The sequence below is a fragment of the Notechis scutatus genome, chromosome 6, assembly GCF_049901735.1.
Source record: "Notechis scutatus isolate UNSWTSFEM ecotype Mainland chromosome 6, rNotScu1.2, whole genome shotgun sequence".
In the NCBI taxonomy this organism is placed as follows: Eukaryota; Metazoa; Chordata; class Lepidosauria; order Squamata; family Elapidae; genus Notechis; species Notechis scutatus.
In genome coordinates, this window is record NC_142014.1 from 45,767,012 (window position 1) to 45,872,903 (window position 105,892).

At 40.0% G+C, this 105,892-nt stretch overlaps 4 protein-coding genes across 14 annotated transcripts; 3 read left to right on the forward strand and 1 right to left on the reverse strand.

The window, feature by feature from the left end:
* The first annotated feature begins 3,867 nt into the window (after positions 1–3,867).
* On the forward strand, positions 3,868–24,061 carry NUDT4 (nudix hydrolase 4). 8 transcript variants are annotated; one of them, XM_087968100.1, is made up of 6 exons: positions 3,868–4,519; positions 9,221–9,400; positions 15,447–15,557; positions 16,164–16,208; positions 17,828–17,912; positions 21,300–24,061. In XM_087968100.1, the coding sequence occupies exons 3-6, from the start codon at positions 15,504–15,506 to the stop codon at positions 21,500–21,502; spliced, it is 387 nt and encodes a 128-aa protein (XP_087824226.1). In that variant the 5' UTR covers positions 3,868–4,519; positions 9,221–9,400; positions 15,447–15,503; the 3' UTR covers positions 21,503–24,061. The 8 variants fall into 8 exon arrangements, with proteins under 8 accessions (XP_087824226.1, XP_026549544.1, XP_026549551.1 ...); XM_026693772.2 differs by having other exon boundaries at positions 3,913–4,519; positions 17,825–17,912; XM_087968098.1 differs by lacking the exon at positions 3,868–4,519 and adding an exon at positions 4,763–5,209 and having other exon boundaries at positions 17,825–17,912.
* Positions 24,062–37,913: 13,852 nt separating this feature from the next.
* UBE2N (ubiquitin conjugating enzyme E2 N) lies at positions 37,914–57,420 on the reverse strand. The gene is made up of 4 exons (XM_026693783.2): positions 57,277–57,420; positions 39,491–39,737; positions 39,184–39,324; positions 37,914–38,584 (listed from the first exon to the last, which is right to left on the reverse strand). The coding sequence occupies exons 1-4, from the start codon at positions 57,304–57,306 to the stop codon at positions 38,544–38,546; spliced, it is 459 nt and encodes a 152-aa protein (XP_026549568.1). The 5' UTR covers positions 57,307–57,420; the 3' UTR covers positions 37,914–38,543.
* A 494-nt stretch (positions 57,421–57,914) lies between these two features.
* On the forward strand, positions 57,915–78,606 carry MRPL42 (mitochondrial ribosomal protein L42). Of its 4 annotated transcripts, none has more exons than XM_087968104.1 (7): positions 57,915–58,065; positions 61,955–62,282; positions 65,712–65,828; positions 67,189–67,252; positions 68,471–68,555; positions 69,464–69,624; positions 78,240–78,606. In XM_087968104.1, exons 3-7 carry the CDS (start codon positions 65,762–65,764, stop codon positions 78,283–78,285), a joined length of 423 nt encoding a protein of 140 aa, XP_087824230.1. In that variant the 5' UTR covers positions 57,915–58,065; positions 61,955–62,282; positions 65,712–65,761; the 3' UTR covers positions 78,286–78,606. The 4 variants fall into 4 exon arrangements, with proteins under 4 accessions (XP_087824230.1, XP_087824231.1, XP_087824232.1 ...); XM_087968105.1 differs by lacking the exon at positions 57,915–58,065 and adding an exon at positions 63,070–63,308 and having other exon boundaries at positions 62,252–62,282; XM_087968106.1 differs by lacking the exons at positions 57,915–58,065; positions 61,955–62,282 and adding an exon at positions 64,109–64,617.
* A 10,427-nt stretch (positions 78,607–89,033) lies between these two features.
* On the forward strand, positions 89,034–97,207 carry SOCS2 (suppressor of cytokine signaling 2). Its single transcript, XM_026693810.2, has 2 exons — positions 89,034–91,935; positions 93,623–97,207. Exons 1-2 carry the CDS (start codon positions 91,803–91,805, stop codon positions 94,078–94,080), a joined length of 591 nt encoding a protein of 196 aa, XP_026549595.1. The 5' UTR covers positions 89,034–91,802; the 3' UTR covers positions 94,081–97,207.
* Positions 97,208–105,892: the final 8,685 nt, after the last annotated feature.

The window sequence follows — 105,892 nt, forward strand, 5'->3', positions numbered from 1 at the left end:
AAACATTCTTGTTCATGTATTCCTCTTTTGCATATGAACTTTGGGTGAACCTTTTGTACAAATTATATCCTGATTCCAAATTACTGTTCAATCATACATTTCCCAACCATGTCATGTCACGCTGTCAGCTTAGGGAAAAAATTTGGCAACTTGGATGCAGTACCAGGATCTAAAAGAATATTTACAGGGCATGATATCTGATTTTGTTTTGTTTATTTAAATCAGGTGCTTAAGAATGGGATGCTTTCCATAACCATCAAATTACATTACATTCATTGACATTATTCATATGGGTGATGTACAGGGATTTGTTATAAGCTACAACAGGAAGTTCCAGAAACATAATGAATACTATCACTAGACTTTACTGGACATTACTTCACCCCGTGTTGTTTACACACAGACTAATTGGCACAAAAATACTGTAGTTGCTTAAAGCTTGCTTCAGTTAGGAGACAGTGCAACTCATAGATGAGTATCCAAATGCAACTAATATACATTACGCATGCATGATAGCTATGAATTACCTCAAACTGTGGTACAAAAGGCATAAAGATGTGATGACATCCATATTCTACTTGTGGGCATTGGATTAGCCTCAGAAGGAACAGAATGTTGAACCAGCAAAGAGGTTCTAAAATATTGCTAGACTTAAACATAGATTTGAAGAGAATATTACTTATCTTCCAAAGCTATTGTAGAAATATGTTATAAAATACAATAATAGTTTTACTGATTAAGTATTCCAAGTATAGAATAATGATGCAAGTAATTAGTAATAATATATCTTAAGAATTTGCATTATATAGTTTACCCCATACAATTTTTTACTGTTATCTTTTTTTAATTATGTTTGTGCTAAATTATAAACTACACATTAAAATTTTTGCCATGCTATGGGGTGGCCTATCATGCATTAAAATACATTCAGGTTTTGATTCAAATTAGATTCCTATAATCATGTAAATATCTCAAACTTAACAAGAATGTAATGTAGTTAGATTTTTATTAAACATTTATGAAAGGTATTTATTGCAGCAATGAAGGTAGTCAGGTATCTTGCTGTCAATTATTCTTCTAGTAAGAGACTAATTTCTTTGTCACAGAATGAACTCAATAGGAAGTAGTTAAGAGTTTGGACTATGACTGGAGAGATGCAGATTTAAGTCCCTACTGAACCTTGGAACTCAGTGGTTGATTTTGTATGAGATAACAAATTGGTTCATGCATAGTGTAAAGCCATGATATACGAGATTAGGTTGTGTTCGCACAGTAACCAAAGCAAAAGTAAACACCATATTGTTGCTTAGAAATATGTGTCCATCAGATCCTACTTAGCAGCCTAACCTACACTGCAACTTGTTTTTGTTAGACAAATGAGGGGAAACTCCACGTGGGATATCTATTGCTCTAAGAAAAGGTAGGCCAAAAGACAATTTCTAAACTACAAATATCTTGTAAACAATTGGCAAATAAATAAATAAATAAATAAATAAATAAATAAATAAATATACATTAGGTAACTAATGTATAGGTATAGGTGGATTCTGTCCTTGATGCTTTCTGCACTGTATTTTAACCAAGTATGTTTTTGCACATAAGCTTAAGTTAAATGAATAAGAAATGATTTCCAAAACTAGATACCCTTTAGGGCAGGGCTGTCAAACTCCCGGCCCATGGGCCAGATGCGTCACATGCTGGCCACACCCATGACCAGTTTAGCAAAGGGGATAAAAGTCCTGATACGCCACACTGCTTTAGAGTTTGTTTTTTGAAGTAGTTCACACTGACTATATTCACACCACATACTAGTAGTTGATGGCTGAATTAACCCCAATGTTTTAATTCATAGCACAAAGTGGTCTACAAGGTAACCAACTATAATTTTATTTATTGTGCTAAGTGAACCCATTCACATGATTTGTTACCAAGGGTTTACTGAGAAACCATTGGCTGGTTTTGCATGTGTGTTATAGTATAAATTAACAATGTCTGAGTCCATATGTTAACCCCAAAAAAACCTGCATAAGGCAGCTTGTGTGACTGTGAACATAGCATACCAATGATTCTGCTCAGCTTAGAACTGACTTCCTTTCCAAATACCTGCTGTGTAAGATCCTTTGCAGTACATTAATAAAACAAAAAAACAAAAGCAACAATGAATACAGCATTCCTTGCAGTATTTTGAATACAAAAACTTTTCATTGTTCCAAGTTGGGAAAAGGTCATGGTGGAACCAGTAATAACTATAAATAGATCTTGATCAAGGGCCATATTACCTTAAAGAAAAGCCACCTAATCCCAACACAGTATTTTGTTTATCGTCATGTGATTTCATTTTATTTTGTAATAAGCAAGTAATTATATGTAACAATAACTTTTGTAATCAGTAATAATTCTTGTTTAATAATTACTTCAATGTATCTACTAACAGTGTAAGAATATGCTGCATAAAAATTTATCTAATTTAGAGTCATTTCCTGCTTAAAGGAGGAAATAAATGCATAGCGTCATTCTTTTTTAACCTTGCATGCTAAATATTATTGAGTCATGATACCTTACACCTCTCTTCAGTCTATTCTGCAACTTGTAGCAAGTTACAAAAGATCTGAGAATCCAGAAGCTGAAAACCCACGCGCCCAGATACAAGTTATAAAATTGATAATCTCAAAAGGATGTCTAAAAATTGTTTCACAACTTGTGGACAACTTGCAGCATTTGCAGCATTGAGCATAAGCAGAGTTAGGCTGGCATAAATCAGATTCTCTCAAGGTTGGTTTAAATGTGATTGGTTAGTGTGTGGTGCAAACCCAGGCAATGAGGTTATTTCAAAAAGGGGGCTGTGAAAATATTTACAAACCCCTCACATCCCGGACATAAACTGTTTCAACTCCTTCCCTTGAATTGATGCTATAGAGCACTGCACACCAGAACAATTAAGACACAAGGACAGTTTTTTCTCAAACGCCATCACTCTGCTAAACAAATAATTCCCTCAACATTGTCCAACTATTTACAAAGTCTGCACTACTATTACTATTAATCTTCTCATCACTCCTTATCACCCATCCCCTCCCACTTGTGACTGTATGACTGTAACTTTGTCCCTTGTATCCTTACTATCTATATTGACTGTTTCCTAGTATGATTTGATTGCTTATTGTACTCTGACTATCATTAAGTGTTTTTACCTTATGATTCTTGACTCTTGACGAATGTATCTTTTCTTTTATGTATACTGAGAGTATTTGCAACAAGACAAATTCCTTGTGTGTCTAATCACACTTGGCCAATAAAGTATTCTATTCTGTTCTGTTCTGTTCAGTAAACAATCAGGGGTTCGCACGCTGTGCAAATATAACCAACGGAAGATGAGCCCAGGAATTAGTTAAAAAAAAAAAAAAAAGCTTTGTCAGAGGGCAACTTCTTCCAATTCATTCACCTTTTCACGCGGCAGAAAATTAGGTGCGATGAAACCACAGCGTGCGTAAGATTACGAAATAAATTGTCTTATGTAGTATTGGCTAATCTAGCTCCGGGCGCAGTAGCGCTGTCCGTATCGATCTTTTCCACCCTGAAGAACAACAGTGGATGCGGATAATGGATCTTACAGTGCAACGGAGCCTGGAGAGCTTTTTAGGAGGAGAGAAAGGAGCGGTAGCGCCGCCACCCACCCACTTCCACAAAGCCACGCCCTCTATTCACTCGCATCGTTCTCGCTCTTTCGCAGCCAAACGACGGTGAGAAGTCTGAGGCCGTCCGAGGAAGAGCGGGTGGGCGATAGCTGTTAGCCACGCCCTTTTCCCGGCCCCCTCCCCGCCTCCCTCAGCTTCCCTGAATTAATTCAACCTCGACCCAGCCCCTTTCTTCCCTCGTGTCGCCCTTCAGAGGCGGATCCGGCGCCTGCGCATTGAGTCCGAGAGGCCGGGAGGCTGCGGGCGGGTGGAGGAATGTGAGTTACAGTTAAATAGTGGATACAGCGCCGCAGAAGCGGCGCTTTCTGGGGACCGGATGAAGGACAGGGACTGAGTGAAGCGGGAGGAGCTGCGGCCGGAGGGGAGCGCTCGGGCCGGGTCGCAACTGCAGCGCTTCTGGAGAGACCGAGGCGACCAGGAGAGACAACAGGCGGCGGGGCTCCATGGCGCGGCGTGGGTTCCTGAGTGGCCGCGGTGTCGCCAGCTCCACTGCCACAGCTGTGCGCGGCGCTGTGTCCCCCTGAGGGGCGCTCCCTTTGCTCCCTCCTGAGGAGGAAAAAGGCTTCTCTCGCCCCATCGAGGTCTTCGGGTTGGACCGAAGAGAGAAGGGGAGCCACCGGGGCCTCCCTCGTCGTTCGCTTCCTTCCCACACGGACGGGCGGGCGTGCCGGGGGCTGGAGTAAGGCGGCAGCGGCGGCGGCGGCGGCGTTGTTGTTCCTGCCTCTATGATGAAATTCAAGCCAAACCAGACGCGGACCTACGACCGGGAGGGTTTCAAGAAGCGGGCGGCATGCTTGTGCTTCCGCAGCGAGAGGGAGGATGAGGTGAGGAGAGCCGGGTTCTGGTCGGCTGCGGCGTGTGGCGGGTGGCCTGGAGGAGAACGAAAGAAGTCGGGGTTACCCCCGCCCGCCTGCCCGCCCGCAGGCTCCCTTTCGGAGTCGGGGCTGCCGCGCCCAGGCCCGCTTGCCCCTTCCTTCCTTCCCCGCCGGCCGTCGGTCCATTCGGCTCCTTTGTGTGCGGGTGTCTGCCGGAAGGATTTGCCTTGTCGCCCCCTTGCGAGCCCCGTCGGTCCCTGCCCGGCTCCTTCGCCGGCGTGGCTGACGGGGAGCCAAGAGCTGGCTGCCTGCGAAACGACCCTTTCCGAGGCCAGCCCAACCCGCGGCTTTTGGAGCGCAGGGGCTGCGGGTGGCCGGTGGGGGTAGGCAGAGGCGGCTGGGCAGCGCTCGCTAGGGGACCTGGGGAGCTGCAGCGAGGGCTGGGGAGGGGAGAGCGACACGAAGGGTCCACGTGTATGAGAGACTGCTGCAGGTCAACTCCCCCCCGTGTGTGAGGTCAGAATCAAATGTGCTTTCAGCACTGTTGCTAGCCGGCCTGATCTGGCTGTCTCTGAAAACAGCAAGGGCCGAGTTCAACGACCTCTTTAGAGTCGGGCGATCAAGTTGCTTTCGAGACCGGCCGCCGCCGTTTTCACAGAAAGGCCCCTTCCCTCCTCCCCTGACTTCTCAAACAGACAGGTAGGCGGCGGTAGTTCCTATTTATGCAATCGTAATCTATGAAACTTGCTCCTGCCCCATTTTTGTCGCTGTCTGATGTGTTCCGAATGGCCCTGTAAAACCTGTAATACCCTTTCTATTACTAATAGAAGAAAATAACTGTAACCCTGGGGAGATTTTGGTGATCTCTGAATTTGGTCGTTTGCTCCCACACTTGTCATTACCCAATTGGGTAACATCAATGTACTAATGGGTGATGAAACATCTACAAGCAAACGACCAAGAGCACTAAACATCCCACCATTTCCTGTTAAATTAAACCAGGTAGTTCAAAGATAAGAAATTGACTTGAAGCATGATTATATATATGTATGTATGTATATGTATATATGTATGTATAAATATATATATGTATATGTATGTATGTATATATGAAGTGCTTAAATAAATATTTGGATTAAAATCTATGGATCTATTTTCATATATATTGTAAGTACTAGTTGAAACTGAATAATACATAATGCAGTGTAATTTTACTGCACTTTGAAAAGCAGTATTTTGCTTCAAAAGTACAAATATGTGCAAAATTCCTTTGACTAATCTAGTTAGATATACCACAACTGGTTGCAAATATATGGGTGACCAAAGAGTCAGGCTTTTCCATGTTACGTTGATGTCATCTACTGAATGTCAGGATTCTTTGTATTCCAGAGGTAACCATTCTTGATAATATATCAAACCACTAGAAAGGTTTTAGCAGTTCCAAAGAACTACCATCATTGACAAAAAAGGGTATGCAAAAAAGGGTATTGTTGGTAATGATACCTGAAGGAACGTTTTAAAAATCCCTAAAATCTCAATATTTGATTAATTGCTGTTGAATTAATCCTTGTTTTTTGAAGCTAATATATATTTTAAAAATTCTGCTCCTTCCGTTATAACTTTTAACTGTCACTTCTCAGGTTTATTCAAAGTGTTATAAAGGTCTACTGAGGATACATTTAAATACAAGCTGGTATACTGTGTGTCCCTTATTTTATCTAAGTTATGTGTAAGAAACAATTTCAGATAATTTTCTAACAACATTTTGATTCTCTGCTATTAAGGTACAGCATATGAATAAATATTTCTCTACATCTTTAATGTGTAGCAAGTGTTAGTTGAAATTTGAAATTGACGATGGAAGAAAAGATATACTATTTCTGTATAATATAGCAGTCATATAGTATTCTTGTCATATAAGCTATAAGCAAATCTACAAAAGCAGGCCTAACTGTATGAACTTGCTATAATTTCATAATAGTAATAGCACTTAGACTTATATACTGCTTCACAGTGCTTTACATACTGCTTCACAGTGCTTTACAGCTCTCTCTAAGCGGTTTACACAATCAGCATATAATGCACTTTCTTAGCCCTCCAGTATTATTATATCTTACTGGCGAAAAACTTGATATTGCTAGACTCTAGTTGTACAAAATAGCAAGAATTTAAAGTTGATTATGCCTATAGTTATATAACTCTTTTAGGATTTTGGTTTTCTTGTATGTATTTCCTCTTTTCCCCCCACCAATGTTATAGCATGTTATTGTTAGTGATGGTAATTGTAATGTATCTGACCATTTGAACACCTTTCCTAACATACTAATAGATTTTATTACAAAGTGGATTTTAAAATTTACATTTACAATACATGGAAGAAATTCAGTTACAGTATTTGGGAAATGGCTGTGGGATAGCTTATTTAGAGATATATTTACATAAACAATTATTGCAAAAGTCTTGAATCTAAAAAGGACTTGAGTACATTAGATTTTTTGATATTTTACCAAACCATCTACTGAGGATGATCATGAAATCCTATCATATTACACTTTGAATATTTAGAACTCTGCCATCTAAAAAGAATAGACACAGGCCTTCTTATAAAAACATTTTATTAGGTTGCCTAAGGAGCTCAATGTGTTGTTAATTAAAATATTGTGTACTCTGCAGTGTGACTACATGGATCAGTGATCCATGTATCACTCCTACCTATTCAAGTGAACATGCTACATCACAAAATGCCAGCATCATTCCCCGCCCTTCAGAATGAGTAGTATTGCATCAAAAGTATTCATAAAACCTAAAAATTAAGCATGGCTACAGCTACTTGTATTCATTTGTAAGTATGTCCATGAAACCCACAAAAAGTTGAGTGATAGAGTTCATCTGTGGAGCCATTGAAGATAGGAGTAAAAATACTGCTAGAATCTAGCATACCTATTGTCTTGACAATATGATCTTCCACAGACAATCTTAAAACTGTAGAGGAGCTGTTGTACTAAAAGTAAACCACTCAGCAAGTTTAGTGTATAAGCTTCAGTAATTTACTTTCAAGGGAAAAAAAACACCATAACTATAGCATACCTTACCACTAATTAGTTTTACTTTTCTGAGTATTTTGGCAGACCCGCTTCATAAAATTTAGACAAAAAACAAGGGACCAAGTATTTAGTAAAGATAAAGAAATATGTTATGTTTTCAGGAATGTAGCAAAAACGTCTAATCTTATGTCTTCTAGAATCTAGAAGAAGCTTAGTAATTCTTAAGCAATTCACTTCCCTTTTTAAAAAGATGTTCTATTTCAGAAAACTTCAAAAGGGACTGTTTATTTCCATGCCAAATCCTGTGTCCTTTTTCATTTCTGCGAAATAAGTCTAAATAGTAATGATGGAAGCAAAAAAATTGTAGGCGCTAAGAAAAATGTTTAAACCAAATTGCTTTAAAAACAAATTAAAGATAGTTGTAGCATAATAGTATCATGCTTGTTCCTTGAAAGAAACTCTTTGTGATTTTCATTTGACTTTTGCAGAAGTGCTAAAACTTACTGTTCCCAGTAATGTAAAGGATTATTTCTGAATGTCCAACAGGATTGAAATTTTTTATTTTTTTGTATGTATGTATGTATGTATGTATGTATGTATGTATGTATGTATTTTATATAGGTAAATAGGTAAAGGTAAGGTTCCCCTCACACATACATGCTATAGTAATTTCCGGCTCTAGGGGGCGGTGCTCATAGGATATCTTTGTATAAAGATGCACTTCTTAACATTTTAAATTTAACTTTTGTGGCTGAAACCATAGTATGACAAAACATCTTATCTTATGACTCTTTGTGCATCATTTAGATTAAATTAGAATTATTTTCATGAAATGGTATGAATTTCTGTAGCAGTAGAAAAAGCCTTGCCTCTTATCTGTGAAAACTCTGGATTAATTAATTAATGCACCTGAGCTTTGTCTGACCTTTCTGGAATGTTGTCATTTTTCTCCTGATACATGGGCATCATTATGTTAGAATGTGATTTTGCCAAGTAATAACATAATACTATGCTAAGCCACATTGTTTTTCTGTGCCTTTGTTGCTTGGATTGAAATATGGAAACACTTTAGTAGTTGATGCATGGAACTGGAAATAGTTGCAATAGTTGTGGGCTTAAAAACAGGGGGTGACTATGGTTATTTTGCCTAGGCTGCAAATGTGTAGATAATTTTTTTTCATCCTTACTTTGATATGTATGAATTCTATAAAGGATTTAGATGATCTATAATTATAATATAAATACAATGAGAATATTATGTTTGGAGGCTATACTGTATAGTCCTCATAATAGCCAAAGGAACCATTTTTATCAGATTCTGTGGAATGATAAAACTTTGTTCTGGATTTCTAGAGTTCATTGAAATAACCATGTTTAATATTGCATTCATTTCAGAATCTATAGATAGTGTATGTTCCCATAGGGGTTGATGCATTGCACAAAAGATACCACATTATGACTTATTCATAGCAAGTGATTCTAGTTTGTAATATTTGCTTCATGTATTCTGTTATGAAATAACATGGGAATGTCGCTAGAACAAATAATGTTTTAAATGAAAAAGATGTTTGAGAACAAAAAAGTTGAATGCTTAGACATTTCCCTTTCCCACAGATAGGCATGTCCAGTACTGTGGACTGAACATAGCTTCTTTTGTGTTTTACAGTGCTGTGATTTCTCCCTCAAACTTTGAAAAATAGTGTGCAAATAATTTGCTGTGGAAGAGCAACAAATGAGTGACTTGAATCCAGGGTTGTGGTGATTATTCGCTCTTAGAAGAATCTTTAGTTTGCTGAGGAATAAAATTTTGACAAAAGTTTTCATTAGACTTGATTCCAGTGGGACTGTGAGTAACTTTTTAATATTACATATGCACCCTGTGCTTTATTCCCAATCAGACATTTAAACATGAATATACCAAAAGGTTATAAGTAAACAGCAATTTGCCTAAATGTGTTCCAAGACATTTATCCAAATAGGATTAAAACTAGATACATGTGGAATCAATTCAAGCACCTTTTTGCTTGTAGTTTTAACATACCCAGTTTTATATAGTTCTTAGATAGCCAAAGCATCTTTTGAAAGATATATAATATACTGTATTCAAACTATTTTGATTAAAAGTATAGTTCTAAACAAAAAACCTGATGGCCTATTTGGCATAACAAGATAATTATATTCCAAATTACAGGTAATTATTGTTGTAACATTTTCATTAGCCAAATCCTTCCTCAGGTGTTCTGAATATTCATTTTAAGATTTTTAAAACTGGAATAAGTTCAGGGAAGAACAATATGAATAATAAAGGTCTGCTGGAAATTCTATTTTGTGAGGAGAGACTAAGAAAATGGAGTACATTTTTTCTTGAAAACTTCAACAGTATATTCAAGTGTATACAATCCAAGGTATGTAAAAGCGCACCATATTGATGCTTTTTCTTCACAGTAAAAACAGGTCAAAAATAAAACCACTTCCCAAAGAAAGTGGGGGATTCTCCTGTATAAGTTCAAGAGAAGCTAGTTAGCCATGCTTTAAACTGGGTTTCTGCACTGAGCAAAAAAAGCCTCAGTGGTTAAAAGATTCCTTTCAGTTATTTTATAAAAAATTCATGATAAATTAATACTTTCATTTTTAAGGCTGCTTATGCTTTGAAAACTGATTTTGACTAAAGGAATGCAAATTAAGTTTTTATAAAAATCTTAATACAAATAATTTCTTCCATTGCTTACATTTTTTCCATTAAGCTAGGTGCTGTTACTGAAAACACTGGCATGTTTTGATAGTTCATGGATTTGAATCTTACATAATAGTACAAATTTATATTTTCAAGCTTCAAGCAAACCAAACAATGACTCCTTCCTTGTATTAGTAATTGGGATGTCTGATCACAGGCTGAACAATATAAATGCTGAATGAAACATTTTCACTAAACTGGATTATTTCATCCGGAAAAATCAGATTCATTATTGTTGATGGTCACTCATATGAATACAACAACATGTTTTCCTTCATTTGGAAAAAAAAGTTTCATCTGATGAAGACACATGTTTTTGGATATAATTATAAAATTCTGTTGGATGGGAGAAAAATGAACTTAAAATAATTGAAGAAATAAGGTAGTAGAAGTCTAAAAACAATAAAGTATCTCACTGTGACCACATCTAAATGTGATGAATATCCTTCAGAAGCACTAAAATTTATAATCATGAAGAAAATGTAGTATAAACTGTAAAGTTTTTTTTTTTGACAGATTAACCAGTTTATTCTAAAACCATGCTTAGCTATATATCTAAAAGTTATTTCATTTTACTAATAAATTTTTTTAATTTGTACTGCTATTTGAGAAGAAATAGAAAATAAATCATACATTATTTTTTTAAAAATCCAATACAAACCATGTACAATACATGGCTGAATTCATTTACATTAGTTGATACTTGATACCTTTATTTCCCATTGGACTTAATGCCAGATGTATCTAACAATAGTTAAAATATTTTGCATGGATATAATTTGTTGTTAAGGTGGTTAAAGATTAGGTGTGTAAGAGAATATAATGTAAAAATAGTAACTAGTGAAAAGAAGAAACTTGCTATTCGGCAGAAAATAGATTATTAATGGTGCAAACCAGTTTTCTACAGCCTAGTATGAAATTGTTGAAGTGGCAATTCGTAGAATTCCTTATTGTGACTAGAAAATTTTGACCCACTGTCCTGGTACGAAACAGCCAAATTGACATAAACAAGAGAGTATAGTTGAAACAATGAATTTTCTGTGGCTTGACAACTATGTAAACATGTAAATAATTTAATTCTTTATAGCTCTTTATATTTCATCTTTATTTTAAAATTATCTGTTAATTTAAAATTATGTGTTCTTTCTTCTAGATAAATGTTATTTTATGCTGCTTTGATCTTACAAAAACTCACCATCAGATTTTAAATTTAAAACAGGTTTAGAAACATTTTTCTGATTTAATGGATTATGATAATCTGACCCCAACCATCTTCATGGTTGCAAGTGCAGTGAAGAAAATTTACCCTTGGCCCTTCTTACAGTTCTTTGGATGGATTGCTAATGCTTTCCTATACTATGTAGCAGCCCCATGACCCTAATGTTAAAGAGAAGCTGGAGCAGTTGGTGACTTGTTTTAATTGCATATAAAATATAAAATTAGAATCATGGAATTACAAGGTACATTCTAATCCAGCTTTCTGCCCAAGGCAGAGATCTTCAACACATATGCCCTTTGTTTGAAAATCTCTAGTGATGGGGAACCCATTGCTCAGGAGGATTTCCTCTGATATTTGAAATTAACACAGATCTGGTTCTTGGGAATTGGATGAGTGGGACTTAGTAGTTTATTTAGACCATGGCTGTCAAACTCCCAGCCCATGGGCCGGATATGTCACGTGCTGGCCTTGCCCATGCCTGGTTTAGCAAAGGGGAGAAAAGTCCCAATACGTCACGTAACACCATCGTGATGACATGAGTTTAACACCCTTGATTTAGACCTATTAGCATTTGATTCACTAGCTTTGATGTCTTTGCAGACTATACAACATAAGCTTGGAATGCTGTATTAACAATAGTTTTACTTCTTATGTTCACAAAGTGGAGTTAGGAGACAACTGAAACTGGTCAATAGTGCTCCATAGATTTTTTTTTCTGTAAGAACTGACCATTTCTTTGCTTTTCAGATAAGACAAAGTAGTTTGAATAATGAAAATATTAGAAAGCAGAAGTATATAGAGTGAAGTAGCTCCCAAATACTAGGATATATCGTTCTAACCCTTGCTTGAGGATAGGATTTTGTTTCATTTTGGAAAACATATTTGACTTTTAAAAAATCTGAATTTATGTTTGGGAACTATGATATTGTTCCCTAATATTTTAGGTGGGAATAATACCAAGAAATGCATCTGCTTAGTTATATTTAATGCATTAGAGTTGGAAACAAATATACAAGCGTATAGTGTGCTTATTGCAGTGCACTTACATGAAGTGCTACTTTTAAAGATCCAAACTTTACATAATTGTATAATGTCAGAGACCAACATTGACTGGTATCAAAATCTTATCTATTAGTGAAAATAGGAGTCTTCTTTGTATTAAAATCAAGAAATGCATAAGTGTCCATATTATACCTGTCAATTATCTCTTTAAAGAAAATACCCTTTTTTCTTGGCTCACACACTGTAGTTAAGCTTATAAAAATACACTGCTCAAAAAAATAAAGGGAACACTTAAACAATACAATGTAAGTCCAAGTCAATCACACTTCTGTGAAATCAAACTGTCCACTTAGGTAGCAACACTGATCGACAATCAATTTCACATGCTGTTGTGCAAATGGAATAGACAACAGGTAGAAAGCATAGGCAGTTAGCAAGACATCCCCAATAAAGGAGTGGTTCTGCAGGTGGTGACCACAGACCACTTCTCAGTTCCTATGCTTTCTGGCTGATAGTTTGGTCACTTTTGAATGCTGGCCGTGCTTTCACTCTAGTGGTAGCATGAGACAGAGTCTACAACCCACACAAGTGGCTCAGGTAGTGCAGCTCATCAATGCGAGCTGTGGCAAGAAGGTTTGCTGTGTCTGTCAGCGTAGTGTCCAGAGCATGGAGGCGCTACCAGGAGACAGGCCAGTACATCAGGAGACGTGAAGGAGGCCATAGGAGGGCAACAACCCAGCATCAGGACTGCTACCTCCACCTTTGCGCAAGGAGGGAAAGGAGGAGCACTGCCAGAGCCCTGCAAAATGACCTCCAGTGGGCCACAAATGTGCATGTGGCTGCTCAAACGGTCAGAAACAGATTCCATGAGGGTGGTATGAGGGCCTGACGTCCACAGGTGGGGGTTGTGCTTACAGCCCAACACCGTGCAGGACGTTTGGCATTTGCCAGAGAACACAAGATTAGCAAATTCGCCACTGGTGCCCTGTGCTCTTCACAGATGAAAACAGGTTCACACTGAACACGTGACAGACGTGACAAGGTCTGGAGATGCCGTGGAGAATGTTCTGCTGCCTGCATCATCCTCCAGCATGACCGGTTTGGCAGTGGGTCAGTAATGGTGTGGGGTGGCATTTCTTTAGGGGGCCGCACAGCCCTCCATGTGCTCGCCAGAGGTAGCCTGACTGCCATTAGGTACCGAGATGTGATCCTCAGACCCCTTGTGAGATCACATGCTGGTGCGGTTGGCCCTGGGTTCCTCCTAATGCACGACAATGCTAGACCTCATGTGGCTGGAGTATGCCAGCAGTTCCTGCAAGACGAAGGCACTGATGCTATGGACTGGCCCGCCCGTTCCCCAGACCTGAATCCAATTGAGCACATCTGGGACATCATGTCTCGCTCCATCCACCAACACCATGTTGCACCACAGACTGTCCAGGAGTTGGGGGATGCTTTAGTCCAGGTGTGGGAGGAGATCCCTCAGGAGACCATCCGCCACCTCATCAGGAGCATGCCCAAGCGTTGTAGGGAGGTCATACAGGCACGTGGAGGCCACACACTACTGAGCCTCATTTTGACTTGTTTTAAGGACATTACATCAAAATTGGATCAGCCTGTAGTGTTTTTTTCCACTTTAATTTTGAGTGTAACTCCAAATCCAGACCTCCATGGGTTGCTAAATTTGATTTCCATTGATAATTTAGATCAAAGAATATTTCATTCAGATCTAGGATGTCTTATTTTTGTGTTCCCTTTATTTTTTTGAGCAGTGTATGAATATGAGTTAAGGAGTGTTAACAGCATACTTCTGCCTATTCCAAGGCACTTCATCATACCTTGTTGGCACTTCCTTAACTGAAATTGTATGAGAAGGAGATGCTCTACCATGCAAGTCCAGGAAAAAATGCAGGTTTTTAAAAGAGGTCTTCATTAGGTTGTACAGACCCATGTCCAAATTGAAGTATGTTTTAAAGCTTCATTACAAAACACAGCATATCCCTAATTGAATATTTGTACTGATTTTCTGTCTAGTTCCATAGGTTCAGAATGAACCAAATAATTTGTTTAGGTGGTCAGTGACAAGAATGTTCATGACCAGGATGATATTCAATCCACAAAAAATAGTCAGGTCCACCCTATAGATTGAAGACCTGAGTCTAACAAGGTCGTGCGAAATAGGAGATCAGAGTGTACAGTAAAGGAGTCTGGGCAAACCTGTTCAAGATATCACGTACTAAATTAATCTGGTGTAATTTTCAATAAATTGGCTAATTTCTAGCATGATTGCTTTTGCTCTGGACAACTGAGCTGTAATGTTCCTTCAAATTTCTAGCTCTCAAGGAAAAAGCTATTTAATAATTAGATATTGTGTCTTTTTTTTTTTTTTTTTGGCACATTCATGGGCTTGCTTTAGGATCAGAAATTGGAATGGAAGAGCAGCAAGAGATTAAAAACTATCCAAACTCCATTCTAGTATTTAAATCTCAAAGCAGCAGAAGTTCATAGACTGTCTCATTTTCTAATACGTTCTAATAAAAATGTTCTAATTTGACAATGAGAATGTTAGGCTTAATTCAAATTGTTGGTTATAACCATTAAAGCCTTCAGTTGAAAATTATACCTGGCTACCAAAGGGACTGCCTATTTCATTATTAAGATACACTATAGTCTGTTTGGGGAGGCTGTCATTGCAAGACCTACTTATTGCCAAGTGGGGAATTTCTTCATCATCGTTTCTAAAGGTGCAATATATGCAGTTACAATCAGTTTTTACTGGGGTGGGGGGGGGTTTTCCCAAGAAGTATCGAAATGTCTCTTTAACTTGGCCTTTAAATTACTTTCTTTATTATTTCTGATATTATTTGTTGCATGCTACTTTGGTCTCTTGATGAAAAGGTAAAATAAATATATTAATTACAGTGATTTTATTCATAGGTGCTATTAGTAAGCAGTAGCCGGTACCCAGATCAGTGGATTGTTCCAGGTGGAGGAATGGAACCTGAAGAAGAACCAGGTGGTGCTGCTGTTAGAGAAGTCTATGAAGAGGTAACATGATTTGATTCAGTGTTCCCAATTTGAAATAATGTGTGGCTCTTTTTTTCAGGATCTTTAGTATTAATTCATTCCTTCTGGTATATAAGGTAGGCGGGACTCATGCTTCACACACATATTAATCTAGAAAGAATCATTCTTACATTCCTTTTCCAGGCCATAGGTGTGCTAAAATGGATTGCGTGCTAGATTCACCAGAATGAAAATAGTATACTGCTACTAGAGATATAATATTCCTTTGATAGTGCCAGTGGATTTTGTAAGATGTAGAAATCAAAATGTTCTTCTTAAGAATACAATTCTTCTCAAGTATTTTATTGAAGAACAAAACTGGTTTGCTATTTAAGTGTGCTACATTTCTCAAACTTTCAACTGCCTTATTAGTTACATTTTCCTGCATGTAAGTCCAATGAAAATAATTAAATAGAAATCTTTGTTGGACAGTTCTGTACCTAAATGGAACCTAACTGCTAGAATTGCAAAATGGAGGTGTTTTTCCTCCTCACAATTACATCTGTCCCAGAAATTATGTTGTAGGAATACAAGGATTAGCTATAAATATTTTTCTTTTTAAAAAAGAGTCTGTCTTATTTCTTGCAGGCTGGAGTAAAAGGAACACTTGGTAGATTGTTGGGAATATTTGAGGTGAGCCTTTTAAAATTTTATTGTGAATATATTCTACAAATTAGTTGTAGTTGTACTTATTAAGGGCAGGAAGAAACATCTAAAATTATTTGGGTGAAGAATTGATAATGTAAGTTGTTGTACTTCTTAATCAGATTTAGCAATGGAACAATATTATAATACAAACATGAGAAGATATTTATTCTATGGGATATTACTTTTACCAGTTTTTAAAGGTGTTATTTTTGAAATTCATTCAATCTGAAATCATTACTATCTCTACTGAAAAGCAATGAGAATATTTAAAGGAAGCACTTCTCTAAATATGTGGATGAAATAGACACAGCTATTAGAAGACTTGCACAGCAGTCCAAGGTTGTCCATGCTTGTATGCATTTATGGCTACGTTGCTTTGCTGGCAGACTCAGTGGACGTATCTGGTATAGACACACGTCCACAAAAGAGGAGACCGCTTTCAAAGCAGAATAAAGTTGCTTTAAATCTTCATGGAAAGATTTTTTCGCATTTGTGAAGAGCTTTGCTGTGAAAAGCTTATACAACAGAGATAATGAACTTTTCTCTAATTCCTGCACCTAGCATGTTCTGTTAAATCCCATAGACCACTGGCAAATTCAATAAAAGCCAGCAGATAGAACAGAACCATATTTGTAGCATATATATTGCTGTTGCCAAGCATACAAGGAAAACTAATATTACTTCCAATACTGCAGATTCATTCTAGACTTCTATAATACATTTTGCTTTTTTCTAATTTGTTACCTTATTCCTATAATGATTGTTAACCATTAATATCAATCTTATTGACCATATTTTGTTGTACATACTGTATGTACATTCTCATCACTTTAATTCCTTTGAGATTAGGGTGAGCAGTATTATGCAAGAGAAGTGGAGGAAGAAATAGTAAGCCAAATAAATTGAAAATCACATTTAAAAGAACACAAAAGTTAAATCCATCTTGCACTTACATCATTCACCTCAACAGATGTTTCTGTCTTTACAAATTATCTTTGTTTCTATTATACCCCTACAATGTTTTATATACTTATTTTTTGTTCTTTAAACATCTGTTCTCTTTTTGAAGATCTCATTAACTCCATACAACCATGACTTTCAGTCCCCTTCTTCTCAATTCCTTCACCCTTGGTTATAGATTTCTTTGGCCTTCAACTTCTCAATCATTCCATCTGTATGATCAAACTACAGGTAGTCCTCGACTTGCAACAGTCCCTTTAGTGATGATTCAAATTTACAGTCTTCTATGGCTTTCATCAAAGGGGCCCATACATTCGGTAGTACATATAGATTAGGCCTGTCTTTAATCACGCACATTTTGGTAATATGCAACACGTTCAGCCCCAGTTCAGTTGTACTCCAAGCATGCTCGTGCTGCTCTGTGAAAGCTTGGATTCCTAATCATATCAAAACCTGCATCCTACCAACTAAAAGCTACATATTCAGAATAATCTTGCTTTTTTTGGAATTATGCTAATTCATGAATGTCAATCACTTCAAGTATTGTTTTACCATGAGAAATAGGATGTAAGTAATGTTAATATATCTCTGATATTGCAGATGTAAATTAAACATTTATGTTATCTTTTTTCATACTAAAGCAGAATCAAGACAGGAAGCATAGGACATACGTTTATGTTCTTACAGTGACTGAAATCCTGGAAGACTGGGAAGATTCAGTAAATATAGGTAAGACTTTTTCTACCTTATGTATGCTAACTTTTTAAAACAAAATGAGGGTTTTTGGAATGTTATATTTAGGAATGTTATTTTTAGGAAATGTTCAAGTTGTGATACCATGTCATTTAAGCTGTGTGTGTGTGTGTGTGTGTGTGTGGTATACAAGTTTGTTACAAAGGAGCAAATCAGCAACTTAAATCATACACAGCCCAAATGGTTAGGTTTTCACAGTATGTCTGTTTATAACTCCAAATGTATAAAGATCCTTATTCATTAAGATGCTAATATACATAAATATTTCATATACAGAGATGAAGATTTTACCAGCTTGCAAGCAATAATCTTGTTTCTCACAATAAGCTTTTGTTAAATATATGAACATTTTAAATTTTAAAATTAAAAATGCTTAAAGATTATACTGTATTTTCAAAGTATAGCAAAATAGTGTGAAAAAGTTTTATTTTACTTTTTCGTAAAACTTGTTTACAAGTTATCTAGGTTTATAGGCAAACAATAAATTGACCAAATTTGCTGATGGTACTAAGTTGTTTAACGGGGGCATTATGTAGTATTCTAAAGGATTTCTCAAATGTAGTGATCTCACAGATAAGTATGCCATCTTGCAAAATATGGGCACAAAAATTCACTAGAATCATCAGGAAAAAGTAGAACATTGAAAGAGGTTTAGAAAACTCACTGAGAAAAGTGTGTATGTGCTTTGACAAAGGGTCAAAGAAAACTTTGAAACAAAATGACCAAGTTTGCTTAGAGTTTTGTAGATTATATAATTTTTCCATGCCTTTTCTTCTTTTATTGTTGAAGATGATGCATTTAAACAGCAGTGCATGTGTGCGTAAAAGTATAAGTAAAATATATATTTATACTTTCCAGAATCTGGTCATATGGTTAGAATGTATATGGTAGATATCCTCGAGAAAGACGAGCCATTTAATGACCATTCAAAGTTATGACAAATACCCCAAATTACTTATAACCTTGTTTCAAAGTTAAGGGCTGCAGTCCTCCCATGTCATTTGCCTTTCACAGACCAGGGAGATGCTGTAGTGCTGCCATGCCTCTCTTGTGGAAGCAGCTCAGCAATCCCTTGTGTAAATGGCAGTTGCTTTCAGAGCTTTTTGCCCTATCAGCTGGCCAGTAGGAGTCTGAACACCTTTTGCAAGGTTTTAGGAAAGCAACTTCTGTGTGCCCAGGCTGCAACTTTAGGATGACCTTCTCAAAACTTTTTCCTTGGTTTAACTCCCTCCCTTCCCAGAAAGCCACAGTTCTTCAATAAAGAAAACAAAAACTGGGAAGGGAGCACTTGTTGATCTTCCTTCTTCTCTCCCCCCCCTCCCCCAAATTAGATGCAAAACTAAACTCCCTGCCTCTGCTCTCCAATCTCTAACCCTTTTAAAAACCTTACCTTGATTCAAGGGTGAAGAGTAGGGGAACAGAAGCAAGAAAAAAATATTTCTGCAACTTTTTCCCTTGAACTGAAAAATCTGCAAAAGTTTAGCCAACTAGCGACTTGTGCAACAAAATGGAGGATGCGGCCTTTGCAAGCTTTAGCTGTTCACCTATAGAACTCAGCTAGGACTTAAAGGCTATATTGTAGACCAGGAGTGTCAAACTCAAGGCCTGGGGACTGGATCCAGTCCGCAAGGTACTTGGATCTGGTCCGTGGGGCTCTCCTGGAAACATCCCACATTTTCGCTGGCAGGAGGCCGTTGTGGCTGAAAAGGGAGCTTGGGAGCCTGTTTTCACTGGCAAGAGTGCCCACCACAGACGCCTGTGACACAAGTGACATCAAACTGGCCATGCCCACCTTGGCCATACCCACCCCAGTCCCACAAGGTCAAACGCAACCCTATGCGACCCTCAGTGAAATCGAGTTTGACACCCATTGTAGTCAGGTAGTCAGGCAAACAACTAAAGCTTGCAAAGACCCAGCATCCTCCATTTTGTTGCACAAGTCTGTAATCAACTACACTTTTGGAGCTGAATTTTTCAGTAACCAGCTGATGGGGCAGAAAGCTGCAAAAGGCTAGGGAGCTGGTTCTTTTTTTGCCCCAGAAAGGCAGAGCAACTTGAGAAGAGGAAGAGCAGGGGTAGAATTAGGAAAGTCAAGTATGCCTAGCATTGTTTGCCATCATTTCTCCTTGGTAAAACAGCTATGCAGTAGGCCAACATATAAGGCACCCAAGGGTTGGGAAGTGGAGCATGGAGTATCTCAGGATGGGGGAGGCCTGAGGCAGGTGGGCCTGTGTTTTACTAGGCCTCCCAGGATCTCCCCCAGCCCTGAACTCCACTTAAAGATCCGTGCATTTGTTTAACACTTAACAAAGGCACTGGAGAGAGAGGGAGAGCCGGTCATTATTTGAGGCAGTTCATTTAACATTGGCCAAACCTAATATAACTTGCCAAATGGGCAAGCTCCATTATGGTTGTAATTTGAAGACTACTTATACTGGCAGGTCATTCAGCAAACAGCTCTGTCTTTCACTGTTGTCTTAGGTAATTTCTTTATTAAAGTACATTAGCCATTCAGAAAAATCACTTGGGAATAAAAAGGCAAAAGACAGGAAAAAAAATCATAAAAGGTTTTTCTCTTAATATTGGTACTAATTATCTGTTAAACCTAAATGTAGAAAACTAATTATAATAAACATTTATACAACATACTATTAAAATATAGAATTCAGTCATTTGATAACTATCAGCAAGTTTTAAAAGAGACTAAATAAGATTGGCTGATCAATGGCTACAGATCTTAAAGCCTAAGTCATACAGAATATAAATCCATTATGGAAAGAGAAAGCACAAGCAAGTTTGTTAACTTTTTGAAGGCTTTCTTTTTCTTTTTGGCCATCATGTTCTGTGGAATACAGGTAGTCCTCAACCTATGACCACAACTGAGCCCAAAATTTCTGTTGCTATGTAAGACATTTAAGTGAATATTGTCCCATTTTACAATCTTTGCAAAGTTAAGTGAATCATTGCAGTTCTTAAGTTAGTAACAGTTAAGTGAATCTGGCTTCCCCATTGACTTTGCTTATTAGGAGTTGCAAAAGGTGATCACATAACCCTGACACACTGCATTGGTCACAAATATGAGTCAGTTGCCAAGCGTATTAGTTTTGAACATGTGACCATAGGGAGTTGCAAGTCTTAAATGTGAAAAATGGTCGCCATAACTGTTCACTAAACAAACGGTGTTTTAAGTCATATTTTTATGCACAACATTGTTAAATAATGAAATTAAGGAACTTTCAGAAATTTGTTTACTTAATGAATTTCTACACCACCCATCTCACCTAAATGACTCAAGTTAAAATATTAGTGATGTTATGTTTCAAACAAGTTGAACCTTAAGATATTACCTTTCTATCCTCACAGGAAGGAAGAGAGAATGGTTTAAAGTTGAGGATGCAATCAAGGTCCTTCAGTGTCACAAGCCTGTACATGCAGAGTATTTGGAAAAACTGAAACTTGGGTGTCCATCTACCAATGGAAATCCTGTAGTTTCTTCCCACCCTGATAATAGTTCTCTCTATGTTACTTCAGCACAAACCTCTGGGCTACCATCTACTATAAGATAAATTCTGAGTTACTTTTTCATGTTCTTCCATCACAAGTGGGGATGTATTAGTGATCCTGATCTGTGTGTATTGTAATCAGAATCTTGAGTCCATTAATACTTTATGTTCAGTCTTACTTTTTTTCTCTTTTTAGCAATGTATTTTGGCAAATCAAAGCCATACAGGGATTTTTAAAGATGCCTTAAATGGTCCTTTTTCATTTTTAAACATAGTACTTAATTTAAAAAGTGAATTTGAAACTTGACATTTGAATTAATTCAATTTCTTAAGCTTCCTCAATTATATTGCTTTATCCCATTCATTGTTGTTTCCCAAGGTCAAAATTAAATTAGTTGGAGGAGTTAAGGCAATGAAACCAACGAAGTGCCTTCAGTGTTAAGTTTCCTCCTTTAAAATGTTTATTAAAAAATCAGCATATCAATGCTTTTTAAAAAACTTTTATCAGTTCTTCATATTGCTCTTGTTAAACATTTCGACCAAATAGGTAGATATCTCAAAATGCCATTTTTCCCCACTTTTCTTACTTATTGCCAGAATTAGTATTCACTTTATTTACTGTTCCAGCAGGTTTAATTAATTACTGGAGACCATTCCAACTTTTTCAGTTGTTTTATAGATTATGTGAATCATATTATTTGGAAGATAACTGTTCGGGGGGCTAAAGGGGGCAAGCAGGTCATATCAAAACATTGAAATGTTTTCATATCTGCCACTAAAACATGCATGTTTTTTCTCTAAACAGTAACGGGTTGTAATTTCACGATTTTTAAAAAACATCTACACTAAATTTCCATTTTTCTGTAAAGACAGAGTATTGGTTGAGGTAAACAACCACTTCTGTTGTAAAAATTTCTCTTTTCTCATTCTTTCTATGTAACATACATTCACTGTAAATAATTCAACAGATGTAAAGTGTAAAGTGGAAAGTTAAATGTAATGTAAATACTATTGTTCAGCCATTTGGGTTGCCACCTATGACTTTCATGTCTTAATAGTGACATAACAAACAGGAATTTCAATAGCTCAATTTCTTTAATATATCTGCAGAGTTTTCTGTTTTTTTATTACACAGCTGTTAAAGGGACAACAGTTATGCCTAAAAACAGGTGGGAACTATACACTAATGCTGCTATGAAATGATCACTTGCTATTGCAATTTTAAAAATAAGTGTCATAATTTTTCCTCTAGAAAGATGGAAATAATAATGTGCCATATGGATGAATTTAAATAAGGAACATCTGTAAAAAAAAGTTGTGAGTTTTCATTTAAAAAGACCCTAAATAGTAGTAATAAGAGAATTGATACTAAGTTCTGCCATAGGTAAGAACCTTGAAACTTTAGTAGCTTAGATAATCAGTTTCAAAGAGTCTTATGTAAAGTCAAAACGAGAATGCAGACTTAATACAAAAACCTTGTATTAACTGGGATGGGGAAGTGATTAGTTATAAGTATGTTCGCTGTTCAGGCCCACATTTCTATTTATTCATTCAGTAGTTTGTTCGCCATATGGTTGTAAAAGTGACAAAATGCCTCCATTATAGTGATGAACAGCAAACCAAGTCTGTAGTTCTTAACAGCTTCATCTCAACATTTTTGGAATATAATCTAAGATAATAGAAACCGCACATTAGTAATGCATGGTTATTTTGCTTTTTATCGATATATACTGTGTAAAAATGTACAGTTTATGCTAACTAAATGAAAGGTGATTGCTTATAAATACTTCAGGCTGCTGTGCCATATAGTTACACTGATGTACAAATCTCTTTAGCCTATGCAATTTAAAATAATTACACCTTCCTCAGATTTCTAATATCTCTCTTGCAACGTGATACACAGGATAAGAAATATCAATTGTTCGATTTCTTTAATTTATAAGTTCATTGAATAAAGTTAACATTCTTTAATTCTATAATTTGCAGACTGTGCAGTGCTTTGAAATTGGTTTAGGAAAAATATATGGCTGCCGGACAAGCGTTCAGCTTGTGTTCCAAAGCACCTCTTCTAAACTGAATCCAAAGAAACCCTTAGCTGTACTGTACTAATTTGCAGGTATAGGCAGGGCAACAGATATGTCAGATATAATAGGAAAGACCTCTTACCAAAATAAAACCTTTTATAATTAATAAAGAACATGGTTTTCTGTAAATTGTCAAAGTATTGGAATATTCTTGTAGAATTAAGATGTAGATCAAAACTTGCTCTTTAGTGACATGCATTTGATCTCCCACAGAGAAGAATGAAAATAGATTTGGATTTTCATGTACAAAAGTTTGTTATAGAGAACAAATAGTTGGGAACATGTCTTACAAGCAGTGTAAGAGGCAACAAGAAACAAAAAATTAAAATCTCATGTTTACTGCAAGCTACCAAAGCTATTAAAATGTTTGAAGCAATTGTTCAATGTGCTCTTGAAAGTGTACAAATACACACAGAAAAAACACAATTCAAGATGTAAACATTTTGAGTTGAGCATGGCTTTCTTTTAAAGACTTGATGTAATAATTTTGACTTTTTATATCTGAAAGAAACCTCAAATAAAAAATAAACACCGAAAACTGCTGTTCCTTTTTACAAAGTTTAGTGTCATGATTAAGAAGTGCTTCACCAGATCTAAAATCCACAAATATACTGCCACAACAGGCAGAATCAGTTAAGTTAGCTGGCTCTATGTATTCGTATTAAATTCTAATCAAATTCTCATCTACTGGAAGTGCTTCTCATTGTACTTTGTAGGGGGAGAGCCAAGATGGTCTCTGCATACAAAGTATCAGATGCCTGGTAACCATTTTTTCAATGATTGTGGCATGTTTTATTAAAAGGCAAAAGTTTTCATGAGCTGCACTTCACCTCGCCAAATGCCCTTAAAAGTATAACAATCTTTGTAGTTGTGTGGAAACACAAGAGTTATGTAGAAAACATTCTTCGTTTTCTGTCCTTTGAAAATTATTCCCTGTTTGTTTGCACTTCCTTCAAAAAAAATGTCCATCTCTGCCATTTTCTAGTTCAGTTAGAAAATTTATTACCAAACCAGATACCAAAACCTTGTTATTGCCATTTTAACTTTTTTTTAAAAAGTCCTATGCTGCTTCTGTAGTTATGTACCAAAGCACATTAATATTCTGTATTGCTTACAGAATGTCCAAGGCTCAGTCTACAGCACTTGCAATTTGATCAAATATAGAGAGAGATTGATCTGGAGAGCTATGCTGATTAATAATCTACAGGGGTAAGGAGGCAATGTTTGGAATTTGACTCAAAAGAAGCATTTAACAATCTGCACTTAAGACAAAAGGACATAAGAGTCTTTAAAAAAAACTTGCCCTCATATCAGCACAAAGGGGGAGACCCATTCAGATCTGCCTCATGTTGCTGATTTCTCTCATTGTGGACTTCCAGTATATTCATTCACTCTCATCACAAAATGGCAGGAGGAAGCATAAAAGTCAAAATCGCTATGCAAAAGGGGACAGGACAATAGGCAACAATAAAGACCATGCAACTATCTCTACAATAACTGGATTGGGCAAAACCTCAGCAACAGATTTAATTTGCTCTCGTCAGTGATCAGGAAAGTTTCCCTCAACCTCTGGGCTTGTAAGGAAAAGAGTCAAGTTTATTTCAGAACTAGCTATTTTGGTGAAGTTGGATTTCCCCTGATTTTTTAGCTTTTCTCTGGAAACTGACATTTAGGAACTAACAGGATCTAAACAAGGATGGGGGTGTAGATCAGAAGCATCTTCAACTTCTCACAGAATAGTCTCTTTTAACGTAGCGATACCACTGGCAAAGACATTAGTTGTCAAGCTGAAAAGGCAGCCACAATGATTACTATGTTACCTCTTAAGTAACTTCAAAGTATTTGCTTCTGAATTGACAACCTTTTCCAAATTCTTCACTAATCTAGTCATTAAAGAATAGCAGAATCCTGCCAAACCAAGAACTTGCTCTCTCTAGCGAGCTGAATCTCCTTGCAAAAAAAAAAAAAGTTCTGCTGACGATAGACAAACCTAGATTGGTGTTAGCTAAGTATTGGAAGTGGTCTTCCTCAGATTCAGGTAGTCACCAAGTCAAGTGGTACTCAGAATTTGATTTAACACAGGCAGCAGGGCAACAGCAAACTCAAGTATGATAAAATCTCAGTCCTTTGGACTTCAGCCTTATTCAAAGAGGTACCAGTAGGGGCAAGTCACTTGAAAGGGGACTAAAACAAACTAGCCAGCATTTCAAAATTCTTTAACCTCACCCACAGCCAGCTTTCACTTTCTTGCCAAAGCCAACGTGGCTTCAGATGTAGAAACAGGCTGGAGGTTATGATTCAAATACTGGGAAGTGGTCAACTTCACAAAACCTTATATGCAAATAATTCATGTAAAAAAGATGTGATTCCCTGATACTAAAGGTGATCAAATTTAGGGATCAAAAATCATTGCAGAGTCCAAAAGAAATATAAATCAAGATCAAGGAAGAAATCCTTATCCAGCTTTTAGCGCCTTTTGTTTTCTCCAGGGAATTAACAATTAACTTACTGATCCTCCAAACAACAACCCCAAGGCAACCTGTGTTCTAGCCTTAACAATGCAAACTTTAAAAAGCAATTTTGATCCACGTGACAGAGCATCTCCACTGATTGATGGATGCAGGTGACAAACTGGCCCTAGAGTACCAGAGAAAACAAAAAGATTTGTAGCATTTAGGAATAAAGATACCAAGGAATGCTATAGAGGCCATTACTACTACACATAGGTAGATATGTGATATAAACTTCCTTGTTCTAATTTTTAGGATCAAGATTAATGATTGTCAATTCTATTTTTCTTTATGAAGCAGTAAAATAAGGTAAGAAAATGGTACTGACATCAAGCCATGTACTCCCTTTGTCATATTCAACTTCTGAATATAAACTTATTTGAGAACTCAAGTAACTTTTCATTTTACAAATAACCCCAGTGGATTTCGCACAACACACAAATCCCCTAAGCATGCTTTGCTCAGTCCTCTTTCCCTATGATATGATGGCCTTATAAAGATGACATCCTGTAGGCCTGTCAAACTGACAGCCCATGGGCCAGGTGTGTCATGCATAGGCCACTCCCACCCTGGCTCCACAAAGGCAAAATACATCGCGATACATCACGTTACGCGATCAAGTTTGACACCCATATCCCATGGTAACAGAACATGCTGAACCTTAATTCTTTTTCAAACTGAAACCAAATAAGAGGGATCACTGTATCTGAATTTACACAAGAGTGTCTTCAAAACCTTAAATGCTTCAGAATCCAGTAGAAAATCCAATCACAGTACCACACAAGTTACTATCCTTTATCATCATTTAAAGCAGGGGTCTTCAAACTTGACAGCTTTGAAACTGGAGAACAACTCCAAGAATTCCTCTAGTCATGTTAGCTCAAGAATTCTAGGAGCTGATTTTTCCGGTTTGTCGGCTTCGAGCGGCAGGGATTTGCGGCTGCGCGATCCCTGCCGCGGCTAGTCGCTTTTTGGGGCTCCGACCCAGACAGGTGGAGCTAGAGCTGCCCTGCAGGGGCAGCTGAAGGTAGGGGGATCCGGAGAAGGGTTTGGGGGTGTTGCAGACCCCCTCCCGGCCGGCAGAACCCCTTTTCCCAGGACGGTGCAGCGGCGGTCCGTAATGGCCGCCACAAAGAAGCTGGCAGCCAGGTAAGAATGCGCAGGAGGAAGTGGAGAAAGTGCTTGAGAGGAGAAAGTCTTTCTTGGTTCCTAGGACTCTAAGACATATTTAACAAAATTCCTGAAAAGTATGACTTTCTGAATGATACCTTCGAGAAGAGGAAAAAGCGGCAGTTTATTGGTGCTGAAAGGATAGCTTACCCTCTTTTTTACGGAATAAAAAGTGAACATTAAGAAACCTATTTTTTTAGGTGAAAACTGGCTCTAAGCGGTGAGTGGGAAAAGAGGACTAAAAAAATAATATTTGTATGCTAAGACCTTGTTGGAGGAGATGCCTTAAGGATTGAAAGACTAAAAATATATTGCAATAAGATTTTAAGAAACAGATTTGGACTTTTTTTCTTTAATTGATACTACCCCAGGAGGAGAGAGTGGGAACTCTGTCTTGGTTTGGACTGACTGAGAACTTTGGGATTGTCTTATTTTTCCTTTGGAATATTCTGGCTGTTGTAAGAGAAAAGAAAAGAAAAGATTTATAATGGCTTCTTCTATCGAGGAACTGAGAAAAGATTATGAGCAAGCAAAACAAAATGGTAAAGCTGGTTTGAAAGAAGCCTTCCTTTTTTAGAAATGGCGCTTTATTAATTATCAACAAACATTGCAACAGATGAAGACAGCAGAAGAAGAACAAAGAGAGGAAGCCATCTTTAATAAATCTCAGAACTCGACCAAGAGGGAAGGAAGAGGAAAAAGAAGAGAAATAAAGGACTTAAGATTTAAAAAAACATTTAAGAAAGGGAAAACAAGGTGCAAAATCAATATAAGGATGGTAAACAAAAGGGAAGAGGAATACGACAGAGAAGGGAAGCCAGTAAGGCAGAGGCTAGAAGAAGGGGGCTAGAAAGGTTTGTTGGGGAAGAAAGAAAGGGAAAAGGTGGAGAAAAGCTACAAACGGCTAGTTTTGAAATTAAATGAGAAAAAGAAATTTTTTTAGGGATAAAGGATAAGTATAATTTCTTCAAAAAGATTTTGCAAGGTACATAAGATGATATTGTAGTATTGTATCAGAAATAGAAAATTTAAATGGCTTGAGAGTTGATAAGAGATTAAAATGTTGGAATGTTAATAATGATTGGTTTGAAAATATAATATGAGGGGAGATTTAGAATATTAAACTTTAATTAAAGAGTTTATTAAGATTATGGTATTGATGTTATTATAAAACTTTCATTATAGTATTTTGTTTTTAATATTTAAATCTATTGCTTAACTATGTATTTAATTGTTTTAGATGTATTATTCAGTTAGAATGTACCAAGCAAAATCGGATTGGGTAGTTTAAAGATTAATTTGATTAATTTAGTGGGGAGATAGAAAGGCATCATACTCTGATTAGTGATTTCAGGAGAAATTTCTTTCTTTTTAAAAGGAATGAGACAAGGGTATAATAGAGAATGGACAAAAGATATAAATACAATGACTCAAATTAAGATGATTAATTAAGATAGAATCAAGAAGAGTGAAATATGTGGAGAAGTTAATATAGAAGACTTAGAATGGTAAATAAAATAAGTAATGATATGTAAGATGAGCCTGAATATAATTGAAGTCCATGAAAAGAGAGATACCTGGGTCCAAGTTACTTTCCAAAAAGATTTTTTTATGTTTTGTGTGTTGTGTGATTATGTTGTTTTTTTGGGGGGGAAATTAATAAAACCTTGTAGAAATATAGAATGAGAATAATGGTAACTAAGTCAGAAAGAAGTAGATGAAATAATAATAATAAAATTGAATAAGAGTGAAGAGAAATAAAGGGAAATTGGATAAGAGGTTTTTGTATGTTTATATGGAAATGGTTTAAAACAGAATTATAGTTTATCTGACTTGTTAAATTTATAATGGAAAAAGGTTTAAACATGTAATGGATAATGATGACTTGTGTGTTTTGAAAATCAATAAAACTTGTTTAAAAAAAAAAAAAGAATTCTAGGAGCTGAAGTCCACAAGTCTTAAACTTGCCGAGTTTGAAGACCCTTGATTTAGTGATCTATGTACAAACTTCAATTTCAAATATAACTGGTCTGAGTGATAATGACAAATCATACTGGTGTTTCAGCATCAAATTGTGGCTTCCAACAAATCAAGTGGATTTTATGTTGCCCAAAAAGAACATAAGTAAATATAATCGAAGTGTAAAACCTACAAAACCTTATATGCAAATAATTCATGTAAAAAGATGTGATTCCCTGATACTAAAGGTGATCAAATTTAGGGATCAAAAATCATTGCAGAGTCCAAAAGAAATATAAATCAAGATCAAGGAAGAAATCCTTATCCAGCTTTTAGCGCCTTTTGTTTTCTCCAGGGAATTAACAATTAACTTACTGATCCTCCAAACAACAACCCCAAGGCAACCTGTGTTCTAGCCTTAACAATGCAAACTTTAAAAAGCAATTTTGATCCACGTGACAGAGCATCTCCACTGATTGATGGATGCAGGTGACAAACTGGCCCTAGAGTACCAGAGAAAACAAAAAGATTTGTAGCATTTAGGAATAAAGATACCAAGGAATGCTATAGAGGCCATTACTACTACACATAGGTAGATATGTGATATAAACTTCCTTGTTCTAATTTTTAGGATCAAGATTAATGATTGTCAATTCTATTTTTCTTTATGAAGCAGTAAAATAAGGTAAGAAAATGGTACTGACATCAAGCCATGTACTCCCTTTGTCATATTCAACTTCTGAATATAAACTTATTTGAGAACTCAAGTAACTTTTCATTTTACAAATAACCCCAGTGGATTTCGCACAACACACAAATCCCTAAGCATGCTTTGCTCAGTCCTCTTTCCCTATGATATGATGGCCTTATAAAGATGACATCCTGTAGGCCTGTCAAACTGACAGCCCATGGGCCAGGTGTGTCATGCATAGGCCACTCCCACCCTGGCTCCACAAAGGCAAAATACATCGCGATACATCACGTTACGCGATCAAGTTTGACACCCATATCCTATGGTAACAGAACATGCTGAACCTTAATTCTTTTCAAACTGAAACCAAATAAGAGGGATCACTGTATCTGAATTTACACAAGAGTGTCTTCAAAACCATAAATGCTTCAGAATCCAGTAGAAAATCCAATCACAGTACCACACAAGTTACTATCCTTTATCATCATTTAAAGCAGGGGTCTTCAAACTTGACAGCTTTGAAACTGGAGGACTTCAACTCCAAGAATTCCTCTAGTCATGTTAGCTCAAGAATTCTAGGAGCTGAAGTCCACAAGTCTTAAACTTGCCGAGTTTGAAGACCCTTGATTTAAGTGATCTATGTACAAACTTCAATTTCAAATATAACTGGTCTGAGTGATAATGACAAATCACACTGGTGTTTCAACATCAAATCAAGTGGATTTTATGTTGCCCAAAAAGAACATAAGTAAATATATCATTAAACATGAATCCCAGTGAATTATACTATAAACAGATGATTCTTCAACTGATTAAAAAGGTGATTGATATTTCTTTCACATATATGGTATGTGAAGGGAAAACCCCAGCCTTCTTGGGAGTAAGCCTCACCAGAGAATATTTTCAGACTAACCTGGATGAGCATAAAGGTTTCAACAGGGAAAAATAAGGAAGGGCAAGGGAAAAAGTGAAAGCAAGCCAATAACAGGGTGAAAGCAACACAAAAAGAAGTGCTACATAAAAACTATTAAACTCTACCAACTGTTCATAAAGAGGCCCAACCTTAAAACAGCTATTTTTCCTTATGAACTGAGCCATCTCTTCCAACAGAAATGCCAAGTAGAAAGCATAGGAGCCAGCTTCTATCAAAACCTGCTGCTTAAACTTGGGGCTGGGCTGGCATTCTACATTTGCCTATTTGGAAGGGCACAAGGAAAGGGCATATGGTAAATTGCTACTGCCAACATAGCTTCTCTCTTTAGCTGGACAGTGTACTGTCCAGATAAAAAGAGAAGCTATGTTGGCAGTAGCACTTTTATTTAGTGTACTGTGACAGAAGCATCAGAAGTTACACTCATTTTAAAGCCCTGCTTTTGACAGTTTAAAGAGGCTGTTGTGAATAAATTAATCTCCTCCTTTGGCATGTCCAGCATTTGTCATATTTGCAACTGTTTGCTCCCGCCTGTCTACCTAAAGAAGTAATGCTATCTTGGTTAGGGGAAATCTACATTTTTAAATATCTGTGCAAGGCAAACAAAAATCAATGAAATAATGCCAGCCTTATTTTTCAGAGGGGGATTCTCCAATGAAAAGCTCACTGTATAATGAATAATTACTCTTCCTTTTATTTCAATGTTATAACATTACAGGCAAAAATGTCGAACAGATCCTATCAGGCATTTAAAAATAATCATAAAATGGTAGGAATGTACATGAACTATTATTCATATAAACCATGATTTAACTAAATCAGACCATTTATAACCACAATGGACTAGAAATCAGTTTCTTTTAAAAGCATCCAGTCCTCATTTTCCTTAGGGCATAATTACACTTTATAGTCAAAATATTGTTTGTCAGCTAAAAAGTTTATTTATGCTAAGTGTATATGTATGTGTGTGTTGTGCCTCCAGGGATTTCCATTTCTCAAGTGTTGCAAATACGGAAACTGTCTTAATAGAGAAGGTAATAATTTTAATTTAATCTTATAATTCAAAACTCTTGTTTATTGGATTAAATAGAAATATTGTTTTTAGAACCACAATAATATGGAACACATCTACTTCAATTCAGTGAAGGGTCCAAACTTTCTGCTTAAAATTCCGTCTTAAAACAAACATTAAGTTTTTCAAAGGCCTATTTGTAGAGGATGGAATCATCAAACCATTCTCATCAGCATAACACTAATAGACAACTCAGATCAGATATATCCAGACTATTAACTAAATAACTGAACTTTGCATATTTACAGGGACTGTTTAGACTAGAGTAAGTTAATTCCATAAATTTGGATTAAAAAAGGGGAAAAAAAACAATACAATTTGATAAGAGATATTATATCATTCATTTAATCAATGTACAGAGATAAATTTAAAATACCTTCAACTATTTCAAACAAATATTTCCGGATTTAAAAAAGGGTGGATTTGATTTTTGTTAAGAGAAGTAATGGTAGAACCTGGGCATGGTGAAAATTATCTTTTTTACTTTCCCCATCATCATCATCATCATTGCTACTATTACTACTACTATTATTATTTAAGATTTAATCTTCAATTTGATTTAGTCTAGGACTGGTAAACACTTAACAGTTCAAGTTCTAAATAAAAACTTAAGAGCTGTTCAGGTAATATGTGAGTATAGGCAATTCCAACTAAGGTGGTCTTTTGCAAAGTTAGAATATACAGGCCTGATAAGCTCAAAATTTCCATGTATCTAGGCAACCCTTTGGGTATTGCTCCTATTACTATTGATACAACCATTGCTTTCTTCTTCCATAATCGCTCAACTTCAATTTGCAAATCGCGGTATTTCATTTTTTTCTAATTGTTTCTGTTTTGCTGCATTCGAACCCAAGCTTCTGGCAAAGCTTCTAGTGTATGATTTTGGCAATTCAGCCATGACGTTGTAGATAATCAGTTTGTTAGATTTTGCTGCACCCGCTGATAAGGTGTTTCATCTTTCTTGTTGCATGTGGCATTTGCTGTTGTTACTGACATGTTGAATTTTTGCTTTCATGGAATTGGTCTGCAGGGCTTGTTCTTGGGCAGCCAAAATGAAGCTTTCAGTCTCTTTCTTCAGCACCACTGATCTCAACTTTCTCCATGTTAGTTTTGTATCTACCTTTCCTTCAATGGCCTTTAGATATTGACTGTCCATAGACTTCTTTTTCCAGTTAGAAACTTGATGCTCAGTTGTTACTTTTTGATATTCTACTTTCAATCTCGCTGTTTACAAGAGGTTTTCCTTATTCGTCTCCTTCAGCAAAGGCTCTTTTTGCTTTTTTATGTAGTCATTTCAGCCATGTTTTTCCTCTTCCATCATTTGTTTCACCTGTAAGAGTTCTCTGCCACTCTGAGATCTGGGCAAGTGCAATCTATCAATATCACTTTTTGGGTGCACAGCATGGTAAACTGTCATTAGTTTTCTTGTCTTTCATTGCAGGTTATCAGATTCTAGCTGAGTACAATCAATTATTACTATTATTAATATTATTAATATTGTTAGTTATTATTATAGATTTAATCTTCAATTCGATTCAGTTTGGGACTAGTAAAATTTAACAGTTTAAGTCCTAATCAAGACCTAAGACCTGTTAAGGTAGCATCTGAATATATAGGCACTTCCTATATATTCTTGTTTTTGTTTGTTGTTAATTTATTTCTCTGTGTCATAAAATATATATGGGTATATGCATAATGTTGTATTTATTTATTTATGTTTACATATTGGAGGTGGAGACCCTTTGAGAGTTGTATGCAACGAAATTTCATTTTAATGTCTGACAATTAGTATAAATTCAAAGTGACAATAAAGTTATTCTAAGTCTAAGTTCTTACTGTTATTGTTCTTTCTGTTGCTTTGCAAGTGTACACTGAATGCTTCTGTACTGGACACAAATTCCATGTGTGTCTAACCACACTTGGCCAAATAAAGTATTCAAAAAGGAGGATCAGCCTAAAATTCCTACTTAGCCACAAGCAAATTAAATCCACCCACGCCTTGAGTACTGTTGACCCTTATTTAACTCTAACCAAGTGCTGACCATTAGTTGAAACAATTCCTGTGCATAGGTTTTTAGCAATAATCAGTTCATTTGAACCTTCATATGTAGACCTGGTCTTTCATGCCTGGCAATATTTGATGATATGAGATTCAGATTTCAAATTAAAAAAATCTGTGCTTTTTGAATCCTCACTTGTCAACATTTAGAGGTAGAATTCACGAGAGGCTTTTGGGAAAATTGTATCTGTTGTCCCTATAGAATGTTTGAGTTCAATATATAACTTACAAGTCATAAACTTTGAAGCAGCTGTCTTATCGTCTATTTTAAAGAGATGTGTGTATATACATTTCTACATTGTATTTTGATGGCAATGTGTATTGCCATATATATACACACACACAGAGAGACATATGTATATGTACATACATATACATATACATATACATATACATATACATATACATACATACATACATATACATACATACATACATACATACATACATACATATATATATATATATATATATATATATATATATATATACACACACTGCTCAAAAAACTAAAGGGAACACTTAAATAACACAATGTAACTCCAAGTCAATCACACTCCTGTGAAATCAAATTGTCCACTTCGGTAGCAACACCGATTGACATCGATTGACAATCAATTTCACATGCTGTTGTGCAAATGGAATAGGCAACAGGTGGAAAGCATAGGCAGTTAGCAAGACATCCCCAATAAAGGAGTGGTTCTGCAGGTGGTGACCACAGACCACTTCTCAGTTCCTATGCTTTCTGGCTGATGGTTTGGTCACTTTTAAATGCTGGCCGTGCTTTCACTCTAGTGGTAGCATGAGACGGAGTCTACAACCCACACAAGTGGCTCAGGTAGTGCAGCTCATCCAGGATGGCACATCAATGCGAACTGTGGCAAGAAGGTTTGCTGTGTCTGTCAGCGTAGTGTCCAGAGCATGGAGGCACTACCAGGAGACAGGCCAGTACATCAGGAGACGTGGAGGAGGCCATAGGAGGGCAACAACCCAGCATCAAGACCGCTACTTCCGCCTTTGTGCAAGGAGGGACAGGAGGAGCACTGCCAGAGCCCTGCAAAATGACCTCCAGTGGGCCACAAATGTGCATGTGGCTGCTCAAACAGACTCCATGGGGGTGGTAAGAGGGCCCGACATCCACAGGTGGGGGTTGTGCTTACAGCCCAACACCGTGCAGGATGTTTGGCATTTTCCAGAGAACACCAAGATTGGCAAATTCGCCACTGGCGCCCTGTGCTCTTCACAGATGAAAGCAGGTTCACACTGAGCACATGTGACAGACGTGACAGGGTCTGGAGACGCCGTGGAGAATGTTCTGCTGCCTGCAACATCCTCCAGCATGACCGGTTTGGCAGTGGGTCAGTAATGGTGTGGGGTGGCATTTCTTTAGGGGGCCGCACAGCCCTCCATGTGCTCGACAGAGGTAGCCTGACTGCCATTAGGTACCGAGATGAGATCCTCAGACCCCTTGTGAGACCATATGCTGGTGCGGTTGGCCCTGGGTTCCTCCTAATGCACGACAGTGCTAGACCTCATGTGGCTGGAGTGTGTCAGCAGTTCCTGCAAGATGAAGGCATTGATGCTATGGACTGGTCCGCCCATTCCCCAGACCTGAATCCAATTGAGCACATCTGGGACATCATGCCTCATTCCATCCACCAATGCCACGTTGCACCATAGACTGTCGAGGAGTTGGAGAATGCTTTAGTACAGGTGTGGAAGGAGATCCCTCAGACCATCCACCACCTTATCAGGAGCATGCCCAGGCGTTGTAGGGAGGTCATACAGGCACGTGGAGGCCACACACACTATTGAGCCTCATTTTGATTTGTTTTAAGGACATTACATCAACGTTGGATCAGCCTGTAGTGTTTTTTTCCACTTTAATTTTGAGTGTAACTCCAAATCCAGGACATTACATCAACGTTGGATCAGCCTGTAGTTTTTTCCACTTTAATTTTGAGTGTAACTCCATGGGTTGCTAAATTTGATTTCCATTGATAATTTTTCTGTGATTTTGTTGTCAGCACATTCAACTATGTAATGAATAAAGTATTTAATAAGAATATTTCATTCATTTAGATCTAGGATGTCTTATTTTTCTGTTCCCTTTATTTTTTTGAGCAGTGTATATATAAATATATTCACTTACCTGAATACACATATAGCATTTCATTATATGCAAGAAAGCGGGTGGGGGGGGTGGATTCAAAGTATTTTAAGTCCCATTTAGTTCAACGGAATATACTTAAATCAGTGAGCCTATGCATTTACAGAAGAGCTCAGTGGCACTTTCTGCAATCAAATGTTTGATATCAGTCAATAAACGTTTCAAATGAAACCCATAATTAAATCTGCCTGGATTATTCAATACATTTGAAAAATAAGGATTCTGATTAACCACTTCTCACAATTAGTTTAAGGTCAAAATGCTTCTGGGATTTTAAGACAAATTTTATTTATAGCATTTTGTTTTTCAATAAATATAGTTTAGTGGTTCTATCTTAGAACGTAAGTAATTTAATAACCAAACATTCAGCCATTAAGAGTTCTTAAAATAAATAAAAAGCAGTGTAAATCCACAGGAGTATTTTGAATATCAGAAAAATGCCAAAGGGATGTCAAAATACACAATACAAAGACATATGCGATGTGAATATCCAACTAAACAAAAGTATTATATATTTATCATCCAACTACAAGCTAAAAAAATATATTAGATAGTAGCCATTGTCAAAATCAGATATGTTTTTCACTAATAGTTTTAGAATTATAATATATTACAAATAAGTATTGCTTATGTTTATCAACAAAATTTGGAAGAATTTACATCTGTAAAGGTTGAAATATATCTTACAACCTTTACAGATGTAAATTCCTCCCTATTTGTGTGTGTGTGTGTGTGTGTGTGTGTGTGTATCACTCTCTCACAACAATGGTACTATTCATTGATAATACAGAAAGAACCAACTAAAACACCAGATATAATCTAAAACAGAATCTCAAATAACTTTAAGATGGTTTTAATGCCAGTTTTCAGAGAAACCATTTTAAGATAATCTCTCTTGCTAAAATATATGAAGCTTTTATTATGCTATAATGCAATCAACTCGGGGGACAATACCATCACTAAAAGCATTTGTCTGTTGAAAATGTGATTTTAATAGATATTTATCTTACATAAGAGCACAATACATACACCATATTCTATATAGAAATCCCATATGATACTAGCACAGGTATGATGGGAAAATTATGGATCTCAATATTGTCCCCTGAACTAAAAGACAGATATTATCCATGGCAACTGGCATTACATTGGCCACATTGAAAGCACAAAGATTAAAAGATAGTCAAGGCAAAGACATAGGGTAAGAAAAAGAAGTTTTCAGAAAGTGTGGGGGTGAGAAATGTGATCAAAATATGCCCCGTAGGGTTTTTTTTACATCTTAACATGATGGCTTTTTTTTTTTTTTTTCAAATTAAGAAATGGAGCAAAACCATGGTAGTGTAAGTATTGCCGATGAAACCAGATTTAACAAAGCTAGCTGTAAAGATCTTAATTTACCATAATGTAGGTTTTAATTCTATGCACAGGATCATTTTAAAAAATGCAAATTATCTTTAAATGTGTAGTCTGATACTTAACACAAGACAGACAAGTTACATACACACCCAAAATTGCTGTTTGTTTTGCTAGCTTCCTGCTTTAGTGGTACTTAATACTGCATGTACATAACATCAATGATGCGTCTAACCTATTTAAGTCTCTGATAAGCTACTACATTATCAAAGGCTTTTAAAAACACAAAACCAAAAAATATTATGAACACTAGTAAGGCATGAATACAAGTCGGAAAAAAATCCAAGATTATACTACAACTTTTAGGTTGATGAAATCAAACAGTTTCAATCCAGCTTTGTTTTTTTAAAAAAGCGATTGTCACAATTGAAAAAGGGAAAAAGAACACATCAAAACAAACTGTACAAAGGCAAAGTAGAATAACAAAATATTTTACTAAAACATAAGATTTACAGAAGATTTTCCAGACAAGCCATACAAAATGGTCACAAGCTTTTTTTTTTTTTTTTGAAAGGAAGATTTTTACACTTGACAGCAGAATCACAATATTATTAGTGAGTGGATGTTTAATGTTCCCATTTTTTCAAACAACTAAGCTTGTCCAGCTACAGCTAAGTTAGACTTGGCTAGAATATAACTGGTTAGCTGCTTTAACCAATGCAATTAGCATCACCATAAAAAAAAGGGAGGAGGAGCCCACACAATTAGAACAAAAACCCCTGCAGCTAACCCTGACTACTTTCATTCACAGTGCTTACACTTAACTCATGATGGGGAAAAAATCATTAAAAGCAGAGATGTGCTACTGCTTTTAAACAATTTCACAAACAATCCTGATGATACTTCTAGCCTCTGCTCATGCAGAACAGGAGTGAATTAGGACAAGACACAGATTTGCTAATGTGCATTTAAATCACCAAAGAACTGATGTCTGGGTTTTTATTCTGTAAAGTTTTCTAAGACTCTGTCCATTATGTGAAAACAAAAAAAGGAAGAGGTCTTGGCAGAACAGGAAAAAGTGATGCACACTAATTTAGAGCACATTTTAAATATTATTCATGGCATATAGCCTAGTCCATGCTCTGGCTGTAAAAAGAAAGGAAAAAAGATGTATTAGTCCAAACAGTAAGTCACTTATTTGATTTTGCTGAAAATCTGTTACAGATTTTCTATCTATATTTCTGCTATAAGTTTCCTTTTTTTATGAATTAATAGTTACTTTTCCATATTCACATTAGGCACGTGATAACTTCGATCTGTTATGCAACATTTATCATAATTAGTTGTGATCAGCACGTCTCATGACACTAAAGCAGTACCATTTGGAAGAGTAATTTATCTATCTATTTTTTTTTTCCTGGCATATACAATATGCTCATTCAATTAACCTTAACAAACTAGCCGGGAAGTAAACTTCAGCAAGGGAGGGTAGGCAGAAATTATGCTGAACCAGATATTAATTCTTCATTTTATAAAGTTAACTGCTTGCATGCATATCTATAATCTATCTAAATATGTTTATAAAATAAAAGCAAAGGAAAAACAACATGAAATGTAAGAAAGGGCCCTACTCTCTCCAAATCACCCGCATGAGAGAAAGAGAAACAGACGAAGAGAGAAGGGGGGGAGAAGGGTAGGTAGGTATCTTGAAGAGAGGAACTAGTCCTAGAATGAAGATACAACACCTGTTTCTATGGCTTGGACTTCATTGGTCTTCCACTGCTCAGCTACATCATTTGCTAATGGATCATCTGGGTTGGGTGCGCTTAACAAAGCCTGGATTGATAGCAGAACTGTACGGATCTGCAAAGCTGGAGACCATTTATCTGAGGAAGCAAGTGAGAAGGTACTACTACAGCAGCATTTCTAATAAAGACACTCTTTCTCCCACACTTCCCAGCTTGGGAAATCACTGAAATAATTTCTGAATATCTTCACAATCCGCTAAAAGATTGTAATTGCTCATTGTAATAATGATTCCAAAATGCTTACCTTTCAAAATATCTAAACATATTCTTCCCAATTTGTCTACATTAGGATGATAAATTTTGGTCATGAAACGTACTTTCGGAGCTGCCATTGGATATTCTTCTGGAAGGAATAGTTCAAGTTTAAATGTCCCACCCTCAAAGGGGGAATCCTGTGGCCCTGCAATGACCACATGAAAATAACGTGCATTGCTTTCATCTGGTTCTGCCTTTATGCCAGGAACAGGTTCTGCCAGCAAGCGCTGGGTTTCCTGAAAGAGAAAAAAACAACACAGCAGTTGTTGGTAAGAGTTCATGCCTTGAAATGACACATGATTCAAGCATAAATGCTGCCATTTCCTTATCTCTTCCCTCTTCCGTTGTAAATGCAGGGTAGTCTGTCAGAATAACTACTAAAGTCTTGGCTCAACTCATCTATCAAAACTTTTATTAATGCTATTGTCTTCCTTTGGGGCCAACTTTTTTTCTTATATATTGAACAACAATTTTTCTATGTTTGAGAATTTCTGCTGCTGTAAACACCTGCACAAATAGTCCTTGATCAACATTCTATATAAGATCTATGTAACCTTGCAGCTTTTGCTCTGGGTTCATCTGGGAGCATGAGACCAGTGATTCACTGAAACCTGAAAGCCTTGGAATTAATAACATGTTTGCACACTATCCATTGTTGTTATTTTGGAAGTGAGTTTTCTATCACACATGAAATTGAAAAACACTAGTGAGGTTGTCCTGCTCTTACTCTCCTGTTTAACAGAAGAAATAATCAGAACCACCTTCTAATACAGGACTAAGAAAACTATTTTAACATGCATGGCTAAATATAAAAACTGCTTCATAAAACAAGAAATTTAGTTTCCTTGACAAATTAGGCACCAGTGTGTCATCAAATTTCTTATGTACTTTCAGATCTATTGAAAAACATATATATTTGAAAATAATTAATAAGTTTAAAATTCATTTAAATTTATAGTTTCCATTTGCTGATATTTATAAGTTTTCTGATATACTTTAAGAAAGCATTGAAACTTATTTTGCTAAGCAAAATAAATAAAACTGCTTAAACTCCTTATTTATTTAATTGTGTAGATAGATAGATAGATAGATAGATAGATAGATAGATAGATAAATATAGATAAATATAGATAGATAAATATAGATAGATAGTGTTATGAAGCATAATGCTACCACATTTATAGTATTATATTTTTTCCATGCTGGTCTCCGAAAGAACTCCATCTGTTCCGAGATTTACAAATGATTTCTTAGTTTGCAAAGTAAAATCTTTTATTATAAAAGTTTGTTTTAGTTTCTCCACTCCAATTTCATTAGAAAAAACAGATCTGCATCTAATAATGAAGGAGTATTTATTTTAAACCAAATGATATTTTATCTTAAGCTACCTGAATCCAGTTTTGTTTTTTTACTATCAGAGGAAAGAGGTCTACAGCCTCATTGACCATAGCAACTAGTTGAATACAGCACATGTACTTGCTGCACAATTTATAGAATTACACATTACAAATATATTAAGTATATGTAACACATTTCAACCTCTTAAAGAAATACATTAATAGGAATATGGCATAATTTAGATTCGGAAAGACATTTTAGAATATATGTATTTGTCAATGCCTCCTTAAAGAAACTGCATCTATTCCTGTGCCTACAGAGTAACTGTATGATCCCATAGAAATAACACATTTAAATTATAGAGCTAGTCACATGATATGACGAGATGCTCTGAGACAGATCTGCACCAATTCAGAAAGCTCAAACTGCCCAAGAAGCTGCTGATACAGTTCTATAGAGGAATTACTGAGTCTGTCATCTGTACCTCTGTAACTGTCTGGTTTGGTTCTGCAACCCAACAAGACAGACACAGACTTCAGAGAGTAATTAGGACTGCAGAAAAAATAGTTTCTACCAACCTGCCTTCACTCGACGACCTATATACTGCACGAGTCAAAAAGAGGCCTGTGAAAATATTTACAGACCCCTCACATCCCAGACATAAACTGTTTCAACTCCCACCCTCAAAACAATGCTATAGAGCACTGCACACCAGAACAACTAGACACAAGAACAGTTTTTTCCCGAACGCCATCACTCTGCTAAACAAATAATTCCCTCAACACTGTTTACAAAGTCTGCACTATTATTACTATTAATCTTCTCATCACTACTTATCACCCCTCCCTTCCCACTTGTGACTGTATGACTATAACTTTGTCACTTGTATCCTTACAATTTATATGGACTGTTTTCTAGTATGATTTGATTGTACCCTATGACTATTATTATTAAGTGTTTTACCTTATGATTCTTGACTCTTGATGAATGTATCTTTTCTTTTATGTACACTGAGAACATTTGCACCAAGACAAATTCCTTGTGTGTCCAATCACACTTGGCCAATAAAGAATTCTATTCTGTTCTGTTCTGTTCTATTCTATTCTAGATATGCCCCCCTAACTAAAATGTGTATTTTCCTGGGCTGCATGAATAATATAATGCTCTAGGAAAGTCCAGTCCTATGCGGTTCAAAATACAAGCTTTTAGTTTTTTATTTAATATATCTATGGCCATTCAATCCAGAGATAGTGATTCTGGGCAGTTAACATCAAGTTTGAAAAGACCTAAACACTAAAAAAACAAAGTCTCTTTTTACGACCCTGTAATCCCTTAATTTAGGGTAGAATCAGGGCAAATGATCAAAACAAAAATAATTTAAAAACCTATATTCCAATATATGCCAATATCTTACAGAATGGACTTATTGGACCTGGTCCAATGCCTGAAGAAGAGGGAAGTTTTCAAAGCCAAATAATAGGCCAAAATGGTCAAGGAATTCAAATCTGGGGGTGGGTGGGGAATGTTCTGTAATGTAGGAGGTGCGAAAGAAAAGGTGTGTCTCCTGGGTCCCATAAGATGGCACTGTTTCATGGAGCATACAAAGTATCTCTAGTGTCAGCATTCCAACCAAACTCTCCACCCCAAATTCAGCACTCAGAGACAAAGTCCATCCAAGTAAGAATTTATAAGAGAAGTCATATTGGCACATCTGGGGAAAACCCAAATCTGAATTCCTGCGTTTTCCCCTGCTACAGTAAAACTCACACCTAGCCCCTTACTGATGACCCTCAAGTCACACTCTCCAATCCACCTCCATTCTGAACTCCCGCCAAGTCCAGCCACTCCCCTCCAAACTCCAGTGACTCAACCTTGAGCTCTGGCGAAAGAATGTTGTTGTGGCTATCCTCCCTTCTCACTTCACTCTCATTCCCAGTTACTCAACCTGCCTTGTAGTAGCCCCAAATCTGAATCAAGATGGATATGGGGCTGACATCTAGATTTTATGTGACAGTAGAAACAATCAAAGATAAGGGGATAAGCTGGTCCTTTGCTTTGCCTAAAAGGGCTTTATAACCAGAACCCTAAATTGTACCCAGGAGCCTACTGGAAGCCAGTGCAGCTTGCAAAGAAGTGAAGTTACAGTACATGAGTATACCATGATGTGCCTCTAACTGTCTACATTACCACATTCTGGAACAGTGGTAGCTTCTAAATAGTATTCAAAGACAGACCCACGAACAGCACATTGCAACAATTCAAATGAAAGGTCACCAAGGCACGAGTGACCATGGATATTAATCCAAACACATTTATTTACTTTATATGCCAGTCGTCTGATGATTCTGGGCAGAATCATCAACTGGTGCACAAAATGGATTTATGCAATGGACCTCCTGATCACAGCTGCTATCTGTTCTACAAGGGGAACCAAAAAGTCCAAAAGGACCCCAGGTTGTGCACTTGTTGTCTAGGGTAGGCTTTCTCAAACTCCACCCCACGGACCGGATACGGCCCACTGAAGCCATTAATCCAGCCTGCGTGGGACTATGAGGCTGCCCCGCCCACATCGTCCCACCCACCTGCCAGCCCCCACCCTTTGGCCAAGTGCAGGACTTCCCTTTGCAAGTCCCACGGGCTAGAACTGGAAGGTAAGACCAATGTTTTTGCTGGTAGAGTGCTTCTGGGGGGTAGAGGAGGCCAAAAAAGGGGCGGGCGGAGGTCTTGGGAGGTATCCGCATGCCCTGTTTTTGGCCGGCAGAGTGCTTCTAGGGATGGGTGAGGCCAAAAAAGAGGTAGAGGCCCCGGGAGGCATCCGTGCTCTCTGTTTTTGGCCAGCAGAGTGCTTCTGGGGACGGGGAAGGCCAAAAAAGGTGTGGGTAGAGGCCCGGGGAGGCATCTGCGTGCCCTGTTTTTGGTTGGCGGAATGCTTCTAGGGACGGGAGAGGCCAAAAACAGGCCGCACCTTTTGCCAGCTGAGGAAAGAACTCGAAGATTTGCCAGAGACTTCAGTCCACTGTCACTCCTCTGTGGGGGAAAAAATGAAGGGTCCCAACAGGAGAGGCTGCGCCTGCCGTGTAATTACACATCACTTCCAAGAGTCGTGCTTAGTATCAGGTACCTGCATGCTTTCCATTTATCCTGGGTGAAGCAGAACATAAGCAGAGAGGGGTGGGAAGCCCGAGAGCATGTCGTGCCATAGCGCAGGGCTATCCCATGCCGGCTGGATTAGCCCAGAAGCAGCAGATCCCCCAGTCACAGGCTGGATGTGGGGTCCAAGGCAGGGGGAGGGCAAGTGGATGGCCCTCAGCGGAGAGCGCCACCCTGGAACTAAGCGCAACTCTTGGAAGCAATGCTTAATTACGCAGCAGGTGCAGCCTCTCCCGTTGGGACGCCCCGCCCGACAGAGCAACGGTGGCAAATCTTTGAGTTCTTTCCTTGGCTGGAGAAAGGCGCAGCCCTTCACTCACGAGGAGAGCTTGGCGGCCAGTGGAGAAGCGAAGCTGGCAAGACACGAGTGAGCTAGGGAGCTGGTGCCACAACAGCTGCCCCGCCACCTTCTTCCCCACCCTCCCGCCGCCGCTTGGCTGGCCGTCCTGCTCCCACTCAGCACTCAGCAGTTCCAGAGTGGTGGCCGGTGAGGCTGCCTGCCCCTGAAGGAGAACATGTCTCTGCTCCTGGAGAGGGAAACAGGAAGGGAATCCAAGCGGCGACAGTGGGAAAGACAGTGGGGCGGCTGTTGCAGTGCCCACTCCCTAGCTCGCTCACATCTCAGCGGCCGCTGAGCCCCCGCCTTGGGGCTTCCTCGTCTGATCTGCTCCAAGTGATGCCTGCCCGGTTGGATCCTGCCTGCCAGACACACGGAGACCTGGATCGAGCCTGTTGCGTGCGTTTGGCACATGCAGAGGAAGCTCCAGGACAGTCAGCGAGATTCCAGAAGCTGATTTGAGACCACCACAATGTTAATGGAATGGAAATAGGAGAGAATGGAATGGGAATGGGAACAGGATGAGATGGGATGAAATAGCAGTAGCAATAACATGGAGTGGGAATGGGAGTGGGAATAGGATGGAATGGAATGGAAATGGAATGGAATGGAATTCAACGAGGTATTCCAGGGCACTGCCAGGATTGAAGGGCATCCTGCAGAAGATGCCCCAGGAGAGTGAGATATGGAAAGAGAGACAGAAAGAGTGAGACAGAGAGAGAAAGACAGAGAGAGAGAGAGGGAGAGAGATAGGATAGGGAGGGAGGGAGGGACTTGTTCATTGTAAGAATTGCTGCAAAACTAAGTATCCTGAAGGGGACCATCAAACAACTTAAAAAACTATTTAGTAAAAAGAAATGTCAACCAAAAGAGCAACATCCTCAGGAGCAAATGAAAGTTTAATTTGTGTGTATTGTTTAATGGACTGCTAAACTGGCAAAATGGACTGCAAAATTGGCCACACCCACCCAATCACAATGCCTAGGCATGCCCATCCAGTCACATGACCATCTAGCCATGCCCATCCAGCCAGTCCAGCCCCCCCAACAGTCCGAGGGACCATGAATTGGCCCTCCATTTAAAAAGTTTGAGGACCCCTGGTCTAAGGACTGTTATCTCATTCAGAACTAAAGGTTGAATGTTCCCAAATAAGGGGGTAGGATCCTACAACACACATCCTTTTTTTCCCCATCTAGAACCCCATATCCCAGATAGTGTGAGAGAACCTTGACCAGATAAGTATAATCGTTATTGATGATACCTATTTCCATGCTGACCAATGAGATTAAGCAGTGGCTTCATATAGGTGTAAAATAGGAGTGGGGATAGGGTCTAGAGCAGTGGTGGCAAACCTTTTTCGGCTCCCGTGCTGATGCTCGTGCGCGCACGCTCACATGCCAGCACTCAGAAGGCAATGTGTGCTGGGGCCCCCCCAACACCTCCTTGCTGCGTGCCGCACGCCTGTACATGCGATTCCCCTTGCTGTGCACCATGCATCTGCACCTGCACGCATGATTCCCCTTGCTGCACACTGTGCATCTGCGCCTGCACATGTAATCAACCCTCCACGCACTGCGCATCTGCGCATGTGCATGCAATCACTCCCATATGCTATCTATCTGCGCATGCGCACGTGTCTCCCGCGCACCCCCCACCCATGCACGCCAGATACCCGACAATCAGCTGTTGGGCGGCAGCAGCACGCACGCATGTGCAGTAGGGCCCTTCCGGGCAAGCTCTTGCGTGCCAGGGGAAATGTCTCTGCATGCCACTTCCAGCATGCGTGGCATAGGTTTGCCATCGCAGGTCGAGATTCTAGAGCAGTGGTTCCCAAAGTGGGCGGTACCACCCCCTGGGGGCCGGTGGGATGCCTTAGGGGGGCGGTAAGAGGCAAGGGGGCTGGCAGGGGGGCGCTAAGAGGTGGCAGGGGGGTGTTCGAGGTGTCGGCCCTGCAGGCTCACTGACTGCCGGCCATGCAGCCCGTTGACTGCTTCATCACTCCGTAGCTGGCACCTCAAATATGGAACCCGCACACGGTGAGCCTTGCCAAGCCTGGGGGAGAGAGGTGAGAGGTGGTGGAAAGAGGGTGCCTTAGCTTGCAGGCCGCCCTCTCCGGTGGAAGCAGCAAAACCCTCCCAAGGCGCGCAGTGGAAGGGGTGGGTGGTCTGGCGTTAGGACCCCCTTCCCCGGAGAACAAGGGAGCGCACAGCATCCACCTGGCCTCCGCCTCTCCAGCCAGCCGGGTTTGCGTGCAGGATGCGGGTGGGTGCAGTTGCGGCTCTCCAAGGCACTTGGCTCGGTTCAGTTCAGCTCTACGTAGCCGTCCGGAACCTAGAACCTAGCCTCCCTCTGCAGCCCGGTTCTTCCAACCAAGTCCTGTGCTTGCTTGCTTGCTTAGTTTCTAAGCGATTGTTCCTTCCGCCTCCCCTGGTCTGGGCTGCTTCCGCACGCCTTCCTCCTCCCAGGCGGAGCATAAAGATGAGCAGAACGCTTCACTGAAATTGGGAGTTTCTGAGCGTGTGTAGAGTACCTCCCCTTGCTTGGCCCGATGGAAGTGGACCTTGGGTTGAAGCAAAGAGGGTGAGGTCGGCTGCATCGCTGCCCCGGAGAGGTTGGCATTGCAAAATTGGATGCCAAAGGGGCTGGAGAAGGGGCAGAGGGGCAGCTGCAGGGGCTGCAGAAGGGGCAGAGGAGAAGCTGCAGGGGACTGCAGAAGGGGCAGAGGGGCAGCTGCAGGGGGCTGCAGAAGGGGCAGAGGGGCAGCTGCAGGGGCTGGAGAAGGGGCAGCTGCAGGGGCTGCAGAAGGGGCAGAGGGGCAGCTGCAGGGGCTGCAGAAGGGGCAGAGGGGCAGCTGCAGGGGCTGGAGAAGGGCAGAGGGGCAGCTGCAGGGGCTGGAGAAGGGCAGCTGCAGGGGCTGCAGAAGGGCAGAGGGGCAGCTGCAGGGGCTGCAGAAGGGGCAGAGGGGCAGCTGCAGGGGCTGGAGAAGGGGCAGAGGGGCAGCTGCAGGGGCTGGAGAAGGGGCAGCTGCAGGGGGCTGCAGAAGGGGCAGAGGGGCAGCTGCAGGGGCTGCAGAAGGGGCAGAGGGGCAGCTGCAGGGGCTGGAGAAGGGGCAGAGGGGCAGCTGCAGGGGCTGGAGAGGGGCAGCTGCAGGGGCTGCAGAAGGGGCAGAGGGGCAGCTGCAGGGGGCTGCAGAAGGGGCAGAGGGGCAGCTGCAGGGGGCTGGAGAAGGGGCAGAGGGGCAGCTGCAGGGGCTGGAAGGGGCAGAGGGGCAGCTGCAGGGGCTGGAGAAGGGGCAGGGGGCAGCTGCAGGGGCTGGAGAAGGGGCAGCTGCAGGGGCTGCAGAAGGGGCAGAGGGCAGCTGCAGGGGCTGCAGAAGGGCAGAGGGCAGCTGCAGGGGCTGGAGAAGGGGCAGGGGGCAGCTGCAGGGGGCTGGAGAGGGGCAGCTGCAGGGGCTGCAGAAGGGGCAGAGGGCAGCTGCAGGGGCTGCAGAAGGGGCAGAGGGCAGCTGCAGGGGGCTGGAGAAGGGCAGAGGGGCAGCTGCAGGGGCTGGAGAAGGGCAGCTGCAGGGGCTGCAGAAGGGGCAGAGGGGCAGCTGCAGGGGCTGCAGAAGGGGCAGAGGGGCAGCTGCAGGGGCTGGAGAAGGGCAGAGGGGCAGCTGCAGGGGCTGGAGAGGCAGCTGCAGGGGGTGCAGAAGGGGCAGAGGGGCAGCTGCAGGGGGCTGCAGAAGGGGCAGAGGGGCAGCTGCAGGGGCTGGAGAAGGGGCAGAGGGGCAGCTGCAGGGGGCTGGAGAAGGGGCAGCTGCAGGGGGCTGCAGAAGGGGCAGAGGGGCAGCTGCAGGGGCTGCAGAAGGGGCAGAGGGGCAGCTGCAGGGGGCTGGAGAAGGGGCAGGGGGCAGCTGCATTAAGGAGCAGGAAGATCTTAGCCATGGTTTATTCATTGACTAAGCCGGAATCAAACAGCATGCTAAACTCTAAACCAGAATGGCTGGGTTGATATATTCAGCCTGTGTTTCTCAACCTTGGCAACTTGCGTGGACTTCAATTCCCACTCTGGCTTTGCTCCACTTTCTCAAAGTGCCACTGCTGTCGCATTTGTTCTTTCTATGTGTCTGTCCGTCCATCCATCCATCCGTCCATCCATCCATCCATACAAAAGGTCTGCCTGTCTGTCTGCCTGCCTTTCTGTCTGTCTACCTACCTACCTATCTACCAATATAGATCTATCCATCCATCCAAAATGTCTGTCTGCCTGCCTTCCTGCCTACCTGTCTTTCTGTCTACCTACCTACCAATATAGATCTACCTACCTACCTATCCATACATTCATCCAAAAGGTCTGCCTGCCTGCCTGCCTATCTACCTATCTATCTACCAATCTATCTACCTACGTACCTACCTACCTGTCTCGCTCTGTCTGTCTGTCTCTCTCTCTGTCTCTATCCATCCATGTATCCATGTTCGAAGCGCCAGCCCTGCAGGCACATTGGGAAAGTAGAGCAAAGCCAGTCTGGGAGGGAGAGGGAGAGTGAGAGTGAGAGTGAGAGTGAGAGTGAGAGTGAGTGAGAGAGAGAGAGAGAGACCTGATGCATCAGATTGAAATGAGGCCTAGTTTAGACTGAGGCCCTTTTCCACATTGAAACATCTTTGGCTTTTATTAAAGGTTTTATGGACAAAACATGGTCAAGACTATCAGGAAGCTCTCACATTTTGTTGAGGCTTTAAACAGGATCCATTGAACCAGATCTCCACCCTAAAAAATTACTTTTCCCCAATGTATTACAGTGCCAATTCTGTAGAAGGCAAAACCAAAATGTACTGGTAAATTACGAGAACACACACACACTCCCTTCTAACCCTGCTGGAGCAGGTGATTGGACTAGAATAGATATCTCATTATCTTTCTCCTCCCTCCCTCCCTCCTTTATTTCTTTTTCTTTCTGTCCCTTTCTTCCATCCTCCCCTCTTTGTCCCTTTTTCTTTCTTTCCCTTTTCTCTTTGTTTTCTTCCTTCTCTCTCTCTCTCTCTTTCCCTCTCTCAGGCTCACCCCATTGACTTGACTTGCTTGGGCAGATCCCTCCAGTGCAGTGGGTGAGCTCAATGGGGTGGACCTGTGGGGCCAGCTCCTAGAACGCGGCAGTGTTGACACGCTTGAAAAGTAGAGCAAAGCCAGAGGTTGGTAATTTTTGCTGCAAATAATCACAAAAGCTTCCTGGTTGTGCACAAGAAGAGACACACATGTCAATGCAATTCAGCAACATAAAGAAATACAAATAAAACAAATCAACAAGAATCGGCAAAGCATCTCTGATTAGATTTTATTCACTGCTAGAATCTAATCAGAGATGCTTTGCCGATTCTACTCCAGCAGGTTAAAAGGGAGTGTGTGTGCATGGCTTTCAAAACTCCAAAAACGGGTCAAGTATCTCTGGGGAGGCCAGTCATAAATTAAAACACTTGCTAAACAACCAGCCATTAAGTGAGGACCACTTGTATTTGATTTGCCAGTCACCTGGCCACGCCCACCCAGTCATATGACCACCAAATCACACCTACCCTGTCATGTGACCAGCAAGCCATGCCCAGCCAGCAAGCCACGCCAGTCACATGACCAGCAAGCTACGCCCACCCAGTCACATGACCAGCAAGCAACGCCCACCCAATCATGTGACCAGCAAGCCACACCCTCAAATTAGGCCACGTCCACAGAAATTTGAATCCCACCCCTGGGTGGGGGGCACCGAGGATGAGTTTGTAGCACCAAGGGGGCGGTGGACTGAAAAAGTTTGGGAATCACTGTTCTAGAGCTAGACTTTTCTCTCCCTACTGACTGAAACTAGCGCAGAACTGCCACAGTAACATGCTCCCCACTAAAACAGGTCCAGAAAATATAATTGATGGTATCAAAAACTATTGAAAAAACCAGGAAGACCTAGATAGATGTATTTTTCCATTCCAGTCTTTCAAAAAATCAGCAACAAATGTGATCAAATCTAACTCGTTATCCAGGTCTGAATCTTTATCGAAAAGCAAGATTAACTTGCTTTCGCCAAGGTCTTTAGCCATCTTCTCCGCACTTTCCCTATAAAAGGAAGATTATAGACAGAATGAAAATTGTCCAGGACCATTAGACCAGCAATGGTTCATTAAGGAAAGGACTACTGCTTCTTGAAGAGTTGGCAGGACTCCTTCCTTCTGAGGACAGAAATGGATTCTCCATTACCTGGATCTAATTATATACTGCCTCCTAGGAGACCTTAACCAACTGGGAGGAACATGCATATACTGTGGCCTGGTCTATTTTCTCAGGACAACAAGCCTGAACTCTTTGCAGATAATCAAGCCAGATCATGCCTCAGTCAACTCCATACCCCTTGATATCCAGAGTTCAGCTCAGAGCAGATTGAAGTGATAGATGCCTCAAATCGTCCTCACATTGGCCTTATAGTTCCCTTAGCACCATCTTACACAGATCAGGTCATTTTGAAAAGGCTGCCAGCCCTGGAGATGCAATAAGAGTGGGAAAATATTTTTTTTGCACTCTTATCACAAAGTAATACCTAATCAAGGCTTTTACCATTATTATGCTATATTTATTTAATATCCGAATCTGACATTAACAATCTACGTTAGAACTCCATGGACAAAAATATCTTTTAACTGCCCAATATAATCCTTTAGTCTTTCTCACCACATTTGTCACTTGATCTCTTCTTTCCATGCCTCTTTGTAATTTAAAAGAGCTATTATTAGATCTCAGTCAGGACTCAAGAACTTGATTATCAAACACTGGCATACATGGTAGTCACAGCTACAGATCTTATTTCCTGCTCAATCGTTAGTTCTTTTTACGTCTCCTTTAATTCTGTCTGATTCTTAGTTCTGCGTATCTTTAGAGTCATTGGAGCACTTCCGGTTACTGGAGTTTCTCCTAATTCATTCAGAATAGTATCTGAAAATAATATTTTCTATTTATTGAAATATATGTGGCTACATATCAATCTTCATCTTATTCTGATTGTAGCATAGTGAAGTTTGAGGCATCTTAAATCTTATTTTGTCATATCTATATTATTTCATACATAATTATTTAACAGATAATCTGATCAGAAATTTAAAATAAATTAACAAACTACCTACAGATTAGGGAATGTTTATTATCTCCAAATGTTAGTGAAGTTCCCATTCTCTCTTAATATTGGCCATCCTAGCTGAGCTTGTTAGAAACTGCAGTTAAATAATATATGGGAGTTGTAATATAGCCTATCAATTTAAAATATAATATCAGATAATTATATTAATTAACACAGATTCTAGATCTCTATTGATAAAAACACTGTATCTATTATTTAAAAAAGGATAAAGACACTTGAAGAGCACTTTAAAACTTCCAAGAATTTAACATACTGAATCATATTTATAGAACCAGTTTTTCAAATACACTTTTGTTACTTTATTAATGCAGACATTAAATTTCCGCCAGTGGTACAGAACAAATGTACAAGTTGTTACTGATCCAGAAATGACTGTACTGCATTGCACAGGCACACTGAGTATAATATAGCAGTAAAAATCAGAAAAAAGTTTGTCATTATAAATATGCAAGAGTTCTAGAAAATTTAAACAGCATATTATCAGATAATCAATCATACAATATTAAGTGTGGCCATCAGGACCTTCCTAAAAGTCCCATCAGTTATACAGATTATATCTGAACATACTGAATGTAGGGCAAATCCTTCTTTGTATAATTAGTTCCAAACAGCTCCATTTTTCCTATATTTAGTGGGAATTTTCTATCCTGTAGTTTAATTCATTATTCTTTGTCAAATTCACCTTAATCTTCTATTACAAAATATATTTTTCAACCTCTTTTCACAAAACTTTGTTCTAGTCCTCTGATTATTCTTCCTGTTGCCCTCTGAATCTGGTCGACTTTTTCTGAATCTTCCTTACAGCATGGCAAACAATACAGCACGTAGTACAGGTAGTTCTCAACTAACAAGCACAATTGAGCCCAAAGTTTATGTTAAATAAGAAATGTATTAAAGCAGTTGTGCCCCATTTTTCGACTTTTCTTTCCAGATTTGTTAAATGAATCACTGCAGTTGTTAAATTAGTAACAGGGTTGTTAAGTGACTCCCCATTGACTTTGCTTGTCAGGTGGTCAGGGGGGGGGGGGGGGGGGGGGGGGGGGGGGGGGGGGGGGGGGGGGGGGGGGGGGGGGGGGGGGGGGGGGGGGGGGGGGGGGGGGGGGGGGGGGGGGGGGGGGGGGGGGGGGGGGGGGGGGGGGGGGGGGGGGGGGGGGGGGGGGGGGGGGGGGGGGGGGGGGGGGGGGGGGGGGGGGGGGGGGGGGGGGGGGGGGGGGGGGGGGGGGGGGGGGGGGGGGGGGGGGGGGGGGGGGGGGGGGGGGGGGGGGGGGGGGGGGGGGGGGGGGGGGGGGGGGGGGGGGGGGGGGGGGGGGGGGGGGGGGGGGGGGGGGGGGGGGGGGGGGGGGGGGGGGGGGGGGGGGGGGGGGGGGGGGGGGGGGGGGGGGGGGGGGGGGGGGGGGGGGGGGGGGGGGGGGGGGGGGGGGGGGGGGGGGGGGGGGGGGGGGGGGGGGGGGGGGGGGGGGGGGGGGGGGGGGGGGGGGGGGGGGGGGGGGGGGGGGGGGGGGGGGGGGGGGGGGGGGGGGGGGGGGGGGGGGGGGGGGGGGGGGGGGGGGGGGGGGGGGGGGGGGGGGGGAATAAAAGGAGGAATCCCTTGACCCTGGGACACTGCAACCAGCTGTGAAGCATCTAAATGTAAATCTCGTGACCATGGGGATGCTACAATGGTCATTAGTGTGAAAAATGGTCATAAGTCACTTTTTTCAATGCCATTTTAACTTCGAACAGTTACTAAATGAACTGTTAAGTCGAGGACTACCTGTACTCAAAGCAGATCCCACCAATACAGAATAAAGAGAACTGTTATCCCTGTAATTTGAAGACTACAGTTCTGTTGATTCAACTAAAATTGCATTTGCCTTTTGTAGACATCAAATCGCCCACCAATATTATTTGTAATTAATAATTATGCCAAGATCTTTTTCACAAATGATCAGACTACATATTTCCCTACTGTGTGTTTGATTATTATTTCTTAAATGAAAAGCACCGCATTTACCTCTTGTGAATTTTGACAAAATTTTGTCAATTTCTGAAAGCAAGATGTCATTCTAAAGCATTCCAATTATCTACTGAAGAGAAAAAAAATGAGGTATCTGGCAAGACTAGTCCCTTGGAAAAATTATTGTAACATCTGGTCATTATTACCGCTTAGTTTTCAAGATGTTTACCAACCGATTTCTTTAAACTTTGCTCTTGAATTATCCAGATCAAAACATAAATCTAATGTATTTGTTGGCTTACATCACTTTTTACAACAAAGACACAATATTCCATCCTCTCTTTCTCCTCATTCTCAATGTAGGGTATGAAAGATTTTGACACTACTTTTAGTTTTAGGAATGTGAAGCCAGAAAGAGAATTAAAATAGAAACATTTTGAGAAATGTAGCAACAAACATGAGCCAGTTTAAAGAACATATAAATATTGAAGCCCATGATACATTCATATTTTCCCTTTTCTTTCTTTCGCCAGGGTTAGCTAAATGCCTTGTTTCTACTGTAAAATAGACCTTTTTTTATATCTCCTAGGGAGCATTACTGCCTAGGGGAATTGAAATGGTGCATTTTTGGTGGACTGATGAAATTCCTCCTGGGAAAGATTGTTCTGATTTTTGAAGACTAGTCAAATGCAATCCTTGATCCATCTGCAGATCATGATGATAAGATAGGAATTATAGCCAAGATGGGACATTTGAGGAAATACGCATGGCTATCTAAAACTCTGAATCTCTCTATTCTGCTCAGTTAAATTGTGATTATTGTGATTAGTATCCAATTTGTGCTGATGCCTCTTTAACTAAACCTAGAATTTGAATGAAAGGAAAATATACTTTCCTGACCCTGATAAAGCACTATTGTCATGAAAGTTGGTTTAGACCACAGGTGTCAAACTCGCGGCATCACATTGCCATCATATGACATTTTGAGACATTTTCCCCATTCACGGAGGTGGAGTAGGCACGGCCTGCGCATGATGCATCCGGCCCGTGGACTGCCAGTTGGTCTAGACAGAGATGATGATGATGATGTTTGGCTAGATAATACACATTTTTTTCTTGGTAGAGAGCAATGTTTAGTGTTATGGCACTAAGGAATGTTACTTTATGCAGGGAGTTCCAAGCTGACTCACATTAAGAGTTCAATCAGGGCTTAGGTTATGACTTGAAATACTAGCTGAAAGCCCCACAACAGATACTTCTGGATAGCTGTTAATCTTAACAGGGATCCCTCCCACTTAGGAATCTCTTGATGATGCCAAGAAAGGTTCAGTGTTTCCTGGTAACAGGACTAAAGGGAAGACTGATACTTATGCAAGATCCCAATTTATAGAAAGGTCAGGATCTGGGAAATGGAGACTGATATTGGTGATTTTATTTTTAGTCTGCCTGCAGATAGCTTGCTATATGAGCAATTAGTATACAAAAATAGAGTTCTTTAGAATGCTAGGATGGCTTAGATAGTTTTGCTATTGTACCACAGGTTAACAAAATGTATACTCAATTTCCATACATTTGGCTACTAACCAACTAGGTTCTGGGCAGGTGAATCCTCTTGGATTGCTAAAATGTGAAAGATTTTACCAGGTCTGAGTACCAGGGATTTGTGGATTAAATGAGTGTTATTCATATCAGTATCATTCTCTAATATTACAACAGACTTGGGAGCTCAGGATTAGTGGAAAAAGGATATCATAGAGCCAGGTGGTGCTAAAGGAAATATGTTTGTCTGTTATCTAGGAAAGAATGCAATAAATCATTCATATTTATGATTGGTGGCTGTTGCTCAGAGATCCATTCCTTTTGTGAAAAGACATTTTTCTCCTCCAGTTGTTTCCAAGATTTATCTAAGATAATGCATAATTAGCTGCAGGTTTCCATTATCAACTACAATGGCTAATAACTAAATGTAACTTTGAAATGCCAATGTAGTGATTCCAAATAACACCTAATAGTTTGATCAAGTAAGCCAAATCTACCCCACCACCCCCCCCAAAAAATCAACCCTGATGCTCTTCTCAGTTTGGATTAGAACTATAAGTTGTTTCATTATTGTAATAATAATTGAGATATTTACCTGCTTGATCAGATCAAAGGCCTTTTTATTTCAACATTCCATTTCCAAAATGGTCAACAAGAAAGCTACAGGAAGGACATTAGAGCAAATAGGCATGGCTTGGTGTTGCTCCTTTAGTAATATTGAAGATTGTGAACTAGTTTTATAAGTTACCAGTTAAAAGAAATTTACTGTTGATAAACAGTTGCAGTTTTAACTGGTGTTTTACTCCAATGAAGAGATATCTCATCACTAAAGTTGATCCTTCCCAGAAAAGTCATTCTAAAATACAAACCAATTAATTGCATGTATCATCCTGAAGAAAGCCATAAGATTACAATGTGTTAAGGATTTTAGTATAAGTTATCAAAGCACATTATCATTTATATGTGTGTATTATGTGTGTGCATTGTTCCTATAACTCCTAGTAACTTCCAGTAAAATTATATGACTAAATTTCTAATTATATTTATCAAAGAGCCATGAAGAGGAGAGAAAAGTGAACAACTTCCACCAGCCAAAGGTGGAAGCAACTTCTTGCCTTGCTTCCTTCAGCATAATTGAGTCTCTGGGAAATCCATTCCGGCCCTATACATTGATGGAAATGCATCTCCTTCAGCAGAATCACCTATACCCCTCTTAGCTAGAGAAGTCGTAAGTGCTCTATTAACACTGGCGCAGATTTTCATAAATATTCAACTACACAAAACAAAATGCTACAAATGACAAAATACATATAGAAGACTGACAATTTGTAAGTGGATTTATTTTAAATCAAGCGCTTAACAGTTAATTCACCTTCATTTCTTCATGGTTTTAAAACTATACATTAAATTCTGCAGAAAACAAATTATGCCACACAGAGAGGCATCAAGAATCCGCCATAAGATGCATGCATTCAAATGAAAGTATTTTAGCCTTCTATGCAAATCTGGATTTACTCAATAACACAGGAGATGGGGAAAGGAGCTGCAAGGCAATTTGGCAAGCGGTAAAAGCACAATTCCTTAAGGAGGGACTCATGAGTCATCGCTAAACTGACCATCTCCTTCCTCCTCGTGGGAAGGGAGAGCACGCTCACTTCTCCCCGGATTAGCTGTTTGTCGGAAAGAAAAGAGCAGAATTATTTCGGCGGCGAATGTAGAGACTGCATATCAGAGCTCTGGGGAAGCAATTCAGCTGAGCCGTTTCCACCCGCCTGCCGGCCCGGCCCGGCCCCAGGTCATACACCTAGTCTAGCCCCATCAAAACACCTCCCACTCCGGCCGCAGAATAAACGAAGAAGCGGGAGAGGAGAGGCAAGGGAAGGGACTGAGGGGCGGGTGGCTCGCGCGGTAAAGGTCCGGAAGAGGGGACGGACGGAGAGGGCTCGTGCAAGCCTCCCCGCCTAAAATTCCCATTCATTCCCGGCAGGCTGAGGTGCCGAGGCCTCGCCCGCGGCGCTCCTTGCATCCGTCACGCACCCATCGGCCGTCGCTCCTTTGCAACATACGCGCGCGCCTCGAATGGCGGTGGCTGCTCCTGCGGGCCGGTCCTTCGCCGCCCCTCCTCCCCCCCCCCTCCCCCCGCAGCAGCGGCGCGGGCAAGCAGAGTGACACCACTGCCTGTCTCCCTCACCGGAAACGCCGCGCCCCCGAAGCATTTGCTCCAGGCTCTCCCGGCCACGAGCTAGACGCGGGGCCTGCCTCCAGCTGCCGCAGGGGGAGGAAGGGAGGAGAGGAAACAGACAAGAGGAGAAGTAAAGCGGGTACCTTGATGATTCTGCGGGGCAACCCGGCCATCTTGTCTTATCAGGATTTAGTCTCCACTGGACCTCGACTCCGCTCGGGGCTTACGCGCTACCGGAAGAAGCCCGTGATTCACTTCCCGTAACGTCATCGCAGCACCTCCGCGGGCAAGCTGGGAAGCGTAGTGTCAATTGCTAGCAAGGCAGGATGAATGAACCCAATGGTTTCCTGAGGAGGGGGGGAGGCGGCTCTTCGTCTCCCTTAAAGATGAGAACCATTGGTGCGTCTCTCTTCGCCCCAGAAAGACCGTTCTGCATTCTGTTGCCTAAGGCAAACGGCAAAATTCTCATCCCACTGAGGGTTGGGTTTTTTTTTTTGTTTGAAGATTAAACCACGGTTGCTTAACTGTTATTTGCTGAAGCAAAGTTGGCTGAGTTAAAAGAACAAAACACTTAAACCAGTGAAGTTTAGCCCTGCCAATTTCCTTTACGTAGACCATCACATAATCATCAAAAAAGTAAACATTTTAATATGGCTCATGGGGGAAAATATTAAATGTGTTTTTTAAACTAGTTTATTATGCTCGCTCTCAAATACAGTCTTAAGCACATTTAATTCCGCTAGATCTACCAACGAGATAATAATGCATCGTTCTCCCTCAGTACACAGGTAGATCAATATCTTTAAGCACCTAGGATTGGGCAAAAGGAAAACATGATCTTTTTATCCTCCTGCCCTCCGTTCAGCAAGCAACAGGCTTAAAATCAAATATTGTCAAGCCTTTTGAGTATTTCTTCCGGAGCAGCTTTTGAGGTAATGCTTCCCTAATGAATGCTAATGGCAAGTTAACAAGGTTGGTTTTAATTTGTAGATTCGTGTTGTGAATACAACTTCCCCTGTTGCCTGAAATTAATAAGACCTTAATTAGTTACAGGTTGAAGTCTTTTGGTTCTAATAAAAGAATATTTGTAGTTCAGGGTTGAATTATGGAGTTCCTTGCTAGTCTCTTAAATTTGGTTGTTTTCTTGCAGACATTTCATTACCCATCTAGGTAACAATCAGTACTAGAAGGGAGTGAGGCTTCCCTGTTTACATACAAGACTTTTGCCTACTAATTGGCTCCAGCACATTTCTGCAATTAAAAAACTGGTGCTGGAAAAAGGAATTTCATGCACATGTAGGTCTAAATACTTTATTTTCATTAATTTCCCCCAATTTTCCCCCAATTTTGCTGGGGATGCCGAGAAAGTTAAACAATCAGTGTGTTTCCCCACCACCCAGCCATTTGTCCAATTTTCCATGTCCCTTTTTCATGTATCTGATAACCTTATTATACCTCAGTGGTCATGTAGACGTTAGAAACCATCAAAATGTAATACCTGTACATAAAGGCAGATCATATCAAACATCTGCTCAGCTATCAGTACTGTATCCCTCTTGTTGTAAAAGTCAGTACATATTCTATTCCATATTCCACATTGCCATTCCACTGCATCCTAAACTTGCATCTTGAGGCAGCTGTCTCATAATGCCTATTGGTAATTTAATATTGTTCTCACATTGCATTTGCACTGAAAACAAATTCTTTCATACCTTCATATTTCAATTGCAACTCTATTTTGGGTGTCTCTTCTGAATCCAAGACTGGAATGATAGTTATCTGATCATGAGGCCTTCTTAGAAATGGAGTCCTTCACAAATAACTTCCTATTTCCCTACTCCCCCAGTGGCTGTAAAATTCTGGTATTATTATGAAGGACTTATCCAGGAAGCTTGCTTTGTGATACTAATATTTGATGCCACAATTCTATATTAAAAATTATAGTTGAATTCAAAATTATTTTGAGAAAATGTGAAACATCTTTTATTTGCTGATCTGTGTTTCTTTTGCTATAGATCAGGATGTGACAAACTCATGTCATCATGGTGTCATCACATGACATATTACGACTTTTTTCTCCTTTGCTAAACTGGGCATGGGCATGGCTAGCCTGTAACTCATCCGGCCCACGGGCCACGAGTTTAACACCCCTGCTATAGATCCTTTCTTACAATTACAAATCACTCCTTCCTACTTCAACTCTCCTGAAAATATCTCTTACACGACGGTGACATTTTAAAAACACTCTAGAAGATGTCAGCAGCAAACCACTTCCACACGGCCATATGAACATATCTGTTAAGACACCAGCAGCAGCTTGAATTGGAGAAGATGTTACATTTTCTCTAGACAGTTCAGTGTTAAACTATTTTTATTTACAGAAGGAAAACTTAATGTAAATAGTCACATGGACTGAGAATTCTGGCATCTAATTAAAGTCCAGGATGGGGAAGGCATATACCTGCTGAAGGACATGTAAACAATGCCTTACCTCAGCAGAAAGCAGCATCTGGCTGATTTTATGTGGGCTTAGAAACTAATTGGGGTCAGGCCTGATTAGTATTTGGATCATCAGGAAAAACGACTAGGGAGAAAGAACTCTCAGAAGAAGAAAGCAATAAATCATTTATGTACTGTTGCCAAGAAAATGACACAGCCATGTCCATAAAGCCACCAGGAGTGCAGTTTTACTTAAAAGCAATGCTACCCTTAAAGAAAGTAATATGCAATTAAAGCAACCATATTATGACACCATCACCTAAGTAATATCCAAGGGGGAAAAAACCACCAATCTCTAGCAATACTGGGAGAAGTAGTGCCTCCATTCTACAATACCATATTTCCATTGCATTGGTCACAATGCTGCAATTCTCTGGCTGAATGACTCAGTTCTGCCTTGTGTTAAATAGATAGATAGGATTGCCAGCAACAATAAATGGAAGATGTCAAAATCTAAAAGATGGTAATGCAAAAAGTTTTGAAGAATACAGGTCAGTGGTGGTATTCTACCAGTTTGGACCGGTTCTGGCATACCGGTAGCGCCAAAGATCACCGAGACCGAACTGGTTCTCTCTGAGCTGCTGTTGGGCCCACCCGCCACCTGGGCTCCCATACTGACCTTTATTCCCTGCTTTTGAAGCGCAGCTGCTTGCGCGGCACAGCACATTTCTGCACGTCAGCTGCTGAAGCAACGGAGAGTGCAGGAAATGAGTCGGAAAGCCTCTGCATGTGCACAAAGTGCACATTTTGCATGTGTGCGTGTGCAAATGTGTGCACAGAGCGCACCCACCAAGCCATGCCGACTGAACTGGTGGTAAACTATTTTGAAACGCACCACTGATGCAGGTAGTCCTTGACTTACATTGTTTAGCAATCATTCAAAGTTACAACACTGAAAAAGTTATTTATGACCATTTTTCATACTACCGCTATAGCATCTCCATGATCATGAAAATTTGGGTACTTGGCAACTGGCATTTATGTGATCACCATTTGTAACCTTCCCAGCTGGCTTCTCACAAGCAAAGTCCATGGGGGAAGCCAGATTCACCTAAAAACAATATGATTCGTAGTCACGAACCAGTAGTAACTCCAGTTGAATTCCACCCCTGTTCTGGAGGCATGTTGCTCCACTGATTAATTGTTGTCACTGTCAGGAAATTTCTCCTTAGTTCTAGGTTGCTTCTCTCCTTGATTAGTTTCCATCCATTGCTTCTTGTCCTGCCTTCAGATGCTAAGTTTAGAGAATATGGTACTATTTCTCCATCCGGCCTACCATAGATGATTTCTGATTTATTCTAAATTCTAAAACAGGTTGTCTCCATATCTTTCCTCACTGTGCTAAAGATTTTTTTGGTCTATGTTTACATATTATTGTAGTATTGTTCTTTTATTCTGGGCTTCTGTTAGGATACAAAAATGACACTGCGGGGAGATGTGCTGAGCAAGACACTTTTTGGAAGCTCATCCTCAATACTAGATATGCCACTTCCCAACTTATTTCTCCTCTCCTCTCCTCCCATCTAGTACTGCCTCTCTCTTTTCCTTCTACACCAATTTCTGAATGTTATCCTTCCATTCTTATATCTGACAGCACTGGAATATTAAGTCTGTATTTTGGCAAATAAATATGAAACCAACCAACCATTTCGGCGTATTTTTAAGGAACAAAATATTAATGATTTGGAATTTGGAGGACTTTTTCATTGTGGGTCCTAGGATGTTCACCTATGGCCCAACAGGTCACAAAACAGACTTACGTTAAAGTATGTTACCTACATTGATTTTCAGGTTTTGTCTAAGTTTTCCCAAACTAATTTGGAGATGCTAAGAATGGCTCTTGCAGATGCCTATCATTTCTATATTTTACAATTGCACCAAGTCTTTCCTCAAATGTAGAAACACAAGTCAAGAAATTGACTTACAGTCTACTTACCAGGATAGGAGGGCTTTAAGCCTCCAAATATATTTTTGTTTATGTTAGAGCCTCCAGCCAAAACCAGTTATAGAATTATCTACTTGGAATTAAGAACAGTTAGATCTGAACACAAGCATGTGTTATTGCTTTGTATTATCATTGACCTGAGCTCACATAAAATTAATTTCTAAGGACCCAATTATTAAGTGCTTCCCCGCCCCCCATTCCAACAGGAGAATTTGGATAGAAAATATCCAACTACTGTTAATTTTATCATGAATTAGTATGTTACTATAACCATGATTTTCTATTATTACTGTCAAATAACTGGAAATCAGACAATTCGGCGGTATACTAGAACTAACCCAAAAACTTATTGACAGAGCACTCTTTTCTTTCTGAAGTTGTCCGGAGTTTCAGGTAGGAATCATTCACAGTTCTATCCGATGACACCCGAGATTGAACTGTTCTTCTATTTTCATACACTATGCCATGCAAAAACGTAGGCTACGCTTCTGACAGAGGAAAGAAAGTAAAGTTTATGCTGATAAACTATGAAAAGGGAACTAACTAATCGGAAAGAATCCTGCGCTAAGATCCATCATAACACACTCGGATAGCCTTCTCATCCGAACTACATTTCCCAACGTCCTTTGGTGGAACTTGAGATGTTCCCGGAAGTTGTTCCGAAAATTCGTCCCTATGTGATAGAGATCCGATGTCCTCTATTTGGTAAGCATTTCTGCGTTATTTTTCCCCCCTGGATTAGACTTTTGGCTGTCTGATCACGTCCTCTTGTCCTTTCGCAAAAGATGCGCTCTGATATAGAAACTTTAGCTTATGCCGTTTATGTAGTTGGGCACAACTAGTGTCTGATATTCTCCACGTGTTATAATGCAGCTTCCACTCTTTTCATCCTAGTTGAATCTCCCATTCGATGGCACTTGTCGTCCAACACAGTTTACCACTCAGAGTCTCTGGGAGTAGGGCGGCATATAAATTAAAGTATTAGTTAGCACCAAATTTGGTGGCTAAATTAGGTTATTATTATTTTACCCCGAATGATTAATAAATACTGACCGGAGTCAGATAAAATCAGTAAAATGAGAGTAGGGGGCGTGCATAAGCGCACCAACGTGCCTACCGTCCCTGTCCTATTGTTTCTCTTATTCTTTTATTTTTCTTATATGTACCCATTTCATGTATTCACAACTATGTATACACTTATACTTATTATCTTGTAAACAATTGGCAAATCAAATAAATAAATAAATAAAATAAATAAATAGAGTAATAAGTCCTAGCAGACATCTCGTTATTTTTGCCTTCCCTACTGTTTAAGCCAACTTATTACGTTTTAAGACTAATTGCATAGGAATTTACAATATGTAGGTTATTATTGTAAACTGAATTTAAATATTTTAAGTATAACACGATTACAAGCCTATAATTCATATTATACCTGTTTGTGAATTTAACGGTTTAATTCTAAACCAATTCGTTGTGTTTCATTTCACAGCTCAAGACACAACTGTGTTAGAGCCTGCCTTTTCCTGTATAAATTTATCCAACTTCCAAAACTGATGAACCTCCTGCTTTCCAGACAGTGCTCACTTATAAGATTTAGTTGATCCAGTCATTGTGACCACCAGTTAGCAAGATTTGGAATGACAATGAAATGGTTTCTCATTTCTGCCTTGAAATCTTTCACTGAGAATTTCAAATACTACTTTCCAAACTAAATGGATGCCACTAAAAGTCAGAATGTTTACATTTCCCAGAGATACTGTATGGAGATACTGTATCTTCCTGAAATACTTACCTAAAGATGCTTCTTTCTCTTTTCAGTGTTGGCTTAAAATCCTTTTTTAAAAAAAATAATGTCTATTTTAAAATACTAAAGTAGCATTTTAGCTTTTATTATTTGTTTATTCATTATATTTATAACATTAGTTTTTTTAATCACTTTAAAAGCCATATTGGAATAAAGATGCAAGAAGAGCCAGTTGTGCAGCTGGATTGTTAACAAGAGACCCAGCTTGTAGTCCTCCCCTAGGCATGGCAACCAGCTGAATGACTTTGGGCCAGTCATCTCCTGTCAGCCTAATTAACAATGACAAGCTAGCTAAAAAATAAAACCCCATGTCACACCATGCATTGATAAGAACTAGGCCAGCGCAATGTAAAACAAGTGCATCCTGAAAATAACTGGGACAAATACTAACAGATAATCAGAGTTGGAAGGGACCTTGTAGGTCATCTAGTCCAACCCCGCCCAAGCAGAAGACTCTACACCATTTCTGACAAATGGCAGTCCAATCTCTTCTTGAAAGTCTCAAGTAATGGTGTTCCCACAACTTCCGAGGGCAAGCTGTTCCATTGGTTGATTATTCTCACTGTCAGAAAGTTTGTCCTTATTTCCAGGTTAAATCTCTTCTTGTTCAGTTTCCATCCATTATTCCTTGTCTGGCCTACAGGCGCTTTAGAAAATAGCTTGACCCCTTCCTCTCTGTGGCAGCCCCTCAAATATTGGAAGACCGCTATCATGTCTCCCCTGGTCCTTCTCTTTACTAGACTAGCCAAGCCCAGTTCCTGTAACCTTTCTTCATATGTTTTAGTCTCCAGACTAAGAACAACAAGCATGAATGTGTAGGTGGTGGGGGTGGGGATAAGTTAAAAAGCAATCCAGTTGTGTTAATTCTGCTTAGATTTGGGGCTTGTGAAAGATTAGAGACCTGAGCGCTCATTTAAAGCCACCCCATGGCAGCAATAGCTATTGCATTCAAGTAATATTTTGATAAAGAACAGATTTATTATTAATATCTTCTGCCTATTATTTTCTTTTTTAACTTTTCTTCTATAGTTTGGTGTAGTAGTTAAGATACTGGCCTTGAAAAGGGAGAGAGTGTCCCACTTTAGCCCTGAAAGCCGATTTGGTGACTTTAGACTAGTCATTCTTTCTCAGCCCAAGTGGAACCACGTAGGGTCTTTGTTGTGGGGAAATAGGAGGAGGAAGGAATACTGTATTAGCTATGTTCACCATCTTGAGTTATTTATAAACATAAAGGTAGAATAAAAATAAATAGTTTTAATGCTTTTTAATAATTATTATGTAATGGTTTTAGATAATGACTGTTTTATATATTTTTTGTTTGTTTTTTTTGTTTTTTTGGTTGATTTGGGGTTGTTTAAAAGGGGGATTGGTTTATTTTTGTTGTTGTTTTTTTTTTTCCTAAATTAGAGGAGAAGAAGGTGGGGGGGAAGGGGGGGGGGGGGTGGGGGGGGGGGGGGGGGGGGGGGGGGGGGGGGTTTTTTTTTTTTTAAATGGGGTATGTGTTTTTTTTTTTTTTTTTTTTATTTGGTTACTGTTTTACTGGATTCTAGTATGCAATCACTTTTCATGAGATGAGCAGCTATATAAATTTATTAATAAATAAAAGTTAAATTTATAGGGCAGGCACATACATACTGCTATAGTAAATGAGAGACAATTTTTGACTGTCCATTACAAAAAAGATTAAATAAAACTGTTTAAAATAAAGGGGGAAAACATATATGTGCTTAAATGGAAATGCGATAATGTGGAACTATGCCTTAAAAAATAATGTTTTATTTGCCTTGTTAAAACTTATAAGTAATTTTTAGAAAGGAGGTTTTATACTTTTATGTCTTATGTTTTGTTTGTCTTCAAAAAATCAATAAAACTTGTTTTTTTTTTAAAGGGGGGGGGTGGAAACCGGTCCTGCATGGTTTATATGACTTGGTTTCTCCTTATTTTTGCAATATCCTAATTCTACCTTGGAAATGTGTGACTTTCAAACAGTGTTTCTCAGCCATGGCAATTTCCAGATATATGGGCAAGACCCAAAATTCCACAATAGATATGGCCATTGATGGTAATTCTGGGAACTGAAGTCCACATACCTGAAAATTTTGAATGTTGGTTTAGAGGACTATGACTAATGAAGTCATAGTCAATAATGACTGTGAATATGATGAAATTCCCATCTGTGGAATTAAAATAATGAATTCTCAGGCAATGATTAGACTTTGTATTGTTAATTGCTCTCTAGCAATGCATGGAACAGCTGTTGAAATACTGGAGTAATTACCTTGTTATTGACTTAACATATTTAAGCTAATGAGCTGACTTTCAAACAGGAGTGAAGCCTGAATTGATTTGTCCAAGTTCCACTCTTTAACCAGCTACCATGGCCACAGCCTCAAGGAAGTCTATTTTGCATTTGGCAACTTTCATCAGGAAGCCTTTGCTAACTGGTAAGCATTGTGCATTCTCTGGGTATTGGATACTAGAATATTGCTTCTTTGTGGCCAGGAGAGTAGTGACCTTACATTAGAAATCAACAGCCCATTCCAATCTTTCTGAAAAAATGAACATTATGTCAGATATTGGCCATCTGCTAATCCTCCATGCGGTGGTCTTCTTTTGCTCAAGAGACAAGGATGTTGTCACCATAAAGCTATGTTATTTGGCTTGGGAGGGACAGAGAGACTTGACTTCAATGTAAAATCGATTAAGCCCTTTTCTATTCGTTCAGTACTAGTATTTAGTTTATGCAAGAAGAAACAGTTCTATTTTTCTGATTTTTGCTTAGTTGTCAATGTCTTTACAGGTAATCCTTGACTTATGACCATTCGTTTAACAACTGTTTGAAATTATGGCTGTACTAAAAGAAGTACAACCCATCCTCACACTCAGTATCATCATAATCTCTCTGTGGTCACACCATCAACATTTGGGGCTGGCACATATTTATGAGCCTTTCAGTGTCCCATGGTTACATGATTACCATTTGCAACTCTCCCCTGGGATTTCCACAGGTAAAATCCATAGGAGAAAGCCAAATTTGCTTAACAACTGCATGATTCCCTTAATGACCACAGGCTAAAAAGATAAAATTGGGTATGATTCATTTAGCAACCACTTTACTTAGCAACAGAATTTTCAGTCTTGGTTGTGATTGTAAATTGAGGACTACCTACCGTATATTCATGGATAAGGAAGTATAATGGAATTTGGGGTGATAAATCTAAATTCCCAAGACTACATCAGTTAAGAGGAATAAATAATGCAGCTTCAGTGGCGACTGTAGGTATGACATATGAGCAGAAAAAGAACCTTGTTGGTCTTCCTTTTTTTAAAAAAATGTAGAACTCAGTACTAGTGAGTGCTATTGAATGACATATACTTGGGTTCCCAATGTATGTAGTCTTGCCTTAAACGTCCATGAACATTAATATCCCTTCCCTACTTCATCCTTTTCTGTATGTTCTAAATCAGCCCTCCTCAGCTTGAGCTTCCCAGTTCCCATTATTCCAAGGTACCAAAGCTGAGGATATGAGAATTCCAAATCCAAAATACTGGAGAAAAGCAAGTTGGATAAAATATAGAAGTCCTTTATCTTTTTCTTTCAAAGTTACACTTTGATTTACAGGTTTTGAACAGTAAAACAACTGGATTTATGCCAGAATTAAAATCCCTAAATTTATCATCAACAACCCCTAGATTAGCACCACAAGGTATAACCTTGGTGTTATGTTCATTCCCACAATGTTTAGAGACTGACAGTCCAGTGTGTATTCTGTTACTAATACTATTTCGCTCCTGTATTTTTAGATGCAGCCGTATTTCGTGCCTGTCCCAAATCTACCTATTCACCACTTCCTGATGACTATAACTGGCAAGTATTAACTATTCTACATGTTATCACTATTAATTTACAAAGACTGTTAAATCTGTACTGAATGGGCTGGTAACTGAATTTCATACAGTGTGCCACCACGATATCCCCAGCACACTGCAACTCTTATATGTGTCTTATATGTGGGTTGAAGACAGATGCAAAAACTGGTGTGTGCCTTTGTTTTAAACTAACCAGCCTGATACATTGATTAGGTTTTATTAATTAATATATATTATTTTAATGTCTAAACAGATAATAGCAGTTTTTTCATAAAGATTATTTAAACTGTGAAATAACTATCACTAGGACAGCAAATCCTGCAGAAGAATTATTCCCAATATGTGGAAGAGTATACAAAGCACTTGTCTTTTTTGATTCTGTAAACTGCTTCCAGTTGTTTCTGCATTTATATAGTTCTTTAATTATGAAAGAGAGGTGCTATATGCAGGGTTTCTAAAAGTTGTTTCACAAAAAAAAATTGTCTAGCCTTTCTGCAAGTTTATATATTAGGGGCAAAATAATAAGCAGGCCCGATAGAGCCAGTATGGTCCAGTTTGCAAGTTAGCATATTATTACCATATCTCCTGAACTGAAATATATATTGTTCTGAGACAACTCAGAATTCTAGGAAATTTGGCTAGAAAACTGACACGAGTGCCAAAAAATCTTGAATAATCTTTCAAATGTTTTATACGTGTTTGATCTCCTTTTTAGTTGTATTACTATAGAAGTACCAAATAGTTACTTTCATTAATAGTTTTCAACAGAAATATTGAATCATCTTCTTGTTCTTTGCGTTATTTTCATCATACTGCGGGGTACACAATTTTGCATTTCACCCACCACTTTGCCTGTATGCAGCATTGGTGGGGCATATGCCCATGGCTATCATGTCTTCATGCAGGCAGTTCATCCATCCCACAGAAATATTGAATATGGGTGTTTAAAATTTTCTTGTGTTTAGATTACAAATACCACCTTCAGTTCCTATGCATTGCATGTTTGCTTGTTTGTTTTTTTATGTTTATTAAAATACTTTGTTATTGAATATATTTTGGCAACTTTTAATCTTGTTAGTGTTTTTTAGTTAAATATTTTATAACTTATTCAAAATAATTATGTTTAGTATATTTTTTGTAAGTTTTAATTAAAGCACTATCTCCAATGCCATCTTTTTAAAATGGCAGGAATGTTGATGTCTATTTCATTTTCTAGCAAAGTTGAACTTGCTATGACATCAGATGGAAAGACAATTGTTTGCTATCACCCTTCAGTGGACATCCCATATGAGCACACCAAAGTAAGTTACTGAAAATTGTTATTAGTCCTAGGTAATCTTCATATATATGGTGCTGGGTGTTTATCCCATGAATGTGATTTACAAGGTAAGATCATAAAAGGTAAATATGGGAGGTAGCAAAATTACATTAATTACCTCAGATACTTTGAGCTACTTTCAAATAGATGATATAGATTCAGGTCATATAGTGGGAAAATGGTGTCCTGATAATCTCTGTACTATTAAAAGAAGTACAATATTGGCTTTAATCTTAAATATTGTTCAGGATCATTTTAAAAGGTGTAAATGCTTTCATTGAGTATGGATTATCTTGAGTACAGTTATAAATGATAAGCTGTAGAGGGGCTTTGCTCCCTCTCTAAAGTTTTGAGTCAGTGATTCTAATATCGATTGGAATAACATTTAGAGAATAATACTTTTATTTCACACACAATTATATGAATTCAGTGCCACAAAATATGTAATTATTGACTCTTGTAGATTAAAGGGAGTAGGCAGAGAGGATAAGCAAGTCTTCCAAATTTAAAAGGGAGCATATCGCTGGATATATGTGGTTAGGAGGGAAACAGTAAGAAAGTCAGCACGGTCTGTATGCTTTGCAGGTAAACTTCCTGGAGAAATGCGGCTGCCCATTGTTGGAAATAGGATGCTAGGCTAACTATACACATTAAGAAAAGCCTTGTAAAAAGCCTTTGTAATAAGGTCTTATTACAAAGGGTTTTTATAAAACTTTCCTTGGTGTATATTAGTATTAAGAGTTCTGCTGTCTTGTATTCCTAGCATCTCTTAGCTTTACTATGGTCAAATAGTACCAGCACATTTGGATGTGTAGTGTTAGTAAATGGAATCTCTTTGGAGAAATAGACTTTTGTTGTATTTCTTAATTTGGATGACATATACTTTGACAGCCCATTCCACAACTAGACCCAGTGACCTATAAAGAAGAAACACACGATCAAGTCCTGAAATCTAAATTAGACGAAAAGGAAGTCTACAAGAATGAGCCTACAATTGAGACGCTTAGTAAAATGTTTTACACAACCAAACATCGCTGGTATCCTGTAGGACAGTAAGTATATCTGAAGGTATCAATTGTAAAATTAAAATGGAATGGAATTACAATACTTCAAGTTCTTTCCTGATGCATAACTCAGTTGAATACGTATCACAGGTTTGGTCTGCATTTATTGACTGATTAGGGTTCAAGGATTCAACCCTTAGGTTCATACATTCTCTGGAAATAATAGAGAAGTGGTGTTTGGAATTTGCAAGAGCAGAGCATTTCTGTTACTCATTAAGGTAGCCAGTTTTTTTATTTATTTTTTTCTGTGTGAGCCTGAAACACCCACAGCATTCATGCACTCATAGTTCCTCACATTCCTATCCTTCTGATTACCCTATAGGTAGATTAAGGAGGTTGGATGAGTTTCCACAGCTGAGAGTAAATCTGAACTATTTCTATGGTCTTAGACCAGTACCTTAACCACTGCACCAAAACTGAAAATAACTGCATATGCATCTTGGGTGAAAATGTCTAAATGCTGGAAAAATTTGGGAACACGTTATGCTGAGTAGACATTGATATCAGCAGTACTTCTAACATTTAGATTCAAGAGTTAATTAACCATTTTTAGAAGTTAAACCATATCAATTATTGTTCTTTCTTCTAACTCAAAGGATTTTTTTTTTAAGGTACAAAATTATTTGACTTTACTAAAGCAGTTTCTTTAGATTCAGAAAATCTGGCTATTGTTCTGCATTTTCTAAAATGTAGGAGTACTGTGTTGTGCAAATACTTTGCTTTTTATTTATTTTTTTCATATCTTGGAACTCTTAGGAATGTAATAACCTCATAGAACAGGGGTCGCCAACCTTTTGGACCTCAGGGACCACCAAACTCACAATTTTAGATCCCAGGGACCACTAACTGCTTTTGTGGGTATGGCTTGGTGGTCATGTGACTGGCTGGGCATGGCTTATATGTAAATATAATAAATATTTATATAAAGATTTTTTTATAAAAAAAGAGCAACTTTTACCCAAAATCAGGCAAAGCAGGCAAGCAGATTGAGTTGCTCACAGAATCACAGATTCATTCAGAAATCTATCTGCCACTGGCTAACTCAATCTGTCACATAAAATTTCCTTGCAAGCAAATTCATAAAATTTGCTAGCAAGCAAACACACAAAATTAACTCACAACACACCATGTATGTAAATATTGAATTTTTTTTATAAAAAAAGCAATTTTTACCCAAAAGCAGGCAAAGCAGGCAGATTGAGTTGCTCGCAGAATCATTCAGTGATCCATCTATCTGCCATCGGCTAGCTCCATCTCAAATTTGCTTGCTGCGAGTCTGCACTGAAGTTGCTTGCAAGCAAACCTTCAGTCCTAAGGGAAGCAGAGCCGAAGATCTAAAGACTAGCTAGAAAGCAAGAAATCCAACCATTTCCTGCTTCCTAGCTAATCTAAATCTCCCGGCACAGCAGAACAGATGGTCGGAAAAAGGAAAAATAGCAATTTTAGCAGGCAACTTTGCTGGGTAAGGAGTGGGCGGGTGGGGAGCGTTCCTGCGGGCCATGTGGGCAGCGCAGCCTTGTGTTTTTGCGCAGCCTGGATTAATTGCTTTGGGAGGGTGCTCTGCGGGTGAGATTTATCTGTGGCCCATCAATATTTCCTCAAAGCCCACCAGTGGGCCACGGCCCACTGGTGGGCAACCGCTGTCATAGAAAATGTGCAGTTCTTCTTTTCTTCCTAAGAGTTCGCTTGCCTAGGAATGGCTTCACTAGCAAATTTTGTGAGAAATATATTCTGGAGTATGTTTAGTTTTACATCTCTATTTTTCAAGACTGAAACTAAGAACAAATATTTTTGTTTTATTGCTTAGTGGACCATTTTACTCCATAAGCCACTTGGCCAATAAATACCTTTCAATGAAATTGCTTCCCGGTGGAAGTAGTGAAAAAGTATCATGATTGCGGCCTGTACCTCTTTGGGAAGTTGATATGCCTTTAGCCCAGTTGATGTGCACATGAGATGCATTCTAAATGTTTTGGTGTCAATCATATGCTCTTAAAGGAATATACAGTTTTGGAGGAGAGAGAGTTTGAGGAAGTTTCAGGTGTGTCATTGATTTCTATTATGGCCAAGAAAGTTCAAGAAGGTACTGAATTGGATGTACTCATATTGTACTTTTATGCTTAGAATGAGCAAGGTTCCTGTCAAGCCCTCAGAATTAAGAAAGACATGGTAATTCATCAAGCAGATTTCTTTATTTTTCGCTACCTCTAGACAGAATCTTGCCAAACTAAAGCACTGTACTATACAAGCCTATACTTGGGAACTATTAGGGAGGGGCTCTCTTCACTCTCTTTCTCTCCCACAAATTATCTGAACTGAGTTGTCTCTTACTCCTCTGGAATGCATACTCTTCCTTGTAAGAAAGACTCTGGATCGGTACACCGGCGTGGTGGCTTCTGGTCCGGGCTGGCTTTGTGGCGCGCCCCTGGTGCGCCTTGTCGCCTCGAAGGCGGCGGCGAGGCCCGGCGTGCTTCGCCTCCCCGCCTGTCCCCCCTCCCCGGGTCTGGCTTAAGGAACCCGCCTGTGGCTTGTGCGCCCCCCTGGCGCCTGCTGCCTTTGTGGTCCCCACCCTACGCCGTCGGGGTCGCCCTGGGCCCTGGCGGCTGCCGCGCCCCCCCGTCCGGCGCCCGCGGTCGGCGCCTGCTCCTCCTTTTCTCCCCGGTGGTGGGCCGCCGTTAAGCGCTGCCCTCCCCCCTGGCCTCGTCCTCCGCCGTTGCCCCCTCGTTTTGTCTCCTGCGCGGCCCTGGCCTCGGTTGGTGGCCTGCTGGTCTCCTGTTCGTTCTGTTAGTTCAAAAAAAAAAAAAAACACCAAGAGTTCAATTCCTGATAGAGGTTTTAATCCCATTGGAAAAATCTGTGGCTACAATGCATATTATCCTTGACTTGTAGCAGCTTGTTTAGTGACTGTTCAAAGTTACAATGACATTGAAAAAAATATGATATTTTTAAAACCAGGGCTGTATAGCTCCTGAAGCTAAAGTATTGCATATTGCCACCTAATGTGAGATACAAATACAAAAAAAAAAAAAAATTTCTTTTTGTACATCAATATTTCTCATAGATATATAGAGGTATACGGAGAACCTGTATATTCACCTGGTATAAAAGATAAAAATAAATAAAGGGAGAAGAAAAATTACAAATTTTAGTATATATATTTCTGTTATTTCTGTACATAACAAATTCCAAAAGGGGAGCGGGCCAGCTTCATCGTCACCCGGCCTCATCCAGGCCTGATCTGGGCGAGCCAACCGCCCTTGCTAGTATTTATTATCTAACATGGCAGCGACAATCCCTAAACGTCCTTCCTTGAAGGCTAAGGCAAAGTCCCACTACTTGCGCAGGCAGGACAAGGAACCTAAGGGCTCTAGACAGGACAAGGAACCTCCAAGGCCTCCCAACGTGACGCCTCAAGGCGCCACAAGCGTTGAAAAAAGAGTCTGACCAGGCGTTCAGGAGTCCCGCCCGGAGCCGTCAATACTTCCTCCTCCAACCACTTTACACCCACTGCTGATGGTCTGCGCCAGGACGAGACCCTCTACCTCCGAGGTTCCGCCTCCATCAGGGCTTGGATGGAATCAGCCATCCGCCAGAGCATTGCAGAGGACTACAACACATGACCAGATCAGACTTCTCTCCATGAGCCTCGAGCCCGACTCTTTATCCATCAGATCCCTTCCACAACCGGTCCCCCAGTTGATCAGTACTCTCTCAGAGGGACAGCCCTCCTCCGGTTGGGGCCCAGGTGGAGGAGGAAGGGGACTTTGGGGATTTCAGGGGAAGAGGAAGAGGACTCCCAGATGGGATCCTCCGCTACAGTGAAACCCTCTTAGAGGCTGACATCATGGAGGGGAGATGTGTCGGAGGGCAGGGCACTTCCCCCCAACCCACTTTTGGGGGGGCTGTTCAAGCCGCACATGTTCAAGTCCCTCCTCCTTAAGGCCAAGTATGTCTCTGGCCTTCTTCCCCAGATCCCCTGCAAACCTTCCCCCCGTCCCAGAGGGCCCGGAGGACTCCCTTTTCACCCAACCAGTGGTGGAAGCTGAGGTCATCCTTTCCCCTTCCATCTTCGTGGATTTGGTAGCGAAGCAACTCACCTCCACAGGGACCCCTCCTACACCCTCTAGCCAAGACAAGAGATTCTTTAATCTCGAATCGGCACTATCTAGCCTTCTGAACATTCCGGAAGTTGATGACCCCATTGTGGGTCTGGTTTTCTCCTCTACCCCTTGTGAGGCCCTAGAGGCCTTGAAACCTGATGACATGCGGGCGGAGTTGGCGCTGCGCAGGGCCCACCTATATGACGCCTGGGCCATTAAATCAGCTATGGCCGCTTCCTTTTTCACAAGGTCCTCTATCCGCTGGCTACGTCAGCTCAAGGAACACGTCCCGCTTCCAATCTCAGAGCACACCAGGACATAGCGAAGTTAGTGGCTGCAGCGAGAGTTCTCGGCTGACGCTACTACCAGTCGGTAAAATTCTCTTCCAGGGCCATCACATCGCATGCGTCACGGCTCGCATGCGTACAGCTCAATCACTGGCAGACGGACGTAAAGAATAAGGTCAAGCTGGCCACTGCTCCCATTAAGGAGATAAACTGTTTGGCCCAGCTTGGAACCACTGTTGGTCGAGGGCCGCAGTAAGAGAAAGTATCTACCTCTTCCCGCAGATACCCTAGACCCCCTTCCTTCCGATCCCAGAACCGCACGGTCCCGGGCTACAGGACCAGACGCGGTGGCAGCTACAAAGACCCTTTCGGGATCGGGAGGAAGGCCCTACCGCAGAAGGTGGAGCCTCTTCCTCCCTCCCCATTGGCGGCCGCCTCAGCCACTTCGCTGCCCAATGGGACATATCACATCCGATGCATGGGTTAGGGACACAATCAGGTTTGGTCTCGCCCTGGAGTTCAGGTCCGCCCCCTGATTATTTCATCCCATCCCTCCTCCTCAAGGGATCCCTCCAAACGTGCACCAATGGATGCAGCCATCCATCATCTTCTTGACATCCAGGCCATTCAACCTGTCCCTCCGAATCAGAGAGAAAAGGGCTTTTACTCCCATCTCTTTGGGGTGCCCAAACACTCTGGGGGTTGGAGAGTCATCCTGGACTTGAAACGGCTCAACCGTCACCTTATCCAGCGTAGGTTCAATATGCACTCCCTTGCAATCAATTCTGTTAGGCACCAGGCGGGAGACTGGTTATCTTCCATAGATCTTTCGGAGTCATTCCTCCATATTCCAATCAGGCCCTCCCATTACAAATTCCCCAGGTTCTGTCATAATAGCCTTCACTATCAATACGTGGCCCTACCCTTGGACTGGCCTCAGCCCCGGACCTTCACCAAGGTCCCGGCCCTGGCGGCTCATCTCAGGAGCGTTCCCGTCCGCCTCCACTGCTACTTGGACGTTATCCTTATTCTATCCCGTCCAAATCCCAGGCAGTCAGGGATACCAGGGTCACCTCTCCGCCTTCGGGCACACGGTTTTCTAGTCAATTGGCAAAAAGCCAACTTACCCCTTCCACCCGATTCAACCTCTTGGGTGCCATAATTTATTCTGTTTTCTCAAAGAGTTTTCCTCTCTCCGGAGAGGTTCCTTAGCATTCAAGCCCTGGTCAAACAGAGCAGGCGTTCAAGGAGGTGGCCTTGCTGGACCTCTCTGAATTGTTGGGCAAAATGGTGTCTCCCATCTCTATTATTCCCTGGGCCCGTCTACACAGTAGATCCCTCCAGTGGTTCCTGCTCCCGTTCCAACGATCCGGAAGAAGCAACTCGAAGGCCAGAATCAGGGTCCCTCCAAGGGTCCTCACGTTTCTTCTCTGGTGGACCAATCCCACCATCAACAGAGGCCACCTCTTCGCGGAACCTCAATGACTCTCCGTCACTACGGACGCAAGCCTGTCGGTTGGGCGCTCATCTCGACTCAGCTCTCGGCACAGGGCAAATGGTCGCCGACCGAGCAAAGGTGCAGCATCAATTGGCTAGAGCTTCACGCTGTCCATCTGGCCCTGTGCAGTTTTTCCTCAGATCCGCAAACATCACGTTCTCGTTCTCACGGACAACGTCACGGCCAAGAGCCCATATCAACAGGCAAGGGGGCACCCAGTCCATCCAGCTAATGAGGTGTTTGCGGCGCCTTTAGCGCTGGGCAGGAATCCAACCTCCTATCTCTAAAAGCCGATCACATCTCCGGAGTAGACAATACTCAGGCGGACTGGCTGAGTAGGGCCACGGTGGACCAGGCAGAATGAGCGTCTTCCATCCATCCCTATTCGAGGGAAGCGTCCAGAATATTCGGCCTTCCAGTGGTGACCCTTCGCCTCCCCCGTCCAACTCTCAGCTTCCACGGTTCTTCTCCAGGTATCCGTCTCACCGGTCGGAGAATCACAAAGCCATGCGTTGCCCATGGCCCCAGGGCTCCTATATGCCTCCCCTCCCGCTCCCGTTAATTCCCAGAGTAATTCAGAAACTCATTCAGGAGAGGCAGTCCCTTCTCCCTGGTGGCTCCTATTGGCCCAGGCGACCGTGGTTTGCGGACCTCCGCTTTTTATCGGTAACGCCCCCATGGAGGATCCCCTGGACTGGGTCTCCCTCTCTCCAGGGCCTTCTGCATCCGGGCCTCAATGGCTCCAGTTAGCCGTCTGGAGGTTGAGCGGATCCGCCTGACTAGTGAGAAGCCCTCAGTCAAGTCATCGACACTATTTTGGCCGCCAGGCGACCTTCCACTACATGAATTTATGATGCCTCTTGGAAGGGGTTCTGCAAGTGGTGTAGCGGGTCTCAGATTGATCCCCTCTCTCCCTCTGTGGCTCAGATCCTAGAATTCTTCAGGAAGGCCTTCGCAAGGGGCTCGCACCTAACACCCTGAGACTACAATTTTCTGCCCTCTCAACCGTGGTCTCCTGTGATAACTACGGTTCCCTTTCTCATCACCCCGAATTAGATCTTTCCTTAGGGCGCCACCAACCTGTGCCCTCCCACTGTTCACAGGTTCCCCACATGGACCTCAACAAGGTCCTCGTTTCTCTTACTCGTTCCCGTTCGAGTCTTTGAGGATTCATCCCTTCAGTTTCTCACCTTTAAGGTAGTTTTTCTAGTAGCTATTACTTCTGCTCGTCGAGTTTGGAATTAGCAGCTCTGTCAGTCAGGAGCGATCTATGCGTGTTCCATGCAGACCGAGTGGTCCTTCGTCCCGACCCCACCTTCCTCCCAAAGTCAACTCTCCCTTCCATAGGTCACAGGAACTGGTTCTACCAAATTTTTGCCCTAGGCCCTCCAGGGCAGGGGGTCCTCTAGCACTCCCTAGATGTTAGAAGGGCCTTGCGTATATATATTAGCGCACTCAACCCATGAGAAAGTCAGAATCCCTCTTCCTATCCTGTCAACCCAGGTCACTGGGGCTTAAGGTTTCTCCTTCCACCATCAGTCGCTGGATCAGGGCCACCATTGCGAGGTGCTACCTTTCCCATTCCCTGTCCGCTCCGGGTGGAATAACCGCCCATTCCACCAGAAGTGCAGCCACCTCGGCGGCCTGGGTCACGCAAGCCCCCATCGCTGATATTTGTCGGGCAGCTACCTGGACCTCTCCGTCCCCGTTTATCAGACATTATAAAATAGATACGTACGCCTCAGCGGAGGCCTCTTTGGCCGACGGGTCTTACAGAAGGGTCATCAGTGATCCGGAGGGGCCTTCGGGCCAGACGGAGTCCCACCCGTAGGACAGCCCAGCTTTGGTGTCCCAGTCTCTGGATGCTCCGAGCGGCTCGAGGAGAATGGGCGTTGGTTCTTACCTGATACGCCCCTTCTCGGCGAGCCGCGAGGAGCATCCAGCCCACCCTAATTTCTCCGTCTGGTAGGGACTCTTGCTTCAGCCAAGGAGCCAATAGTAGATTAGAAAGAATTAATAACCTCTCTTCTCGTTATCGCAAAAACTGGGGAGACGCTGCGCAATACCACGTGAGGGGCGGAGCGTTTCTCATCTAAAACTCAGCCTGCAAGAAGAGGACTCAGAAGCACATCCCAGTCTCTGGATGCTCCTCGCGCTCGCCGAGAAGGGGCGTATCAGGTAAGAACCAACGCCCAATCCACCACAATTCCTTTTGAATTTGGTCCCAGACTCCCAGTTTTTTTTTTTAAAGAAATAATTCAGTATTGACATGGAATTCTAACTTCAGCAACATAACCAGAAGGACAGATAATAGATTTCCAGAAAATCTTGTTTCTTTTTTCCCACCAGACATTTCAGTGAAAGTGGGAATAGTGCTGGGTATGCTTTGGTGAACCTCTACTCCTATGAATATTCCAAGCAGGGTTCAGATTTTAAAAAACATTTGGAATCCTTCTACAACTTACTTTTGCCCTTCAGCCAAACAATAGAAGATTTGTTACGATTACAGAAAAATTGTTTAATTTGCAGAACTGCAGAAAAATTGTTTAATTATAGGATTAATATAAGATGTCTTAACAGTTTTCCTTTATAAAGATAACATTTTCAAATATAACTATTAATAACACTCCTAGTCTCTTTAAAAACAAGTATTGAAATTATTTGGTGTCTGAGGCACTAGCGTAATATAATCTTCTGGTGTTTTTTTTTTTCATTTAGGTATCACACTAGACGCAAGAAAACCAATACTCCCAAAGACCGATGAAATTACATTTTGTCTTTATCATCATGGAAAACAACTTTCTGTAGATGGAGTATTCATTTCTAACTAAATCCTTATCAATTTCTCCAGATAATTTGTAAAATCTAAGGATATGCAAAATAGAAGTTTCATTCCCAAATATTGCTAACTAAGTTGAATTGGTATATGTGAACCACCAGAGGGCACTACTGCACAAGAATTCAGTTTTACTATACTTTTTTGGGAAGGGGGAGATCTGTGGATGTGGGCATGTGGAAGAATATGTTAACAATTTGCAGCCAGAACCAGAAATAAAAACCAAATAATAAACTTTATTAAAAAGTACCTTTTTACCCAATTGAAAATTATTTTGTATCTCTATAAAAATAATGACCAGATTTTCTATTCCAAAAACTTCAGTAAGATTGTCAGAATCAGAATGACGGAAAAACAAATATTGAGTATAATTGTAGTCTGCTATGAGCATAGGATTTTGTTCATTATAAAATCTAATACAAATTTAAAAAATAGAAAGAAAGTAGAAGTGCAGAAAAGAAAGAAAAGGGGAAAATACAAAAATAAAAAATAAATAAAATGACATCACAAGTGTAAACAATTTGCAAAATTATTATCTCTTAAAATACAAATGATCTCTTTCTATATCCCAATCCTTATCTACATACAAATCTATAAAGCACTATCATTACACTCTTGGTATCAGCAAAAGTCCATTTTTGTCCCTTCAAAAGAGATTCTTCAAAACTTTTAACAACTCTCTCTTGTAAATTTAATATAGGAAAATTACCTATATTGGTTTATTGTTTCTATTTTGGTTTATTGTTTTATATCCTTTTAATAACTATTATACAGCTGGTTTCTTTTATATGTCTAATGTAATATCTTTTTAAATGTTGTTCTTGTACCCCATCATTTATAAATCCACTTTCAACTCTGTCAGGCAGAACTTGTTCCTCTTTCATAACATGTTTTAAGTTCAGTCTCTCCATAGAGGCAGATGTCTCTGTTGACAGTATTAACATCAGAATCCTTTTTTCAAAAAATACCTTCAATATGTCCAATGTTAGAATATTTTGTTCCATTCTGCAATTCTACAGTCAAGTTCATGTTTTCTTGTCTTCATTATAATAGCAATAGCACATAAACGTACTGTATACACCACTTCACAGTGTTTTACAACCCTCTCTAGGCAGTTTATAGAGTCAGCATATTGTCCCGAACAATCTGGATTCTCATTTTACCCACCTCGGAAGGATGGAAGGCTGAGTTAACCTTCAGCCTAGTGAGATTCAATCTGCCAAATTGCAGGCAGGCAGCAGGCAGCAGAAGTAGCCTGCAGTACTGCATTCTAACCACTGTGCCACCATAGCTCTTTGAGTTCCCTTGTGTCCAATTTTTAAAATCTTAACTCTATTTTTTTTTAAATTAGGCATTTTTCTGCAGAAAGACTTCTTTATAATTCCAGTCTTATCATCTGGATCTTTAGTCCATTTGTAACTTTCTAAAATTAAATTTTAATCATCTTTTTCCTGCTTATTTTTGGAAAAAAAAATTTTTTTAAGTTCTCAAATTAGTAGTTAAAACTTTCTTTTGCTAAGGATTGAAGGGAAACTCACTGCATGCTGTCAAAATCATTAATATAAAGATTTCTAATAGTTGAAAATGTATTTGAGCCTAACTGTGGCTTATTCCATAATTAATAAAACTATGGATAAATGAGATAAACCCAACCTAAAAGTCAGATGTAAGAATTAAAAATACTACATTAGAAGCAGAGGAAACAATGTTATTAGCTTTGTAGTTTTTAACAAGAATTGGATAAATGTATTTTGGAAAGGAAAAAGAGAAAGCATTATATTGCTTTTATATGGAACTGGCCTGCAAACTGTTTTAGTGATTGTAAAACCACGGAAGCTTGAGATCAGCTATGCAGATTTATTTTGGAGGAATTAGGATGTTTAGCTCATGTTTATTTCTAAGCTCAGCATAGTGTCAGCATACTATGAAAATGTGAAATGCCCCAAAAGCTGCTCCTTAAATGTACAGGTAACCACAATTGAGCCCAAAATTTCCATTGCTAAACAAGACATTTATTAAGTAAATCTGGCTTCCCCATTGACTTTGTTTGTCAAAAGATCACATAACCCTGGGATATTGCAACTATCATAAATGTGAACCAGTTGCCAAGCATCCAATTTTGATCACGTGACCATAGGGATGGTGCAACAGTCATAAGTATGAAAAATGGTCACTTTTTTCAGAGCAGTTGTAATTTTTAACAGTCACTAAACAAACTACTGTAAATTGAGGGCTACTTGTACAGAAAATTGCAAGAGAGATGTTCATCCTTCAAACAACTCATGAACTCCAGTGGCCTTGCAAGCATTTCTCATGTCCGTAGGGAAGAAGTGCCAGAAATCTGGTGGCAGGAGAAATCACAAAACTATTTCTGAGAAAGAAATTGTCTGACTTTCAAACACAATTCAGGATCTCTGGAATACTTATCCAAACATCTGCTCCATTAAATTTGCTGCAGCTTGCTTTGGGGTAGACATCTATTTTCATATGAAAGAAGGCTGTGCACAACTCTGGCTCCCACTCCCAATTTCAACTGTTCCCGCTTTGATTGTGAATGTGATACTATACCAGGACTAAACAAGCTTCTTGGGAAAGCAAAGAAAAAAAATCCCAAGAAAGTCCAGTTGCCTTCTGAAAAGCACCTTTGGGACAACCATGATCTGGATGACTGAGAATCTCCATAGACATTTACTATACCAGGAATATCCAAAGAGTACAAGGAGCATTCTGATTAAAATGTCTCAGCTAGCAGTAATTTTACCTAGAACATGAGTTCAAAGTTGACTTTTCCAGAGCAGTTTTAATATTTCTAAACCAAAAATTGGCTTGCAGCCATCAGTTTTTACTTTCCAGTCAAGCTCATGAGCTGATTTTGGGCTCGGATATTCTTGAAAGTAAAGGTGATGATAGTGATTGGGGCTGAACTTTGAGTATGTCAGATCCACTTTTTAGAAAAATTAAAAATATAGAAAGTTGATGCAGAGCCTTGTGGCCCTGAGAGTCATATGTTGTAAATTCAGAATTAACTCATAAATCATGGTTCACAAACCACATATGGTGGTGCTTAAAAGATTGTAAATCCTTTTGAATTTTCAAGATTTCTGTATAAATACTACCTAACACATGATCTGTTTTTTACATGAGTCCCAATTACAGTAAGCAAATGCTTCAAAATCATTATAATGGTTCATTTATGAGAACAGGTCATATTTTAGATCATATTCAAAAAGGCTCACAAACTTTTAAACTAACGTGCTTAGTCAAAACTGAATTACCGACATGATCATACAGAATCATGTGAAAAGAGGCTCTGATTATAAGCGTGACTGAGCAAGAAGAGGGTGAGAAAAGAGTAAAATACCTCTCAATCCAACATCTGTTTTTCATTAAGCAAAAATATAGGGAGACAGTTATGTAACTTCTTACTTGACTGTCTCTTAACTCCTGATTTGATAGTATGGTCTCAAAGTAGCTTATATACTAAACAACTTGTCAAAACACAAGAGATGATCCTTGCATAACACCTGTGCCAACAGGGAAAAGAGAGCAAAGCCAGAAAAACAAAATGCTAAAGTCATGGATGCGGAACATCCATCACCCACAAAAAATAAATTTTGCTAACCTCTTTCTGTCCAAAAGCTATTTGCACTCTCTTATACTAACACAGGAAGACGCTTTTGAATAATCTGATTTTGTGAGCTACCCAAAAAAAAAAAAAAACCTGTGGAAAAAACCCTAACTCTTTAGTACAGGTTTTCCTGGAAAATACGAGAAATCTAAACCCATTCAGCTGGAGTTATTAAAAACATACTTCAGTGGCAGAGAGTGTAATTGAATGCCAAGAGTAGCCCCTGCTGAGAGATGAGAAAGAATCCCTCCAAAATGCCGAAGAACCACTGCTATTCAATGGTTGTTTTTTCTCATTGTGCTAAACCAGAATATATTACATGAACATAGTCATTGCTTAAGTATATAATCGGGTAGGATTCTACCGATTTGGACCAGTTCTATAGAATTGGTTATTATGATTCTGTGCAGTTCAGAGAACTGGCAATCGTGCCCCTGGCTGTCCCTGCCCCTATCCTCCTGCCCCTCCCCTCCCCACCCAGTCAATCCTTATCGTGCATGTGCAACATCACTGACTGCATTCTCTCTCGTCCAGTCACTCCTTAAGGTATTTTTTTCCCTCCCGATGATCAGCTGTGCTGGGATCCCCCTCGCTGTCTTACTGCTTCTCCCGTGCGCTCCGGTTTTTTGCCTTCCTGGGCCCCAGGGAAGCCTTCTAGGAGCAAAAACGCACCCACAGAAGGCTCTCCTGAGGCCCAGGAGGCAAAAAAAGGGTGCTGCATGCTCACCTGGCCATGCCCACAGAGGCGGTTGTTAAAAAATTTGAATCCCACCCCTGCATATAATTATTAGTAGCACGTGTGAACTTCCTGCAATCCATGCTGCAGTCTATCTAATTGCTTCACTCCTCTTGTCCCTATTTGAATTGATGTACAGTAAGTGATAAAGCCTGAAGCAGACTGGTCAAAAAAAACTTTTAATCTCCTATGTACTTATCTGGGAGCCAATTGCACTGATTCATCCATCTTTCCTTTTTAAGAAATCAAATATAAAATTGGATTCTGTCTTTTAGTAGGGGAAATAATACAGGCATCAAAGGGTTTTTTTAAGAATGCACCAAAATACTAATTTTTTTCAAATTAAATTATTACAAAGATAAATGAAACAAACAGTAGCCTTCCTTCAAACACCAGAGTGCATACAAATATGTAAAAGGCTTAGCAAATCTCCTTCTCAGTTCCATTTTCTGATGCAAATCTACAATTGTTTGCAAGAAGCTTAAACCTGTTTTTCCTGTTTCTCAATTCAGAGAAAAGACTGTTCTAAGAAGAGGACAAGATGTAAATAAAATGAATCACTTCTATGCTGTAATTAGCAGCTAGGAAGAATTGGACATAGTAATGCAGTTCTTGATACAATTATACATTATTTGTATGTCTATATGGAATCTATTCATGGATTAAATAAAAATCATCAGAAACTCAGACCACAAGGACCATTGGCAGGTATTATAATTCATCGGAACACACAATAGAGATTGTGCTACATTCTCCCTGAAAAAATAAGACCACACAGGATGTGTAGGTTGTTCTTAGGCATAAAGTGCCAGTTGCTACTGTAGGCTGGTGTACCATAAACTACAATTTACATATTAGATTACTAAAATGTGTCTAGTGAAGGGCTGCTTTTCAAAATGATTTGTGAACAATAATTAGTTGAAGACCATGTATGCATTTGTTTGAAATAGAATTGGGAACTTTTATCCAATTGTGCTTGCACAAGTTCTTCAGTATGGCTGAATTGGTAGCAGTACATAGCTAATCTTCACTGAGTCCTATTTCCCCACCACCACAAAAAAAGCAAAATCAGATCTTAGCGTAGTATTTGAACTGGCGACTGTTAGGTAATCTCAGAGCTGTAGGCTAGATTAAGAGGGCAAAAACAAATAAGCAAAACCAAAAAGCATCCTGGAAAAAGACCATGGCAAACATTTTCCATTACAGCCAAGAAGATTACATGGATATGTGCATGTCTCAGGTAGGATGAATTTGTTTTATTTTCTCATTGCAAAGTATGGCTCTTTCCCCATGTCTTTCACCATCAGTATCATTTATTACTCTGATAAGTTCAGAACTGCAAAATCGTAATGCAAAATAAAAGGGATTAGAGAAAAAAGATCAGCAAAACCCAACACTTTCCAAAGTTTCTTGAAGTTTTCATTTGCTAAATATTTCAGCTACTGACTTGATTTATATTCCCTTCTGGTTGGAAAAATCCCTGAAAAGATTAAAAAAAAACCCTCTTAGGTCTACTTATGAAAAATTTCTAGTTGCTACTACTGTAATCTATTTCTAAAATCAGTGAATTCACAAGGTGATCAGGAGTCTTCCTTCTAACTTACCCAACTTCACTGTAATATTTTAAATTAGCATAAAAACTAATCCCAAACTGCATGGGTGCCATTATGTAAAACTTGGATCTCAAGAACTATGTTGGCTCATATGGGGAGGGAGTGGCGTGCAATACACATCCTGAATTCTCAGAATTGCTCAATTTCTGCCTGAATTCTTAGAATTACTAATTTTTTTAAAAAAAAATAAGAAGTTCCAACTAGTTGTCAGATATGCATAAAACCCTTATGGAAATATATACCAAAGCAAATATAAAAGTAACTCATTAATTTATCCAAATATTACATATTAGACTTTAAATTGGGAGGTTTCAATTGATTTTGTAAGTTGTTCATATTTAGAATTATTTCCAGATGCAAATAAATAAAAGATATTTAAGATCCACAACATTTGCACTAAGTTTCTTTCACCTTCATAACAAAATAAGTACATTAAATTTCTAGTATCACTCCAAGAATGTTCATACTTTACAGGTAGTCTTTCTCTTGCCTAAAGTAACTTTAATTGGACCTGCAAGTACCAATCACCTGTTTGAGAAAACGGAAATGAATCTCAGTCTCAATCTTTCAGGTACCAGTCACGTGTTTGAGAAAAGTACCAATTTGAGTACTGTTTGAGAAAATAGTGTCATCCCACACTTCCTTTTTAGAAGACATTGAACCAGCTTGAACAAGCACTGCATAAACTGTTCCAACACCCATGCTTCCTCCATCTCAGCACAGTTAAAGGGATTAGTGCTAACACAGATATTCAGTTTGTAGATAGTCCTAGTTTAAATCCCATGCACTGTTGTTTAACAGGATTTCAGATAAGGTAATTGGCATGTATTCATTAAATTATAAGACAGACTTATGACCAAAGTAGAAAATATAAAATGAAGATTTGTTTTCAACATTCATATTTTGTTTTTTAAAAATATAAATAACAGCAGTTAGAATAACAACTGAATAAGAGCACAAGAGTTTAATATCCCCTCCTGGTAAAAATTATTCATCTGGAGTTTTGTTTTAAAAAAATGAAGAATGAATTCCCCTCACTATGTTTCCTTCCACTCTTGCCAATATCACCTGCTGGCAGGAAAATATCTACCAATCACTTTCTACCAATATGAGATTGTATGGAGCTAGATTGTAAGGTCTGAACTGAAGCAGGCTTATATTAAGATATATATATAGTAGCAATTATATATTGCTACTGGGGAATGCTACTGGGGAAGAGCAGAGGGCTAGTACTAGTAGCGCCAGAAAGAGTGAAGCGACTGGTCCAAAGCTAAAAGGGTGCTTAGCTGTGGATGCATCTGGTAGTGAACATAAAGTTCAATGCTGTAAAGATCTATTCTCCATAGGAACCTGGAATGTAAGATCCATGTATCAAGGCAAGCTGGATGTAGTCCAACAAGAGATGACAAGACTGAACATCGACATCTTAGGAATCAGTGAACTAAAATGGACAGGAATCGGTGAATTTAATTCAGATGACCATCAGGTATACTACTGCGGGCAAGAATTCCTCAGAAGAAATGGAGTAGTCTTCATAGTAAATAAAAGAGTAGGAAAAGCAATATTGGGATATAATCCCCAAAATGAATATTTTGGCCACCGAATGAGAAGGAAGGACTCTCTGGAGAAGAGCCTAATGCTGGGAAAGACTGAGGGCAATAGAAGAAGGGGACAACAGAGAATGAGGTGGCTGGATGGAGTCACTGAAGCAGTAGGCGTGAGCTTAAATGGACTCCAGAAGGTGGTAGAGAATAGGAAGGCCTGGAGGAATTATTGTCCATGGGGTAGCGATGGGTCGGACACAACTTTGCAACTAACAACAACAATATAAAATTGTTGGCTACATATTTAGCATAATGCTCATTAAAGCTTGTAGACACCACTTAGTTTAGGAAAATTCAAGTTAATAGAGGAATTACTATTCTTTCAGAACTAAATACAAAAAAATTGACGTCAGTGATATTAACTCATACCAATGGAACAGAAGGTCTTTATTGTTGAAGAGTCTATGTTTATAAAAATACAAGAAGACAGAAGATCAAATTCTGAAGGTTTGAGACATTAAAATTGTAAAACTGCACAAAACTGGATCACATTTACAGAACTGACACAATCTCAGTATATCAAAGTATCAAGAACTGGATATTCCAGTAATTATTTATGTTGGAGTAACACTGTTTTTCTCTATCTTATATTGCTTAACCCTATAATTGGTGTAATGTAATTATGTTGCAAAATGATCGAACATTATGATGCATTATAATTTTACAATTAAATACAAGGAATAGCAATTCTCTTACAACTTTGAGTAAAATATGGCTTGCCACTTTAAAATAATTCTTTCAGAATCCTTTTATAACACTGCAAGATTTGCTCAGTAATTGACTTAATATGGCCAGGATGTAGGCTAGTAACTGGGGCATTCTTGACATACTGGTATTATCTGGGACTCCTTTGGCTGGTATTTCCTGCTATCCTCTGCCATTTGTGGGTTGGATCTTTGTCCTTTCTGGCTCGTGTACATCGCCAGAGGGAGATAATTACCTGGATCCAAGAAGTAATCAATATCTTACAGCAGGGGTGGCCAACCTTTTGCACCTCAGGGACCACCAAACTCATAATTTTAAATCCCGCGGACCAAAGACCCTGGGAAAATCCCCAAAAGTTGCAGGGAAATTCCCCATCCCGTTTTCCTACCGATCGATCATTCTTTATTTGGGATTGCAGGATACCGTCTCCAGCTCCGTTCTCAGGGAGAGAGAGAAAGAGACTTTTGGCTCCGTGCAAGGAAAGCAGAAGAAGCAGCAGAAGTCTTTCTTTCTCTCCCTCAAACTCCACCAGAAATGAGTCTTTGTGAGACTTGTCGTGCCGGTGCAGCCTCTTGGAGTAGGATGACTTGCAGGGTCCCAAAGACTCATTTCTGGCGGAGTTTGGGGGAGAGAAAGACTTGCTACTTTCCATGCGTGCAGCCAAAAGCAGAAGAAGCGGAAAGAAGCAACCCAGTGGCCAGGCAAGGCACGTGGGGCGTGTGGGGAAAGTTCCCCCCCTCTGCCCTTCCCCCCTCCCCTCACTACTTCATGTTGTTCACAATGCAAGCAACACAAGCCTTGTGTTCCCACGCAGCCTGGATTGCTTTGGGGGTGCTTTCGGGGTGACATTTCTCTGCAAACCACCAAAATTTTCTCATGGACCACCAGTGGTTCCCGGCCCACTGGTTGGCGACCACTACCTTACAGTACTGCAAAAGGGTACTATCAGCACCTTAAAAGAGGGTGAGATGTGCCTCCTCCTTAGGAGGCCTTCTTTGGACACAGAGCTATTAAATAACTACTGCTGTTTCCAATATTCCCTTTTTAAGAACGATAGAGGTAGGGAACAAAGAATGAAGCTTTGTAGAGAAAATTGATTTTATGAAGTTTTTCAGGCATGTTTCAGGCCCAGCATGGGACAAAGAGGCAGTAGACACTCTAGATTACCTTTGTCGGGATCTGGATTTCTCACTGCCTTCAGTATAAGTTTTACCTTGACAGAAGGTCAAGGGCTTTGAAATTCTTGCAATATCTCATCCTCATGCTATTGTCACTACCCATTTTCACTACCATAATGTGTATTTAAGGACTACTCAGAAGCTGCAAAATAATCCAGCATGCAACAGCCTGTGTGCTCAGTAATTCCTGGCACTGGAACTGGGAGTACATGACAGCTGTGCACTGGCTTCCATTAACTGTCCAGGCACAATTTAAAGTGCTTCTTTTAATCTATAAAGTCTTCTATGACTTAGCACCAGGTTACTTTCAGAATCACATTCTCTAACTAGAATTGGCCCAATAAATAGAATGGGCGGGTGGGGGGGGGGGAGGGAAGTGTAGAAACAACTTTTAGATGTGGGTGACTAAGGCCAGGAAATGAGTGCTGCTTCTCAGTGGCATTTTTGGCCCTTTGAGATTTTCCAGCTGAAATTAGACTAGTTCCCACCATTGCTCCTTCTGCAGTTTAAAACAGAACTGTTTTGTAGAACATTTCTTATTGATACCATTTACTTGATAGTTTTTCCATTGTGTTTTATTTTAATTAGGCATTTTGATTTTATATAAAATCTGTGAATGAGAGTCCGTTCCGTTTGGTGTAGTGGTTAAGATATAAAGCTACAAACCAAGAGACCATGAACTCTGGTTCTGCCTAAAGCTTGATTTAGAGTTGTCTGCAACTGCGCTGCCACATATCTGTGGTGTGAAGGGGTTCGTGGATAGGTGCAGGTTGCAGATGGCTGCAGATGGACTGATGTACACATCTCCCAAATCCCAACTGCGAATTGTGCATGTGGATTGATCCAACTTTGTTTTGTGCTTTGCTATTTAAGTGACCCCTAACTAGAACAAACATTCACAAACCTATAAATGCAACATCTACGCAACTGTTTCCAAATGACACATGCACTGACAAAGAAGTTTAATCCAGGTGACTAATTAAGCCAGATGAATCACCATGGATCACTCACTTTCTCTCAGCTCTAGGAAGAAAGCAATGGTAAACTACTTCTGAAAACCTTGCAAAGAAAACTGATGGGAATGGTCCAGGCAGTCTCTGAAAATTGGACACAATTAAATGAAAGAAAAAAAAAATCTTTCAAGCATTTGAAGCCCTTAATTGGACTGCAACTGGATATAAATATAATAAATAATAAACATCTGCAACAGCTAGCTGAAAATATTTATTTCAACAAAGTCAAAGAAAGGATTCTGAGAAATATATATGTAAGAGCAAACATAAATCTGCATCCTAAACATTTACTAAGACATTCACATGTACAAATACTCAATAAGGACAATTTAATATTACCAAATATTACTATTTTTCCAGGATAAAGCAGAAGGAATAATTAAAAGCTAAACAATCTCACACTAGAGAATTTAAATACAATAACTTCTAACAGGAATATACAAAATTCAAATTCAGAACAAATTCTCAGAATAGTTCAAAAAATTACTGAGAAATATTTTTAAAATACAGTTTGTTTATTTAGAAAATATACAGCTTGCCCTCTTATTAACCATTCTTACATCAAAGGACAAAAATAACATAAAAATATAATTGAAAACATTAGTAAAATTATTGGAGACAAAAAGATAAATATAGCAGCCAATAAAACTAAAGGCTTACAGCAAAAAGTGTATCTAAATAAACAAGTATTCGATGTCTTTTAAAAGAGCCACAGACTCGGATCTGGTAAGCCTCAATTGGCATTTGCCTCCAAGAACCATGTCTTCATGACAACCACACAACTGTTGATGTGTGCCAGATCATAAAAACCAGGTATGTTTACACGAAGTGAAAGAGATTCCTGTAAACATCTGCAGTGCACTTTACAAAGGTCCTTAAATGTTCAATACTAATCATACATTACAATCAGCCCTATTGAAGATTGTGATTTTTCTTTAAGCAGAGAATTACTATATAAAAATAAGAACCTTGAATTTTGCCCCCAAACAAAATGTTATATGTATTGAGTAATCCAACACAGGGAGCATTTAAAATGCTGCCCATTTCAATCCCTTATCATAACAATATGCATGAACCCTCTTCTCTGGTCAAGAATAGCCAGGATCTCCAGTCAGCATCAAATTCAATCCTGAAAAAGCCAGTTGCACAGCTACACCTCAGCCTAAATGCTGAATTACTGGAAACATGGACACATTAAATTTTCGGTTCGACCAATCTTCAAGGCTATTTCAGGCCTAATATTTTGCTTAGAAGCAACGCAGGGTCACATATTAATTGTAGGTGGTCCGGAAGCGGCTGAGGATGTAGGCAGTAAACCGCTCCCAGGCACTGACGGTAGGGCGGCACCTTATCAAGAGCCTGGTCCGCCCTTCGCGGAGAAGTCCCCTTGTCCCTCTTGTGCCCACCCCAGAAGCGGCACACGCCCTTCTCACGTTCTCTATCCCGGAGGATTTAAGCCTCACAGATCCCGAGCGACCTTTCCTCAGCAGCCCCGTAAAGCAGCAGGAGCCGTCCGTGCACCCAGCAGCTTCGCTCCGTAAAGAAGCTCGGCGGAGACTGCTTTCCATGTTTTCCGGCGACGAAGACGCCCGGCCAGGACGACGGCCGTTTGTTTGTGCCCACAGCCCGGCTCCCCCACCCCCTGCGGCGAAGAAAGAGGTGGGGGAAGGCAGAGAGGGAGGGAGGAAGGAAGGAAGGAAGGAGCGGCTGCAACACGGCAGCTCCATTTCAAGCGGAGGCGCGGGAGCCGGCGGTCATGTGACGCGATTCCTGGAAAGTTCTTGGAAAGCGGCCTTTGCATTTTTAATTGTTCCGCTGGTAAAAACACAAAGCAAAATAACTGCGGGAAGAGAAAACGGCCGGACACCAGGCGAGGCACCCCGAAGTTGCCTCGAGATCGCTTGCAATGTAACCGGCGGGGGGGGGGGACACTAAGGGAGGGGAGGCGCTCCACATACTGTAAGCACAAGAAACCTGCCTCTTCCAACCCCCCCCCCCACCACCACCACCACCAACCCCGCACCGAGCAGTAGCTCAGCCTATCTGAAATGGCATAGGAGGAAAGACGGGGGCAACGCTCGCCTCGCCATTATTAATCCCAGTCATGACATGCAACCGCGTCACCCCACTTTCTGAGTTGTTTCGGTATCGGCGCGCACCAGGCAGCAAATCTCGCCCACCGGCCGCGGCTCCTCGCTCCTGTTTACTTGGCTTCCACGCGTCACATGAATATTTCCTGCCCCGGGTTGTAGGAGAAGCTCTTGCAGAGCATAACCTGAACTGGCCGGCCCGGCGGCCACTCGCCCGCCCCCCCTCTCTCTCAGCTACTATTGCGGGGCTCTTTCTCTTTTTCTCCTTTTGAAACAAAAGCAAGGCTGGTCGCCGTGGCGAGCCTCCCAACGGCCTCTCCTTTTAAAAAGCGCCGCGCTAAAGAGACCAGCATCCCGCCCTTCTGGGTTTTGCCGCGTTTGCTGGCGAGGCCGAAGGTAAGAGTTTGGCCGAGTGCACACGACTCTTCGCCCTGGGGCTGCCCACCGATTATTTCCTAGACAGCAGCCAGACTCGCTGCAAAGGAAAGGAGGAGAAAGGCGTGCACCTTGAAAACAGCCGGTAACCCATCCTCGAAATCCCCGTCCAGGTGGCGGCTGGGAGAGGCGCTTTCCCGGCGGGTGCCGGTGCCCTTCGTGTGCAATGGGGAAGACAGGACAATAGGAAGGAGGCAGAGAAAAGCGGGCGCCCTTCGCCCACCCCAGCGACAAACGGATCGCCTTTCCGAGGGATGCTGCGAAAGTGAAGACTCGGAGCGGCCGATATCAACGGAGCCTCTCGCCGGGCCCTGGTTCTCCTCTGCTGCAGAGCTGCAGGTCCCTGCGGGCGGCGGTCAGATGGCCTGGGGCAGCCGCCGGGAGGTCTGGTAAGGACCCGTTGTTCCTTACTTTCCTCCTCACGCCGTGGTCTCTGCCCCCAAATGACCCTGCGCTCGGCCGAATCTTCGGATGGCACCGACAGGGCTGGGCCCCAGTGGGAAGCTGGAGGAGCTTCGGCGGAACCTGCTGAAGGGGAGCGCCTGGACTCTGCCATGAGGGAGTTGAGATGCGCGGGTAAGGCAAGCGTGGGGAACGTGGGAGTGGGCACCCGGCGTTAGATTGAGCCGTGGAGGGGTGGAAATGCATGCAGGGTTCGTAAGAATTGGAGGGATTCTGTTGTGTAGCATCCCCAGCGCTGGTGGGTCATGAGGTGAAAAAAGACTCCCGCTATTAAGCCCCTGAGAGGTGGAGCCCCAAAAACAGGCGCCCCGCAGAATCTCTTAAGTGGAGGAAAAAGCTTCGAGGGTGGAAAGGTGATGAGTTGAACCGAAATTATTCCGCCAAACTAATGTGTTTACCTGCCTGGAAACCTTCGCAGGGTTAGCTAGGTACTTTTCTACAGTTGAGTTCTACGATGCAAGTTTTAAGTCGTCGTTCCTTTATTGAGTTTGGAAACTGCGGTGGGTTTTCAACTTTTCTTTAATGATCATTCTGAGTAACTCTCAGGTAGCAGGCAGAAAATCTTCTCTGATGGAATACAATAATAGCTTAAGATCTGGGGAATAAGAAGGAAGGAACAAGACAAGTTCTGCTGTTTCTCAGACTTGTATGTTGGAGCACTGTATTGCAACTTCAATTCATCTTGGATTTCCACATTTCAGATTACTTCAATTCATCTTGGATTTCCACATTTCAGATTAGCCAACACAATTAGGTGTACATTATCAAATACATTATATAATCCTGAACTTGTTTCCACTATAGTAGTAGCACCTCAGAATTAAGAGACTAATAAAATGCTGGGCAGAACTAGGAGTAAATCCAGAGTTACATAAGACTTCTAGGAAAACATCTCTGTGTTAATAAAAACAGATCAATTTGTTTAGAATAGTGAGCAGAAATTTTAATAAGAATTCTTTGTAAAATCTGTTAGCCTTATTCACCCATGACTTATTTTATTTTAAATTTTTATATTACACTTTTTTAAAAATTTCACTACAGTTTTCCTATTTGGTCTTGTATTTAGTTCTGAGAATAAATTGGATACACTGCAAAGGTTATTACTTCTAGCTGTTACTACTGCATTATAGATAGCAAAAAAATGATTGCAATCCTGCCAGGAGATCCTAGGAGTTATATTTTAATGCATGTGGGGACAACCATGTTAGACAGGCTACTTCAATTATCACATGAAAGGTATTTTCTCTCATTATTTTTTAGGGTTAAGAGAAAGTATTGATTTTAAGTTATTTAGGGTCTAAAATTTGCCTTGTTCTAATCTCATATAATCTTTCACATATCTGCACTGTATTTGATGAAAGAAGTGTTATGGGTTTTGTTTGCTTAGCAGAGCTGTTAATAGAATAAGGCTATTGAAAAATGGGCAGTCTTAAATCCTATTGATATTCGTACAGCACTTTTGCAATACAACTCTATCAGCCCTATTAAGTATAATGGTATTTATTATTAAATAAATATATGTCAGATTCTGTTTGCAAAGTATCTTTTCTGGCCATATTCATGTTTCACAAAGCAGAAAGTAAAAGTGAGAAACTGCATTAGTTATTCAAGGACACTTAGGAAGTAGGATTAGAATGTTAAGGGGTTTGAATCGTTGGATTTTTTGCACAATTATGTTTATTTTTATCAAAAATCTCCAGTGCAGATAGTTATTGGCACTGGATTGTCCTTTGCTTCCAATGGTATTCTGTCTAAAACTATGCTGAAGATTCTTAACTAATTTTGCTTTCTCTTCCATTAGGATGGTATTGGGGAAGCATGAGTGTTGCAGAAGCAAAGGAAAGATTACAAGATGCATCTGAAGGGACTTTCTTGGTCAGAGACAGCTCTCACTCAGAGTATTTACTTACTATTTCAGTCAAAACCTCAGTAGGTCCTACCAATTTACGAATAGAATTTCAAGGTGGTAAATTCCGTCTGGATTCTGTTATATGCATCCGATCAAGGCTCCAGCAATTTGACAGTGTGGTTCACCTAATTGAATATTATGTCCTTATGTGCAAGGACAGAAGAATGGTCTCCGAAATACCTTCCAATGGAACAGTCCATCTTTATTTGAATAAACCTCTCTATCATTCAACACTGTCTCTACAGCATCAGTGTAGAGTAGCAATAAACAGATACACAAGTAAAATCCAGGAACTTCCATTACCAACAAGATTGAAGGAATTCTTACAGGAATATCGATATCGGGTATAAGCATCTACTCAGCCTCATTTTAAGAAAACAGGTCCTGAATATGATTTGTGAGAAATCAAAATCTCCAGCTGCATGAACGTATTGTATAGGTCACTGTGAAAATGGTATGTTATTGTGTATGTTTGTGGACTTTAATAGAGGACTTGGATTTAGCATTTAAAACTTTGGTGCTCAGTAAACTTCCTGATGCTATTAGAATTACAAGCTGAGGGGGAAAGTGTTTCATTGGGAACAAGTGCCTACAAAAGAAGGGTTCGTTGCTCTTTGATACCTATGCACTAACTTTGTTCTTACAATAAATGAGGCATTTTGTAAGAAACCCATCTTATAAAATATTACTAAATCCAAATCCAAATGATATGGCTGCCCTTCCAAATAACTTCTGAATAATATGGACCAGTCAATGATACCATGGCTACCTTAAAATAATCTATGGTCCTCATTCTGAGAACCTATTGCATTCATCGGTATTTTGAAAGATTAGGAAAGATTCCTAGTGACCATTTACAGTTGAATGCTCCCCTCATATCAGAAGGGCTAAGGGGAGGATAGGCATCTGGATTTTAGTAGCAAATGACTTACAACTCTGCAATTAGGTCACTGTAAACTTTTTATGAAGTTACAAAGGGAACATACATACATTTTGGGCAATAAATTTCCAGCTAGCATAAAAGACTGGCTGGTGAGATTCACTGTTTCAGATTAGATCAGTCTAATGCTCCTGATTATGTATTTTGCACATTCTTAATTATAATTTACATATTAACAAATGGCAAGCTTTTATTTTCTAATATTATAGCACTTGAGTGTTTTCTCACTAAAAACTTACCTAGCAGTTCTTCCTGATTATGAATACATGAATATTTTGGGGGCGGGGGAGAGATGCTTTCAAGTCCATGTTGACTCTTCTCAATTACCTTCGACAAGTCCTGCAGTTTCCTTGGCAAATTTTTTGGGAAATAGTTTGCTATTGTCTGCTTCCTAAAGCTGGGAAAAAGAGAGAGAGAGACTGACCGAAGATCACCAGTTGGTTTCTTGCCTAAGATGGGACTAGAATTTATAATCTCCTGATTTCTAGCCTTATGCCTTAACCACTACATCATTCTGGTGCTATTATAAAAGCTATAGTTTTCTTCATTTTTACTCAGAATGTAAGTTTAGCATTATAGCAAAGGCCTATTTGAACAGTCAAAATGGGACTGGATTTCTAGATAAGATGGTAGGCAGGCACACATAAACTCTGAACATTCTGGGGAGCTCTAGCAGTCTCCTTCGTACACTTAGATCCCATGGCTACACAAGCCCCACCCCAAGCCTTCAGTATAGTCTCCACAAAGCCTCCCTAAATGATAACTTTCATCTAAGAGAAAGAAAAATATGGTATATGTGGAAAGTAACCATGTCAGACCAGAAACAGCCCATGAAGTAGGTGTGTGGGAGAGAGATGTGTGAAATCAATTATTCCTAATTTAAGGCAATGTAATTAAAATCTTATTCCAAAGCAAAGGTCATATTATTCCTCTTACAGGGACTCTGAATAAATTGAGGTAATGTACCATTATATGTGTTAGCACAGAGTTTTCTTTCTAGATCCATAACAGTAATAGGTCCCTTGAAAGAAGCTTTATAAACATCTAGACTGCAGTCTTGAGTTGTTTCCATCCAAAACAATGGTAAATATGACTTAACTTCTACAATGTAGAATTTTATTAGTGTTCTTATTTCCTTGAAATGCAAGTAATTTTGCTTTTAAAAAATATTATTCATATATACCTCTCCTATTTCAGACAGTACTCAGTAAATCAAATTGTAGTGCCCTTATGCTCATAATGTGTTTCTGTGTTCAAATGGACCTTTCAGAACTACACAAGCAATATTTGTGTATGACTTTATGTCATTTCCAGAAGAGAAAAAATTATGGCACCAAGTGTATTCATACTGACATTTAGTTTAGTGATAACTAATAAAATAGCTCTAAAATTCCTCTCCTACACATTGCTTCAACACTCTTAATACTATTCAAGCTAATAGCCTCAACATCTTATTCTTAATCCCATATAATTATTCGTCGTGCAAAAAAGGATTTCATTTATTCTGTCCTGAAGGACTTGACTTTTAATAATATGGGCAGAAAAATATCCACTTTCTTTATGTTTTAGATAGATAAGTTCTCAACAGTTGGTGGATGCAGTCATAGAAACTTTTTGAAGTTTAATTTTAAAGTTGGTATTCTGTTTATTCAAAAACCCATCTGGGGATGCAAAGAGCCAGGTGCACATTAGGAGCTAAATTTAGGCAGAGATACACTGATATTCATGTCTAGAAATTGAGGCCATGTTCACATGATTACTTGCAAAATTATCTTGTATAGATACATTTGTTGCTGTGGGAACAACAAAAATTGAGGTATCCAGTGAAATGTTTATTTTACATCCACTTTGTTCTCATTGCCTTTTTGGTATATTCAGAACAAATATGCTAAAATTATTCCACATGTTGCTGCACATTATATGTTGCTTGTAGGTGGATGTTGGAGGATTAAGATGTTATTACACTGAATGTGGGACCAATTTCTTCACGCCCTTTTTTCTTACAAAGACTTAAAGAATCTAAATAAAATAAATTAGTCCATTGAGAGAGAGGGAGGGAGAGAAAGAGAGGGAGGGAGGAAGAGAGGTAGAAGTTGAGAGATGAAGTTGGTCTCTATAGCACATATGTCATCTCTGGACCACCCATCAAAACATTTTGATTTGGTTCAGTGAACTGCAGTGGAACTCTGGAAATAGCAAATGGGATGCTGGGATATTGCAACTGGCCTCAGATTGTCCATTGATATAGCAATGTATATTTCATTGCAAAGTCTCCTGTTTCTAATCTTTTCAACTGCGTGTTGAATTACAAGTGGAAGAATATAACACCTCATATTCTTCCTTGGTTTCTATAATGCTAAGATGAGATATTTTCTAGTCTTTGGTAGTAGTGACTCAAAGGTACTGTGAACTCCAACACATGGGGCTGACTGTCATGCCATGATAATCAAGTGATTGCTTTTGGTGTACTATAATGTGTAGCCCTGCTCAATATGTAGATTAGAATGCTGTGGCTGATTAAATAGTGTTTTAAACTATCCTGGCTTCGTATTTGTATGAACTATCTAAGGTTATTTCCATACTAGCTTGGTGTCATTACGTTGAAACTATCTTTATTTTACTACCATTGTGAGATTCTATTGAAAGGTGTTGGATAAGTTAGATGTGTTTCTAAAGAGACAACATGGCTTCACTTTTTTGTCACCTTTAGCCTGAAGTTGTGAATGGATGTCAATTGCAATCTAAATTTAGCTCTAACAGATCATGCTAGTGTACATATTTTTTGAAAATTATTTCTTTATCAAATAAAAAGCATTTGAAACATTAAAGATGATCACCATTAAATATTTTGGCATTCCCAATAGTTAAACTATCTTTTGATAATAGATTAGTTACAGTAGAACTTTTCCTCCAACTTGAGGGAACAACTCTAAATATGTACTGATGAAGCAAATATAATTCACTGCCATAAAATGTATTCCCATACAATATATATAAAATCAATCTATAAATCTCTTCATGTATTACACTAAAATATGGTTTTGCTTAACTATGGTTATGGTTACAAAAAACATAATTTACCTTGTGACTCAGTGTGACATTGAATTCGATCTATTTTATTTAAATTCTAAGATATTCAGTAAATGTCCATTAATGTTAGTTATTAATGTAACTACATTAAAAGTGTCCTGAAAAATATTATATTTAATTGCAGGAAGCAATATATCTTATTGTTCAATCAACTTTTACATATTTCAAGTTAATGTATAAATACTGATTAGTTCAATTGCTGTACTTCATGTGAAAAATGCTTTTACCTGTTCTGTTATATAAAGTACCATATTAAAACACTTTTGATACAAATGTGAAAGATATATTATTTTATTCTTAGCAACTTAGCAACAGCAGGTTGCTACCAAGTCTAATTTTGGTTCTTGTCTAGAAAATAAAAATATTGTACTCTTACTCATTTTAAAGAATACATAAAACATACATTAAGTACTTCCATATTGGTAAATTTACATGTTTTGAAATATAGATATACTGTATATGATTTTTAATTATAGATTACTTATGCTGACATTTATATAATATGTATTTCTATTCTGTATGTTTGTTTATTTAAAACATTTATATAGCCACCTATCTTACAATGAACTGTGTGCAGTTTTTCTGTATTTTACATAGAAAACTGCATCTAAAGAGATAGAGTTCAATAGTACTTCTATCTACAAGAGTTGTTTTCACTAAAGTAACAAAATGCAGTCCAGGTGGCAGCATATGTATCAGTATTCGGCAGAAGATAATGTAGCTTTACATTGATTAGAAAAAAAATTAGACTCCTGATTTTATACTATCAGTTGATAGATGGATCAGATTTAGCTATAGCTGAGAGCAATCTGCATGACCTAGATACAGCTGCACATGTTCATTTACATCAAAAAGGGCTTTTAGCCAATTTGGTAGCGCTTGGTGAATTATCACAAGATAGGCTGAGTATTTGAAGTTTTTCAGTATTTTCTTTCCTCTTGTAATTGGGAGATGGCTAGAGTATTTTAAGAGTCTTCATATTTATTTGAAAGTAGACCCCTGAAGCTTGTGTCAGACTTAGCAGCTAAATTCATCCATTGTTCAAGCTGTCATATGTTTTGGCTTAGTGTGTTGGAATAGCCACCAACCAGTGTGTATTCATCAAATCATAGTCAAATGTGCAATGTATGTGTGTAGCCATTCTATGATGATTACATTTAGGATTTCAGCTTTATTCTTTCAAGGAATTGTAATAAGCCACTTTTAACAATATTCAAAATAATCACTGAAAGATTAGGTTTGGGTATGTCTGCTGTACTTTAAAGAACTCTTTAACCAAAACAAACTACAAAACTTAATTCCTTACTGAAAGGGCTCTCCATATACAATCTTTGCACCTCTCCACCTTGTGGAAGGATGCAAAGAACTCCACAGCAGTGCAAAAGGAATTGCTACAGAGATACTTCTGCAGCAATGACTCTTCAGATTTGGAATGGGTTTCCCTAAGTAGAATTCTCACCTTGCTTCACTCCTTTGGTTCTTGCCTTCTCCCTTTTCTGCTGATACTGAAGACTTTTTGACATCCTGATATCATCTGCCATTTATTTTAAAATGACAAGAAGAACCCTTTAAAGCCACATTCTTAGTGAATCAACAGCATTCTTTAAGGGATTATTTGCAAACAAAATAAATCATTACTTTTCAAATAGGAAATTTAACTGTACACTATTGTTGATTCTTAACATATTGAAGTGTACAGCTCTGCGCAAGGCTGCCTTTGAAGATCACTGGGAAGCTACAGCTGGTACAGAATGTAGCAGACAAACTGCTGGGAGGTATTTATATTATTTATAGAATGCCCCAATCAATTTAAAAAGTACAAATAAAACAAAAAGAAAATAATTCTTAAAAAAAAACAGTAAGAACTAAGTAGAACCCAGAGCATGTACTGCTTTTATAGCTTTAGAAAATAAAAGATGGGAGGAGATCAAATATATCTGTTGAGGAGGCATATTCCAAATCATGGAGCTTTCTAGACAGGAAACCTGGTATCTCAACCATATCCCAGTATTCTTTGTAGGAGGGATGAGATGCTTAACACACTATCTTTACATGTTCATAGCAGAATGACAGATTTAACGAATCTTAACAACAGGTTCATTCTGCAATGGTGGAGTTGTGTATCAGCATTTTGATTGCCATAATTAGGACTACTTCCAGGGTCCAAGTTACCTCTATCACAGCTCCACATAATGTGTGCTGTAGTAGTCTAGATCCAGCCATATATGGGTAGTCCTTGACTTATAACAGTTCATTTAGTGCCTGTTCAGAGTTACAACAGCACTGGAAAAGAGTGACATAACCATTTTATGACCGTTGCAGCTTCTCTATGGTCACATGATTTACATTTGGATGCTTGACAACTGACTGACATTTATGATGGTTGCAGTGTCCTGGGGTCAGGTGATTACCTTTTGCAACCTTCTGACAAGCAAAGTCAATGGGGAAACCAGATTCACTTAACAACCATGTTATTAATTTAACAACTGCAGTCATTCACTTAACAAGTATGATGAGAAAAGTCGTAAAATGGGTCCAAACTCACTTAATAAATTTCTCGCTTAACAACATAAATTTTGGGCTCAATTGTAGTTGTAGGGTAAGAATCTGTAGTGATCAAATCTTGAGAGCATTTGGTCTAAGTAGGCTCATACCTGATTCCACTAGCCATGGCCTCTATCTATTGTTTAAACAGGAGCTACAAGCCCAGAAGGATTCCCAATTTGCAAGCTAAGTCCTTTAAGGAAGCATGATATTATCCAGAGAAATTGCCGATGTGAATCTATTGTCCAGATGCTTATTAATGACTAGGAAATCCATAATTTAATTTTTGGGATTTAATTTAATCTTATTTCATCTCATATAACCTCTAGATACGGGTTCAGGTTTCCATAATATTTCTAGCTTGGATTGAGATGGCAATCTTTAGCTGAATGCTGCTGGCATACTGATTCCTCACTCTAACAGAAGGGTGACTTCTCCAAACGGTTTCATATAGATGTTAAACAACAAAGGACTTGCTATTAACTTGAGTGCTGCCATCCTAGAACTACTGACAGGAATTGGCTTCTTATACAGGAGTAGTTCCACTCATTATAGAACAGTGCCTTCAACTCCCAACTTGGCAGACAGTCCAGAAGGTACTACATTCAATGATTCTGAATACTGTCAAAAAATCTAATAGGAAAAGGGGGAACATTTCAAGTTGTTACCTAGGATTGACAACCTGTCATGCCCCTGTCAGAGACTGAATCTGTGGAGGAGGACAAGCCGGAGCTGGAGCTGATGGAGATCAAGAGGAAGGCTTTGTTGGCTTCGGAGAAATGTAGGGAGGAGGCAGCCCAGGGCCCTTCAGGATTGGGATGGCTTGCTAGTAGGGAAGGATAGAGGCAAGATGACTGAGAGAGGGCAAGCAGTGGAAATGAAGAGCAACAGAGCTCAGACAATGAACAAGGACCTCCCCCTCCTGATCCCTGTGCATGGAGAGAGGAAAGAAAGCGCAAACAGCACAGGCCTGACTCAGGGGGAGAGCGTTCTGCTTCTCTTCACAAGGCACACCTGGGGACCGAGATTTCAAGAGATGTTGTCAGGAACAAATGCTGAATTGTGAACTCAGTGCCTTGTTCCTTGCTTCATGGACTCAGTGCTTCTTCCCTGCTTCATGGACCCAGTGCCTTGGTCCTTGCTCCATGGACTCATTCCTTCTTCCTTGCTACGTGTACTTAGTGCCTTAGCTTGCTTCATGGGTTCATTTCCCTGTTCCTATGCTTTGCTGGACTGCTCTAAGCCAGAGCTGCTGCTGGTGTGTGTGTGTGTGTGTGTGTGTGTGTGTGTGAGAGAGAGAGAGAGAGAGAGAGAGAGAGAGAGAGAGAGAACATTTTGCTTTGGGGCTTGCCAAGAAGGTGGGAGCATTTGGGAGGAACTTGGACCATTAAAGGGGTGTTTGAACTCTCAGCTGGCTGTGTCACCCTGCATTCTATTAATCTCTTCAAGAAATAATCGTTGTATGATTATTTGTAATCATCATTGTAATAAATCAAATCAGACAAAACATGCCTACTAACTAAAAAAAATTTAGCAAATGCCCTCTGGAACTTCTGGATCCAATGGGTTCTAGGGATGGAAAATTCTAGAGACTATTACCCATGGAGAGGTCCAGGACATCCATGATTTATATGCAACAATGATTTTACTAAGCCAAAGGAAAGATCTTCCATTTTCAGAAAATGTCTCATCTCCTCTGAAGTAACAAGTAGTGTGGCATGTACCTATTTTAGATACATGGGATCACAATTAATTGCAACAAACCTAAAGTGGCCATTTACTCATAAAAATTACTGCAGTTCCATCCTCCAGGGCATGGAGATTGAGGTCCTGGATACTCTAACAGTATCCAGGAGCTCCTATAAGAATACTGCTATACAGTACAACCAACAACCTTAGCTTGCTTCTGTAGAACAGTTCCATGCAAAGACATTCATACAGTTACCTCTGAAGCAGTTTTCACCATTGCTAGAGTATCATACATATCCATGGCAATCCGTTCTCTTTGGCCTTGCCATCCCTGCTGCAGGACTTGAAATGGTTATATATTCACTTGGGCTTCCCTCCAGTTACAGCTCAGCCATGTCATACAGATACAGATAACAGATAATCAGAGTTGGAAGGGACCTTGTAGGTCATCTAGTCCAACCCCCCCGCTCAAGCGGGAGGCCCTACACCATTTCTGACAAATGGCAGTCCGATCTCTTCTTGAAAGTCTCAACTGATGGCACTCCCACAACTTCCGAGGGCAAGCTGTTCCATTGGTTGATTGTTCTCACTGTCAGAAAGTTTCTCCTTGTTTCCAGGTTAAATCTCTCCTTGTTCAGTTTCCATCCATTATTCCTTGTAGCTTGACCCCTTCCTCCCTGTGGCAGCCCTTCAAATATTGGAAGACCGCTATCATGTCTCCCCTGGTCCTTCTCTTTACTAGACTAGCCAAGCCCAGTTCCTGCAACCGTTCATTGTATGTTTTAGTCTCCAGTCCCCTAATCATCCCGGTTGCTCTTCTCTGTACTTTTTCTAGAGCCTCAACATCTTTTTTATAATGTGGTGACCAAAACTGGATGCAGTACTCTAGGTGTGGTCTTACTAAGGCTTTATAGAGTGGTATTAGTACTTCCCTTGATCTTGACTGTATCCCTCTGTTAATGCAATTTAGGATTGCATTAGCTTTTTTGGCGGCTGCTGCACACTGCTGGCTCATATTTAGCTGGTTGTCCACTAAGACTCCAAGATCCCTCTCACAGTTACTGCTATTGAGCCTGGTTTCACCCAGTCTATATGTGTACCTCTGGTTTTTCTTGCCTAAGTGTAGGACTTTACTTTTCTCTACATTCAATTTCATTTTGTTAAATATGGTCCAGTGTTGTAGTCTGTCAAGATCCATCTGGATCTTGAGCCTATCTTCTTGGGTGTTAGTTATTCCTGCCAGCTTAGTATCATCAGCAAATTTGGTAAGTTCCCCTTCTATTCCCTCATCTAAGTCGTTAATGAAGATATTGAAGAGTACTGGGCCTAAGATGGAACCTTGTGGTACCCCACTGCTTACTTCCCTCCATGTAGACTTAGACCCATTAAGGACTACTCGTTGAGTATGGTTTGCCAGCCAGTTGCGTATCATCTAGTGGTGGTGCTATCTATTCCACTTTTTTCTAGCTTACTAAGAAGTAGGTTGTGATCTACTTTATCGAATGCCTTGCTGAAATCTAAATATATTATGTCCACAATATTTTGCTGGTCTACTAATTTAGTCACTGTGTTGAAGAATGAAATAAGATTGGTTTGCCATGATCTGTTTTTAGCAAACCCGTGCTGACTGCTAGTTATTATTTTACTTGTTTCTCGATGTTGGCAGATCTGTTTTTTTATTATCTTTTCCAGTATCTTCCTGGGTATTGATGTTAGGCTGATTGGTCTATAGTTTCCTGGGTCTGTTTTTTTTTTCCTTTTTTGAAGATGGGAACCACATCAGCTCTTTTCCAGTCCTCTGGTAGTTCCCCGGTGCTCCAGGATTAACGAAAGATATGGTGCAGTGGTTCTGAGATGACCTTTGCCAGCTCTTTTAAAACTCTGGGATGTAATCCATCAGGCCCCGGTGATTTGTTTTCATCAAGATCAGACAGGTGTTCTCTAACTATTTTTTTGCTTATTTTAACTTTTATTTCTGGTCTGTCTTTTACAGTTATGTTTTTGGTGGGTTGAGCTATAGTTTCTTCTTGCGTGAAGACAGAGGCAAAGAATGAGTTAAGCAGTTCTGCTTTCTCTCTGTTGCCCATGTGTCAGATGTGCATGCTCATCTACTACCAAACCAGAGATTGATGCAGTCTTATTGCTCACAGGCATGGCTTTATTAGCAGAAACCAGAAAGCCAAAATGCCTAACAAATTGGCCACCTATACCCAGGGTTGGGTCAATGGCTTAGAAATAGGATCTATACCAGAGGTCTCCAAACTTGGCAACTTTAAGACTTGTAGACTTTAAACCCCAGAATTCTCCAGCCAGCTCTGCTGGCTGGTGAATTCTGGGAGTTAAAGTCCACAAGTCTTAAAGTTGCCAAGTTTGGGGACCCCTGGTCTATACTATGGGTATCCAACCTTTTGACTTGCCTGGGCCACATTGAGTGAAGATGAATTATCTTGGGCCACATATAAAATATATAATATAATAATGTATATAAATATCAAGCTTTCTTTATTTTTTATGATCTTATGGGGCTGCATGCAGTCCATGGGCTGCAGCTTGGACATACCTGGTCTATACCAATAATGCAGGCCCACTATCTTTTGCAATACCTATCCAATACTGCCCCCACTCTGCTTCCCTTGCTCAGCATGGTGCTAAATTGAGCCCTCATATTTTCTCCAGAGGCCAATAGTAGTTCCAACCATCACATACTTCACCAGTCTTTGCCACCATGCGCAAGCCATTTCTGTGGCCCAGATTCATTCAACTACTTACTGAACACCTTTCAATAGGCCAGTTATTTCCACAACTTACATAACAGCCCCTCAATTGACAAATCCAATCCATACTCCTTCCTTTCCTGGGACCTTCCAGATAATAGTATTCATCTGCCTGCCAAATTCCCTGATTCCCCCACAGATCTCTCATTCAATCCTCTTCTGATCTCATCAAGAAAATGTACTCAGTCTGGTTTGATGTTCTTCAGCTTGTCTGATCTTCTCTAGCAGAACTCAAAACTTTGGGCCCACTTAAATTGGGCATCATTGAGCAGTGTCATCTCGAGAAACATCTATGCTGTCTTGCTACATCAAGTTGGCAAATGCTTCCTCCTGTGCCTTCTTCAAAATGTTTCCACTTATCATGTCAGAACTTCTTGAAAGACCATATTCAAAGCCCTACTCCCTCATGGATAAGTAGACTTTCTCCGCAGCACTGATCTTTGGAACATCTTATCCTGACAGCTGATCCTGACCTCCTGTCAATGGTATTTTGCAATGATGTGAAAACTATTTGATGTAGGCAAACTTTTAAACTTTAATTCTGCCACTGATTCTTCTTGAATGTCTTTTATATGTTGGAAGGATATCATTTTATTCTGGCGGGTGGGGATTGTGATGTTAATTTTTTGCACTTTAGTGATATGGGCAATTCAAAAATACTGTTAATATATAAATCATACAATCATATCCTCTATTAATAGTTTATTTCTTAAAAGAGTTTTCTTTAGCAATGAAGTTAATTTCTTCTTTTAAGAACCTGGCCAAAACATGATCCATTCTGTGCTCATAGCCTTTCTAACCACAATGATTTAGAACTCTTCAATAATACTTCTAAAACTTCAGTTTTGAGTCACAAATACAATACTTCTCACATTCCATTATAGCAACTGTTAGAAGAAAACATAATTTAATGATAAACAGCAAATGTGTGATATGGCCACACCTTAGTAGTGACCACTGGCTTGATATTGGTGCTGCATAATTCCAGAGAATCACTAGATGGCAGCAAAGCATGCAAAATCACTTTACTGCCATCTAGTAGTCATCCGAATTGTTGCAGCGCAATAATATATGCAGCCTATTCAGCCCTAAAGTCTTCCGAAGTTTTTGATTTATTCAGATATT

Coding starts and splice junctions, on each gene's coding strand:
- NUDT4 (XM_026693759.2), top strand. CDS start 4,421: ATGATGAAATTCAAGCCAAACCAGACGCGGACCTACGACCGGGAGGGT. Junction 15,558..16,163: donor TTAGAGAAGTCTATGAAGAG/GTAACATGATTT, acceptor TATTTCTTGCAG/GCTGGAGTAAAAGGAACACT. Junction 17,913..21,299: donor GGAAGATTCAGTAAATATAG/GTAAGACTTTTT, acceptor CTATCCTCACAG/GAAGGAAGAGAGAATGGTTT.
- UBE2N (XM_026693783.2), bottom strand. CDS start 57,306: ATGGCCGGGTTGCCCCGCAGAATCATCAAG. Junction 39,325..39,490: donor ATGTTTAGATATTTTGAAAG/GTAAGCATTTTG, acceptor TTGCTTCCTCAG/ATAAATGGTCTCCAGCTTTG. Junction 38,585..39,183: donor AGTCCAAGCCATAGAAACAG/GTGTTGTATCTT, acceptor TTCTTTTTACAG/CCAGAGCATGGACTAGGCTA.
- MRPL42 (XM_087968103.1), top strand. CDS start 66,230: ATGGCTGTACTAAAAGAAGTACAACCCATCCTCACACTCAGTATCATC. Junction 68,556..69,463: donor TCCCATATGAGCACACCAAA/GTAAGTTACTGA, acceptor ATACTTTGACAG/CCCATTCCACAACTAGACCC. Junction 69,625..78,239: donor CGCTGGTATCCTGTAGGACA/GTAAGTATATCT, acceptor TTTTTCATTTAG/GTATCACACTAGACGCAAGA.
- SOCS2 (XM_026693810.2), top strand. CDS start 91,803: ATGACCCTGCGCTCGGCCGAATCTTCGGATGGCACCGACAGGGCTGGG. Junction 91,936..93,622: donor GAGGGAGTTGAGATGCGCGG/GTAAGGCAAGCG, acceptor CTCTTCCATTAG/GATGGTATTGGGGAAGCATG.